Here is a 144179-nt window from a genome sequence, read left to right on the forward strand (position 1 = left end):
GGCAATGGGATGTTTTTAAAGGCAGACATGATCATTGGAAGATTAATGGAAAGAGAAACTGAAGGCAGTGTATTCATTCGCATCTATATTCTGTTTCTCATTTCCAAATTAGGATGGCATTCACACTGACCTCCCTCGCCAATAGTTTGCACCTCTGCAGTCTCAGCCGTCCTTTCAATGTTGGAGACGGGGAGGGGGTGGGGGTTGAAAGATGTTTTTATTGTCTGATGAGGAAAGCTGCTCTCAGTTTACCAGCGAGGTCTGGGTGCTGAAGAGACAGGGGCTCACACCTGCCTGACGTCAACTAGGCGGCGGCGGCAGCGATTCGCCCGCCCTCCCTCCCTCCCTCGCTCCCAGTCGCTGGCAGACTGCAACAACATGGGCTGGCGCCTGGTCACCACTGTCAGCAGCTGGGTGAGAACAATGTAGTAGCGCCGCCGCCCCCCGCTCACTCTCCGACCCGGGGGCTCAGGCAGAAAGGGGGAGGGAAGCGAGGGAAAGGTTTGCAACCGTGACTAGGTGTGCGGCGGTGTCCCAGTCTGAAGCATGCTAATTTCTGATACACATTGTGTGTGTGTAGCCGGATGTCCACTGAATGGTTGGGTGGTGGTTTGCTGTGTATGTGCGAGCGTGGTGTCTGATTTGGCGTGAGGATGGTGAATGTGAGTGCGGTGTCTGGATGTGTAGTGGGTGTGTGCGAGATGTGCTGCTCTATGTTTCGGAGCTAGGTGAGTGTGGTGCCTGTATGTCACCGTAGGAGATGGTGTGGATGAGTTTGTGTGTGAGTGTGCTAGGGGTGGGTGCGTTGATGGGTGTATGTAGGGGTGCGTGCGTTTGTGCGCTTGTGTGTAGGGTTTGGTGTGTAGCGGTGGTTGCGTTGGTGTGTGTGTTTGTGGATGTGTGTAGGGGTTTGTGTGTGTAGGGCTGTGTGCATTGGTGTGTGTGCATTTGTGTGTGTGTAGGGGTGTGTGCATTGGTGTGTGTGTGTGTCGGGGTGTGTTTGAAGGGATGTGTACATTGATGTGTAGGGGTGTGTGCATAGATGTGTGTGTGTGGGGATGTGTGCATTGATGTGTGTAGGGATATGTGTATTGGTGTGTGGAGGGATGCATGCATTGGCGTGTGTGTAGGGATGTGTGCATTGGTGTGTGTGGAGGGATGTGTGCATGGGTGTGTGTAGTGGTGTGGGAATGCATGCATTAGCGTGTGTATGTAGGGTGTGTGCGTACGGGTGTGTGGGGATGAGTGCATTACTGTGTGTGGGGATGAGTGCATTACTGTGTGTGGGGACGGGCGCCTTGTCGCGTGTGTTTAGGGGGGTTGACCGTTATGAAGGGTGGTGCTGATCCTCTGGCAGATCGCTAATTAACGCAGTGGCACTGAGGTGGTGCTGAAAAGCATATATTCAAAATCAAACCTATATCGGAAGATACGGATCAGATATAATGTTTTTATTTTCACGGGCGGAATTGTCATTTATTTAATGCATTACTTTCCAATCAAACATTTCTCCCGATGCAAAGTGCTGGAGTGACTCGGCGGGGCAGGCAGCATCTCTGGAGAGAAGGGATATGTAGCGTTTCAGGTCGAGGTTGAGAGTTAGGGGAGAGGGGGACAAGAGATATTGACGGCGATGGAGAGATATTCCTTTGTTCCATTTCTCTCTCGAGACGCTGCCTGTCCCGCTGAGTTACTCCAGCATTTTGTGTCTGTTTTCAGTATGAACCCGCATCTGCAGTTCCTACTTACATATTTCTCCTGACGTCTCGCTCCCACCAGCTATGGTTCGTTAGCGCTGAATACAACTCCCAGAATCGAACAAAAAAATCATTTTTCAATGACAGATCAGTTTATATTTTATTGGTCGGGTTTAAATATTTAAATACGACTTTCCCAACAATGTTTTGATGACCTACTGGAGTTAATGCACCATTTGATCTGGCAGCAACGGTCACCTTGAGGTATCAGCGCGCTTTGCTTTGAGGAAGGAAGTTTGAAACTAAAATCAAATTTCAACGCGACTGTTCGTATTTTAATGTCCCCGTTTTTATGCCTGATTATACAGAGCAGTACATAGATAATAAAAAACTTGCAGTGGGAATATTCATACTTAAAAAAAGCACTTGATACCGTAAATCATGACATTTTACACATGAAACTGGATAGGTATGGCATCAGAGGGGGTTGGATTGGATTGGGTGAGAAGCTATTTAAGAAACAGGCAACAATCTGTAGAAATAGGTGAACATAAATCAACTTACATAAACATAACTTGTGGAGTACCTCAAGGGTCTGTGTTAGGTCCAAAGCTTTTCATAATATACATTAACGACATATGCAGAGTATCAAATAGACTGAAATTGATTATATTTGCCGATGATACAAATACTTTTTGTTCCGGTGACAATTTGAAGCAGCTTTTGGAGGTCATCACATCAGAAATGAATAAATGAAAGCAGTGGTTTGATGTCAACAAATTGTCTCTAAATTTAAGCAAAATAAAGATTATGCTATTTGGAAAACATAAAACAAACCCTCAAGTACAATTGAAAATAGATAACATAAGTCGAGAAAGAGTATATGAAAATACATTTCTTGTTGTGATCTTAGACCACAAAATCTGCTGGAAACCACATATAAACCACTTCAAAGCAAGACTGGCAAAGTCTATAGCAATATTGGGAAAATCAAGACACATTCTGGACCACAAATCATTACATACTCTGTATAATACACTCATATTGCCATATCTGAGTTACTGTGTTGGAGATATTGGGTAACACCTACAAAACCAGCCTACTGCTGTTATGCACATTACAAAAAAGAGCAATAAGAAATATCTTGAACATACCAATTTATTATTCTTAAAGTCACATACACTGAAGTTCACCGATCTGGTTAAATTTAAGTGCAAAAAATCATGTACAAAGCAAGAAATAATTTACTTCCAGGAAATATACAAAAACTGTTTATGGAAAGACAGGGCTGGTATAATTTGCGAGGGGGACTTAATTAAAAAAAACTCAATGGCAGAACAACTCTTAAAAGTATATGCATAGCAATCTGTGGGGTGAATTTGTGGAATGGTCTGGAACAGGAAATAAAACTTAGCACAACCATAATTCAGTTCAAAAAGATGTACAAAAACACTTTTTTTTAAAGGATATTGGGATGAGGATGGGTCATTGAGTGGGATATTTGTTATACTGATTGTATTGGGAAAGGTGATTATAGGGTGATGGGTTGTATATATGACTAAGAGATACTGTATAGTATATGAGGGTTTTTTCTTTTCTTTTTTCTTTTTTTCTCTTTTTTTTGTATGGCTTTGTAAATATTTGATTGGTGTATAAATATAAATAATTTGGAGTACATATAGCTGCTGGTGTACATATGGTGTACATATAGCTGCTAAATTTGTATAAGATAATTATAAACAGTTGAATAAGGGGTGGGAATTAATAAACTTTGGCTTCTTCCTGCTCCTTTTCAGACACACACGATTCATTTATTTATAAATATTGTTTATGACACTTTATAAATATTCTTGTTTTGTTTTTTGCATGCTGTTTCACACTTGCTTTCTATTCTTTTATTCTGTTCGAAATAAATAATTAAATTAAATAAAAAATTAAATAATAACAGAGGGAACCTTATTCCTGCCCAGGATGATAGTATAATGTTTTCCCAAAGCTCTGTCTATTTTATTTTACGAACTTTGTTTTCAATAGAACTATTCGGCCCGAAGGTCCATGTAGACCATGATGCCAAGTTAGACCAATTTGCCCTGCCTGCTTGTGATCCATATTCCTCCATTACCTACTTGTCCATGTGCCTGTTTAAAAGCATTTTAAACATCACCATCGTGTCTGCCTCCTGTATCACTCCAGGCACCCACCACCTCTGTGTAAAATAAAACTTGCCCCATACATTTCCTTTAAACTTTGCCTCTCTCACCTTAAAGCTATGCATGCCTTCTCCTGCTCTTCTTCTCCTCCCCCCCACCCCCTATCGTCTCCCAATACATTTCCATCCTATATGTTTCTCACCTCAGTCCACCCACCCTGCCTATTTATATAGGATGGTGAATGGTGACTCACCGTCCTCAAAGCTTTACTCATTGTCGCAGGGGAGAACATGATTTCTATAAAAGTACCAAACAAAAGGAGAGCTGCTGTTGAAAGTGTGCGGGCCAGGCAGCGTCTGTGTAGAGGAGTGAATATTTGATGTTTCCGGTCAAGATCCTTCATCCAGACTGAGTCCATTTCCCTCCTTAGATGCTGCCTGAGCTGTTGCGTTCTCCGTCTGCTCTCCGTTTGTTTTACTGTGGATTCCAACAACTGCAATGATGAATCGAGGACCAGAGAACATAGGTTTAAGGTGAAGGGGAAAAGATTTAATAGGAATCTGAGGGGTAACTTTTTCACACAAAGGGTGGTGGATGTATGGAACAAGCTGCCGGAGGAGGTTGTTGAGGCAGGGACTATCCCAACATTTAAGAAACAGTTAGTCAGGTACATGGATAGGACACGTTCAGAGGGATATGGACCAAACGCGGGCAGGTTGGAGTAGTGTAGCTGGGATATGTTGGCTGGCAGTAGCGGACTGGGTCTAAAAATATTGGTTGCCAGAAGACAAAGGGGGCCCACTTCATCAGGGGCCCACTTACCATTGGGCAAGCTGACACCCTGGCCAGTCCGCCACTGTTGGCTGGTGTGGGCAAGTTGGGCCGAAGGGCCTGTTACCACATTGTGGCACTCTAAGACTCAATGCAGCCTCCTCTGCCTCCATTCTGAAGAAGCTGACTTCAAAGAAGTTTAAGAATAATTACATGCCTCCATCAGGCTCCCGTGCACATATTGAGAAGGTGGATACACTGGGGGGTCAAATTTGTATTGTGGGTGACAGCTTTTTACCCAGTTTCCATTAGCAATGGGACCCTCCCCATCACTGCCTGCATTATATTTGGCAATTAAGTTGCAAGAGGTAGGCAGGCGTCAAATCAAAGCCTTAGAATTTTTCCAGCATGTTTAGCTCTGGGCAGGTCAGGTGGTGTCCAGGATGTCCCAGAGAGGGACAAGCCATCGACAACTCATATTTGTGAGTTCAATGAGGATTATTTCTTCTTACTTGGACTCACAGTGACATTTTCTACAGTTTTGAGGTTTCCTGAAATGATCTTGCTTTGGCAAAGAACCTGAATTATTTATTTATAAATTCTGTCACAAAATATAAGCCTCATGGGTGAGGCCTTTTGAGATGGTAACGGCAAACACATAAGCTACAGAGCGCAAGTTCAGTAAACAGGACAGTGGGTGAGGAATGTCTGTTTGTTTAACTTGCATTTATTTCAATGCAAGAGGCTAGACAGAAAAGGCAGATGAACCCAGAGCATGGATAAAAACATGGGACTGGGATATGTTTAAGAAAAAACTGCAGATGCTGGAAAAATCAAAGGTAGACAAAAATGCTGGAGAAACACAGCGGGTGAGGCAATATCTATGGAGCGAAGGAATAGGCGACATTTCGGGTCGAGACTGATGTGGGGGGTGTCCGGAAAAAGAAAGGAAGAGGCGGAGACAGTAGGCTGTGGGAGAGCTGGCAATGGGAGGGGAAGGAGGGAGAAAGCAAGGACTACCTGGAATTGGAGAAGTCAATGTTCATACCGCTGGGGTGTAAACTACCCAAGCGAAATATGAGATGCTCCTCCTCCAATTTGCGGTGGGATGCACTCTGGCCATGGAGGAGGTCTAGGACAGAAAGGTCGGATTCGGAATGGGAGGGGGAGTTGAAGTGCTGAGCCACCGGGAGATCAGGTTGGTTAATGCGAACTGAGCGGAGGTGTTGGGCGAAGCGATCGCCAAGCCTGCGCTTGGTATCGCCGATGTAGAGAAGTTGACACCTGGAACAGCGGATGCAATAGATGAGATTGGAGGATGTGCAGGTGAACCTCTGCCTCACCTGGAAAGACTGCTTGGGTCCTTGGATGGAGTCTAGAGGGGAGGTAAAGCGACAAGTGTAACATTTCCTGCGGTCGCAAGGTAAAGTACCGGGGGAGGGGGTGGTTTGGGTGGGAAGGGACAAATTGACCAGGAAGTTATGGAGGGAGTGTTCTCTGCAGAAAGCCGAAAGGGGAGGAGATGGGAAGATGTGGCCAGTGGTGGGATTCCGTTGGAGGTGGTGAAAATGTTGGATTATATGTTGTATGTGACGGCTGGTACGGTGAAAGGTGAGGACAAGGGGAACTCTGTCCTTTTTACGAGTGGGGTGGATGGTGAGTGAGAGTGGAGTTATGGGATATAGAGGAGACCCTGGTGAGAGCCTCATCTATTACCGAAGAGGCCCTAAAGAATGAGGACATCTCTGATGCCCTGGTTTGGAACACCTCATCCTGGGTGCAGATGCGGCATAGACGGAGGAATTGGGAGTAGGGGATAGAATCCTTACAGGAAGCAGGGTGGGAAGAAGTGTAGTCCAGATAGCCATGGGAGTCAGTGGGTTTATAGTAGATGTCGGAAGATGCAGTAGACGTAGTAGATGTCACCTCGCCCAACACCCCAGCTCAGTTCGCATTAACCAACCTGATCTCCCGGTGGCTCAGCACTTCAACTCCCCCTCCCATTCCGAATCTGACCTTTCTGTCCTGGGCCTCCTCCATGGCCAGAGTGAGTGCCACTGCAAATTGGAGGAGCAGCACCTCATATTTTGCGTGGGTAGTTTGCAGCCCAGCGGTATGAACATTGAATTCTCCAATTTCAGGTAGTGCTTGCTTTCTCCCTCCCTCCTCTCACCTTCCCAGCTCTCCCATAGCCTATTGTCTCCGCATCTTCCTTTCTTCCCCCCCCCATGTATGGAGATAACAGATAGCTGGAAGAATTATACGGTTATTTTAGTAGGGTATTTCCAAATATTGACTGGGACTGCCATTATGCCGTGTGCTTGGATTGGATGGAATTTGTAGTGAATTTAGTAAAAAATTCCCAATTAATATGTAGATAGCCATATTAGAGAAGGGGCAAAATTCAGCTACCTCTTGGGAGAAAAGGCAGGGCAGGTGATTGAAGTGTTAGTGAGAAACCACTTTGGGACCAATTACCATAATTATATTAGTTTTTAAATAGTTGTGAGAACTATGAGAGCAGCCTTGAACAACTACCTACCTCCTATATGGATTGAAGGGCGTGTTGGAGCATGTGTAAATCAGGAGAGCAAAAAAGATGGCACATAATAGGTTTTGAAGATAAGGTCAACCCCCATCCACAGTTGCCTCTACGGAGGCCCGATGTTCCAGGCCGTTCTCGCCGGGTGATGTTGCTCCGGCGTCGGGAGAGTCCTCTCAGCGGCTTGGGACACCTGGAACGGCCGCTTCCTTACCGGAGACCGCGGCTTCCGAAGCCGACAAGGCCGCGCCAGTTGGAGCTCCACCACTGGCGATCTCATCGAGAGATCCCAGGCTCCCGTTGTTAAGTTCAGCGCCGCCGCTGCGGCTGGCCGCTCCACAGACCCGCAGCTCCGCGATGTTTTTTCTCGGCGGTCTTCAGCTCACCGGAGCTCCAGCGCGGTGACCCAGGCAAGGCATCGCCCGCTCCGCTCCGCGATAGCGCTCCAGCGCTGTGTCACCGCCGAAGCCGAGGTGCTGGGCGGTCCCTCAGGAAAACGCCGCTCCAGGCCCGCTGGTAGGCCGCGAGGACGGGTCGACGGTGCAGCCCGGAGAAAAGCTGCCTCTCCGACCAGGTAGGGACCCTAGAAAGTAGTTTCCCCCTCCCCCCCCTTCCCCCACATAAAAAAGTCTAGACCTCCTAAAAACAAAACACTAAAACTCACTAAAAATAAAAAGAGTGGAAAAGACGGACAGCTGCTGGCTAGGCAGCCATACACAGGATTCCCCTGTTGCACCACTACAATGGCCTTGATTGGAGTCTATTGATCTACCGTATCATCTGTCTAGTTGATTGCCATTGATTGCACTTTCTTTCACATTCCGCTTCTCTTTGTTCCGTTCGCATCCAGCATTGGATTGGAAATAATATTTATTTTCAGGTTAATCCATATTAACTGTGTTAAAAATAGCCTGGCTTACCTTAAAGGTCTATATAAGATAAACTCAATTCTCTGCATGAACTGACTTGAATAATTAGTTACAATTATAAATGTAAACACGTCAGGTCTAGAAACAGGAACATTACAGATTGATGAAGTTAAATAATGTCATGAATAAAAGTTTGAAAATCATTTCATTGCACCCGAAAAGTTTGCAGGACAAAGAAAGTTGCTGTTTTAAAAATGACAGAACTTGCAAGAATATGCATTTATATATTGAACATAGACACAAAATGCTGGAGTAACTCAGCAGGACAGGCAGCATCTCTGGAGAGAAGGAATGCATGACGTTTTGGGTCGAGACCCTTCTTCCACCCAGACCCGAACCGTCACCCATTCCTTCTCTCCAGAGATGCTGCCTGTCCCCCCGCTGAGTTACTCCTGCATTTTGTGTCTATCTTTGGTTTACACCAACATCTGCAGTTCCCTCCTATGCATTTATATATTACGTATTAATATTGAAAAACTTCCCAAAGCTCTTCACATTCAAAAGAAAACATGACATCAATAATTGAAAAACATAAGAAAGGTAACGAAGATTACTCAAAGACTTCGGTGAAGAAATTGTTCTATGTTCTAGTTCTGGTGTATAAAGCAGTATTCTATCTCATCTTAACATTGTGAAAGATGCAAGATAAGTACAAACTTAAATTGCAAAGTTCACAATACAGCATTCCATAGAAACATAGAAACATAGAAACATAGAAAATAGGTGCAGGAGTAGGCCATTCGGCCCTTCGAGCCTGCTCCGCCATTCAATATGATCATGGCTGATCTTCCAAATCAATATCCCATACCTGCCTTCTCTCCACACCCCCTGATCCCTTTAGCCACAAGGGCCACATCTAACTCCCTCTTAAATCCAGCCAATGAACTGGCCTCAACTACCTTCCGTGGCAGGGAATTCCACAGATTCACCACTGTGTGAAAAATGATTTTCTCATCTCGGTCCTAAATGACTTCCCTCTTATCCTTAATTCCCTTAACTCTTATTCCCTATGCAACATCATGCTAAAACAGGCAATGTTGGCATCAGTAATTTATTCCCAAATGATACATTGAAAGTTCTTGCAGTTGTCTGCATGTGCCAAAGCAGGCACGATCTTTGCAGCCAGCTCTTAAAGGACCATATTACAACAGTTATCTTCCAGATGCAGAAAAGTATTGCTATTGAATGAATGGGCATTGCAATGATACCATAGACCGAGTACCGCCAGGGGGTAAAAAGGACTTGGACAGTCTGCTGAAGAGTAATGTCCACAGGATACATGATCCACAAAAGCCCATGGAGACCATCCAGAACTAAAGCCAAATGCTCCTGTCAGCAAGTTGACAGGGAGGCCCCTGTAGATATAAATGTGATCCATGAATGCTTCAACTTTGGGGAAGTCCCAGCTGCTATTGGGCAACTGAATCATTCTATGAACAACTAGATAGTGGGCCGGAGCTACTGTATACCTCATTGGAGACCCTTGGACAATCTTTAATACAATGCTACTGGACTTTATCTTGCACTAAACGTTATTCATAGAAACTTAGAGTCAAAGGAAAACAGGAGGGGTGAGAGGTTTAGATGGGAAACGGTTTTGATACAGGTTGTGAAACAAAATAGTAAGATTAAACGAGAACTTACCAGTTTGAAGTTTGATCTTGATTTTATGAGGAGTTACGATGAGCGATTACGTGAAGAAGGGCCGTCCATCTGCGTGCGCGTCAATCTTCAAAGCAGCGGTGTTAAATCACAGATAAAAAGAAGACCTGAGAATAGTAAGATTGAAGAAACTAGAACTTCCATGTGACCTTGATAGTATGAGGGTGGGAGCGGTGGGCACGTAATCGCTCATCGTAACTCCTCATAAAATCAAGATCAAACTTCAAACTGGTAAGTTCTCGTTTAATCTTACTATTTTACTTTGGAGTCACGTGAGTGACTACGTGAAGATTTCAAAGCTCTGTGATTTTACGCCGGTTACGAATCCAGGCGTCACACACTGAATGGATTGACCATGGATGCGTGTAATCATTAAAGCATTCAGACATTACGTAGTTAAGTAAGGACACTGATGCTTTTAATGAAAGAAATGTTTTTAAAAACTAGTTTCCCCTCCCAACCTTGGGGGTAAACTATGGGACAGAACTTAAAATGGTACGTGCAAACACCCCCAGTCCGGTAATAGGTTTGTTATAAAACCGATGGACCGTTATTTCATTCGTCCATCCTGCAGCCACTAGGATGTTGTCAAGAGGCACGTCCATTGCTCTTGCTGCCGACGTAGATGCAGCCCTGGTGGAGTGAGATTTAACCATACTGAACGTTCACTCTGTTACCAGCCATTACCCCCTTTGACCATCTGGAGATGGTTTGTGTTGACACCTTCTGGTCTGTTCTGAGCCTCTGTGGTTCTCCGTAACTCTCAGATAGTGGTGTTAGTATGTTACCACACACACAACCGTAGGTCCTCTGGATATGCCAAGAACTGGATCTCCATCCCTGGCATTCCTGGCCTGCTATGTTTATATCAGGTTCCTGATTACGAATGTTATGTTGTTCATATTGGTGGTCATGTGGTCCAACCGTAGCTTTTGCAGTGTCTGGACTCTTTGTCAGCATACCACCTTCAGGGTTAGTTATAGGCGGTCCCCACTGTCAAAGTAGGGTTAGTACCACGCTCACATCCCATGTCCGTGTACCTTGGTCTTAGAGGTATTAGATTGTAAATTCTCTTCATGAATTTTGTTGTAAAGGGGTGCGTTCCTATCGACCCGTGCCCTGCTTGCAGCATCAGATAGGAGGAAAGTGCGCCTCTTGCACTATTGATTGCACTATAACTTTGTTTATAGTTATGGTACAGAGTTGATAGGAAACTCCAAGACATCTGTTATCCGAACTGTGTTGTATTTGTTCGGACAGTCCTATGCCTTGAAATGGCCTCCTCAGAATCTGCAGACCAACAAGTTAATACGTTCGTGTAGTGGATGATTACTCCCTGTAACTGGGTTCACTAAGAGGTCCCTGCTCTTGGGTACAGCCATAACTGGCTGGACTATAGTTCCCAACATTTTTGGGGACCAGGCTTGAGTAGGCCAATCTGGCACTACCAATATGCCTGTGGCTTAGTCTTGCTTGATTTTGGTCAAGCATCGGTTTGTGAGACAATTTTGCGGAAAGCATGCATAAACAATCCTCCCCAATTGAGGGAGAAAGCATCCACTGCCTTTGTTCCTGGATCCTGCTTGCAGGACACATATCTGGGTAACTGATGGTTTAGTCTAGATGCAAATAGATCAAATCTGGTATGCCAAATCGTGTAGTTTTTTAGTTAAATACTGCCTGATTCAACATCCATTCTGTGTTGTTATTAAACATCCGTGATCCAGCATCTGTCACCGTGTTATATCTACCTCGTAGATTTCCCAAATATTCCTCTTGATACACCAGTGCCAAATGAGGTTCGACAATCTATCGTAAGATACAGATTTTACACCACCCTTGTTAGTGGATATGTGCCACCGCAGTGGTGTTATCAATCTGAATTTGAACAAGCACCGGTTGCATATTGCTACAGAACCCCTTGAGTCCAAATTGTGCCCCCAACAATTCTGGGTAATTGATTCCATGTGTTGGGGAATTACAGACTCCTGCTCATTCCATCTGCCCCCACAGCTCTAGACTGTGTTAGTGGCTCCCCATCCTTAGCCGCTAGCATAGGTCTGAAGAACCCTTGATGGCTTTCAAGCAAATTTACTTTGAGCTTTCTCACGTTCGTTATCCACCGTAGTTATTCAACAAAGGCCTCTGCTGGCAATCCATAGTTTTGCCAATTTTGCCTGCATGGAATCTGAGTGTTCGTTTCTTTGCTCGCTGTAATTCTGGTAATGCAAAGGCCCGTACGTACTGCTGGAAATGTGGCTACTATTTGCCAATTACACTCGCTGTTTACCTGATAGATGGCTAGTATTTGACTATCAGGTCATAGCAGGCTTGATTAATATAGTTGTTTGCACCTAGGCAAAGTCACCAACATATTTACTGTTTTTGATAGTAAATCCTAGGTAATCAATTACCCTTGTAGGTGTCAATTTTGATTTAACTGGATGGATGAGGTAACCAATTCTATCAAACAGGGTTTTGGTTTGCTTTGACTGATGCTTCTGCCAATTCTTGGTGACTCCAAAATGAAATTGTCCAAATATGCCATTACTATGTGGTTCTGAGACCTTTGTAGACCCAGAATTGGTTTCCGTAGTTTTGTCAATAGGCTAGGAGCTGATGTCAACCCATTTGGCAGATCCATACCATCCAGTTAAACTTCAAATATGTCCTGTTCTTAGTGAATAGACACCGAATAGTATGCATCTTTGAGATCGATGCATGCCATGTGACCATTTTATAGGAAGCTCCTATAAAACAGTAGTTAGACCGTAACAAAATTACTGTTTCTAAAAGTCTATACTGCACAAATGAGATAAACCTGGATGAAGTGACATCCTCCATCTGTCACATGTCCTGAATGGCAATCCTGCCCAAAATTACTGGGCCTGCCTCGAAGACAATTCCAGTCCGAGTTCCAAGTCTGCTTGTATGTTGTGCAGTAAAATTATCACGTTATTATCTGTTTTTTTTTTTTTTTTTTTTTTTTTTTTTTTTAAACCAGTTCTGAAATTTCATGTTATTGTCATTTTGAACAAGAACAGAAGAGTAAATTACCAACATGTAACTGCTCCACAATCCCTTGTTTCAGTAAACCCAGACCCACCTACCTCCATGACTACCGGTGGTCTTGTGGTAAGCCCAAAGGCCCCTGATGCGGATTCCTTTTCTCTCCTTGATTGGGAGTAGGACTGGTAAGGGGTGTGGATTCCATGTTTCTCCCGACCTCTGCTTGGGTCTGGTCTGAAAACCTCATCATACTGAGCCTGCCTTGTAGGACAATTCTGGCCATAATTTTGCGTCTGCCTTGAAAGAAGACTCTGATCGTATTTCCGTGCCCAGCTTTCAAGCTACCACCGGATTCAGTGAACCGTTTACCCCCTATGGAGGTGTGGGGTGTGTTGTCGCCTATGCGGATATTCTGCCAACTGTTGGCTCTTGAGGCCATATGCATGCTTCAGTATGTTCATACTTTAAATTCGAGATCAGTTACCTACTGATCATTCACACTCCCCTCCACTGAGAGTGAGGTTCGTAGGCAGCCCTGTAAACAGGTGCTGCCGCAGGCCCCTGAGGATACCTGTGCTGACATGGCCCTTCCAGTGGACCTAAATGAGATTCTAGCTTTGGTCAGACTGAAATGCACCATGAATGCTCCTCTCCTCAGAGCAGGAGACATTTGTGCAGCCCTGTAAACAGGTGCTGCTGCCTGCGGGTTCTCCATAATACCCCGGCTGTCAAGAGCTAGATTGCATCCAGGGAAGCACCCAGTGGAACCTGGATGATTGCAGAAGCACTTATTTTCTGTTAGTTTGTATGGAAGCTTATTATTCCTTTTATGTAAAGCATTTTGCTGTTGACTTAGTGCAATATAAGTAAAACTTACTTACTTCCTTTCTTCTGCTTGTCCCTGGGAAGGTTTCCCCCCCCTCTTCTTTGTACTCTGATTCAGAGTGATTTCTTCCACATGTAGTTCCCCCTCCAATGGGGAAGTCATTGGGCTGCCCCATATGTGAGGCTCCCGGCACCGGCACTGTTGTAGGCCGTGCTGATACTGCTCCCTCCTTTGGAGCAGATCATTGTTGGAGCAACTTCTCCATATGTTGCTCCATGTGGGAGAAGTCGTCCTCAGACGCTCTCCGTTGAGGGAGGGTATCCCTCTTCCCCGGACTCATCTGAGTCAACGGGTTCGTTTAGACTTGCGGGTGGCATTACGTCCCGCAGGACAACCATGGAGCTCCTGCTCCCGCGCAAAGTCTCCTGCCGATTCTGCTGTCGGCGCTAATGTCGGGAACAAGGCCGTCGCCCGCTATTTGGAAAGCTGCGGTCTTCGGCAGCCGACATCCCCGCGGGCCGTCTCCTCGACATCTGGGCTCCGAAAAAAAAACTTCAAGCCCGAAAGAACGCAGGTAAGTGATTCAACTTTCCTTACCTGCTCATCCCGACGGCCTGGGAGGACTCGGTGCCTGCCAGTCCGTCGTGCGTGTTGCGTTCAGACGTAATGACGCGCACGCAGACGGACGGCCCTTCTTCACGTAGTCACTCATGTGACTCCGAAGTAAAATTATAAACTCAGTGACATTGCAGATGGGAGGTGGATTCATAGTGGAAGAGATTAGTTGGTTTTAACATTGGCTTGGAAGAAGGGGTCAGAAGGTAGTTATTGAAGGTAGTTTCTGATTGGAAGCGTATGGCCAGTGTAGTGCTGCAGGGGTTGGTGCTGGGTTTGCTGCTGTTTATTAAGTACATTAACGATTTAGATGACAATGTAGTTAGCTTGCGAGTAAATTGGCAGATGACACCAAAATAGATGGTATAGTAGACAGTGGAAAAAGATGATGTAAGTTTACAACAAGATCTAAATCAGTCGGGAAGATAGGCCAAGGAATGGCCAATGGAATTTAACTCTGATAATAGACAATAGGTGCAGGAGTAAGCCCTTCAAGCACCGCCATTCACTGATCATGGCTAATCATCCACAATCAGTACCCCTTTCCTGCCTTCTCACCATATCCCTTGACTCCACTATCTTTAAGAGCCTTATCTAACTCTCTCTTGAAAGCATCCAGAGAATTGGCCTCCACTGCCTTCTGAGGCAGAGAATTCCACAGATTCACAACTCGCTGGGTGAAAAAGGTTTTCCTCATCTCTGTTCTAAATGGCCTGCCCCTTTTTAAATAAGGGGTAGGCCATTCTGATAAGTGTGAGGTATTGGATTGTGTTATGTCAAACGAAGGAAAGACTTGCACAGTAAATAGTAAGATTAAACGAGAATTTACCAGTTTGAAGTTTGATCTGTATTTTATGAGGAGTTACGATGAGGGATTACGTGAAGAAGCCCGCCAGGACGCATGCGTGTCATTCTTCAAAGCAGCGGTGTGAAATCACAGATAACTGTAATGACTAAACATAGTAAGATTAGAGAAGAGATACCAGTTGAGTATATGATCAAGGGTGGGAGCGGAGGGCACGTAATCCCTCATCGTAACTCCTCATAAAATACAGATCAAACTTCAAACTGGTAAGTTCTCGTTTAATCTTACTATTTTACTTCGGAGTCACGTGAGTGACTACGTGAAGATTTTAAAGCTCTGTGATTTCATGCCGTGGAAACGAGTCCATGCATTACGTCTGCCTTGATGACTGTAGGAGGAATTGTGTTAACATAATTTGGACATGAATTCGACATTGAAATCATAAAATTTATTAACACAAAATTATAACCCCTTTTTATGGGTTTAAATTAATTTACAGAACTCAAAATTGTTTCTGCAAACGTTCCAGGTTTCATTACTGGTTTGTTGTAAAATAATTGGAATGTTTTTTCCCCTGACCATCCTGCTGCCTTGAGGATTTGGTCCATTGGTACATCCAACTGTATTGCTGCCGATGTAACTGCAGCCCTGGTGGAATGAGATTTAAAAATATTAGTATCCACCCCAGCCTGTGTTAGCACCTGTTTCAGCCATCTTGAGATGGTCTTGACCGTCACTCGTTTGTGTGGTTGCTTGTGGCTGACCAGAAGTGCCTTCTCATTGCCGCTTATGATTTTTGTTTTCTCCATGTATAACGACAAATGTCTTATTATACAGAGACGGTCATCTGTTGGGTATGACCTAAATTGTATATTGAGGCCTGCTGATCCCTGTCTGTTCTGCTTTACTAATTCATAGATATGAAACGTAATATTTTCAGTTGAGGAAGTCATGTTGTCCAGTCTTAGTTTATGCAGTGACTGTACCCTCTGTGCCGTGACCAATGCCATTAGCATGACTGTTTTTAATGTCAGTCTGTGTAGGGACAGAGCTGTTGCTGGAGACCAATTCCTGAGCATCTTCAGGACAATACTTACATCCCATATTTGGGAGTACCTGGTTCTTGGGGGATTAGTATTAAAAATTCCCCTCATAAGTTTTGTTACCAGTGGGTGAGTCCCAACAGAGTAACGCTCTGTCCCCAGCCATAGGTAAGTCGATAGGGCACTTCTGGCGCAGTTGATGGCACTGTAACTGAGCCCCTCATCATAGTGGAGGCCTGCCAGATATTCCAGGACAGACGGGATGTTCATGTCTCTGTGGGTGAGGTTGTTTTTGTGACAATGCATCTCCCACTTCAGATATAGACCAGATACTGTTTTTTGGTTGACTGTCTTTGAGCCGCCGAGATCATGTTCACTGTTCGGTCCGTCAGTCTCAGTTATAGTAGAGGTGTTTTTAAACTCTACAAATTAATAAGTTCAAATGGTTATGGCATGGGTGGCTATCCCTTGTTACGGGATGTAGCAATAAATCTGGTCTATGTGGGATGGTGATACATGGTTCTAATACCATGTTTAGTACCATTGGGAACCATGGTTGAGTAGGCCAATCGGGTACTACCAAAATACCAGACGCAGAGCCTTGTTGTATTTTCCTTAATACCCGACTGATGAGGCAGAAAGGAGGGAATGCGTAAATAAACAATTTCCCCCAATGCAGCGAAAATGCATCTGTCGCCGCTGCCCCAGGGTCTGGTTCCCATGAAACATAATTTGCTAACTGGTGGTTAAGTCTGGATGCGAATAGATCGATATCTGGTGTTCCATATCTTGCTGTAATATCAGCAAATACTTTTTTATTCAACATCCATTCGGTGTTTTCATTAAATTTGCGTGACCTGGTGTCTGCCACTAAATTTAGTTTACCTGGTAGGTAAGTGGCTGATATCCAAATATCTCTCTGGATACACCATTGCCAAATTGTATTAGCCAGATTGTCACATGATGTCGATTTGTTTCCACCCATGTGGTTAATGTATGCTACCACGGTGGTATTGTCTATCTGTAGTCTAACATGCTGGTGATATGACCCAGTACAATATGACTTTAGGCCATGGAATGCACCCAACATTTCCAGGTAGTTTATGCCCAGTGTGAGTAATAATGATGCCTCCTGAGCAGTCCATCTACCTCCACAGCTGGTGATGGTATTGGTGGCTCCCCACCCAAGTGCACTGGCATCAGTTTGTAGTACCATGGAAGGGTTACTGACAATGATTGGATTGGAACAAAGCCAGATGTTATCTATCCACCATTTTAGTTCCATTTTAGCTTTGATTGGTAGTTTCATAGGTCTGTCAAAGTGACCTGCGTTGATTTTGAGTGCTTGTATTTTTGCTCTCTGTAAGTTTTGGTAATGTAGAGGTCCAAATTGTGTGGCTGGAAAGGCAGCCACCATTTTGCCAATTACTTTTGCTACCAATCTGATGGATGGTTTGCTGATTGTATTGTATTGTATTGTATTGTATTCAAATTTATTGTCATTGTCTCAATTAGAGACAACGAAATGAATTTTCCTTACAGGCAGTATCATAAAAATAAATAAATAATAAATAATAAAACATATTAAAAATCAAATTGAATTAAAAAAAGAAAAGCACAAACACAGAACGTCCACGACACAACATAACACAGTGGCACCAAGGTGAGGAAGGCACCATAGTCCAGCCAGCCTCCCCTCCGATCTTCCCAGATGCTCATCCGTGGTATGGGCCTTCCGAGCACCTGCAGTCGCCGCACCGGGCGGCCCGATGTTCAGGCCCTCACGCCGGGGTGGTGGAGCGCCGACGCCGATCCCCGACGGTAAACATCCTCCTCCTCAGCGGCCCGGACCTCCTGATCAGCCGCCTCCCGCAGTCGGAGTCCGCAGCTCCCAAATCCGCAGGCCGAGCCGGGCGGAGTCGCAGGACCCCGCGTTGTTGATCAGCGCCACCCGCGTAGGGAGCCCGCAAACCGCAGCTCCATGATGTCGGTGCAGTAGGTCCAGCACTCCGGGCTCCAGACGGTGATCCCCGGTAAGGCATCGCCAGCCCCGCGATGTTACAGCGCTGTCCCGCCGCTGCTGGAGCTCTGGTCGATCCCGGCAGGAAAGGCCGCGCCAATCCAGTAGGTAGGCCGCTGGGGGGGTGAGGACGCGACTCGAATAATAGTCGCGTTCTCTCCAGGAAGCGACCGAAGGACGGTATCCCCCTTACCGTGCCCTCTTCCCCCACATAAAGACATTTAAAAAAACATTAAAAAACACACTTTAACATAACTAAAAAAACAAAAAAACAAAAAGATACCGGGCTGAAGGTGGAGGCTGCTGGCACCAGCGCCACCGGAAGTACAACAATTACAACAATGATGTCAATGAGGTTATTGCAAGCCTCTATTAAATTTCTAGCCTTTCCCTTAGGCAGAGTCACCGACATGTGAACTGAGTCAATGGTGAACCCCAAATAGTCCATAGTAGTGGAAGGCGTTAGTTTAGATTTAACTGGATCGATAATAAATCCCAGTTTTTCAAATGACTGTTTTGTGGCTGTTACGGTTTGTTTGGCCAATTCCAAAGTTTTGCCCACAATGAGTATGTCATCTAAATATGCCATGACCATGTGTTTTCGTTTCCGTAGAAACGCTAGGGCTGGTTTCAAAATTTTTGTGAACAGCCTGGGGGCTAATGATAACCCATTTGGCAGTGCTTTATACTGCCAGTGTTGTCCCATCCAGTTGAATTTTAAGTAACATCTGTGGTCACCTCGTATAGGCACTGAATAGTAAGCATCTTTTAAATCGATGCTGGCCATGAAGTAACCTTTGGAAATTAATTGTTTAGCAGTAACAAAGGTTTCCATTTTGAAGTGAATATATTGTACAAATGTATTCAATTTTGTCAGATCTATGATGATGCGACAATCACCATCTTTTTTGTTTTTGGTAAATATATTGGACACGAATTCTAATGGTTCGTGTTGAGTTTGCTCAATTACACCTTTTACGTAAAGCCGCTCCAGTTCAGCTTGCGCTTCTGATTTTTCTTTATCAGAAAGCACGAACATTCGGTTCGGTATATGTTGAACTGGAGGGCTGTACTTGTGTATAAACTCTATTGTATATTCCTGGATGCTGCTTAAGATGTAAGTATCGGTTGTTAACATGCTCCATGCATTCAGAAAAGAGTGTAATCTCCCACCAACCTCCATGCTCCCTGTATTTTGTAGGGAACCAGACCCACCTACCTCCATAGTTACCAGTGGCAGGTTTACTTCTTTTTGTAGGTTCTTCGCTGCTGTTGTTGCGCTGGTGTCTGGATTTGTGGTTTGGTTGGCGTTGGAGGTCCGCGCATCTTCCAAGAAGGCCGGCCTGGGCCATGGCCTAAAAAAGACTCATGTTTTGAGTACCGGGCCTTCGAGCTTTCACCAGTCATTCTTGTTCTGCTGGTGGGTGCGTAGCGGTGCTGTCTTTGGCTGTAGTGGGTTTTTGATGGAGTCCCTTTTATTAGTCCATGGGTTTTTGCTTCCTCATCGAGCTCCTTGACTTGCTTCGATAGGTAGCCTCCAAATAATAGCATTGGTGGTTTTGTGGTCCCAGGTTTGCACAGTCCCGCGAATTTTGGGTTTAGTGTGGGTTGAATGGCACTCTTCCTGATGTTGTTTATCTCATGTTGAGTGTTGCAGAGTAGTGCCAGTGCATCTTGTTGGTCCTGGGACATGTCCTTGTCATCCACTGTGCGGGCAAATGCTGTTATCCCTGCTGTTAGGAGTTTCAATACTTTTTGTAATTTGACGTCCATACTTCTGACTCCTATTCCAATGTGTTTCCATATACAGTTGTTTACTATTGAACATTCAGGGATATGCAGTTGCCCGGTGCCAGGTGTCTTGATGTGGTGTCCAGTACAGCCTGTTCTTGTAACTGGTTTAGAGACATATAGTCTATACTGGCAGCTAGCTTTGGCTCCAAATTTTGACCAGTCTGGTCTGGCTGTATGAAATTGGACACCATGTCCAGTAGGTTCTTTCGTTCCTGTACCCCTTGCACACTTGTCTTTCCTTCTGCGGACCCCTCTTCCAGGTCAGCCCAGAACTGACCCGCAGTGCTCCCCTCTGATGAGGAAGAAGCACTGTGCAGCCCTTCAAGAGGTACTGCTGTGGGTTTATCATAGGGCCCACTGTGACCCGACTCCATCTCCCGGAGTCTGTCACGTTGGAGCAAATGCTCCACACACCGCTCCATCCGGCTCCAGCGCTCACGGTCGCTGGCCGCCCGCGGTTGTTCAAAGTCGGACTCCTCTGAGTCCACGACCTTGTTTGTTTTTTTGTCTAGCCTTACTGCCCGGCCGCGTGGATCTGGCCGGTGCGGAGGCGACATCGGGCACAGCTGATCCCACTATCGGTGATCCAAGTGCCGCTGGCTGCTGCTGGCTGCCCGCTGCTCCGCGGTCCTCCCTCACCAGCTTTGTCGCAGACCTTGTCTTCTTTGTTTTGTCCATGTTCCCACCTGTAGTTGGAAATGGAAACAAAAAAGACCGCAGAGTAAACTCTTACCTGCAAGTTGCGGCTTTTAAACTGCCGCTGCGGGGGAACGTCGTTCCACCGCGTCTGACGTTTCGCAATGCGTGTAGCGATATGACACGCATGTGTCCTGGCGGGCTTCTTCACGTAGTCACTCACGTGACTCCGAAGTAAAACAGAAGTGCCCTGGAGAATGTTGCTGAACAGAGAGATCTGGGAGTTCAGGAGCATGGTTTCCTGACAGTGGCGATTCAGATGGACAGTGGTGAAGAAGGAGTTTGGCACAAGTCGTTGTGGGAAAGGTATTGCATACCAAAGTTGGGATGCAATGAATAAACTGCACAAATTATTGATGAGACCGCAGTTGGAGTACTATGTGTGGTTCTGGTCGTCCAGAATGGAAGGATGCCATTAAGTTGGAAAGGATGCAAATGAGATTCAACACAATGTTACCTGAACTTGCGGGCTTGAGTTACAGGGAGAGGTTGGATAGGCTAGGACTTTCTTTGTAGTGCAGGACACTGAGAGCTAACCTTATGGAGATGTACAAGATGATGACAGGTATGGATAAAGGGCTTTTCACTGAAAGACCTGTCACACTTTCACGACCTAATTCACGACCTCTGCCGAGTTTGCCCTTGACATACTCGCAGCATGGTCGTCATGAGGTCGTAGGAGGTTGTAGGTAGGTCGTAGGTAGGTCGTGATGCTTGTCGTAGGTACTCGTGGCATCAAGTAGGTCGGGGCGATTTTCTAACCTGATGAAAAATGTCCACGAGTAAAAAAGGTTGTGAATTAGGTCGTGAAAGTGGGGCAGGCTCTTAAAATGAACATTCACAATCTTTTTTCCAGCATACAGAATTCAAAAATTAGTGTGCATAGAATTAAGTTGAAAGGAGAGAGATTAAAGAGGAACCTCTTTGCCGATGACAATGCACTACTAGCAGAGTCGAGACACACCCTTCAAGAGTTGGCAACCTCTCTGGATGAGAATGCATCAATGGTTGGATTAAAGATCAGCTGCCAGAAAACTAAGACTATGCAGACTGGAGACCAGCAGACAACTGATAATCAATGAGGAACATTTGGAAAACTCCACAAGATTCACCTATCTTAGCAGCATGTTCACAGTAGATGATGTAGAGGTCGACATCAACTCCCAAATTGGTAAAGCTGCATCAGTCTTCAGAAGAATGCAGCCAATATGGTCTAGTGGCGGGATATCCAAGATGTTAAAATCAAGCTCTTCCAGTCCGTAGTCCTCCCTACAGCCCCTTATGCCAGTGAGACATGGAAAATCAATATGAAGATGAAAAAGAAATTGGATACATTCCAACAACGCTGCTTGAGGAAGATCCTGAAGACTAGCTACAGAGACCACATCACAAACGAGGAGATCTACCGGGAAACTGCAACAAAGCTTCTCAGCCAGGACATAGAGGTACGCAGGATGAAATTTGCAGGACGTACTCAGAATGTCACCAGAATGTGCACCTAAGATAGCAATGACATGGAAACCTGACGGAAGAAGGAAAAGAGGCCGACCAAAACTCACATGGAGGCGAACATTCCAGAAGGATTTGGAAGCCCGGCACGCTAACCTATCGAGGGTGAAAGACGTCGCACATGACCGAACAGAATGGCGAAAGCTTGCTGCCCAATGCACTCAACAGTGTGGGAGGAACTAAGTCTAAATAAGTCAGGAACAAGTTATTCACTCAAAGCGCGACTGCTCAGTTGTTGGTAGGATGGTTCAGTTGCTTGTGAGGTGTCTATAGGTGTGGTGTCTATAGGTGTGGTGTCTATAGACCGTCAAGGGGGACGACCTCCCCTCCCGCTCCCCCCCCACCCCCCCCCCCCCCCCTCTCCACCCCTCCTCATCCCCCCTCCCTCCTCATCCCCCCTCCCTCCTCATCCCCCCTCCCTCCTCATCCCCCCTCCCTCCTCATCCCCCCTCTCCCTGCCCCCCTCTCCCTGCCCCCCTCTCCCTGCCCCCCTCTCCCTGCCCCCCTCTCCCTGCCCCCCTCTCCCTGCCCCCTCTCCCTGCCCCCTCTCCCTGCCCCCCTCTCCCTGCCCCCCTCTCCCTGCCCCCCTCTCCCTGCCCCCCTCTCTCTGCCCCCCTCTCCCTGCCCCCCTCTCCCTGCCCCCTCTCTCTGCCCCCCTCTCTCTGCCCCCCTCTCCCTGCCCCGCTCTCCCTGCCCCCCTCTCCCTGCCCCCCTCTCCCTGCCCCCCTCTCCCTCCCTCTCTCTCTTTCTGTCCCTGGCAGGGGGTAGAGAGGGGGGTGCGAGGGGGTAGAGGCAGCACCTACCCAGGCCATAGAGCAGCAGACACCCCAGCAGGCACCGGGCCTGAGCTAGGCTGCAGCCGGCATGGACCCGAACGAGGCAGGGAGTGATCTGAGAATGGTCAAAAGTGGAGGGCCAGCCGATCATGGCTTCCGCGAGGGGAAGCCCACCCACCCGCGTGACAGACGATCGGGCGGGGGAGGCGTAGAGGAGGTCGTCCCCCTTGATGGCCAGGTGTGATCGGGATCACCAGCGAGGAAAAGGCGTCACGATTCCCTGAGTCCCTGCGATCGACGGAGGAATCGCAGGTCTCCATAGACGGCCTCTCCCAGACGGAGTAATGGCCACCATGATCAAATTCCCATTGCGCTTTCCCGCATCCTCACACACGCAGTGATAAAGGCCGCCGCTGCATTGTTCTAGAACTTCAAGGAGTCCAGCGGAGCGCGCAGCACGACCTGAGCAGCCGTTTAAAAACCCTAAGTGACAAATTTAAAGAAGTGAAAGTTAATAAGCCAAGAAGTACAGAAGACAGAACAGGGGTGACGTCACTCGCAGCGCGAGCAGAGGCAGGCAGATCCATTGTGACAGCGCGAGCAGAGGCAGGCAGGCAGAGCCATTGTGACGTCATCAGCGAGACCATCTCATTTATTTACCAAGTTATTTGAAATTTTTGAATATTTTCATAAATAACTCAGGAAATAATGCATCAAATTTTCAAATGAGGTGATTTTTGAAATCATGGCATAAATCTCTATTGGAATATGTAAAAATGTCACCGTCAGCGCGTCGTGTTTTCGAGGAAATGTGAAACACACACACACACACACACACACACACACACACACACACACACACGCACACACACACACACACACACACACACACACACACAAATTAGGCCATTCGGCTGATCTATCTCCCCCTCCTAACCCCATTCTCCTGCCTTCTCCCCATAGCCTCCGAATGGGGAGGATGTTTCCACTAGTGGGAGAGTCTAGGACCAGAGGTCATAGTCTCAGAATAAAAGGACGTTCCTTTCGGAAGGATATGAGGAGGAATTCTTTTAGTTAGAGAGTGGTGAATGTGGGGAATTCATGTCACAGACAGCTGTGGAGGCCAAGTCAATTAATATTTTTCGGGCAGAGATAGCTAGATTATTGATAAGTACAGGTTTCGGAGGCTATGGGGAGAAGGCAGGAGAATGGGATTAGGAGGGAGAGATAGATTAGCCGAATGGCCTAATTGTGCTTCTATCACATGAACGTGAACTAACTGGCTGATTCCGGGCTAAACCGAGAAATTTCTGTCATTCCCTGAGGCAAAAATGCAAAACATTTAGAAATCACGACTGTTCATATTGCACCACATGCTCAACAGTCTGTAATACGGTTCTTGCAACTGCAGGACTTTTGGTCAAATTAACTAAATAGTTTTAATAATAGTTTTACCAGTCCACAGCAATTTGTGTGCTGTTTCAAGAAATATATCTGACATTTACTTTAATCTTGGCTTTCAGTTTAGTTTAGAGAAACAGCGTGGAAACCAACCCTTCAGCTCACTGAGTCCACACCAACCAGCAATCCACGTACACTAGCCCTATCCTACACACATTAGGGGCAATGTATATCAAGCCAATTAACCTACAAAAATGTATGTCTTTGGAGTGCTGGAGGAAACCGGAGATCCTAGACAAAACCCTCCCAGGTCACTGGGAGAACATAAAAACTCATACAGGCAAGTACCTGTAGTCAGGATCAAACTCGGATATCTGGCGCTGTAAGGCAGCAACTCTACCGCTGCGCCACCATGCTGCCTCATGTTTTTATGTTTGCCATGTTTATCCTTTAGGACTTTGGTCAATGTCTAACAGAAAGACTTGGTCTCATTTGGTGTCTCTCATATCCCAAAGCCCTCACGGCCAATGAGGGACTTTTTTTTAAAGGAAATACAGAATATGCCATCCAACCTCTACACGTGTATGGTGGAGAGCATATAATTGGTTGCATCATGGCTTGGTTCAGTCGAAGAACGAAGGAGGCTGCAGAAAGTGGTGGTTGAAAACTTCCGGTTGGCGCCACGATGTGAGTGGAATCGCGCCATTACAGCTCCGAAAAAAACTGGATTTAAAACGGGGGTAAAAGGGTCAAACAAACGCACTTACCACAGGAGATCGATTGTGAACGGCTCCGGCAGCGTTTAAAAGGTGCGTGACGTCATCAGGCGCGCGATTTAAGAAGAAATTATGACCCAGCGCTCCCCCACCCCCACCGCTGGAAAAAAAGCTACGAGAAAAGAAACTGGCCTCAGCTCGGGTGCAACTGCTGCTTCTCAAGAAGATATCTCACAGAGGAAAGCTGAAATGGAGGAACTTAAGACTACCATTCTAGGTGAGATAAAGAAGCAGAGGAAGGAGTATATGGAGGAGATAAAGAAGCAGAGGAAGGAGTATATGGAGGAGATAAAAAGTTTAAAAGCGGATATGCTGGTGTCTCACGAGAAAAATAAAGAAGATAAAGAAGACTTAATAAAACAAGTTATAACGACGGTAAAAAGTATGATGGATGAGTGGAAGGAAAAGGCTAATGCCGAGTTACAAACTCAAATTGAGGATGTAAAGGAAATAGCTGCTGGGATGGAAAGAAAGCTGGATGACAAGATAGATCCTACTATAATTTCGCTAGACCAACAAGGCGAAGCAATTAAAGAGCTAACTAAAATTGCTGAAGTGAATACTAAGGAGACCGAAAAACTCCGTGCCGAGAACAAACGCCTCTTAGAATTATTACATAAAACAAACGAGAAATGTATTGATCTGGAGGGACGCCAACGCCGTAAAAATTTGCGTATAGTTGGTCTGAGCGAAGGTCGTGAGGGGAGTCAAGATCCTCGAAAATTTGTTGCTAAACTTTTAATGGATATTTTGAATTTGGATCATGAACCCCTGTTGAGCCGTGCACATAGGGCTCTAAGACGGGCCCCTGGGATAGGTTCATCGCCCAGACAAATGATTGTAAAAGTGGCCTTTGATCATGTCTTCGAAGACATGATGAAGATTATAATAAAAAAGAGAAACCTGAAATACGAGGGAGACAACATCAGTATTTTTAGAGACTTCCCAGCAGAAGTGGCCAAGAAAAGAGCACTATTTAAAGAAACAAAAGGTATCCTGAGGAATGTACAGAATACTAAGAATCTGAGATATGGCTTGATGTACCCAGCAATACTGAGAGTAACTTATGATGACAAGGAATATCGTTTCGTTAAGCATACTGAAGCATTGAAATTCGCCCGAGGCATACAGCAGAAGCCAGAAGATGAAGAGAGAGAAGATGCGGAGGAAGAACCCGAGGGAGAAGGAGAGGACTGAACTTTTATCATCGACCTGTGGTTATGAAATACTCACTTAGAAGGAAGTGGAATAATGGGCATTTAGTAGTAGTTCTGTATTAATTATTAGAAAATATTTAATTATTCCATGATAATAGTATTACATATTATAGTATTAAATACAATTGATATTAGTAATTAGCAAATAGTAATATGAATAATAGAAATAATTACTAAGTACTAAGTATATAAAGTTAGTACCCCACCCCAATATATATAGCATTTGAGATAGGAGCTGGTATAATCAACATCTTTTTTTTATTAAAAAAACGGAAGTCTTTAGATTAATGGCCACGTTAGTGTGGCTTTCACTTTCACATACTACACACTATACAAGTGTAGTTTCTTTTTTTTCTGAGCACCCTATTAACACCCTTTACTTTTTTTTTATTATTGATATTTCTTATTGTTTTTGTTTTTTATTGATATTATATTATATATTATTTGAATGTAGATGTGAAGGATATTGTGTATTTAGTTTAAGAAGACATAGATGTGGATTAAGGTGGAAAGAAATTCTCATTGGATTGATGTCCGGGTGCAACGGGGAGCTGGGTGAGTCAAGAAGGCTACTCCAAAATAAGCCGCCCTAATAGTAAAATGCATGATATAAAGGTGAAGACTGGGGGTGATGGAGTAACCTTCTGCAGTTGGAATGTAAAAGGAATTAATGAACCAATTAAAAGGGGAAAGGTGTTAGCTCAGTTGAACAGATTGAAGACAGATGTCATTTTCCTTCAAGAGACTCATCTTAAAAAAGATGCTCAACATAGATTAACAGCTAAATGGATTTCTAAGGTGTATCATTCTACATTTATTCATAAATCTAGAGGAGTTGCAATAATTATTCGCAAAGGTATACCTTTCATACAAAGTTCTATTATAGAGGATAAAGAAGGCAGATATGTAATAATTACAGGGGAATTATATTCAAAAAAGGTAATTTTAATGAATATATATGCCCCTAATTTTGATAATCCATTATTTTTTAAGAAAATATTTAATAATATTCCTATATCCACTCAACACAATTTAATAATTGGAGGTGATTTAAATTGTACTTTAGATAATTATCTAGATAGATCATCCGCAAAAAGGAAAGCTGCCTCGAAATCAAGTAAATTCATAAATGCTTTTATCAATACATCTAATATTAAAGACATCTGGAGGTTAGATAATCCATCCGGACGAGAATATTCTTTTTTCTCGCCCGTACATGGAACCTATTCGAGGATAGATTATTTTTTAATAGATTCTAAATTACTTCCTTTTACGTATGATGCAAAATATCATAATATTATCATCTCGGATCATGCGCCATTAACATTTAAGATAAAATTAAAAGATATATCTAATAAAACTACTACCTGGAGATTTAACCCTCAGATATTAAAGGACAATGACTGTTGTAAATATGTGATGGATCAGATTAAATTATTTTTTGAAACTAATGATAATCCTGAAACTTCTCCATCACTATTTTGGGACACATTTAAGGCATTCATGCGTGGCGCAATAATATCCGCACAAGCACATCTCAATAAAGAAAATCGAAAAATAGAACAAAATTTAGAAAATGAGATAAAACGTCTAGATAATGAAAATATAAAACAGCCTTCCAAAGAGTTAAGTAATAAAATTGCATCAGTAAAATATAGATTAAATAAAATATATTCTAATCAAGTGATTAAACTTTTTCAACAAACTAAGCAAGTGTATTTTGAATTTGGAGATAAGCCACAAAAATTATTAGCACGACAGCTTAGAAAATTAGAAGATGAGAAGATGATACACGGAATTAGATCTGAGTATGGAAATATATTAATTACTCCAAAAGATATTAATGATAGATTTTTACAATATTATAAAAATCTTTATTCGTCAAAACTAACAGGACAAACAGATAGTATGGAAATATTTTTACAAGAATGTCAAATCAATAGCTTAGATCAGGAAGGTAGAGAATTGTTAAATGCTGAAATAACAGTAAAAGATATTATAGAATCAATTAGTTCGCTAAAGAACGGAAAAGCAGCGGGCCCAGATGGCCTGAGTGCAGAATTTTATAAAAAATTTCAAGATCTGATTTCCCCAAGATTACAAATAATGTATAGATATGCATATGACCAAGGAAAATTACCAGAATCTTTAAATGAATCCACAATTACACTCATCCCTAAAGTAGATAAGGATTTGGAAGATCCTGGATCATATAGAGCGATTGCCCTTTTAAATACAGACCAAAAAATATTAACTAAGGTCTTATCTAGGAGATTAAGTTTAGTGATCTCTAAATTAATACATTATGATCAAACAGGTTTTATCCCAAAACGTTACTCATCCCATAATCTCAGACGTTTGTTTAATATTATATATTCAAAAAGAATACGAGATACGGAACTAGCGGTTATATCACTAGATGCAGAAAAAGCGTTTGATCAGGTGGAATGGATGTATTTATTTAATATAATGGAAAAGTTTCAATTGGGGGATAGATTTTGTAAATGGGTAAGAATTTTATACTCGAATCCTATGGCAAGAATTTTGACTAACCAAATTTTATCAGCCAAATTCAAACTCTCTAGGGGATGCAGACAGGGATGTCCGTTATCACCCTTATTGTTCGCATTGGTGATAGAACCATTGGCGGAAAAAATTAGATCTGAACCTGAAATATATGGCTATAATACTGATACAACAATTAATAAAATTTCTTTATATGCAGATGATGTTTTGATTTATATTACAAAACCGGAAATTAGTATTCCCAACCTGCTAAACATTATAACTAAGTTTGGTGCATTTTCTGGGTATAGGATTAATTGGGATAAAAGCGAGATTATGCCAATAACAGGAATAAATCTTAATACATTACAACAATACCCATTAAAAGTAGTTACAGACAAACTTAAATATTTAGGGATTAACGTAACTAAAACTCATAACTCATTAATAAAATCCAACTATCCTCAACTATTAGATAAACTTAGAAAAAATATTTTATATTGGAAAACACTGCCTATATCCATGATTGGTAGAATAAGTGCCATAAAGATGGTATTTCTACCGCAGTTGTTATATTTGTTTCAGGCTATTCCTTTTTTTCTTCCGAAAACTTTTTTTAAAAAAATTGATAATATTGTCAATAGCTTTATTTGGGATTATAAAAATCACAGAATAAATAAAAAACATCTATGCAAAGCTAAGATAAATGGAGGATTAGCACTTCCAAACTTTTTATATTATTTTTGGGCTGTTCAGATTAAGAATATGAATTTCTGGTGGGTAAATATGGATCATGAACCGACATGGTTAAATATAGAAAAGGAGGACTGTCTACCTTTCAATGTAGGTTCGATAATTTTTGCACCAACGGAAGTACAAAAAAAATATTATAAAGACAACCTAATAATATATAATAATAGACGTATTTGGAAACAAATAGTTAAGACTCTACACTTGGATAATCTCTCATTTAGATTACCAATTATGAATAATCCATCGTTTAAACCTGCTATATTAGATGGGGGGTTTAAACAATGGGATGATTTAGGAATTACAAGGATAGAACACCTGTATAGAAAAGGAAAATTTCTTTTATTCCAGGAGTTACAAGATATTTATGGATTGTCTCCACAACATTTATTTAGGTATTTACAAATTAGAGATTATATTAAATCCAATACACAAGATTATAAAAATAAAGAAGCAGGATTGTTAGATGAACTGTTTAATTTATATCCAAATACAGAAAAATTAATAGCTTATATATATAACATCATTTTGGATAAGGAGAATCCAATAACGGAAGTATATCGTCAAGCATGGGAAAATGAAATGGGATTGGCTATAACAAAAGAAAACTGGGAAGAAAGTCTACAACGAATACACCGGTGTTCATTAAACGCCAGACATATACTGATACAATTTAAAGTATTATATAGGTTACATTATTCGAAAACTAAATTAAATAGTATTTTTCCGAATCTCTCCGCTATTTGTGATAAGTGCAAGAAAGCAGAGGCAAATTTAATACATAGTTTCGTTACATGTCCTAAATTGAATTATTATTGGACAGAAATCTTTAAAGTTATTTCTGAAGTTATCAAAGTTAAATTGGACCCTAACCCAAAGCTAATAATATTTGGAATTCCGGATTTACATCTATCACTTACAGTAAATCAAAGAAATTTCTTTGATTACTGTTTAATAATTGGAAAAAAAATCATATTGAAATTTTGGAAGGGAACATTATCCCCCACAACCAAAATGTGGGCAACAGAGATGATGGAGACGTTACATCTGGAAAGAATTAGATTTGTCCTATTGGACAAGTATAATTCTTTTGAACAGATATGGTCTCCATATATACAGTATTTAGAGAAGTAGCTGTTCTTGGCAACACAGCTCGACGTGCACCCTGCGGGATTTGGTGAGAATAATTCATTTTTATATTGGAATTACATATATGTCTTTATTGATACTATCACTTGTAGTAGTGTTATTAATAATACATATTGTGGTTACTAAAAAATTTTTTTTTTTTTTTTTTTTTTTTTTTTTTTTTTTTTTTTTCGTTTCTCTTTTCTTTCTTATATATAATCAAATTATTATTTAATCACTCTCTTAATGATTTATAACTGTTCTTTTCTTTCTCTATCATTATTTCTAAAAAAATAGTAGATAAGTATTACTAGTGTTTTACTTAATGCAAATTGAATTAATTTGATATAAAGTTGTTTGAAGCATTGTAATTGATTACCTTTAATAAAAAAATATATTAAAATAAAAGAAAGTGGTGGACATCGCACAGTTCATCACGGGTATTGACTTCCTATCATCAAAGAGATCTACTGGAAGCACTGTCTCAAGGTGGCATCTAATATCATCAAAAAGTCACACCACCCTGCAGTGCTACCTACTATGACTTCTGGCTCCAAAGTCAACGATGATGTCTTTGCATCTTTAATACTAGGTTCAAATCTGGGTCAAGATATGAATGCCTGGCATAGTTAGGAAGTTGCTGGAATTCTCCATACATTCTATTAATTATGTAGCCGTGTTTTTTTTGCCATTTGGGAGCATATCTCTGAGATTCAGTACTTAGCTGTCCACTGCTATTCTGATCAACAGCAGTATTATTTACTTGCATTGAAAAAATATATATTCTGGTTGAATAAGTTATTATTCTGGTTGAAAGTTTTGCTTTTGTTTCAGACATTCATGTGAACTTGCTACAAAGCTAAGTTGCTGAGCCAATGTTAAAATTAACCCTTTCCTGTTTACAGATCCCATGTTTGTGTGGTAGTGCTCCTTGTCTGGTGTGCTCATGTTGTCCAACTGGGAGAGCTTCAATTGTAACACGATTGGTGTATACAACTATTTTATTAATTGGTACATCTCTGGCCGGCATTATGCTTGTACCTGGAGTGGAAGATCAATTAAGAAAGGTATGGTGCAGAATCAAACTTGTACAAGTATGTTAATTATCTGAAAATGTTAGATGATGAATGAAAATATCTCCTGCTGATGTGGTAAAAAGTGAATGGACTTCCAATAAGTGGTTAGCAAATTGCTCAACTCCCCAGTTGTGAATTTTAAGTAGGTTGTTAAAGGGAGCCCAAGATAAGCTACTGTCCAGGTCTTGTTTTGTCATCAAATATAGACACCTGCTCACCCTACAACAATTAGTCTTGATCCGAAATGTCACTGTTTGCACAACATCCTGGTGCATCTCCTTCGCACCTTCTCCAGTGCAATCACTGCTGGCCTGTAGTGTGGTAAGTAGTACTCAGGCTGTGAACTAACTAATATTTTATGTTGCTGTACCGTAACTTCTTTGCCATTATATTCTATGCCTAGCTAATGAAGGCAAGCATTTTGTATGCCTTCATAAACAGCGTATCTACCGTCAGCACTACTAACTTCAAAGGTCCTTGGACATACATGCTAGACTCTCCTATCATTCATTGAGCATTTCTAGCCTTCTTTATCCTCCCTGTACTTATTAGTCTTCACAAGATTCTTCACTTCTCCTTTATCAGGATTAAACTTCACATGTCATTTCTCTGCCCATCTCACCAACACATCAATATCATTCTACGTGCAAAAAATTACCCTCCCCACTATCAACAACAGCATTCTCGTTCACATTATTTACATACTTGCTGATCATACCTCCGCCATTCTTGTCCAGATTCTGAATGTATTTAACAAATGGCAAAAGTCCCAGCACGGATCCATGCAGTGCATAAGCAATCATGGGTTTCTAATTGCAAAATCCAGGTTTGATAATCACACCCTGTCTCCAAAGCCAAACACAATTTGCCAATTTGCACGAGATCCCACGAATCAGGTTCCCATGTGGGACTTAGTCAAAGGCATTATTGAAATCCATTTTGACTGCATCAACCACACTACCTTCATCAAGACTTGTAGCCATCACCTTGATAAAAATCAATGAACTTAGTCAGACAGTATCTTCCTTTAACATAGCCCTGCTGACTAATCCTATTAATCCCCACCTCTCCAAATGCAGATTAATCCCATACCTCAAATTGATTTTCCAATTGGGCAGCACAGTGGTGCAGCGGTAGAGTTGCTCCCAAACAGTGCTTGCAGCGCCAGACACCCAGGTTTGATCCCAACTACGGGTGCTCTCTGTATGGAGTTTTCTCCGAGATCTTCAGTGTCCTCCCACACTCCAAAGACGTGCAGGTTTGTAGGTTAATTGGCTTGATATAAGTGTAAATTGTCCCTTGCGTGTGTAGGATAGTGTTAATGTGCGGTGATCGCTGGTCGGTGCGGGCTCAGTGGGCTGAAGGGCCTATTTCCATGCTGTATCTCTAAACTAAACTAAGCGAAATGATTTCTCTACTATGAGTGCATGTAATCAGATCAATTATTTTCCTCTGAGTGCAGTGCAGAAGCTGTACCTTATGTCAAGTCAAGTCAAGTTTATTTGTCACATACACATACGATATGTGCAGTGAAATGAAAGTGGCAATGCTCGCGGACTTTTGTGCAAAAGACAAACAACCAAACAACCAAACAAACTATAAACACAATCATAACACACATATTCTTTTACATAATAAATAATGGAAGGAAAAACGTTCAGTAGAGTTAGTCCCTGGTGAGATAGGCGTTTACAGTCCGAATGGCCTCTGGGAAGAAACTCCTTCTCAACCTCTCCGTTCTCACCGCATGGCAACGGAGGCGTTTGCCTGACCATAGCAGCTGGAACAGTCCGTTGCAGGGGTGGAAGGGGTCTCTCATGATATTGTTGGCTCTGGAGTTGCACCTCCTGATGTATAGTTCCTGCAGGGGGGCAAGTGAAGTTCCCATAGTGCGTTCGGCCGAACGCACTACTCTCTGCAGAGCCTTCTTGTCCTTGGCAGAGCAATTCCCAAACCAGATGGTAATGTTCCCGGACAAGATGCTTTCCACCGTAGTGAAATGTAGTGAAGAAAATTAATCCTCTCTAAATTGTTTATTAAATGAATAACTGGTAGTTTGTGGATTATTTTCACATTGAATGATTCCACCAACTATCTTAAGGAAACCACTCCAGCAAATGTGCAGCTTTTTGCATCTATACCCACTGTTCTATATCCAGCAATGTCCTTGTATCTATACCCACTGTTTCATCTGTAACTGTCAGTATTTCCTTGCACAAGGGTGGCATGGTGGCGCAGGGGTAGAGTTGCTGCCTTACAGCGCCAAGGACCCAGGTGCGATCCTGACTTGAGGGGCTGTATATATGGAGTTTCTCTGTGTACTTCGTGGGTTTTTTCCGGGAGCTCCAGTTTCCTCCCATGCGCCAAAGATGTATAGGTTTGTAAGCTGATTGGCTTACGGGGATCACTGGTCGGCGTGGACTCGGTAGGCTGAAAGGCCTGTTTCTGCGCTGTAATCTCTAAACTAAAAACTAAGCTAAGCTAAAAAAGTGTGAGCTGTGTGGTATTTCTGTGTAGCCTTTACATCTTTGTGGATATCCAGGACTTGCTGACCATTCGATGCAGGTGTTTTACCAACTGCACTTTGACATTAGACTCTTCATTGAATTCAGAATGAGAGTCTGAGGTTACAGAGGTACTTCATCATTCACAGCACGCACTGCCATTTCAATGGCAAATTTGGAATGGTCTAGGGAGATATTTTACATTAATTACAATTAAAAGAATATTTACAGGGCATTAGAAGAGATGACATAACCACTAAGTCATAAAGATGTGGCAGAATTTGTAGATATTTTAAATATTTAATTGTATTTAAATATTTTCAGTTTCAGGTTTTTAATTTATGATTTTAACTGTTGTAAACATTTAACATTTAAAAGTTTGAATATTTCTGAATGCTCATTACATTAAGATGCAATTTTGATAGCTTTGACAGCAACTCGGGCGAGGGAGTGACTGAGCGGTAGTTTTATGACCAGGGTTTATTCTGACCCACTATCCCTCCCTCAATTAGTTGAAATTTGTGTTGAGATAGAGCCTGCCATTAGTGTGGTGGTGAAGGTAGGGCAGTGGTGGTGTGTTGATGGTCATTGCATAGCAGGATTTCAAATGAATTGGCTGGACCTTTAAGAAAATAATACATTGAAAGGAAATTTAACATTTACATTTAAACATTCATGCATCTACACCCACTGTTTCATCTGCAGCTGCCAGTAATTCCTTGCACAAGTGTGGCCATCTAGGCATGTGACTGAAAAAGGACCTCATGTGTTCCCTGGAAGAGGCATAGGCTCACATTTAAGACATTTGCCGTTCTCTTTGCAGATCCCTAGTCACATTAGTCTAATTAATTAACTGTCAAATGAATTAATTTTTGGAATTAGTACTGAAGGTCACATGCTGTTGTGGCTTTGCATTTCCTTTTATATAGATAGCCAACAAGTGTTTTGGCTCAACTACATTCAAGCAATGCAAGGAAATTGCTTTCTATGCATGCAGCTGTAAAGTACATGGAATAAATCTGTTATGCATATACTATGAGAACATATTAAAAGTTTTTTCTTTCTTTCACCACAAATAATGACACTGCAAAATCACCTTTCAGATTCCAGGATTCTGCGAGTTTGGTGATAATACCCAATTGCCTGAAGAGGATGATCCTGCAGTTTGCAGAGTGTTGGTTGGTTACAAGTCCGTGTATCGGACCTGCTTCGGAATGGCCACTTTCTTTTTGTTGTTAGCTCTGCTTATGATCAATGTGAGAAACAGCAAAGATCCCAGGGCCTTGGTGCACAATGGGTAAGTTTACCTTTGCAAGTTCCTTTTTGCAAGTTGCAAGATTGCATATTTGGATCAAGTTTTTTAATTAGATGGTATTAAAAGGAATCATATATCTATTAACAGTCTGTAACTATCCCCCACCCCTCTCTCCCCCCCTCTCCCCAAAAAAGAGAAACACAAAAACTACAAAAACAACGGATAAACCCAAAGAGACAAACAACACATCCCAGCCCACCTATACCCCTCACCCTTACTCCCCCCCCCCCCCTCTCTCCTCCCCCTCTCCCCCCCTCTCTCCCCCCCCTCTCCCCCCCCCTCTCTCCCCCCCCCCTCTCCCCCCCAATAATAATATTGATATAATATCAAGGAGGGATCGTTAGCGTGTGTGTGTGGGGGTGGTTAGTGCATGTGATGCCACATGCCACCCCCCCCCCCCCCCCCAGTCCCCCCACTGCACTTGGTCCAGTATATATTAAAAATCCTACTCTTGATAGTAACTGTGTTTGCACGTGGCATATTCTGGGAATTACATTTATAGATATGACTCATGGAAGTCAAAGTTGCTTGCAAAGGTATAGAATTCACCAAGAATCTATCAACGGTGATTCATTCTTTGCACTTATGAGTGCCAAGCAACTCCTAATATTAAAAGCAAATTAGTTTTGTTTAAAATTAATTATCATGTGAATTGACATATAAAATAACTCAAAGATTTATTTTATGTTTTTGAATGTCTGTTATGACACATGGTTAAAATCAGGACAGCATAAGAAGACATATAATAGACAATTAGAGACATTTATGACCAATAGTTTTTTAAACATTTTCTTTTCAGTTTCTGGCTATTCAAGTTTGGAGCACTTGTAATACTAATGGTTGGTGCATTTTATATCCCAGAAGGTTACTTCAGTCGAGGTAAGTGTAAAGTTGCATATCATGAATGAACTTTTTGAGGAATGTTTTAGTGTATGTACATTCATCTTTGAAATCATGCCGTGTGAAAATAATACTTTAGGAATTAATAATACAATGTGCCAACAAACCTCAGCGGATAAAATCATAACTCAATGTGATTTTATGGTATATATGGTAATAGAATCAAATAAATATTTGTGCTCCTTGGAGGCAAAATCTTCATGGAAAATGTGCCTTCATAAAAGCTTTTATAGTTGCATTGCATTAAACAGTGCTTTATATTTAATTTCAGTTTTTATCAACTTAATCATGTACGAGTAGCAGAAAATCAAATATATTATGGGGAACAATGCTACTGTGTCTCTAAACACTCACATTTGTCACAGACATACATTTAGTTCATCATTGGATTACATTTGTATCCCGCAACAACTTGTTGTCTATTGTTTTTATTAAGATACAGGCTTTTAGTTTACCAGAAAGTCATAAGGAGCTTCAAATCCATTTGTCCATTTTGGTGTTACGTATAACAGGTATGTTCAGAAACCAGTTTACTGCATCCCAGAGATCCTTAATGGCATTTCTAATCGAGCTACGCTACCAGCAGACAGCAACTCTAGGGAAATAATAAGTTTATAGAATTAGGAGTCCTATTTATACAGCATAACATTTTTATTTGCTATGTGACAAAATTTTATTAGAAATTTGAAAACTAAATGCAATCCGCTATTTTATTCACCAGTGTGACGCTTCTGAATTTTCACTTGGTAATGGTAATTTTGGTGATGGAGTCATATAGCATGGAAACAGTCCCTGCAGCCCAACTTGTCCATGCCAACCAAGCTGCCCCATCTATCTTAGATGCGTTAGGGTTAGGCCCCTTTTTGGCCCATATCCTAAATCATCCCTATCCATATACCTGTCGAAATCCCTTTTGAATGTTGCTGTAAATGGCTACTACAGTTGCTATTGCACCTGCATCTACTACTTTCTCCAGCAGCATGTTCCATATACCCACAACCCTCTGTGTGAAAAAGGTGTCCCTCAGATTCCTATTAAATCTTTCCCCTCTCACCTTAAACGTGCCCTCTAGTTCTGAATTCCCCAACTTTGGTAAAAAAAGACTCTGCAGTAAGCTTATCTATTCCCCTCATAGTTTTATATGCCATGTGACTTCAGGGATGATGCCAGGCTGGCAATGACTATACCCTGTCATCCTTTTATATCCATCGCCCTTTTATTCCCGGCCCCCTTTGTAAACGTCCTCTGCACCTCTTCCACCTTAGTGTCATCTTTCCCATAGTAGAGTGCCGACAACTGCACACGATATGCTAAGTGCAGCCCTACCAGGGTCTTATATAATTGCTATATATCTTCCCAAATTCCATAATCAATCCACATATCCAGCATGCCAAAAGCCTTCACTATCACCATATTTACCTGTTATGGCACTTTCGGGAAACTATATGCTTGGCCTCCTAAATCTCTCTGCTCTACAACATCCATCGTGATTCCCTTTGTTGTACCCATATGACGTCAGCCTTTGGATTCTTCGATGGAGGTACAACAGTTCTGCCATTGATCACGAAGTTGTTTACAATCATAATCGTAATTTATTAGCCAAGTATGTTTTGCAACATACGAGGAATTTGATTTGCCATACAGTCATACCAAAAAAGCAACAAGACACACAACTACATAAAAAATTAACATAAACATCCACCACAGTGGCTCCTCCACATTCCCCACTGTTATAGGAGGCAATAAAGTCTTATCTTCTTCCCTTCTTTTCTACCCCGGTCGGTGGAGTCGAACCATCCGCACTGGGGGCGATCGAAGCTCCCGCAGCCGGCAATCGAAGATTGCGCGTCGGGGCGGTCAAAGCTCCCGCAATCGGGGCGGTGAAGCTCCAGTGGCTTGGGGCTCCCGACGTCAATCCCTTACCAGGGATCGCAAGCTCCACAATGTCAAGTCCGCAGGCTCCCGCTGTTGGAGCTCCCAAAGTCGATCCCCAGCAAAGGGACCGCCAGCTCCACGGTGTTAGGTTGCAGTGCGTCGAGGAAAGAGGAAAAAATAAAATCCCCTCCCCCCCTACCACCATCACCCCCCACATGATACAAAACTAACGGTACACTAAAATAACATTTTACAACAAACTAAAAACAACAAAGAAGGAAAAAGATGACAGACTGACAGAACTACATCCAAGGATATCATGTCAGCCCAAGTTAATGCATTTCTTTCATCGCCAGGCTGCATATTTGGAGTAAAATTTGGTGGTAAAGGAATCTGCCGTGTAGCCAATCCCACCAATTATCTGCTCAGTCCTCTTGTTGGCTCCAGCAAACCAACGACTGATTTGGTGCTTCTTCCTGTACTCGTACAGAACTAAAAAAAACTCATTACTTTTCCATCCTTCTCACCTTCACATGATCTATCTCATTCCTTACTTTTTATCTCCATCTAGCAGATAGACAGATATCCTTTACAAGAGAACTTACATTTACTGTGATCTTGATTACACTTCCTCCTATCCTGCTGCCTGTAACGGCTCGTTTTCTTCTCACAATTCCTCCATTTCCATTGCATTTTCTCTGATGATAAGGCATTCCACATCGGTGTCCCTGTGACAATGAAGTGGAATTGCTGAACAATGTGTCCAAACAATTCAAGAAGCATTAATTCAGTTCAGTTTTGTTTATTGTCATGTGTACCAAGGGACAGTGAAAAACGTTTGTTGCATACTAACCAGTCAGCAGAAAGACAATACAAGATTCCAATCGAGCCATTCACAGTGTACGGATACATGATAAGGGAATAACATTTAGTGCAAGGCAAAGCCAATAGAGTCCTATCAAAGATAGTCTGAGGGTCACCAATGTGGTTGATAGTATGAGGACCAATGAGGACTGATCTATAGTTTTGGTAGGATGGTGCAGTTGCCCGATAACAGGTGGGAAGAAACTGTCCCTGAATACAGACCTGTATGACTACAGACCTGTCGCACTGACCTCTGTAGTCATGATGACACTCAAACGGCTTGTGCTGGCCAAGCTGAAAAATATCACAAACTCCCTGCTGGACCCTCTGCAGTTTGCATAAGTAGCATGTGAGGCTGGGAAAGTACATCTCGGACCCGTAAACCCTCAGTATAGGAGTACCACAAGGCTGCGTACTCTCTCCTCTCCTCTACTCTCTCTACACCAATGACTGCACCTCCTCAGACACCTCTGTCAAGCTTCTTAAGTTTGCGGACGACACAACCCTGATTGGACTGATCCAGGATGGGGAGGAATCTGCCTACAGACAGGAAGTGTCACAGCTGGCGACCTGTTGCCATTGCAACAACCTGGAGCTCAATGCTCTTAAGACAGTGGAATTGATTGTAGAATTTAGGAGTGCTCCCCCTCCCCTCACCCCGCTCACCATCAACAACACCACAGTCACATCTGTGGAGTATTTTAAGTTCCTGGGAACCATCATCTCCGAGGACCTTAAGTGGGGGCCACCATCGATTCAACGGTCAAAAAGGCACAACAGAGGATGTATTTCCTGCGGCAGCTGAGGAAGCACTATCTGCCACAGGCAATAATTGTCCAATTCTACATGGCCATCGTAGAGTCTGTTCTCACCTTCTCCATCATGGTCTGGTTTGGCTCAGCCACCAAGCACGACACCTGGAGGCTGCAGCGAATCGTCCAATCAGCAGAGAAGATTATTGGCTGCAACCTTCCCTCCCTTCATGAACTGTACACTGCAAGGGCCAGGAAGCGAGCAGGCAAGATCATCTCTGATCCCTCTCATCCTGGCCACAAACTCTTTGAATCACTTCCCTCTGGATGGCGACTCCGGACTGTCAAAGCTGCCACAGCCAGACATAAAAACAGTTTTTATCCACGAGTAGTTGCTCTACTCAACAGCCAAAAATCTGTAGCCTCCCTTTGATCTGGTATTTTGTTGGTTCACATGCTTGATCAATGGTGTTTTATCATTAATGTTTTATTATTATTAATGTTTAGTGTTTTCTGAGTCATTCGTAACTGTCACTGTATGTCATGTTGTTACTTGTGGCTGGAGCACCAAGGCAAATTCCTCGTATGTGAATACTTGGCCAATAAACTGACTGACTGACTGACTGACTGACTGACTGACTGACTGACTGACTGACTGACTGACTGACTGACTGACTGACTGACTGACTGACTGACTCTGGTTGTGTGCGTTTTCTCACTTCTATACTTTTTGCCCGATAGAAGAGGGAGTGGCCAGGGTGCGAATCATCCTTGATTATGCTGTTGGCCTTGTAGAGGCAGCATGAGGAATAAATTGAATCAATGGAAGGGAGGTTGGTTTGTGTGATGGTCTGGGCTGCATCCACAATTTGGCTTCCATTGTTTCTTCTTATGTACAAGACTGGCCTCAGGACTATAATTCAGAGTGCTTGGGGAAAAAGTGCCCCTCTTTAACTTGATATTTCTCTTTCTGTTATTGTACATCTTCCTCATTTATTCCTTGGATTATCAGAGTCAAGAAATTGCATTTGCAACTGTAGTAGCATTCTCTCCTACAGCTGGATCTCTTGTTGCAGAGGGAGATACCCAGAGAATCACCCTGCTTCAATGTGCTCTTCAAGGCATCATTACTAAACATAATTCATCTTCATGACTCTACATCTCCATCTGTAACCATTGCCCTTGATATTGGGTGCACTGACCTATCAAAAAAATAGTTGGTTTAGGTTTCTCGTTTGGAGGCAATCAATACTCCTTCAACAAATGAAGGGCATCTAACACATTTCTCTGAGTGCGTCATGAATCTTCCACTGAAGAAGAATGTTTGCTTGAAAGAATTCGGGGCCAAAGCTTTGAAAAATGTATGAAATTATTGTGTAATGGCTGACTCGTGAAGCATCCACTGAACACTTGTGGCTGCCACTTTAGAGGGTCCCACCATCTTTGTTGTATCTTTCTCATTCTATTGTGTTGATGTAGAAGCTTACAAAACGTTCACACTGGCAGGATGTTCTGTAAAACATGAAACTGCGTTAAACTGCAGGTGCACATCAATTCTCTTTATCCCTCATCATGACAATATGCATGGAAATGGTTTCCGTTCCACTGATCATACGATGAGCCTCTGAGATGCAGCTATCTCGTCTCCTCATCTTGGGCAAGTGTTTCTCCTTCTTGTCCATTCGCAGGCTGCCGTAATCACAAATTGCATGTCATCTGATGTGAGGCTCCCTGCTAAGTGGTGAAGTGCTGCTTGAAACAACCAGGTGCCTCTTTGTCCAATTGTTTTCTTCTGGCTATTTCCTACAATGTTAACCTGCTCACTGCCGTGTTTTTTCCCCCACTATTGGCCATGACCCGAGTATACTTGGGTCTGATACTTGGGCACTGAACAGGATAAAAGACAGATGCTTAAGCTTTATGAATATTGATGCTTCTTTGAAAAATAATGACTTAGTCTTTTACATTCCCCAGGTTCAAAATCCCTTTCCCCTATGCAGTATTTGTGAATTTAACTTAGTGCATCTGTTATGCACCCCTTCAGCAGTGTGTCCTGGCTCTATCATTTGCACATTGTCAAGTAACAGGCCACACATATTATTTTGTGCAACATTGATTTGTGCATCTGCCGCCTCTAAACTATGTGAGGCATTCTCATGACCCTTGTTTGGACAGTTGAGGGCTGCTTCAGTCGAAAGGCTATCACGCCAGATATACTGATGTGCCCCATTCTGCAGGAAGATTGCTCCCGATGTTGGGGAAGTCCAGGACAAGGGGTCACAGCTTAAGGATAAGGGGAAAATCCTTTAAAACCGAGATGAGAAGAACTTTTTTCACACAGAGAGTGGTGAATCTCTGGAACTCCCTGCCACAGAGGGTAGTCGAGGCCAGTTCATTGGTTATTTTTAAGAGGGAGTTAGATGTGGCCCTTGTGGCTAAGGGGATCAGAGGGTATGGAGAGAAGGCAGGTACGGGATACTGAGTTGGATGATCAGCCATGATCATATTGAATGGCGGTGCAGGCTCGAAGGGCCGAATGGACTACTCCTGCACCTAATTTCTATGTTTCTATTCTGCGCTGCTATCCCCTGCTCCGATGCCACGTTATCAGCCAATTCTTCATTTGCTTATCCTTTCCACCCGCACCCAGAGCACCATTATGCAATCCGTGACTTTCCCGAATTCCTCCAGTTCTTGATTTTTTTGAGACGTGGCAGAATTCTTCAAGGCTTTTCAATTTGCAAGCAAAGTTGAACCTATCTGTGTAGGAAGGAACTGCAGATGCTGATGCAACCAAAGATCGACACAAAATTCTGGAGTAATTCAGCGGGTCAAACAGCATATCTGGAGAAAAAGAATAGGTGATATTTCGGGATGAGACCCTTCTTGTGTTCTCTGGTTGAAGGGCCCTTTCAAACGGCTGGATGCTTAAATTCTACGTAGATTCCAATTGCCTTGCACTCGCCGAAGACCAGCAGAATATTTATGGTAATGATGAAACATCTGTTGGAAGCTGAGAAAGATCTGATGAAACTTCTGTTTCATCATTATCTTAGAAATTCATTGGCTTCATGGAGTTGAATGTGATGCAGTTCAGTAGGAAGAATGGGAAGACAATATTAAATAATGCATACGCTTTTTGCAGAAGCAGCAGTATCTGTAATTTGGTGTGCATATATTGTCAAAAGTAACAGAGCAGGTTAAGAAAGTGGTTAATCCCTAAGAAAGTGATTTAATGCTGAGGTTTTATAAGGCACTGGTCAGACTGCCTTCAGAGTATTGTGAGTAGTTTAGTTTAGAGATATAGAAACATAGAAAATAGGTGCAGGAGTAGGCCATTCGGCCCTTCGAGCCTGCACCGCCATTCAATATGATCATGGCTGATCATCCAAATCAATATCCCATACCTGCCTTCTCTCCATACCCCCTGATCCCTTTAGCCACAAGGGCCACATCTAACTCCCTCTTAAATCTAGCCAATGAACTTGCCTCAACTACCTTTTGTGGCAGAGAATTCCACAGATTCACCACTCTCTGTGTAAAAAATGATTTTCTCATATAGTGCGGACACAGGCCCACCGAGTCCGCACTAACCAGTGATCCCCGCACACTAACACTATCCTACACACTATGGACAACTTACATTTATACCAAGCCAATTAACTTACAAACCTGTACGTCTTTGGAGTGTGGGAGGAAACCGAAGATCTGGGAGAAAATCCAAGCGGTCACAGGGAGAACGTACAAACTCCAAACAGACAGCATCCATAGTCGGGATCGAACCCAGGTCTCTGGCGCTGTAAGCGCTGTAAGGCAGCAACTCTACCGCTGCACCACCATGCTGCCCGTGCCGATTTGATAAGTTTGGCCCATCAGGTCTACTCCGACATTCAATCAAGGCTAATCTATCTTTCCCTCTCAACCCCATTCTCCTGCCTTCTCCCCATAACCACTGACACCTATACTAATCAAGAATCTGTCAATCGCCACCTTAAAAATATTAATTGACTTGGCCTCCACAGCTCTCTGTGGCAATTAATTCCACAGATTCACCAGCCTTTGACTAAAGAAATTCCTCCTCATCTCCTCTCTAAAGGTACGCCCTTTTATTCTGAGGCTATGGTCCCTGGTCCTAGACTCTCCCACTGTTGTAATAATTCTCACCACAACTACTCTATCCAGGCCTTTGACCATTTGGCAAGTTTCAATGAGGTCCCCCCTTTTAAACTCCAGCAAGTACAAGTACAGTGCTGTCAAATGCTCATCATATGTAAACCCAATCAGTACTGGGATCATTCTCGTAAACCTCCACTGGACCCTCTCCAACGTCAGTACATCCTTCCTCAGATATGATGCCCAATAATCAGCGGTTGTTGGTGATGCAAATTCATTATCAATATCCATTACATTCAGGCTGATAGTTTCCTAATGCTGGGTGACTAATTGCAATTGGAGCAAATTTCTTTCATACGCATCAACCACTGTTTTCCTTTGGCTGATGGCTCTGATCTGCTCCACTAAATATCTCTACGTTTCCCATCAATAAACAGTGAGTCGTATAGACCTGTAACCAAGGAGAAGTGCTTGTAGTTTTCAGGCTCTTTTCTTTGGCAAGATGAGGCCGCACTAACACATGCACAGATTTTCATTTGAAGTTCATGGGGAGATGAGGCTGGGTCTACAGTACAATCCTGTGCTGTGAAGTCTGAAGGAGGGTCCTGACCTGAAACGCCACCCATCTATGTCCTCCAGAGCTGCTGCCTGACCCACTGACCCCCCAACTCCACATCTTCCTACCATATACTGCAGCCCTTCATATCAAAGTAGCTGGAGATTTAAAGTGTTAATCATCATCCTGGTGAATAAGCAGTAAAATAAAAATCTCATACCCAAATTTCTGACAGGTTGAGAATGATAAACAAAGCAAGATAGAATGTTTGGAAGACTAAATTTGAACTAAATTTAAAACAGATTAAAGACAAAGTTTGACTAAAGTCAGTATTACATTATATTTAGTTTTTGATTACGTAAGGAACAGCTAATAGCTTCTTGGATAGTCCATGGTGAAACATTTGACACTTTTTTTCTCTCAACTGATTTCTTGTACACAAACTGGAACATTTTGAGAACTGGCACATTCATTGGGTGTCCTGTTAAGATCTGTTGATGTTAAATTGATGTAAAAAGGAAATGTAACCTATTCTTCTTACATTTCCTGATGCACTTTTGCACTCAGTGCTCAATTGAATACCCTGGGGCCTATAGCTAGAAAATAAAATTCAATTAGTGGTTTATAGTATCCATATTTTAACTCGAGTACAGGAAATTGATACCGTGTTGAAATGAAAGCGTCTCCTTGTAATAAGTGCATCATATCAAATTGATTCTGAAAATCATAGTTTGCTTTCACTTTGTTGATGGCTTATATTTCAGTGGCTTCTCAGTTTTATTTATTTTCATATTTGAAATACATGAGTTAACATTTTCGTGGTTTTACGTGGTCTCGCACACATGCATCCAACCTGTTCTCCTCCGTAAATTTAAAGATGTTCTTAATGTATTGTGATCTCAAAGAAAGGTTGAAGACATTTGCTTAATATCAAATTTCATGGAAAATACATGATAATCCTTTCTCTGAAAAAAAAAATTCAATCTAGCATTTTGACAAATTCACAAAATGTGGTCTGAACTAGTGGATATTTTTACTGTTACGATTTATTGCAGAGAACATGCATCAGATCTGAAAACAAAATTAAGGGTCATCGTCTGTATTTACCATTTTTTTTGCTGTAGGATCTTTTAAATTATAGCTGCACGCAACCAAACCTATCAATGTTATTCATGCATTGTTACCAGGAGCTCAACATTAGGATTGTCCGGTGCTTTTTCACTGAGACATTTTTGTGATTACTTTGAACGTTAGGAGTTTTTCAAAGTTGAAACTGTACTGTGATATTTTGAGCAGTGACCGAACAAAGAGGGAGCATGCATGAGGATTTTCAGACAATGCATTGGACACTTTGGTAGAAGAGAAGAAGGATAGTTGCCTTGTTGTGAATGGGATGAATTCTAAGAACCTACCAATCTCAACAAACTGTAGAGCTGGCAGGTTCTAATTCTAGATGTACTGCTCAAATGCAGAGGGATCCATGATGTAATCTATCATAATTTGTCAAAGTTATAGTGTTCATGCTCAGACAATATACCCATTGCACCACTTTGATTGACAATCAGGTATTAAAGTATTAAATCCATGGAAAAGGCATATAAATTGGCCAGAGGAAGCAGCAATCTGGGGAATTGGGAGAAATTTAGAACAACAGAGGAGGACAAAGGGGTTAATTAAGAGGGGGAAAAAGAGCATGAAAGAAAGCTTGCGGGGAATACAAAAACTGACTCTAAAAGCTTCTTTATAGTCATAGAGTGATACAGTGTGGAAATAAGGCTCTTCGGCCCAACTCGCCCACACCGGCCAACAATGTCTCAGCTACACTAGTCCCACTTGCCTGCGCTTGGTCCATGTCCCTCCAAACCTGACTGTACCTGTCTAACTGTTTCTTAAACGATGGGATAGTCCCAGCCTCAACTAACTCCTCTGACAGCTTGTTCCATACACCCACCACCATATGTGTGAAAAAGTTACTCCTCGAATTCCTATTAGATATGTAAAAGGTAAAAGATTAGTGAAGACAAATGTAAGTCCTTTACATTCAGAGACAGGTGAATTTATAATGGGAAACAAAGAAATAGCAGAACTGCTAAATGAGTATTCAAAAGGGAACTGCAGATGCTGGAATATCGAAGGTACACAAAATTGCTGGAGGAACTCAGCGGGTGCAGCAGCATCTATGGAGCGAAGGAAATAGGCAACGTTTCGGGCCGAAACCCTTCTTCAGACTTCTTCAGAAGAAGGGTTTCGGCCCGAAACGTCGCCTATTTCCTTCGCTCCATAGATGCTGCTGCACCCGCTGAGTTCCTCCAGCAATTTTGTGTACCTGCTAAATGAGTACTTTGGTTCTGTCTTCACTAAAGAAGCCACAAACAACCTCCCAGAAATACTAGAGGACTGAGGATCTAGTGGGAGGGAGGAACTGAATGGAATCCACATTAGTCAGGAAATGGTGTTAGGTAAACTGTTGGGACTGAAGGCAGATAAATTCCCAGGGCCTGATGGTCGGCATCCCAGAGTACTCAAGGAGGTGGCCCCAGAAATCGTGGATGCATTGGTGATCATTTTCCAATGTTCTTTCGACTCTGGATCAGTTTCTGTTGACTGGTGGGTAGCTAAAACCCCATTTTTTAAGAAAGAAGGGAGAGAGAAAACAGGGAATAATAGACTTGTTAGCTTTACATCGGTAGTGGGGAAGATGCTTGAGTTCATTGTTAAAGATGTTATAGCAATGCATTTGGAAAGCAGTCAAATGCAGCATGGATTAATGCAGGGGAAATCATGCTTGACTAATCTTATGGAATTTTTTGAGGATGTAACAAGTAGAATGGATATGGAAGAGCCAGTGGATATGGTGTATCTGGATTTCAAAAAACCTTTGACAAGGTCCTACACAAGAGATTAGTGTGCAAAATTGGAACACATGGTATTGGGGGTAGGGTATTGACATGGATAGAGAACTGGTTGGCAGATTGGAAGTAAAGAGTAGGAATTAACAGGTCCTTTTCAGAATGGCAGGCAGTGACTAGTAGGGTGCCACAAGGCTCGGTGCTGGGACCCCAGTCATTTACAATTTATATTAACGATTGGGATGAGGGTATTAAATGTGACATCTCCAAGTTTGCGGATGACACAAAGCTGGGTGGCAGTGTGAGCTGCGATGAGGATGCTATGAGGCTGCAGGGTGACTTGGATAAGTTGGGTGAGTGGGCAGATGTGTGGGAGATGAAGTATATGTAATATAGCTTGTTAATCAATTAGCTAAGACGGATGCAAGCCAGACCCAGTAATTCAGTTCAGTGGACCTTTCTAGATTGGTCCAGCACCTACTGCAGATTCAGCTGAATGTCACAGGGCTTCCATTAACAGGAACAGTACTGAAGAAGCACATTGTAGGAGCACGGCAGTAAAGGCACATGGAAGGATAGCACAAAGCGACAATAACCTGTTTTTGTGTGCGCTACGTCTCAATAGAATTCATGAATTTGGATTGTGCCATTAATGTTCAATTTTTTCTTGCGTTGTTGGAAAGAGGATGATAGAAACATAGAAGAAACATAGAAATTAGGTGCAGGAGTAGGCCATTCGGCCCTTCGAGCCTGCACCGCCATTCAATATGATCATGGCTGATCATCCAACTCAGTATCCCGTACCTGCCTTCTCTCCATACCCTCTGACCCCCTTAGCCACAAGGGCCACATCTAACTCCCTCTTAAATATAGCCAATGAACTGGCCTCGACTACCCTCTGTGGCAGGGAGTTCCAGAGATTCACCACTCTCTGTGTGAAAAAAGTTCTTCTCATCTCGGTTTTAAAGGATTTCCCCCTTATCCTTAATCTGTGACCCCTTGTCCTGGACTTCCCCAACATCGGGAGCAATCTTCCTGCATCTAGCCTGTCCAACCCCTTAAGAATTTTGTAAGTTTCTATAAGATCCCCTCTCAATCTCCTAAATTCTAGAGAGTATAAACCAAGTCTATCCAGTCTTTCTTCATAAGACAGTCCTGACATCCCAGGAATCAGTCTGGTGAACCTTCTCTGCACTCCCTCTATGGCAATAATGTCCTTCCTCAGATTTGGAGACCAAAACTGTACGCAATACTCCAGGTGTGGTCTCATGATGTGCTGATCGGGGGGAAATAAGGATTGTAGGATGCCGATATTGCTGCTGAACTATTTGTTCGCTTGGAACCAAGGCCGAGGAATGAAGATTTAAAATACAGTGACATTTGAAGTGCGGACTGTACGAAAGCAGCACCTGAGAGATTAGGAGTTTTTTTCACAGGTGCCGTTCATACAATACAACATATTTTACAGGGTGAGAATTAGATTAGATTAAGTTATTGTCATATGAATCAGGAAGCAATGAAATTTCTTGTTCACATGACACTCATGTATACATACAGAAATGATAAGGATAACAATAATTCAACCCAACCTCATTTGATTATTCCATTATTGTACTACTCTGATTTTACACTACAATCTTGCACCCTCTTGTTGTTCTACCCTTGTCTTTAAGGGTAAAACAGCAAGAGGGTGCATGATTGTAGTGTAAAATCAGAGTAGTACAAAATAATATTAAAGTACATTAAATTGAATAACCAAATGAGGTTGGGTTCGCTGTATGGGTATGTGGCAACACCTTGGGGAATGGGGCGGAAATCAGGTGATTAGTTCAGATATTGGATAGCATTGGGGAAGAAGCTATTCTTAAAGAGCCTGTCCCACTAACGCGACTTTTCAGCGACTGTCTTCGACCTTCAAGCTCGAGGGCACTCACCTGAAAAACCTCGAGCTCGATTGACCCTCAGCGATGAAACCGCGAGCCAGATCGACCGTCTGCACTCACTCACTCACTCACTCACTCACTCACTCACTCACTCACTCACTCACTCACTCACTCACTCACTCACTCACTCACTCACACTTCTTCACTAGACCTAGCTTCCTGCAGAACATACAGGAGCCTAGAACTGTTATCTCCAGGTTTAAGAACAATTTCTTCCCACCAACCACCCTATACAACTCTTGAACCACCCTATGCAACTCTTAACTGTAACCTTACCTCAGCACCAAACTATAGCAAACTTTGCATTACTAAGGTTGCTCTCTGTCCTTTGGTTGTTGCACTACCAGGTGTATTTTACTTGGGACAACTGATAATTTATTCTATATTTATTTTGTTGTTGCATTTAATGCGTCTGCAGAGATGCAGCAAGTAAGAATGTTATTGTTCTGGTTCTCACCCAGTGCATATGATAAATAAATACCCTTGACCTATGAGACCAGTTTAGTTTATTTATTGTCATGTGTACTGAGGTGCAGTAAAAAGCTTTTGTTGCATGCTAACCAGCCAGTGGAAAGACAATCCATGATTATAATCGAGCCATGCAGATTGTACAGATACATGATTAAGGAATAACGTTTAGTGCAAGGTAAAGCTAGTAAAGTATGATCAAAGATAGTTCAATAGTAGCTCAGCTCTGCTCCCTGGTTGCAGTGGGGTGGTTCAGTTGTCTGATAACAGCTGGGAAGAAACTGTCCCTGAATCTGGACTGTGCGTTTTCACACTTTTGCCCGATGGGAGATGGGAGGAGAGGGTGTGGCCCGGGTACAACTCGTCCTTGATGATACATGCTGATCTTGCCGAGGCAGTGTGATATATAAATTGAGTCAATGAAAGAACAGTTGGGTTGCGTGAGTGTCTGGGCTGCGTCCACAATTCTCTGCAATTTCTTGAAGTCTTGGATGGAGCTGTGATGCATCCAGTGCCCTGCATTCCAAGTAAAAGGATGAAAGAAGGCCACAGAGTGTTGGTGAAGCTGTGGCAGAGTAACCGTGTGGTGCCAGTGTTTGTAGCTCCAAAGCCCAACCAGACTATCTGTCTTTGCAGTGAGTATAATGGGTCTGTCCCACTTAGGCTATTTTTAGGCGACTGCCACAGTCGTAGCCGGTCGCTGAAAAAACAGCAACTGGATCCCCCCCCCCCCCCCCCCCCCCGACATAAAATTTGAAATAGAATCATTTAAAAAAAAACAAAATCAGCACAAACTACGTTAATCTGGCGACAGTACCTACGTCAGAGAAGTTAAGCTACGCTCATTGGCATCAACTGTCGCCGACTGTCTCTGAAACATTTTCAACATGTTGTAAATCCAGCGGTGACCAGAATAACGCTACTGCTCTTTGGGCGACTGAGGAGACTACTCACTACCATACAAGCGACACCCCGGCGACCATGTGGCGACAGCCTAGTCACCTGTAGTCGCCTAAAAAATGGGACAGGCCCATAAGGTCACTCCGCTCAGAAGGGTGGATGATGAGCAAGTTCCCCTGTCTATGGTGTAGGTCAAACCGGCACAAGCATAATTTAGTTAGCAAACTAGATTTGTCACATTTGTATTCACTGCTAAGTGTAGACCAGGTGAGCCAAAATCATCTACTCTCATAAATATTTGTATGTATTAGAAATGTTATCCATCTCCTTAATGACACTCATATTCTCAGCATGACAATGGTATTTAGTATTGCACTTCATTACTGAATTCTAGCACAGATGCTCTCACAGGCTCTAAAACCAGATTAAAATTCTTATTCCGCAAACTGTGTACAGTGATTTATTTCATAGTGTCACTATAGAAATATAGTAAAAGAATAACAAGGGGAAAATCTAGAAGGGCCCTTCTACTGTAGCCTGATGGCTATGTGAATATGCTCTGACTGGGTGAAAGACTGGGTGAGGACATCTAATCTATTTATCATTCATGGTAGGAAGAGCCTGCAGATGAACATGTGTAAAATGGTGACACCAGATGGTTAGACGTAGAACATTTCAAGTGAGCTTATACAAATAACAAATGAACTACAGGAACCTGCCTCAATTTCCCTTTGATTTCATCAATAATTTTTGGCTCCATACACACTGACGACTTATCCCAGATCCCATCCAATGCAGGAGGGTGAGAAGATACATGTGCAGCTGAACTTCCAATTTTGTAAATATGTGTAACTGTTCTTTTGTTTTAAAACAGTTTGGCATAATATTGATTATTTTAATTGAAATAGGTACTGAGTAGCTTTGGTTGCAAAAAGGTACATTGCCTTAAGGCTGCTGTGTCCTTAAGGGCAATGTAAGATGATTTTACAGCTGAATGTATTGCAACACTGTGGACGTTTTCAGAGGCAGCCTGCAGGGCCAGTTGTGAATAAACTGTCGGTGTTCCTGAGCCTGGACTGCCCATGCTGGAGTGGAGCAAAGAGCCCAGATTCAGAGATGATGTCATGGATGCTCAGACCTTAGGAAGTTAGAATCTGTTTGGGAACCTTACAAGAGTGGTTGTGAGTTTTAGATAAGAAATATGGAAAACATTGAGTTGAAATCAGTGAGCAGCTGAAGAAAATGTTGCTAATTGTGAATGAGTCATTTGTGAAAGTAATGGGACTAGATTTATTTGCATCAAGAGTCACTGGACTATAGAAGGCTGTGTTAGATTGTTAAGGGGCTATCCCACTTAGGCGACCTAATTGGCGAGTTTAGAAGAGTTTGAAAAAATGACATGTTGAAGACCTCCTTCGACTATGTAGAAGACCTCCTTCGACCTCCTTTGACTATGTTGAAGACCAACTTCGACGAGCTATGACTAATTTCGGGGAAAATTGGACACCAAATAGTGGAGAGTGAAGACTACCTCCTTCGACCTCCCTTCGGCTATGATGAAGCCTACCCTCAACTCCCCTCGACTACCCTCGACTCCCTTCGACTACCCTTGATTACCTACGACTAACATGCCGACCTACTACGACCTACTATGACTAAACCTACGAGTAAAAAAAATAACGATTTTTTTCCATTGCGACATTTCTTTACTCGCGGGCATTATTTAACATATTTTTTTAAATGCTGCGACCTAGCTGAGGCCTTGAGTACGCAGAGACCACTCTCGAGCATGAAGGAGAGTTACGAAGACCTCCTACGACCTTGTGTCGACCAAGCTGCGGGTTTGAGTCGAGGGCAAACTCGTCAGAACTCGCAGATTAGGCCGCCCAAGTGGGACAGGCCCTTAAGAGTCTCACACGGGAATTGTGGCTATTTTGGGTGAAGTGTATGTATTGTTATATTTAAGTCCGCCACCGCGATATTAAAGAATGGATGAATAAAGTCTTTACTTACCCATCATTGTTTACAAGTTCACAATCTAGAGCCTGTTGTTGATATATGAAGAATGTTTGAGCAGATTTGGCTGATATGTATTGGAATTTACAAGAAGGTGATCCTGTTGAAATGAATGTACATTATCTATGAGAGGGATTGACAGGGTGAATGTTTTCGCTAGTTATGTTATCTTGAACCAGGGGCATTGTTTCAGAATAATGCATTGATTTTTTATAACTCATTTTAGTAACTCATTGGGACTCATATTTGGACCTTTGGATTAACAGCATTTGTATGTTAGGTTGTGACAGGTAAATTTAAGGTTTAGTTTAGTTTAGAGATACAGCACGGAAACAGGCCCTTCGGCCCACCAGGTCTGTGCCAATCAGCGATCCCCTTACACTAGCAATATCCTACACACTAGGGACGATTTACAGAAGCCAATTAACCTACAAACTTGTATGTCTTTGGAGTGTGGGAGGAAACTGGAGCAACTGGAGAAAACCATGTGATCACAGGGGGAACCTACAATCTCCATACAGATAGCACCCGTAGTCAGGATCGAACCCAGGTCTCTGCCGCTGTAAGGCAGTAACTCTACCATGGAGCCGCCATGCCACCCTTTGAACTTCTGTTTGACCTTCTAATATGTATTTGTTTCTTGGTTATTTTTGGAGAAGGACAAGTTGAAATGGAAGAAATGGCTAATTATTTGAGGTGGGTAGCTTCAACCCATCTTTGTTTAATCATTTGTAATTATGAACAACTACATAGACATGTTGTGTATTATTCACTGACTAGCTTCAATATCAGAACAGTTACATTATGCTGTGACCTTCAGACAGAGCCTCGGACAACACTTCATGATCAGGTCAACACTCTGGTCATGACTGTGAACTTTGGCGGAGTTGTCCAATGCCACAGCAGTGCAGATATACACATACATGAATGCGATGCCGTGCATAAAACAAGTGATATGAAAACAAAAGAAACTGGAAGCTCACAGTGGAACAAGTTAATGTGGCAGCTCGATGATATTTTGTAAGAACTGGAAAAGTTGAGGTTTGGGGAATAAAAGGTGAAGCTGAGATTCTCTGTGAGTTTGAGTGGGTGGACTAGTCCATATTCAAGTACTCTGCAGCTAACTGAGATGAATGTGCCTCTGCTATCCCCGGCTTCATCAGGAAGTGTGCAGAGGACTGCACACCAAAGAAGATGATAAGACCGGAAACCATGGATGAACCACGAGAGAGTTCAATTCTACAGTGTTCGAGTCAAACTATCCCAAGCAGACAATAAATGCATTTATGACCTTTGCAGAGCCATGAAGGATGCCAAGAGGGAATTCCTGACCAGGCTGGTGTCCAGAGGCAATGACGCAGAGATCCATAGATAGTGGCAAGGCTTGTATGCTATAATGGGCTACAAAGCAGTCAGGCAGTAGTGATGACAAGAATGGATTCCTCCTAAATGAGTTCAATGCATTCCATGCCCACTTTGAACAGAAGGTTGGTGGAGGAACGTCAACCACCTCATGAAATCATGTGTAAATCATGTATCAGGGGGTATAAAATAATGAGAGGAATAGATCAGGTCTCAGAGTCTCTTGCCCCAAGTAGGGGAATCAAGGACCAGAGAACATAGGTTTAAGGTGAAGGGAAAAAGATTTACTAGGAATCTAAGGGGTAACATTTTCACACAAGCTGCCAGAGAAGGTAGTTGAGCCTGGGACTATCTCAACATTTAAGAAACAGTTGGACTGGTACATGGATAGGACAGGTTTGGAGGGATATGGACAAAATGTGGGCAAGTGGGACTAGTATAGCTGGAACATATTGGCCAGTGTGGGTAAGTTGGGCTGAAGAGCCTGTTTCCACACTGTATCACCCTATGACTCATCCTTCTCGGGTGCGCCTGTACCAACGGTTACTTTGTCAGATGTAAGATTCGCTTTCCTGAAAGTGTACCTGCAGAAAACAACTGACCTGGATGGAGCGCCTGGCCATGTCCTCAGGACAGGTAGGGTCCAGCTGGTAATGGTATTCACAGGTATCTTTAACCTCTCACTAATCCATTCTGAGGTCTCCACCAGCTTCAGGAAGACCATTATCATCCCTGTGCCAAAGAAGTAAGATAGCATGCCACAATGACTACCGTCCAATGGCTCTGACACCCACCATCATGAATTACTTAGATGGACTAGCAATGGTGCATATTAACTCCAATATCCCAGACCGTCTTGATCGACTGCAGTTTGCCTACTGATGAAACTAGTCCATAGCAGATGTCATCTCCTTGGCTCTAAACTCATACAGCATCAATAATGCCAAAGCAGAAATGGTTAAGAGCTTCACGTTCCTTGGTGTGAATATTACCAATAATCTGCATGCTACACAAAGCTTTTCATTGTACCTTGGCACACGTGCCAATAATAAAAATAAACTTAAACTTAGAAGGGAAGGTTTCTTGATTGGTTGGCGTCGAGGAGAGATTAACTGGCAATTAAAGTACGGCACCAATCGAAAAAGGGTGATGAGTTTAGTGAATAACAAGAGGTGTGTCTAGAGGAGGTGTAAATGGAATACCAGAACAGGTGGGAACACGGTGGCATATCGGTAGAGCTACTGCCTTACAGTGCCAGAGACCCGGGTTCGATCCTGACTACGGGTGCTTGTCTGAAGGGAGTTTGTACGTTCTCCCCGTGACCTGCATGGGTTTTCTCCGAGATCTTTGGTTTCTTCCCACACTCCAAAGATGTAAAAGTTTGTAGGTTAATTGGATTGGTATTAAAATGTAAAATTGTCCCTAGTATGTGTAGGGTAATATTAATGTGCGGGCATCACTGATCGGCATGTGGACTCGGTAGGCTGAAGGGCCTGTTTCTGCACAGTATCTCTAAACTAAACTAAAAACTTGTGAATGCTGTAAATGTAAGGTATAAAAAAGGAATTTATTGGGTTAAGGGTTTTGTTCTAATGAAGGCCTAATGAACCACCATGGCCTAAAAATCCATCAGGCGAGAATGAAATGGTATTAGGGAAATTAATGAGACTGAAGGAGGATAAATCCCCTGGGCCTGATGGATTACATCCAAGGGTCTTGAGGGAGATAGCGGTGGGGATTGTGGATGCATTGGTGATAATTTTCCAAAACTCCCTGGAGGCAGGAACGGTCCCAGTGGATTGGAAAATGGCCAATGTAACACCTATATTTAAAAAAGGAAGTAAACAGAAGGCGGGTAACTATAGACCGGTTAGTCTAACATCGGTGGTGGGTAAAATGTTAGAGACAATTATTAAAGAAACACTAACGGGGCACTTGGATAAACATGACTTCATCGGACAGAACCAGCATGGTTTTGTGAAGGGGAAGTCCTGTTTAACGAATCTGCTCGAATTCTTTGAGGAAGTAACAACCCGGGTGGATAAAGGGGAACCGGTGGATGTGGTATACTTGGACTTCCAAAAGGCTTTTGACAAGGTGCCACATAAGAGACTATTGCTAAAAATAAAAAATTATGGGATTGGGGGTAATATATTAGCATGGGTAGAGGATTGGCTAACAAATAGGAAGCAGAGAGTGGGGATAAATGGTTCATACTCGGGATGGCAACCGGTAACTAGCGGGGTTCCGCAAGGGTCGGTGCTGGGACCCCAGTTGTTCACAATTTATATAAATGATTTGGAGGAGGGAACCAAGTGTAATATATCAAAATTTGCGGACGATACAAAAATGGGAGGAAAAGTAGGGGATGAGGAGGATAGGAAGAGTCTGCAAAAGGATATAGATAAGCTAGGTGAGTGGGCAACAACTTGGCAGATGAAATTTAATACTAATAAATGTGAAGTCATTCACTTTGGGAAAAAAAATGATAGGGCAAGTTATTTTCTAAATGAGGAGGAGCTGCGTTGTAATGCAACGCAAAGGGATCTAGGGGTATTAGTACATGAATCACTAAAAGTTAGTATGCAGGTGCAGCAAGCAATCAGGAAGGCCAATGGAGTTTTGGCCTTTATTGCTAGGGGGATTGAGTATAAAAACACGGAGGTCTTGCTGCAGCTGTACACAGTATTAGTGAGACCACATTTGGAATACTGTGTACAGTTCTGGGGTCCATACTTAAGAAAGGATGTACTAGCCCTGGAGGCAGTGCAGCGAAGGTTTACAAGATTAATTCCTGCAATGAGGGGATTGACATATGAGGAAAGGTTAAGTAGGCTGGAACTCTACTCTTTGGAGTTTAGAAGAATGAGAGGCGATCTCATTGAAACATATAAGATCGTGAGGGGCCTTGATCGGGTGGATGCACCGAGGATGTTCCCAATGATCGGGGAAACTAGAACTAGAGGACATAGTTGCAGAATAAGGGGGGGCTCTTTTAAAACTGAGATGGGGAAGAACTTCTTCACCCAGAGGGTGGTTAATTTATGGAATTCACTGCCCCAGGGAGCAGTGGAAGCAGAAACTTTAAATATATTTAAGACTAAAATAGATGTTTTTTTAGCTGCCAAGGGGATAAGGGGCTACGGGGAGAGGGCAGGGATATGGACCTAGGTATGGTTAGTATAGTAAGACCTGAGTGATCTCCTGGACAAGTGTCGATCGCCTGGATTGGGGTCGGAGAGGAATTTCCCGGATTTTTTTCCCGAATTGGACCTGGGTTTTTATCCGGTTTTTTGCCTCCCCCAGGAGATCACGAGGTTCTTGGGGTGGAGAGGGGTGATAGCGGTATAAAGGGGAGGGTAGTGTCTTGTGTTCTGTGTCTTGTGTCTACTGTTTGTGGGTAAGTGTGTCTGTTTAGTGTTCAGCCATGAGCGAATGGCGGTGCGGGCTCGACGGACCTGGTGGTCTACTCTCGCACCTACTTTCTATGTTTCTATGTTTCTATGTTTCTATGAAATGCTCAAAGAAGGAGAAAGAGGTGTCCTCCTGAAGTTGATAATCGGCTCCTTGAGCTTGGAGGTGTTTAGGGACAAGTTGTTACGTGAGCACCAGAGCACTTTTTCGGCACCGGCACTGTAGTTTGTTTCATCACCGTTGGTGATCTGCCCGATCACCGTTGTGTCATCTGCAAACTTGACGATGATGTTGGTGTCGAATGCAGGAACACAGTCGTGTGTGAAGAGGGAGTAGAGCATGGGGCTCAGTACACAGCCCTGTGGTGTGCCGGTGCTCAGGGTGATAGTGGAGGACAGGTGCGGGTCCAGTCTCACTGCCTGCGGTCACTCAGTCAGAAAATTCAGGATCCAGTCGCATATCGGCGAGCTGAGGCCTAGCTGGTGGAGTTTGGTGGTGAGCTTGGTGGGGATGACCGTATTGAAGGCAGAGCTATAGTCTATGAAGAGCATCCTCACGTACGTGCCCTGTCTTTCCAGGTGAGTCAGGACAGTGTGAAGAGCCAGAGAGATGGCATCCTCTGTGGATCTATTTGCCCAGTATGCAAATTAATGAGAGTCCAGTGAGGCAGGGATGCTGGATTTGATGTGGAAATCCTGTCCTCCACTATCACCCTGAGGACCAGCCTTTCAAAGCACTTCATGGGTATTGGAGTTAGGGCAACCGGGCGGTAGTCATTCAGGTTGGTGACTTTTGACTTTTTCGGCACCGGCACTATGGTAGCTGACTTCAGGCACTTGGGGACCGTTGCCAGAGAAGAGACAGGTTAAAGATCCTTGTGAATACATCAGCCAGCTGTACAGCACAGTCCTTTAGTACCCTTCATTGGACTCCATCCGGGCCTGCAGCCTGGCGTGGATTGATCCTACGCAGAGCGCACTGTACCTCCTGAGTGCTCAGTGTTAAGACCTGTCCCTCCGCCATGGCCGGGGTTATTCCACTCCTGGTGGTGTTGCCAGTTTCTAAGCGGGCAAAGAAGGTGTTAAGCTCGTTGGCCAGTGTGATATCACTGTGGGGGCAGGCGGGGCTGCTCTTGTAGTCAGTGATGTCCCTGACACCCTGCCACATGCTTCTGGTGTCCACGGTATTGAAGTGGTCTTCCACCCTTTGCCTGTGGATGTCTTTTGCCTTTTTTATACCTATGTTCAGGTTTGACCTGGCAGCACTGTAGGCAGAAATGTCACTGGATTTAAAGGCATTGTTGCGTGCCCTTAGCAGATTCGGTACCTCCTTGTTCATCCACGGAACATCTTTATTTTCTTGTCCACTATGACAGACTCCACACAACAGTTGATGTTGGAGAGCACAGTGGATGTGTACTCCTCCAAGTCTACCTCTGTACCACTAGTAGCCTGTTGTGCAAACAGGTCCCAGTCGGTGCGATCAAAGCAGTCCTGGAGTTGTAAAGTGGCGTCCTCGGGCCATATTTTGACCGTCTTTATTGCAGGTTTGGTCTTGCGGATGAGGGGTTTGTATGCAGGCAGTAGAAACAGTGAGAGGTGATCGGATTGTCCCAGGGATGGGCAGGGGAGAGGTCTGTAAGCGTCCTTGATGTTGGTGTACACTTTATCCAGCGTGTTCGAGCCCCTGGTAGGGCACTGCACATGCTGGTGGAATTTGCGGAGTGCAGCTCATAGGTCGACCTGATTAAAGTCCCCTGCAACAATGAAGGCACCTTCGCGGTGAACATCCTGCTGCTTACTGATGGCCGAGTGCAGCTGTGCTAGTGCTAGGTTAGCATTAGCCTGTGGTAGAATGTATACGGTCATGATGATAACCACAGTGAACTCCCGAGGCAGGTAAAACGGGCTACATATAAGCAGTAGGTATTCCAGATCTGGGGAGCAGTAGCTCTCTACTGCAGTGTGGTTGGTGCACCAGTCATTGTTGATATAGATACAGAGCCCACCACCCTTGCTCTTACCGGAGTTCTTTGTTCTATCAGCATGACGCAGTGACCGGTTCGTTAGCTCCGCAGCCCCGTCGGGAACCAGCGCGCTGAGCCAGGTCTCTGTGAAGATCAGCACACAGCAGTCTTTCAGGGATCGCTGGGTGTTGATCCAGAGCCTTACCTCATCCAGCTTGTTGGTGAGTGACCGGACATTTGCGAGAAAGACGCTTGGTAGCGATGGTCTTTGTGGAGTCCTCCGTAGCCTGTCCTGCACCCCTGCTCGCCTTCCACGTTTCTGCTTTCTCTCCCGGCGCTTGCTCCGTCTCCTACCCTCCAGAGTGGTGATCCAGGGGGCTGTTCTGCCGAGCTCCAACGGGATTTTGGTGAGGGTACTTTAGTACTCACAAGCCAGTTTCTCGCAGTCACGTCCAATGTTGAGCAGTTCGGCTCCATGTGCGACCTGTTGGGATTACAATGCGGGTACTGGATTTCCCCGTCCTGGTGGTGAGTCCCTTACTGTGTTTTCTAGGGGTACTGGGATTTCTAGGGGTTCTCGGCGTTCTGAGATTTTTAAGTACCTTATTTCCACAGCCACGTTCTGTACTGGGCTGCTCCGAATTGACTCAGACTGGGGAGCGCAAATCCGCTGCGTGTGAACACGCCGCCATCTCGAATTAAATTTTTTTTTAAAATATTTTTATTTATTGGAAGTACAGTAAAATACAATAGTACAAGCCAGATATATCTTATTACATTTATTGTACCCCTTCATTTTTTAAGCTTTAAGGAAAGATATAGATAAAGAAAGTAGAGAAAGTGAGAGAAAGAACATTTTGTTCGTGTAAAACAGTGATCAATGAGAGAAAAAAAAAACAGAGACCCATTGGTTAGAGAAAAGAATTAAGAAATAGACCCTAGAAAAGAAAGGAGGAAGAAGGAAAAAAAAACCCCCCAAAAAACCCAAAGCTCTATTATAAAAACCGTGCAAAAGGGATATACCAACTTCATATTTTTCCTCCCCCCTTACCAGATCCTGATACAGTTTCTTTTTTGACATACTGATGCACCTTATTCTTGTAGTAAGTCGATAAATGCAGACCACGTCTTTTGGAAGTGGTCTGATTTGCCTGCAAGGAGGAGTCTCATATCTTCCAGGTGTAATGTTTCAAACATATTTGAAATCCACATATTTAATGTTGGTATAGGAGCGTTCTTCCAGAATTTAAGTATAAGCTTTTTTCCCATTATTAGCCCATAGTTAACTAGATTATTTTGAAACACATTTAGTTCAGGGCTACCTTCCATTGTTCCAAAGATAATCCATTCAGGTTTTGGTATCAGTTTTATTTTGAATAATTTTGTAAAGATTTCAAAACTTTCAGTCCAAAATTTTTGAATTTTTATACAAAAAACAAATGAGTGCGCTATGGTAGCTTCTTGAGATCGGCATTTATCACAAATAGTTGAGACGTTAGGAAAAAGTTTACTTATTTTGGTTTTTGAATAGTATAATCTGTGTAAGATTTTGAATTGTATTAGAGTGTGTCTAACGTTAATCGAGCATTTATGCACATATTGTAAATGTTTGTCCCACCTCTCTTTTGAAATTTTTATAGCTAGTTCTTGTTCCCAGTCTCTTCTAATACCGTCGGTTGAAGGTATTTCTATATTTAAAATAATGTTATACAAGTATGATATTAAGTTTGCTGATTCAGCCTTTGTCTTCATTGCTTCGTCCAGTAAATCTGGTGGCATATTATAATAATCTTGTGTATATTTTTTCAGGTAGTCAGATATTTGAAGATATTTAAAGTAATGGTTATTTCTCAGATTATATTTTATTTGTGATTGTTGGAATGATAATAATTTTCCATTTTCGTACAAGTCTCCGAGCGTTTTAATTCCTATTCTGTCCCATTGTGTTAATGATTTATCTATAATAGAGGGTTTAAACGACGAATTATTAGCTATTGGAGATAACAGAGATAGATTTCTTAATTTTAGGTTATGTTTTATTTGTTTCCAGGTTCTAATTGTACTGTGTATAAGTGGATTTTTATTATCATTTGTGTTATTCAAGTTCATTGGTGAGAGGAGGATCGCTCCAATATTACAAGGGGAGCAGTCCTCTCTCTCCAATATAATCCAATCCACCTGCTGGGCAGAATTGTTCAGCAGGTGAATCATATTTTTGGTATTTACTGCCCAGTAATAGTACATAAAGTTAGGAAGTGCTAAACCACACAATTCTTTAGGTTTGCTCAAGTGAGTTCTTTGTATTCTGTGGGATTTATAGTCCCATATAAAATTTGTAATGTCTGAGTCCAGTTTAAAAAAAAAAAATTTTGGTAGATATATAGGGATTGATTGAAATAGGTATAGAATTTGTGGTAAAAAGATCATTTTTATAGCATTTGTTCGGCCTATTAGAGACATCGGAAGCGTTTTCCAGAATTTAATTAAAGTATTTAATTTCTTAAGTAGGGGACTATAATTAGCGTTATACATAGCTTGATATTTTCTAGTGATTTCGATTCCCAAATATTTAAATTTTTCTGTGGCTATTTTAAAAGGGAATTTTGAGAGGTGTGTTGAGTCTTTTGGTTTTATCGACATAATTTCGCTTTTATTCCAATTTATTCTGTATCCTGAGAAAGATCCAAACTCCTCGATTAGGTTTAATATGTTTGGTATACTAGTTTGGGGTTTTGTGATGTACAGTAGTACATCATCTGCGTATAAGGATATTTTGTTATTTGAATATTTTGTATTATAACCGTGGATATTCGGATGTGTTCTACTTCTTTCGGCTAAAGGTTCAATTACCAGAGCAAATAACAGCGGTTATAATGAGCATCCTTGTCTGTTGCCCCTTGATAATTGGAATTTCGTAGATATTATGTTATTAGTTAATATTCTAGCCGTAGGCTTATTATATAATAATTTTATCCATGAAATGAAGTTCTCTCCCATTTGAAAATGTTGCATTACTTTAACCATGTAGTCCCATTCCACTTGATCGAATGCCTTTTCTGCATCCAATGAGGTAATTGATAACTCAATTTTCCATACCAGGGCATCGGAAATGTCCTCGTTCTTCAGGGAACGGGGATTCCCCTCCGCCACCATAGATGAGGCTCACACCAGGGTCTCATCCATACCCCGTAACACTGCTCTCTCTCCCCATCCCCGCACTCGCAACAAGGGCAGAGTCCCTCTGGTCCTCACCTTTCACCCCACCAGCCGGCAAATACAACACATAATCCTCCGCCATTTCCGCCACCTCCAACGTGACCCCACCACTCGCCACATCTTCCCATCTCCCCCCATGTCTGCCTTCCGCAAAGACCGCTCCCTCCGCAACTCCCTCGTCAATTCTTCCCTTCCCTCCAGCACCACCCCCTCCCCGGGCACTTTCCGTTGCAACCGCAAGAAATGCAACACCTGTCCCTTCACCCCCCCCCTCGACTCCATTCAAGGACCCAAGCAGTCGTTCCAGGTGCGACAAAGGTTCACCTGTATCTCCTCCAACCTCATCTACTGCATCCGCTGCTCTAGATGTCAGCTGATTTACATCGGGGAGACCAAGCGTAGGTTGGGCGATCGTTTCGCCGAACACCTCCGCTCAGTCCGCAATAACCTACCTGAACTCCCGGTGGCTCAGCACTTCAACTCCCTCTCCCATTCCCAATCCGACCTCTCTGTCCTGGGTCTCCTCCATTGCCAGAGTGAGCAACAGCGGAAATTGGAGGAACAGCACCTCATATTCCGTCTGGGGACCTTGTGTCCGTATGGCATTAACATTGAATTCTCCCAATTTTGCTAGCCCTTGCTGTCTCCTCCCCTTCCTTAACCCTCTAGCTGTCTCCTCCCACCCTCCCATCCGCCCGCCCTCGGGCTCCTTCTCCTCCTCCCCTTTTCCATCTTTCTCCCCCCCCCCCCCCACCCGCCATCAGTCTGAAGAAGGGTTTCGGGCCGAAACGTCGCCTATTTCCTTCGCTCCATAGATGCTGCTGCACCCGCTGAGTTTCTCCAGCAATTTTGTGTACCTCCAATTGATAACTCTTGTTCTTCAATTTTATGAGAATGCATTATTGCATTGCACATAACAATGTTATTTGCACTTATTTATAAACAACTAATGATGAACAGATACCGGTGTACCAGAACCAAACACAGTCAGTAAATGAGAAAAATATGTACAAATCCAGAATCTACAAATTTCACCCCCTGGGTAGGCGAAATTTACCCCCTGGGTAAATTACCCCCGGGGGTAAATTTACCCCAGGTTGGGAACCCTTGGTACGTTTTGGGTGCTTTCTGTCTTATCCCTTCTTTCACAGCTATTTTGTTACATTCTTCCAAGCAAATGGAGGCAACAGTGGAAATAAAAATACCTTATTTTAGTCTCATGATACAGGGTGCTTCAATCAGTTATCTACAGTTTCATTATAAAATTCTATGATGTTATACCATTTCAAAAATTAGGTACAGAACTAAGGATAGCAAAGTCTAAATGACAGCTAAAACATGAATGAACAATTAATGAACTATTTTGAAAGTTCAAGGAATAAAAGTAAACTTGTGAATCAAAATTAACTAATTGTAATTTATAATGTTATATATTTACAGTTGTATTTTAATGAAGACAAAAATATGTAATTCCCCTTTTAGTGTCATTTGGAATTGGTTCAGCGGGTGCTTTTTGTTTCATCCTCACACAACTTGTACTGCTGGTCGACTTTGGCAACTCCTGGAATGAATCCTGGCTGAAAAAATCAGAAGAGGGTGGATCACGATGTTGGTACTTTGGTATGTGTCCTTATTTACGTGTAATGTGTTGATGAAGTTTTGTGACACAAAATATTGTAACACTCAATGTTGATGACATGTATGGGGGAAATTGCTAATCAATTTAGACATAAAAATTGAGATTTATTTCATTTTTGTAAATGGAATGTAAATGAAGATTAGGTAACAAGACCAATCGTTATTCTGCAGAATATAAATCATTCCCATTCATTCAAGAGATTGGCAATTAACACAGATCTTGGTTGAAGGTTACCAGTCCATTCAGTTTGCCAGGGTAGATGGATTAACACATTAATCTGAGATCTTTTCACCAACTCGGGTCATATAAAGTATAATTTGACATTAATTAAGTCAGGTCCAGAGACTTTAAGTCATATCGCACAGAAACATGCCCTTCAGCCTAACTCATCCATGCCAACCAAGATGGCCCAACAAAGCTAGTCCCATTTATTTGTAGTTGGCATGCATTTGGGTAATGTTCTAGCATTTGTCTTTCCCTCAATCTGCAATTTAAAAACAAGTTAACAAAACTTTTTTTCACTTTTTAACATAAATCCCCTGATTTGTTTGTCCAAAATTTACAATGAATTGGATCTAAAATGTTGTGTGATGTTCCATGGATGTCACAGGCACTGAATGGGGCTATGGCAATGCAATGGTTACATTACTGGTTGTCCAATCCAGAAAGGTGGACCAATAATTATTTCAAATCCCACCACAGTAAATTGAGGAAATGAAGCGTTCCTTTCTTATTTGGTACAGCCTATGAGTAATTGTGGAGTCACTACAATGTGGCTGACGCTAAACTGCTTTCCGCAATGTTCCTGCAGGGCCCAACTGTTCAAGGAAAATCACATTCCAGCCTTGTCCAGTAATGTCCACTTCCTGCAAAGGAATAAGACAATTAAATACCTGGCCATCGGACAGAGCCTAAAACAAATAATGCATTTACATTCATTCCAAATACCGATAGATACAGAAATGGATGAATTTAGGAGAGAAACAGACAGGTGGAAAACATTTTAAACCTGTAAATGTTTTGACTTAAACTGTGATTCTCACAGCAACAGAATCCCTTTTACGGACATAGTAAATCATCTTCCAGAATTTTCTGGATTCTGGAACCCAGCAGATTGGAAGAGAGTAAGCTTGAAACTGCAATTTGCGAGAAGAAGGGAAGAAATTATGAACCAATTACCCTCACATCTGTTGCCAGCAATATGCTGGAATCCGGCATGAAGCACTTGGTAACATATTTAACACTCTTAATGTGATTAGGCAGCATCAACATGGTTTATGAGGGGGAATTCTAATTTTGCAAATCCAGTAGTTTTATGAGGATGTAACTAGCAGGATGCACAAGAGAATTAGGATGTTGTTTATCTAAATGCATTGACAAGGTATCAAACAGAAGGGTATTATGTAAAATTCAGAATGATGGGCTTGTGGATAATAATTAGCGTGGACAGAAGATTGGTTATCAGCCAACCATCAGAGAGTAGGAGTAGGTAGATAATTTCTAGGTTGGCAGACTATTAGTAATTCTGTGCCACAGGGTATTTACTGGACCCAAAGCTATTTTCGATTTATTGCAATGACGTAGATGAGAAGGCAGAGTAGAAATTATCCAATTCTGTGAACGATATGTGGTTGAATGAGATGGTGAGTTATGTTGATGCAAAACTGTCTGTAAAGCAATGTACAGAGGTTCAGAAAGTGGACAGATGGATAATAATATGGCCAGAATTTGGTAGAAAGGATAGAAAAACAGAATAGCTATTAAATAATGAGAAATTGGAAAATATATGTGCATAGGGTGATTTTAGTGTGGTGTTCATGAAGTGCAGGAAGTAAACTGCAAATACACCATGACTAGTGAACTATTTATCAAGTTGGCATTCGTTGCAAGGGATTTGGAAACAAAAACAAGAAATGCTTTGAGCGATTGTATGGAACTTTAGTGAGATCTCACTGAGAGTGTATTATGTACATTTTTGTTCTTGGTACCTAGAGATTAAGATTAAGATTGACCTACTCCTGTTACAGCTCAGAAGAGTTTATTGGGACATATGAGATCAGGAGACAGATCAACAGGATAAATGCTAAGAAGCTGATTTCTCAGGCTGGAAAATGTAAACGCAGAATGCATTAATCAGGATGCGATGTTAGTGATGTAGGACCATGATGAGGTACTGCAAAGAACATTTTATATCTTTGAAATTATCAACCGCAGTGGCTGTAGTTGCTCAGTCATTGTGTGCATTAATATCTTGTGATTGATAGGATTTTGGTCCTTAATGAAATTAGAGGATAAGGACACACACAACCAAAGTGGACTAGATAGAGGTACAGTCATGAACTTATTGAAAGTGAAGAAGTGCTGTCGGATGTACATGTACTTCAAGTGGATTGACGTATCTATGAAGCGGGTTGGAATAACCCCTTACCCTCTAAAGAACATCCTTCCAGGTTGTTTTCTTCTCACTCTTCCACTCACTATTAACTGAGGTTCAGGTGGAACAGCTCAGCCAAAATGGCAACTCTTCACGATTAATCTCCCACATAGAGCTCCCATTATTTGTAGACATTCAATCTTGGAGCAGTAGCAGGAGATTTTAACGGCTTACTGTTGGATTGACTTAGTGGCAGAGCAGCCAATAAAAAGAAGGAACGTTTTGGGAGAGTGGCTGTGTTGAGGTGAAGTTTCAGACTTAGGCTCATCACACCTACTCTAGGTTCCCTGAAAGTGTTGTCACATGTAGATAGGGTGGCCAAGAACGTTTGCCTTCATCGGTTAGGGTGAGCCCACATTTGGAGTAATGTGTTCAGTTCTAGCCTGATAATTAAAGTTAGATTGTATCGTATTACGATACAATACGATACAATCTAACTTTATTTATCCCAGGAGGGAAATTGATCTGCCAACAGTCATAAAACCACAAGATACATGAAATATGAAATTGAAGTGTCGAGTGGGAAGGATTGGGGATGTGCAAAGATTGGGGAAGAGGAGGGGAGTCAGTCTATCCCACGACAGAAGGGGGAGGAGTTGTACAATTTGATTGCCACAGGGATGAAGGATCTCCTGTGGCGTTCTGTATTGTGTTCAATTCTAATCACTCTGCTACAGGAAGGCTGGAGTGAGTGCAGAGAAGAGTTTAAAGGATGTTGTCAGGACTCGAGGGCCTGAGCTGTAGGGAGTGTTTGGTCTTATTCCTTGGATGCAGGAAGCTGAGGAGTGATCTTATAGAGGTATATGAAATCATGAGGGGAATAGATGGGCTGAATGAACAGTATTTTACCTAGAGTAGAGAAATCAAGAACCAGAGGCCATTGGTTTAAGGTGAGATGGGAAAGATTTAATAGGAACCTGAGGGTCAACCTTATCACACAAAGAGTAGTGCGTATATGGAATGAGTGGCCACTGAGGTATTCATTTGATTTGAGGAGAACATAGTAGGGAACCAAATGTAGACATTTGAACAGGTACATGAATAGCAAAGGTTTAGGGGAATATGGGCCAAAAACAGGCAAATGGGGTGAGCTGAGATGGGGCATCTTGGTCGGAATGGGCCTGTTTCCATGATGCATGACTCTATGATATTCCTCCTGTGTTGAAATGCTTTACTTTTTCTCTGAATTCACCCCGGGAGAATCCTTTCAGTGAAAATATTTTGTAATATAGTGAACAGCTAAGTTCAAGCTGAGATTTTTGTATGTTGGAATCACGCCTAAAAACATTAAATCCATGGGAATCAAAAAAAATTGCTAATGCTCGAAAACTAAAGAAAAAGAAAATGCTGGAGACACTCAGCTGCCCCCTGGAAGATAAAACGTTCCAATGTTTCAGGTCGAAGACTCTGTCAAAATTCTGTGTGGGTGCCAGACAGGGGATGCCTCTGATGGGATAACACACCAGGGTGACCATGGAGATAAGCTGTGAACAAAACTAATTCCTTGTTCCCACTACTTGTCAAATATCTTCACTTGCTGAAAGGAAGCGGATGTTGTGGTTCTCGTTTAGAAATCATCCGACGGAGCCACTGCTCCTATGACTGCACTTTCCAAGGCTGCAAAGTTCAAATGTTGGGCAAGATTGCTGTGGACCTGAGACGCACTTTGTGATCACTCACGCCTCCCACCATGTCTGTGGTAGCTATGAAGATAGACACAAACTGCTGGAGTAAATCAGCCGGACAGGCAGCTTCTCTGGAGGGAAAACATGGGTGACGTTTCGGGTCGAGATCCTTCTTCAGGCTGAATTTCTCAAATCCTCACTGCTGCGGCCTTTCCCCTAGGCAGAGGGACATGTGAGCGGGGTCCTATCGCCTAGAGGTGGCTTTAACCAGGCCCCACCCAGGGGTGGCCCTAGTGACCTCCTGATGTTTCCATTGGTTTCTATCAGTGACATAGAGAGTTGAAAACTATTTAAATAATTAAAGAAAATAAAAATATTAATAAAAATTAATAGACCGCATTTGTTTTTTTAAAGATGTTAATTAAAATAAAGCACTTATCTTTGAGGATGTAACTAGCAGGATCTACTAGAGAATTAGGATGTAGTTTATCTAAAAGCTCCTGTACCGAGTTCTGTCATAGTGTCAAAGGAATCCAGGCACCCAAAGAAACTGTTCAAAGACTGTATCAAGGTCCAACTCCAGCACGCAGCCTAGCCCCAAAAGAACTGGAAACCTGTGCCAGTGACAGGACGGACTGGTGTACAACCAGTAGGAAGGCGGTCAGCAGTTTTGAGGACAATCGCCGATGCGGACTCGTTAGTGCCAGAGACAGGAGGAAAGCTGCATGCCTAACTCCCCCCACAGTGGCCTTCATGTGCCCCGACTGCTCCCGCATGTGCAGCTTGTACACCGGACTCATGAGCCACTCTCGATCCCACAAGACATGAGACTGCACAACCATGCTACCGTCGTCTGCCACCATTGACAAGTCATCATACAGAAGGTTATTAGTCACTCTGTTCAAGTGAATAGGATCATACTGCTTGCATCTTCCTTGGCGGCATAAAGCCACAGACTTGGCCTTTAGGTTCATGTTGGTCAGGAAACTTCACAAGACCAGGCAGCTGAAAGTCCGTGTGTGCCATCTGATCTCCAGCATGTTTCAGACATCAAAGTAAGCTGGCAGTGCAATTTAGCCCAGTAATCACTTAAAAAAGCAACTATATATTACCACAGATAAAACTAACTTTTCTAGGTTTCAAAGGTTTGATCATTGTTGTTTGCGTCTTTAGGGATAAAAGATGAGTCATTTTGTATCCCTTTTTGTATTACTTGCTGTATCTCTTAGCTAAACTAAATTAAACTTGGTTAGATGCAGACACAAAAAGCTGGAGTAACTCAGCGGGTCAGACACCATATCTGGAGGAAAGGAATAGGTGACGTTTCGGATCGAAACGTCTTCTTCAGAATGAGAGTCAGGGCAAAGGGAAACGAGGTGCATATGTTCTTCTCAAATCAAGGATCACTGTTCCTGCACCGTCTAACTGGGTGCATATATTTTGGGCAATTTCTCCAGCAGAACTCCTGTAGATTCTGCTCCTGGACTCTATGAGGGCAATACCCCATGCAATGCAGGCAATAGCAACTTTCTAAAAGTATGCTTTCGCTGTTTCGCAGGCTGCATGATCACCTGTAACCACCAGATGCCACCCTAGAGCATTTTCAACATTCAAATCTAGGACTTCTTGCTGCTTTAATGCCAGCCAATGCAATATCTTGTGTTTTTTATTTAGGCTGGATCTGTCCTAGGGTCGGAGTTGGATTAATGTGAGGTGGTCTTGGAGCATCCTGGACAATACAGCTCACCCCCTCCATGACACACTAGTCAACCTGAGCAACACCTTCAGCAACAGACTGATTCCACTAAGTTGTAGGACAGAACTCCAGAGGAGATCCGCCTTCCCTGTGGCTATCAAACAGTACAACTCTTCCCCCTTTGGTCGTGGGTAGACTGACTCTCTCCCCCTTTGCACATCCCCAATCCTTTCCACTCATCACTTTAACTTTGTGTTTCATATAATTTGTGTTTTATGACTGTTGGGAGATCAATTTCCCTCCTGGGATAAATAAAGTTCTATTGTATCGTATTGAATACTGGGTCTGAATGTATACTTGGTCTGAATTTTGCCTCCTTTTTGGGCATGTTTAGAAGGAGTTTAACCTTCCTCCATTTTTGGACAATTGTGCAAAGCAAGGAAATGTAGCTGTGTGAATGTAAGTGTCAGACAGTGACCTCTGGAGCAATCCAATTGCTGCTTGAATCCAAAGTCAAGCAGTTCCGTAGTCAGTTCCGTAGTTTACGCCCCAGTGGTATGAACATTGACTTCTCTAACTTCAGATAGCCCTTGCTTTCTCCATCCCCTTCCCTTTCCCAGTTCTCCCACTAGTCTTACTGTCTCCGCCCACATTCTATCTTTGTCCGCCCCTTCCCCTGACATCAGTCTGAAGAAGGGTCATGACCCGAAACGTCGCCCATTCCTTCTCTCCAGAGATGCTGCCTCACCCGCTGAGTTACTCCAGCATTTTGTGTCCACCTAGTTCCATAGCCAGAATTGCCACTCTCCCGACATGAAGTTGGCTGTATATGATGCTGGGTTTGAGCTTGGTGTGTTAAAGGATTTAAATACCTGCCTTCACAAAATGCAATGGCTCATATTGAAATGGACCAGCCAATGCCCATCATCACAGGGCACGGATGTAGAAATCAAATGTTTCTACACAAATTCATGAATTCAGTCAGAAAATTGGGACAAGGAAGCAAAGTATGATGCTTATAAGTCTGGAAAGTCCAATTCATTTCAGATGGATCTGAGAGGAACCGGCAGCAGAATTATGCAGCCGAGTAAAAAGTGCAATTATCAGACTATGTCTTCAAGACTGGGCAATATATCAGCACCACATACCGTTCAAGTACATTTTTAATACACTAAACATTTTTTAGTAATTGGTACAAAGTGGCTTTTTATTTGTTCTGTATCATAATTTCCCATTTAATAACCTTGTACTGAAATTATATGAAAAATATTAGTATAGTCATTATAGCATTTTAATAGTTTAAATCTGTTTTTGTGTCTTTTCAGCACTTCTATCATTTACATGTCTGAATTATGTTTTGTCATTAACCACTGCAATCCTCTGCTATGTGTTTTACACTGCAGTAGACGGGTGTATTGAAAATAAATTTGTTATTAGCTTCAACGCACTTATTAGTGTTGTGGCCTCGTTAATATCAGTTCATCCAAAGATCCAGGTAAGCTATGATTTCATGATATCTTTTTAGATCACTGTTTTTTAAACTAATGACGGGATATGGTAAATAAAATGTCCTTTAATTCTGAAAAAGGGTGCATATTTACATGGAATTATTTAATTAAAGATATCTAATGCATGTTGTTTTAAGAATTGGTATTTTAAGATATAAAGTGATATATTAAAATAAAATAAATTAATAATTAATAACTTTAGAGGGAATTATTGCTGCTTAATGGCTGATTTTCTCATCTGAATATAAGTAAAATCATTATTACACTGACGGTGACAAAGACTTTTTCATTAGAATTTGTTTGCTATCCCAGCCAATTAACTAATTTTCATGAGTTCAATTCCAGCTACAGCAAATAATAAGTGATATTAAACAATATTTGGTGATTTCTTTCTGAGAACTGACATTTTTGTTCATTAACACAACTAATTCACTGGCCTTCAGTGTTAGGAATCTTCATTTCCCCTGCTGCCCTATTTGCATGACAGTCCAATCCAACAAACTGCAATTGGCAATCGATACCTTCAAGACAACTAGGAAAAAGCAGTATGCCTTCTAGGCTGTGGGCCAAGGAGCTTTATTCTGCAGTTTCGTGACCCAAGTCACCAAACTACATGAAATTTTCACATATTGTGTAAAAAAAAATTATATAAATCACCCCTGAAACTCGATATGAAGAAGATTTGCACATTTTTTATTAAATTAAAGATAAACCGGAAACATTCCGGGTATTTTTTAGTCCAATCAAAGCACATTTAACATTGAGTTGTCTGCCAGTTGGCCAATCACGCGCTTTGTTTCAGGCTAGCACACAAAATGGCTGAGGGGGCTTCACAGATGCCTGTTTTACTGGAGATTCCGATTTGTTGTTCTGTGGAATAAATGTCGTGGAAACTTGCAGCAGGTAATTGTATTTAGTGGGAAAAGCATTAAAAAGGCCGAAGAAAGTGCTGCTAAGTTGATGGAAGTGTTGAAAGTGATGGAAGTCTTGAAAGCAAAGTCCCTGCTGAGGTCCTGGAACACAATGATTAAGAGCCAGGAACCAACTCTAACTAAAAGGTAAGATCTAAAGTCTGAATTTATGAAAATCTATCTGTATGGAGTTTAATTAATTTAATTGCATCCTTTTATAATGTGAATAAATTCATTCATTCATTCACTTACTTCATTAATTCATTCATTCATGAAGTTGAGGGCCTAAACTATATGTACCCATAACACTGTCAATTGTCACTAATGCCAGCCTGTTGTAGAGTAATAAGTCTTTAACAGCTAATCTCGTTAACAGTTATCAGACCCCGACAACGGGAAAAAAACGGAATGGAATTCCACTGCAATGGAAGCCTATAAATAGCGATCGATATCCCTCCGTTTCTTTTCCGTTGTCAGGGTCTGATAACGGCCGCTATAGACGGCATTATGTACAGCTTCCCCCCCTGCCCGCCCACGGAGATGATCCGCGGCTCCGCGTTCGCGAAGCGGCCGTTTATTAATTGAGACCGCGGCTTCACTATACCGCGAGTACCTATGTCCCGCGGTCGGAGCACTTTTTCCCGGTAGTATAGCAGGCAGCTCCGAGATTAGCTGTTAAAGACTTATTACTCTACAACAGGCTGGCATTAGTGACAATGTTTAATTGACAGTGTTATGGATACATATAGTTTAGGCCCTCAACTTCATGAATGAATGAATGAATGAAGTAAATGAATTAATGAAGTAAGTGAATGAATGAATTTATTCACATTATAAAAGGATGCAATTAAATTAATTAAACTCCATACAGATAGATTTTCATAAATTCAGACTTTAGATCTTACCTTTTAGTTAGAGTTGGTTCCTGGCTCTTAATCATTGTGTTCCAGGACCTCACAGGGACTTTGCTTTCAAGACTTCCATCACTTTCAACACTTCCATCAACTTAGCAGCACTTTCTTCAGCCTTTTTAATGCTTTTCCCACTAAATACAATTACCTGCTGCAAGTTTCCACGACATTTATTCCACAGAACAACAAATCGGAATCTCCAGTAAAACAGGCATCTGTGAAGCCCCCTCAGCCATTTTGTGTGCTAGCCTGAAACAAAGCGCGTGATTGGCCAACTGACAGACAACTCAATGTTAAATGTGCTTTGATTGGACTAAAAAATACCCGGAATGTTTCCGGTTTATCTTTAATTTAATAAAAAATGTGCAAATCTTCTTCATATCGAGTTTCAGGGGTGATTTATATAATTTTTTTTTACACAATATGTGAAAATTTCATGTAGTTTGGTGACTTGGGTCACAAAATCCATTCGGCTCCTTCGAGCCTCACCCCATTCAATGTGATCATGGTTGATTCCTAATTGAATTAACCTATCCCCATATCCCAATGCTATTTTTTAAGAGATCTAGTCTCTCTTGAAAGCATCCAGAGAACCCGCCTCCATCGCCCTCAGAGGCAGAGAATTCCACAGACTCACCACTCTCTGTGAGAAAAAATGTTTCCTTGTCTCCGTTCTAAATGGCTTACTCCTTATTCTTAAACTGTGGCCCCTGGTTCTGGACTCCCCCAACATCGGGGATATGTTTCCTGCCTCTAGCGTGTCCAAACTCTTAACAATCTTATATGTTTCAATGAGATGCCCTCTCATCCTTCTAAACTTCAGCATGTACAAGCCCTGCTGCTCCATTCTCTCAGCATATGACAGTCCCGCCATCCCGGGAATTAACCTTGTAAATTTACGCTGCACTCCCTCAATAGCAAGAATGTTCTTCCTCGAATTAGGGGACCCAAACTGCACACAATACTCCAGGTGTGGTCTCACTAGGGCTCTGTACAACTGCAGAAGGACCTCTTTGCTCCTATATTCGATTCCTCTTGTTATAAATTCGATTCCTCTTGTTATAAAATGCTTCCAATACACAGCGATGATTTTTGACTGAATTTTATTCAATATTTGTAGGAATTTCAGATCTGTACTGGCCTTCAACCTTCCATTATCACTCTATATATTATGTACCTTACATGGTCAGCAATGACAAATGAGCCTGGTAAGTAGATTATTTGCTATAAAGGTGAATATATTCTCCTGATTTTTAGCTGCAAATCTAGTTTAACCATTTGAAACCTTGCATTACGGAATGGAATTGAATACTTTATTGTCACATGTGACAAGGCACAGTGAAATTCTTTGCTTGCCTACCCAATGTATACAAATAGCAGCCACCTACGGCGCTGACAGTTACAAACCACGCCGGCTCCCCCTTTGTTACACATATCAAGAAAATAATGTATGCATTTCCAACCACAAAAAGAATGAGGCGTTATTACAATGATTTTAAACACAAAAAAAAATGTGATGTACACTGGATAGTGTGAATGTAGAATGGCAAAATGATTTTTGTGAAAATCATTCACATTTTACAGCCACAGTCACTAAAAATATGCGGGTCAGCAAATCCAGCAATTATGTTGCAGTTGTGCCTGCCAGGAACAATTACCTGGTTGAAATGAAATTATAGTTTTTAGATTGTATTGCAAAATTCTTTACCAGCTTATCTAAAATTGCACTGACTGGCGGGTAAAGTAATCACATTGTTATTTGCATCTGTCCAGTAATTTAAATCAAAGAACATTGCAAAAGAATTCAACCTCGCTGTATAGATATTCCGAGGTGGTGCTTTTCTGAAAGACATTCCAACAAGGTGAAGATTTTTTTAATTGTTCAAAATATCAGCTTCTTTTGGCGATCCATTCATAGTCATCAATACATTAATAAAAATGACAAAAACAAAAATATCACTAATTGTTATCATCACACATTCAATAGCTTCATTTTAGAATGATTTGATTTATTGTTTCATGCTCCTCAGAGAGGGGAGTGAAATGAATTTCAACATCAGGGTAAAACAGAAATAAACTGTCAAGACACAAGAGATTGCAAATGCAGGAATCTTAAGCAAACAAATAAATGCTGGAGGAACTCAGTAGGCCAGCCGGCTCTGTGGCAGGGAAATGGACAGGCCGTGTTTCGGGTCAGGACCCTTCTTCAGACTGATGGAGTTGAGGGAGAAAGCTGGTAGAGAGGTAAGGGGAAGAGTGGGGCAAGAACTGGTAAGTGCTAGGTGGAAACTGATCTTTATGCTTAACTTACATGTAGTTTCATGACGTGTTACAGAATATTTTGCTCCAAAAGTAATGTCCTACACTTTCTTTCCGGGCGGCTGCACATGACAACTTTCAAACTAAAGGGTCTGTCCCACTGTACGAGGTAATTCAAGAGCTCTCCTGAGTTTAAAAAAAATCAAACTCGTGGTAAGTACGTAGAATGTATGTAGCGGCTACGTCGGAGCTCGTGGATATCTCGTAGCGGCTCGTAATGCTAACGGCAGCTACTCGGGAAATGCGGTAACTCGTGAAGTTTTTTCAGCACTGTGAAAAATGTCCACGAGAGCCCCGAGTACCTACGAATGTTTATTACCGTAATTCTCCGAGTTCGAATCAGGGGAAACTTGGGAGAACTCTTGAATTACCTCATACAGTGGGACAGGCCCTTTACAATGTAATGAATTCCAAAAGAGCGTGTGTTATGCCATGTAAAGTACTTTACATAGAACAAGTGTGAACGGGTGATCGATGGTTGTTGTGGACTTGGCGGCCTGTTTCCATGCTGTTTCTCTAAAATAAGCTGAACTAAAACCTCTAACCCTAACCTAATGCAGGAGTTGGGTTCTTTGCTTTTTATTGTATTATTTTAGGAGGTGACAAGTAGGTATCATTCGACCTTTATGTACTCTGAAAGTTAAACAATATCTGGCTGAAAAAGATTGAACCTTTTCACTTTTTTCAGAATTATCTTAAGAATACTGACCCTTCTCACAATTAGTTAAATAAAACAATAAAATTTTGCTTTGCATATCAAAAAAAATTGCTTTCACTGAACAGATACTATTGATTAGCCAGAGTTATTATCCTAATGTATAAAAGTCAGGTAGATAATTATCAAGCAGATAATCAAGTAATTTAGACAGGTACATGGGTAGGATAGGTTTAAAGGTAATGTGTTAGAAGGAACTGTAGATGCTGGTTTACATCAAAGATAGACACAAAATGCAGGAGTAATTCAGTGGGGCAGAGAGAAGGAACGGGTGATGTTTCGGGTCGAGACCCTTCAGACTGAGTCAGGGGAGAGGGAGATGTTATGTCCTGGAGTCACCACTAGAGGACTCTGCTCAAAATGAATGTTTCCTCAGGGAGGGTCCCTGGGGGATCTGCAGGGTTTTAGCAGCAGCCATGTTTGGCTTGTAATAAATACACTTTGGGTTCTGGACACCAAGTGCAGTTTGTGAGTTATTTAGCCCTCGAATATAACATCTGGCAACAAGGATGGCTGGTTTAACCCTTGCTGCCCCATCTCCATTCTTGAAAACTCCAGGAGAGCCTCCTGTACCATGGATATGCTGGTTGAAAGTTTCAAGACTTACCTGATCGCAAGTGGCCTGGACGGCGCGGCCATTTCGGACATTCGTCGCCGAGCGATTCTGCTGCATTGTCTCGGAAAAGATGGACAGCGAGTCTTTGCGCAGCTCGACAGTGCTGCAACGAGTGAGTACAGTACTGCTGTTAATGCACTGGGCAAATATTTTGGCCCAAACACAAGTGTGCTGATAGAAAGATACCGGTTTCGCCAATGGTCACAGGGGCATGGCGAACCAGTGAAGCAATTTGCATTGATAGAACTGGCTGCAAAGTGCAATTTTGGAGCACTGACTGATGAGCTGGTGAGAGACCAGCTGATCGAAAAGACTTCTGTCCTGCAGATTAGAGTGCGCCTTCTCATGCTCTCACACTCGAAAAGGCACAAGCGTTAGCTGTGCAAATTGAAAGTGCGATGCATAACGCCGAGGTGCTCAAACACCAGCCGATGGCATGCTTTGAGGGAGCATTTAGTCATGCATCTCAGATGAACACAGCACCAGTGCAGGGCATTCAGAGGCAATCAAAACACAATCGCTCAAACAAGCAGTGTCCGAATTGTGGCCAGCCACATGTTCCCGGGGAATGTCCAGCGTACGGTAAACGATGCAACGCGTGTTCAAAGCTGAATCACTTCGAGAAAGTATGCCGGTCATCGAAGGAGAAGGCGTCATCTGTCCGCCATGTAGACGATGAATCTCCGGGTGGACACAACGTAAACTCCATAAACGACGGGGCTGACCAGGAGGTTCGGTCAATAGGGACTTTCAAAGACTGCATGGTCGAGATCGCTGGGACCTCGGTATTGCTTCTCATAGATGTGGGGGCAAAGGTTTCAATTTTGAGCGTCGACCTCTACAAAAGGTACTTTTCGGATTACCCACTTACTTCCCCGAGGGACACTCTTCACGCTTATGATGGTTCAACCATACCCACGATAGGGCTAGAGACCGTTCCTGTCTGCTACAAAGGAGTTAAGCTCGATAGCTTCACATTCTACGTTGCAGAAGGAAAGAGTCTGATGGGAGTCAATTTGTTTGATCAACTAGGGTTCAAGCTTCAGGACTCAACCGGCATGAACATCAATGTGATCAGCGACGCGGACTATAGGCATGAGTACCCCTCCCTTTTCTCGGGTTTTGGGATAGTTAAAGGGTGCTGCCACGCACCTCGTGTAGACACATCAGTCCGGCCTGTTTCACAACGCCTACGGCGTCTACCATTTTCCGTTCGCGCGGAAGTCTCAATGGAACAGAAACGACTCGAAAAGGATGGTATCATTGAGCGCATCGATTCATCCCCTTGGATATCGAATCTGGTCATCGCGCGACACAAGAACGGTGAACTCAGGCTGTGCATCGATCTCAAATCGGTCAACAAAGCCATCATTCCGGACAAATACCCTCTGCCAACAATACAAGAGCTAGCTGCGTCATTCCACGGTTCAATGGTGTTCACAAAACTGAACATGCGCTGAAGCTACCTTCAGGTACCACTAGCAGAATGCAGTCGGCAGTTGTCAGCATTGATTCTTAGTCACCTACCTGGTCGGAGAGGCAGCATCCCTCCAAGCTGCTTCTTCGCCCCGTCCTCGCGGCCTACCATCGAAAATGGAGCGGCGTTTCCTGTCGGGACCAGCTGGGACTACAGCTTCGGCGGCGGTGGCGCAGCGCTGGGATACCAACACGGAGCGGGCGATGCCTTGCCGGGTCGCCGGGCGGTAAGCTCCCGAGCGCTGTGGCCATCGATCCCAACATCGCGGAGCTGGGGCTGCGGGCGTCCGGCCGCGGGCGGCACTGGATTTGGAGCGCTGCGGGGCCTGGGATCGAGTTCGCCGGGGTCGGAGCTCCAACCGGCGCGTCCTGAGGACTATGAGTGCCCCGGTCTCCGGGGAGGAGGCAGACGCTCCAGACTTTTCCAAGCCGCTGAGGAATGTTTCAACCGACGCCGAAGTTCCATCTTCACGGCAAGAGGGCCCTGAAAATCATCGGACTGGCTGCAAGGCCACAAATGGGCCCCGACCTCGGGTGTTTCACAGAGGAAGAGGACTTAACTTTCTGGTGCCTTTCCCCACAGTGGAAAATTTTGATTCTGCTGTGGGGAGACGTTTGTGTTGAACTCTATAATGTGTCCATTTTATTCATTTTTTTAACCTTTTTCTATGGTTTGTATGGAAACATTATTTAATTTATGTAAAGCAGTTTGGTGTCAATGCGAGTTGACTTAAAACGTGCTATATAAATAAAACTTACTTACTTACTACTTATTTGATTACACATGAAGGAGTATTTCAGTACCGTAGGATGCCGTATGGACTGTGTTCAGCTCCTAGTGCATTTTAAAAAATCGTGGCGTAGGTTCTGGCAGGCATTGACGGAGCACTCAATCTCCTCGATGATGTCGTGGTCCATGGAAGGGACCAGGAGGAACACGATCGACGACTGCTTGCAGAGTTAGCTCGGCTCGCGCAACACAACTTGATGCTCAATGTGGCAAAGTGTACATTTACAGCATCCGAGGTTTACTTTCTCGGGTACAGAGTGAGAGCGACTGGAGTTGAGTCTACTCAGGACAACGTCCAAGCCATCAACGCGCTCCCCGCCCCAACTAACATGAAAGAGCTAGCGTCATTTCTGGGCACCACCGCAAGTTTGTGCCGCAGTACGCGCAGATCGCAGAACCGCTACAGAAACTGCTACGGAAAGACACACATTGGGAATGGACGGATGAGCAGGACTTCGCGTTCAACACGCTGAAAGACAAAATAGCATCTCCGCCTGTTCTCGCATACATCGACCCAAGTGCGGAAACGTACGTCACAACAGATGCTTCCGGTATAGCGATCGGAGCAGTGTTCTCGCAGGTTATCGATGGAAGTGAACAACCGATTGCATTTGCGTCCCATCCCTTGACTGCAACGGAACACAAGTACTCCACCGGGGAACGCGAAGCATTAGCGTGCATATACGCGTGTGAACACTGGCACGTATACCTATATGGGAGACAATTGACTCTCCGTACAGATCACCAAGCACTAACTATGTTGCTGGACATGTCAGGCTCAGGACACCATCCGCTCAGGATCTACAGAATGCCTGATCGCCTTCACCAGTACAACTTCAAAGTAGAATACCTCGCAGGTTCACGCAATCACATCGCAGACATGCTCAGTCGCGTCCCAACGGTGGCATCCGCAAGCACACGTGATAGCGACGCTTCAAGCGAAATAGACGAATACATTCTCGCGGTAATTTCGCACGTGATGGCAAACCTAGTGACGCGGGGAGAGCTGCAAGCAGAGTCGACAGCTGACGGCACACTGCAAATCATCTGCCAGTATCTCAGGACAGACTGGCCCAAGGAGATAGCAGACGACTTGGTTCCGTACCACCGGGTACGCCACGAACTGGCTGTGGTTGACGATACATGTGTCACACGCGGAACTCAAGTGGTTATACCCAAATCACTGCAACACTGCGTGTTACAACTGGCACACGAAGGACACCTGGGCATTGTAAGGATGAAACAACGGTGTCGTGAGGCAGTGTGGTGGCCAGCAATATACCGTCGCATAGAAGATTTCGTAAAAAATTGTGAAGCATGCACAATTAGTGAGAAAGCAACAAAACCATGTCCTGCCCCTCTTCAGCCAATCCCATGGCCGGACAAACCATGGAGGCACTTGCAAGTCGACATCTTCGGAGAGGTGCAAGCTGCGCCAAGAAGCCAGCGGTTTCTACTTGTAGTACATGTTCTCCACAGCAAGGGGCCTGAGATCGTAACTACTTTCTCAGTCACGACAAGCTCGATCATCGCGATTCTCGAAAAGATGTTGACTAAGTGGGGACTGCCGGAGGTCATAACAACTGACAACGGCCCTCAGTTCATATCTGAACAGTTCTCCACTTTCCTCGCGAGTTAAGACATTCAACATCAGCGGACGTCGAGATACAACCCCCAATCGAACGGCGGGGTTGAACAATTCAATCGCATGATCAAGGAAAGCATAAAAGTGAGCATGTCGGAGGGGAAAACGTTCGAACAGTCAATCCATATCCTCCTCCGATCCTACAGATCCGCACCACACACGTTGACTGGGAAAACGCCAGCAGAGCTGATGATAGGGCGAAACCTGCGAACAAAACTGAATGCTCTTCAACCATCATCGCACCTAAATCCAGACACAAAAGCGAGGGCGGAAATGATAGCACACAGACAAGCAAAAGGGAAAGCATACTGTGATGCCAAATGCAGAGTACGAGGGCCGTGGTTCAAGGTCGGCGACTCGGTATGAATCAGCCGCCCAAACAGACAGCATAAACTCGCAAGCGCACTCTCCAAGCCGATACAGATTAAACGGAGATTCGGCGAGAACGCGCACCTCCTCCAAGATGACACCAGATGGAACGCGAGGCGTCTAATTGCAAGTAGACAGGGACAGGAAGAAGACAAATTGGACACTTTTCCTTTCCAGTCAGTCAAGACAGTGATTGTGGTCAGCATACAGCAGAGCATACAACAGAGCAGTCTATTCCCGCTCCACGCTCTCAGCGACAGAAGAGGAGACCTCAGTATCTGCACGATTATCAGCTGTGAACCCATAAACATTATGTTCACTGAGCTGTTATTTTGGACTCATTGCATATGGACATATTTGGGTGGATAATTGGACTTATATGATCACCATCATTTACAAGGAGGGAAAAGTGTTGTGGCCTGGAGTCACCACTAGAGGGCACTGTCTCAAAATGAATGTTTCCTCAGGGAGGGTCCCTGAGGAATCTGCAGGGTTTTTGCAGCAGCCATGTTTGGCTTGTAATAAATACACTTCGGGTTCTGGACACCGTGCAGTTTGTGAGTTTTTTAGCCCTTGAATACAACAGTAGACGAGAGATATGGAAGGGTAAGGTGTGAAAATGACAGATCAAAGCAAACAATGCTAAGGAAGTATAGAATGGTTCATTGTTAGCTGAGGGAAAGGTGACAAGGAGGCATACAATCAGTAAAATTAATCAGAAGGACTGAAGCTAGTCAGAGAACTATGGTGGGATGAGTACTTCTGGATAGAATTCATGAATCGTAGAATTGTAAATGAATGCAAAATATTTTTTTGATGATTAACTGATGAGCTTTACGTCACGGCAAATGTAACCTTTGGTTGTATTTTGCTTTCAGATGATAAATGCAATCCCAAGATAATGAGCTTTTTTGAGCAGACATTTTCCAGCACCGACTTTGATAACAATACTGCAATCACAACTGATGCCTCAAACACAGGACTGAGATGGGATTTCCAAAGCACTGCCGGATTGGTCTTGTTTCTTATTTGCATCTTATATTTAAGGTAACGTGTGTATTATTTGAAAGATAGATACAAAATGCTGGAGTAAATCAGCGGGTCATCTCTGAAGAAAATGGATAGGTGACGTTTTAGGTCGTGTCCTTTCTTCAGAGTATTATTTGCGTTGGTATTTTTTTGCCAGTGTACTATTATGCTGGGCTTCTGCATTACTTTAGACAATAGCAGCCAGTATTGTCAAGAAGACAAGATAGACACAAAATGTTGGAGTAGCTCAGCGGGCCAGGTAGCAATTCTGGAGAGAAGGAATGGGTGGCGTTTCGGATCGAGACCCTTTGTCTGAAGAAGTTGCTCCAGCAATAAGTTGCTGAGTTACTCCAGCTTTTTGTGTCTATCTTCGGTTTAAATCAGCATCTGCAGTTCCTTCTTAAACATATTTATGGGCATATTTTGAGAGGATTTCACAGCGGAGCCGTAAAATGGAGACACCAGAAACTGCACATGCTGGAATCTTGAGCAAAAAAAAACTGCTGGAGGTAATCAGCAGCCAGGAAGCATCTGTGGAGGGAAATAGACGGGTGTTGATTAGGCTGAAGAAATGGCCCAAACACCATATTTCCTTTCATAGATGTTGTCTAACCTGCTAAGTTTTTCCCGCAGTTTGTTTTTTGATCAACATTCAAACATCTACTCATTCTGGTGTCTCCAGACTCACATAGGTCTCCTTACATTTTATATATGGAGTAAGGATCACTGTTATTGAACTAGAATAATGTACTCACTCTTGTTTTCTAAGTTCTTGGTGTACTACTTGGTGTTATTGAAATATTTAGAAATGACCAATACTCAGTCATGTTCAGAGCCACAGCATTTAATACAACCACTCCTACAATTTACCACTTCACAACCTTGTGTTGTTCTGCTTCCTGGGATACAATGCCAAAATCTGCACAAAATCTGATTTCCAATGCATTCTCAATAAATGCAGCGTCACTTCTTCAACAAAATTTGAAAGAAAAGGTTACATTCCATTAGTCTCTGAATTTATTTGTCATGGATTCAATGGACCTTAGTGATATCTCTGCATAAACCAATCAATCTTCTCTACAATGTCTTCACCTTCCTCAGGTGATGCCAAAAGGAATGGATCAATATCCATTGGATAATCTCAGTCCACGGACAGCACTGAGGCGCAGCGGTAGAGCTGCTGCCTCAAAGCATCAGAGCTGATCCTGACCTTGGGTGTTGTCTGTGTGGAGTTTGCATGTTTTCCCTGTGACTACATGGAATTCCTCCAGGTGATCCAGTTTCCTTTCACATTCCAAAGACGTGCGGGTTTGTAGGTTAATTGACCTCTGTCAATTGCCCCTAATGTATAGGGTGTGAAAGTGGGGTATAATTGAGCAAGTATATAGGTTGATTGATGATCGGGAAGCACTTGGGCCGAAAAGCCTATTTCCATGCTTATTCTTTAAACTGAATCTAACCAAAATTTGGCTTTTTAGGAAATGTAAAATTCACTGCCAACAATTTTCAACATTGGCGAAGAACATGCTCTGCACATTGTGGCTTCTATAAACTATAATATTAAAAATTGTATGTTACCTGCAGGAACTAAGTCTACTCTAATATGGAAGTCTGAGGTATAGATTGGACTGATTTTGGATGATCAACCATGATCATATTGAGTGCTGCTGGCTCGAAGGACCGAATGACCTACTCCTGCACCTATTTCTATGTTTCTATGATTAAACAACACTCCTTATAGTAATATTAAGAGAAGGCGATATGACCTGAGAATGATGATACCTTGACCACTGCTCACATTTTTGATCACAAAATAATTACTAGGACATCCAGGCAGGATTGAAAAGACTATTGTTTTCCTTTCAGGAGGGAAGATTAAAAGGAGTTGTTAGGGTCATAGAATGATACAGCATGAAAACAGGCCCTTCAGCCCAACTTTCCCATGCCGACCAAGATTCCCATCTACGTTTGTTGGATATCCTGCATTTTGCCCATATCCCTCTAAACCTTTCCTATCCATGTACCTGTCCAAATGCCTCAACTATTTCCTCTGGCAGCTTGTTCATTTATCCACCACCCTCTGTGAGATAAAGTTGCCCCATGTAATATTAAACCTTTCCTCCCTCACCTTAAACCTATGTCCTCTGGTTCTCGATTCCTCTACTCTGGATAAAAGACTGTGCATTCACCCTCTCTATTTCCCCATGATTTGATACACTTCTACAAGATCACTCCTCATCTTCCTGCGCTCCACAGAATAAAGTCTTAGCCTGCCCAATCTCTTCCTACAGCATAGGCTCTCAAGTCCTGGCAACATCCTTGTTTAACCTTCACTGCAGTTGCATTTAATTATTCAAATTTATTAAGGGAAAGAAAAACAGAATATTTGAGCATCCCATAAAATATACAATTGCAGCATTTGGGCTGATACTTGGATACACTTAGAACATACAAGTACAGATTTGTATATAACATACAGATATGTGACAGTAACTATCAGCAACAGGTTGTCCAGTGAGTACAACTGTGGAAAAAGTTAAAGGAAGTCTACAGAGACAAGAAGGCGCATAAGTTTAGAGGCATTGCGGTGTTTAAGTGGATTTAATTAATTTGTTCATCCAGTCCCCACTTTCCCCCGATACTAAGCCCTTTGGTGTGTTGTATAGCCACAGCTTATTAAAACTGAGCACTATTGATTTTGTAACTAATTCTATTGATATTTTGCTCCAGCATTAGGAAGTCAAGCTGCACACAGAGGCATGTCAACTCCATCAATAATCCTGATGCTGGATCTTTGGAAAATATATCCATCCAGGAGGGATGCGAAGAAGTGCATCGCTTTCAGGACAACGAAAAGGAAGGGGTTCATTACAGTTACTCTTTTTTCCACTTTATTCTTTTTCTGGCATCCATGTATGTTATGATGACACTGACCAATTGGCACAGGTAAGAGAAAAAATTATAGCTTTACAGCAACATCTTGAGCCATTTTCTTAGCATTTAAAGACGTAGGTTTCAAATCTATACTGTTTCAAGATCGTGTATTGCGCGAGGTTTCACCAGGCAGGAGGGAGCCGGCTATGTTGAGGAAGTTTATTTTAGAGATACAGAACAGAAACAGGCCCTTCGGCCCAACGAGGCCACACCGACCAGCGATCCCTTAACCTTAACACTTCCCTACACACACTAGGGACAACTTTACATTTATATTAAGCCAATTAACCCAGAAGGGTCTCAACCCGAAGAAGGGTCTCGACCCGAAACGTCACACATTCCTTCTCTCCATTGATGCTGCTTCACCCGCTGTTACTCCAGCATTTTGTGTCAACCTGTAAATATGCTCCTGAAGCTTACCCTCCTTAGTCTAGTTCAATAAAACACTGTCAAGCACTGGACCACTAAACTTTATTTTATGAAACAATAACAAATGCCTTATACAATACCTAACCACCACAGGTTCGATCCTTGTCTCTGCTTGTCCAAGCCCTTCAGCCTCGTGCAAGCAGATACCTCCAAAAGGTCACGCAGTCCCAAGCGCCCCTCCAGAAGATCGGCAACGATCCTCGTGGGGGTTACCGAACTCTGTGAGGCAGAACTACATGGGGGTGGCGCCCCTACAAGCCAATCACACATATCAATTACATTAAAGTGTTATTGACAGTTCCCCAACCCAATTACAAAACGTCCCATTAAAATGTTTTTACAGAAGCTTCTGGAAGGAAGTCAATTAATCAAATAATGCAACATTCTCCCAGGTAATGCCAACAATTCAAACAAGGCTTCACACTTCAGCCAATCATCAAACAGCAGCACAAACATCCTGCAACATTATTAACAGTATTTACAATCCCTTTGCAGCCGGCCAATCCTGATCATGCATCTGCAACACATTTGAGCTCTTCTGCAAAGTCCTCATACATTTTAACAATAAAGAGGACATCTCGATCTTTCCCCATCCTGCATATCAATCTAGGGCTCAGACTAGCTGCCGCCATTCACAGCCTGTAACTTTCCACAGACAGAAGCCAAGCAGGCCTTGCAGATGCAAAGATCCTCCATTTTATAGTATCTTTAATTTGGTCAATATTAACAAACCTAGAAACCTGTATGTCTTTGGACTGTGGGAGGAAACCGCAGATCATGGAGAAAACCCACGCAGGTCACGGGGAGAATGTACAAACACTACAGGGACAACACCCAGTCATGATTGAACTCGGGTCTCTGGCACTGTAAGGCAATAACCGCTGCACCACCGTGCCACCCAAGTTCAGCTGGAAGCACAGAGTAATACTCTGTTTAGAGTTGAATGTGAGTGCCTCACAGCCGTGCTTCCAAGTCAATATGTTTGGCTTATTGTCATGCTATCTTTTAGCAGAGATGATAAATTTACCCTGTTGATCAATGGTTGTTTTGGAATATCAGACACACATTATTCATTTGTATCTAATTATCTGTGGAATAATTTCATGGCAGAAGTTTGAAGTGAACTCCAAACATCTAAGCATCTAATATTAATTTAGTTTATAATGATGAAGCCATTTTTTCTGATGAAATTCTAGAAAGTTAAGATAATTGACGGTTGCTTCCTTGCATTCCATGCCCAGTCATAGGCCTGATTTCAAGAGCATTTCAAGCAGTTGGATTGCAGTGTGGATGAAGATCACTTCTAGCTGGGTCTGCAGTTCCCTTTACATCTGGACTCTTCTGGCTCCTCTGGTTCTTTCCAAACAAGAGGATTTTGAAGAACGCATTAACTGAGAACCAGTGGAGAAAGCAGCATGAAAGAGGAGTTCATTTACTCACTCCTGAGATACTTAATAACTTCTTTCTTAGTAAATAACAGCTTTATACCAATTATCTAAGTTAAATGTCCATACTCAAACAACCATTAATCTTCGTGGCCAAAGAACATGCATCAGCTGTTATTGATAAATTTGTTAATGATTTAACCATGCAAACCCAGTTCATTGGATATCTTCTATTGGTGAGAACGAACATTCAGTTGTTTGTGCAACTCCATGAGGTATATATATATATTTACATGTATGTTTGTGTGTTCACACTCCATAACTTGCACGTACAGTTGCAAAGATTAAGAGAGTACAGAGGGATTGTCGACTAACAATATAAATTGTGCTTGAAAGGTCACAAAGATTGATAATTTTATTTAGTCATTGGTCATTAGTAGTTCTGAGCTTTTATCATGAACTCTACCTTTGCTTGTGTCTATAGTCAACCTCTTATGGCCTGTAATAATCATCTTGTCTATTAAAAAATGTTATTGTTATCAGGTATATAACAATAAATTATATCATTACAATACGTCTGGATTATTGAATTACAGTGTCATTTTAGCTGGTTCTCAAGTTATCCCTTGGGATCAAGGCTAACTTGCTTCCACTCCAGTGTGTTCTAAAATGGCTTATGAGGCCAATGGGGAATCTACAGGTTTGTCTACAAGTGGGACGGGAACACAATGGGTCCTTTGAATAGTGTGGTGCTCCTTCCACTGTTTACACAAGGCCTCTGTATGTTCGGAATGGAAGGACTCAAAGTTCTCAGTGCCACACTGTATGCTCCTCCATTTTGAGCTACGTTGTCCAGAGTTACTACAAATTAGTGAGAATGTGACAATCCCTCAAGGAAACTTTCAAAACACCCTCAAACCAATTCCCCTGCCCTCCTGCTAAGCATTTTCCAATGAGCATAGAGCAGTGGCTCTGTTCCACCGTACTTGTACATATGACAATAAACTCCACTTGATTTGACTCGAATGTTGCTTCTCCTACAGCTACAGAATGAAGCTCATTGATTGTAATTAGATCCCAAAGCTGGGAGTGTTGGCCTAGCGAAGTACCTTCTATATTCTATCACTTAAAAATACGAATTAACTATACGATATAACTTTATGGCAATGACATCTTTCTGTAAATACTTATAAATTTAAAAGTTAATGAATGTAGAAATACATCTCAGTGCGCATATATATATATAACGAACAGCTCTAGCAGAGCATTTCGACCTTGCGGAGGAATGTAGTAGAAATCCAAATTAGAATGGTTGTAATTTTTGTGCTTAATGTTGTCTGTAGTGCAATATATCTGTGAAGTTATGGGCCTGTCCAACTCAGGCGACTTTTTAGGCGACTGCAGGAGACTATGCCGTCGCCACATGGTCATGGATGGTTGCCGGGGAGTTGCCTTCATGGTCGTGAGGAGTTCCCGCATTCTGGGAACTAGTTGTGGCCTCGTTATGGTCGCCGTGAATTTTCCAACATGTTGAAAAATTAGCGGCGACCAGAATGAAGCCGCCATGGAGAGTAGCGAGAATTCTCGTGCTGTAGGTGGGTCGCCAGGAGGTCCTAGTGGGTTGCCAGGAGGTCGAAGGTTCTCATAGGTTGTAGCCGGTGCTGATCAGTGAATTTCATTGGCTCATTGGGAAAAAAAATGTAAGAAGTTGTTTCCAGAACCAAGGATAACCGACCGGTAATGTTAAATGTCAACCGAGCTTCACAGCCGTGCATCTCTGGCTTCTTCTTGACAGTCGACGGCAGTCGCCTGAAAAATCGCCTAAGTGGGACAGGCCCATTAGACACAAAATGCTGGAGTAACTCAGTAGGTCAGGCAGCATTTCTGGAGAGAAAGAATGGGTGAAGTCGCCCATTCCTTCTCTCCAGAGATGCTGCCTGACTCGCTGAGTTACTCCAGCATTTTGTGTCTCCCTTTGATTTAAACCAGCATCTGCAGGTCTTTCCTACACATTTCTGTGAAGTTATTGAATATCAAATAAGGAAAAGTAATTATTTATTAGATTCAACTGATTATTGTATGTTTAGTTTAGTTTACAGATACAGCGCGGAAACAGGCCCTTCGGCCCACCGAGTCCCCACCGACCAATACATTATCCCCACACAATCCCCACACATTAACACTACCATACACACACTAGGGACAATTTACAATTATACCAACCCAATTATCCTACCAACCAATACGTCGTTGGAGTGTGGGAGGAAACCGAAGATCTCGGAGAAAACCCACGGGGAGAAGGTACAAACTCTGTAGTGACAGCATCCGTAGTCAGGATCGAACCTGGGTCTCCAGCACTGCAAGTGCTGTGAGGCAGCAACTCTACCGCTGCGCCACCCTGCCGCCGTGTTGTGATAAAGTAGATCACTGGAATTGATACTTTTACAACGTTTTTCTGTAGCACAATATATTGGAATGTCTTGTAACAAAACTGCAGAAATTATGTTGCAGCAAATCCTTTCACAGCATATATTAGGAAACTTGGACTCTGCATGATGGTTTTAGTCCTTCTCTTCCCAAATGGACAAGTATGACAGTTACACAGTTACAGTTATTTTTGAGTCATTATTTCAGTAAATGTTTCCATTTATCTCTTTAAATTCTCCAAATGGAGCTACAATCCTATATTGGAGCCAGAGATGTGGTAAATTGAACCCTGCTCCAGAAACCTGGTTACTGCTTTTGGATTGAGGCCCCAACTAGTCTCTCTGCTAAACATGCAAAATCTTATCAAATAGCAAAATGCCTGGATAGAGTGGATGTGGAGAGGATGTTTCCACTAGTGGAAGAGTCTGGACCAAAGGCCTTAGCCTCAGAATAAAGCACCGTACCGTTAGAAAGGAATTTATTTGGACACAGGGTGGTGAATCTGTGGAATTAATTGCCACAGAAGGCTGTGGAGGCCAAGTTAATGGATATTTTTTAAGGTGGAGATTGGTAGATTCTTGATCAGTAAGGGTGGGGTTATGAGGAGAAGGTAGGAGAATGGTGTTGAGAGGAAAAGATTGATCAGCCATGGCGGAGTAGATTTGTTGGGCCAAATGGTCTAATTCTGTTCCTGCAACTTATGAATTTATGAACCTATTTAAAGAGCAGAGAATTCCCCTGCTATCTTAGCCAATGTATATCCCTCCACTGACATCATCCAAACAGGTGGCTATTTAACTGTTGGTTGTGTGACTATCTTCTGCTCATTTGCGTGTGGTGTTTTGCCAGAGTAGAAAAATAATGACATAAATTTAGTTCTGCTGTAAAGTAGTGGCTGGTGTCCTGGGGACATAAAAGCTGCCGTATCAATACAAGTTCATTCTTTTAAGATAAAATCTGTTAATGCAAACATTAAAGAAGCTCAAACCTACATGTTAACCTATAAATTTGCTTTACTCCATTAACAAGTATCCTGCCAGGATGTTCCTGCAAACCATAACAGTTTAAAAACGGAAAAGAAAGACAACTTGTATTAGATTCTGTCTCCACTACATATCAATTACATTTATCATGAAATACTCTAAGGCTGCAATGCACACAATGCTTGTCCATATAATTCACAAATGACCTAATGCACTTTGTGCAGGAGCGTTCCTGCTAAACAAATGGAGGATCAATTTGGGGCATTAAGTGGTGAGGGTAGAGGGTAGAGTTAATATTGGCATCTGGGAGTGAAATAGCGACAGGATGGTGGGTTATGGCACTGCAGACGGTTTGATATATCGTTAAGAAGAGTCAGAAAGGAACTCAGAAATAAAGATCCCTTTATGTACATCAGAAATAATGTTCCTTACTTAGGGATTCAGATCCAAATTCCAGTTTGTTGATAAACTGTGCCTCATGTTCAAAATAAATAACTGCTTATGCACGAGCGGATTACATAATCCCCAGTGCAAGTGGGTTTGATTGATTTTGTTAGTCCAAATACAAATTGTGGCAAAGTCTTGCTACATTTGGGTATGGACTGCTTCCTCCATTTATCCCTTGAATTGGTGGGCTGAACTCTCAGACATATAGGCTACTCAGCCGCATAGGCTCCGTCCCGACAGCATGCCCACTGAGGGTGCAGCTTCATAACTTCCCAACATTACCCTCGCTCTCTCTTTCACCTTCCTAATCTTTTCCTCTCTCCTCCCACTTTTAGACTTTAGAGATACAGTGTGGAAACAGGCCCTTCAACCCACAGTCCGCGCCAAAAACAATCATCCCGTATGCTAACACCATCCTCCACACTAGGGACAACTTACAATTTTACTGAAGCCAACTAACCTACAAACCTCTATGTCTTTGCAGTGTGGGAGGAAACTGGAGCACCCGGAGAAAACCCACATTGTCACAGGCACAACGTGCAAACTCTTTTGAGAAAGCACCCGTAGTCAGGATTGAACCCGACTCTCTGGCACTCTAAGGCAGTAACTACTGCTGTGCCACTGTGCCGATAGAGTTGTTTCTTCCTGATTCTCCATTTCCTTTCTCTCTTGGGTGGGCACGGGAACTGATTGTGAAATGTAGAGCTTGCACACTGTGTGTTGAGAGACCCTGTCTGGAGGGTAGCATAGGATGACAGGTAGCTTGAGAACCCTGTACCTTGAGAACCCTACATGGTATTTCCACAAAGCTTTTCCTGGCACTGTTCCTGTAGACAGGAAAGTGGGCTGGTTCTAGGAGTCGAGGATAGTGGATACATCTCACAAGAGACAACCATCTGTACAGCAGAGGGTGATATATGTCAGGCACTGAGGGTTGCCTCAGGGTGAACAAGCCTTGCTCACACAATCATAGGATCACTGCAGCCATCAAGCAAGCTATTTGGCTGATCAAGTCATCTACGACATTTTGTAGCAGTAAATCAACTATCTCAGTCCCCATCATAATGTTCTTCAAGTACTGCTTTTTGAAACCATAATCCAAATCTGCTTTTCTCAATTCTTTTGGCCAATCAGGACAAGGGCCTGTCCCTCTTAGACGACTCTTTAGCAGACTGCCAGGGACTAATTTTAATGGAATTCATCTACGACACCTGGCGACAACCTACGACAGCACCTACGACAGCAAAAATTGTTGGCGAAAAATTTTCAACATGTTGAAAATTTTGTGGCAGTCGCCTGTAGTCGCTCAAAAAATCACCTAGGTGGGACAGGCCCATTACTCTGTGAAAATGTCCGTTCCCCCCACTTCATATTTCAACTCTTGCCAATAGCATTAAATCTGTTTCTTGACCTGCCCATCAAAGGAACCAGTGTCTCTTTATTCACTATCTCCAGACTCTAAATCATCTTTGAACATTTACAGTATATCAAATTATTTCTCAACGTTTTCTGCTCCAGGGAGACTATACCCAGCTTCTGTAGTCTGTCCAAGTAACTGAAATCACTCATTCCTGGAGCCATTCCAGTGAATCATTTTTCTAAATTACATTTTAGCTGCCCAGTGACAGCCCATTCTGTCAGTCTATGACTTTTACAGTCTCAAAGTGTCCTTACATTTACCACATCCCCAAATTGCATGCCTTCTGCAAATTTTGAAATTGGGCTCTGAACACCTTGGTCTAAATCACGTGAAGGAGACCCGTGGTCCTGCTGTGGGGAATAAACACAGCAAAACTTTCAACAGCCTGAAAAACAATTATGGTCCTCGACCTTCTGTTTCTTGCCCCTTGGCCAATTTCTCATCCATGTTACTATTTTCCTTTTATGCCCAATTCTGTGGTATCATTTATGTGTCATTTTATCACGTACTTTTTGAAAGTCCCTATGCGGACATCATCAACGTTCTCCTCTTTAACCTTCCCTATCACCCCTCCAAAAATAGTAATATGTCTTAAAAAAATCAATACAGATCCCTTTAGGGTCTCAACCAAAAACATCACCCATTCCCTCTCTCCAGAGATGCTACATGTCCCGCTGAGTTATTCAATTTGATATGAGTAATATTCATGCACCCCATTTTGTGTCTATCTTTTATTAGTTGACACTCGTTTCATTGACTGTTAATTTTGTCCTTGGTTTTCTTGGGGAGAAGGTTGATGAGAGGATTGCAGTGTGCATTAACCATATAGACCTCTAGAAACATTAGGCAAAGACACACATAAGAGACTGGCTGACAATATTGAAGCCCATGGAACAAGAGAGTCAATGCTGACGTGGATTAAAAAATTAACCGAAGGACAGAAAATAGAGTCATGATAAAAGCTTGCTTCTCAGATCAGAGGAAGGTAGACTGTGGAGTTCCCCAGAGATCACTCCTACATCTAGAGCTTTATTTGATAGCTATAAATGACTTGGAAATGGGAGTGTCGAGTAAAATTTGCTGATGATAGAGATGCTGTTAAAAAGTCAGGAAGATAGTAATCAACTATAGATCAGACAAGTTACAGATGAAATATAACATGTGGAATTAAGTGATATATTTCAGTAGATAGAATGAGGACCAGTAATGTAAATTACTTGGCATGGTTCCAAATGGCATGTCTGGGCAAGGGGCATAAATCTTTGAAAATGGCTGGGCAAATATACCATATGGGATACTTTGCTTCATTAATTGAAGGAGAGACAAACGAAAATGAAGGTTTTGTTGAGCTTGCGCAGAACTCCAGTTAGGCTACAAATGGAGTATTGCAACCAATTCTGGTCACCACATTTTTAGAAAGGAATTGAAATTTCTAAAGAGAGTGTAGAATTGATTTAATATCATGGTTGAGGGAATGAGATATTAAGCTGCAAGGTTAGAGTGGGAAAGCTGGAACTGCTTTCCTTGAAGTAAAGAAGGTTCATGTGGGATTTAATAGACATGTACAAGATCTTTATGAGCTTAAGTGGGTTAAGCATCAGCTATTCCCTCTAACGGATGATTCAAGGATCAAGACAAAGATTCAAGGATCATGATCAAGACATTTAAGTGATGTGAAGAAATTTATTTTTACACAGATTATCGTTATAATTTGGAACTCGCTGCAAGTAGCATCAATCTGGGCTTTCAAAAGGGAATTGAATAGGTAGTTAAGGGAAACTGATTCAGCTGGGCTCCAAGTTAGAGCAGAGGAATGGGACAGAATGAATTGCTCTCAAAAGAGCCAGCCTAAAGTTCATGGACTGCTGGCCTGCTTCTGTGCCCTATTTTAAAGTTTCAAACCATATCCCATCAACAGGATAAAACTGACTGATGTGTTATTGATAAATTTATTTTTGCTTTTATTAATGTTTGCAGTTTTGCAGTTCTCTGGTACGATCAATATCTCAAAGGAGTTTTATTGGGCTGTCACTTACGCAACAGGCTGGTAGTGATGGTCGTGCGACGGTCCTGCGAGAGTCGCACGCGTTATCGTGCGCCCGCACAGCCGCCTGGAGCGCGTGACGTCATTTGAAGATAGACACAAAACGCAGGAGTAACTCAGTGGGACCCGCAGCATCTCTGGAGAGAAGGGGTGGTTGATGTTTCGGGTCGAGATTCTTCTTCAGTCTGAAAGAAGGGTCTTGACCCGAAAGTTCACCCATTCCTTCTCTCCAGAGATGCTGCCGGTCCCGCTGAGTTACTCATGCATTTTGTGTCTATCTTCAATCTTCTTGGCCCCGCTCTGGGAATAGGAGTGGGGGCTGATCCGGACCGCAACGGCTGTGAGCCCCAGGCTGAGTTCGATGATCGTTTGCCTGCTTCTGCTGCTGTTGGAGGTGAGACGTTGCATTGCGCCAGGGTCTTGGGCCTGTCCCACTTTGGCCGTCAGTTACGCGTCAGGCCGGTGGCGCGCCAAGATTTTGTGCCGGACGAGGTCCACACTCCTCCACACCACTCCACACTCCTCCACACCACTCCATCCACCCGTCCCCGCGCTACCCACATGCTACCCACACACTAGTAGGTCGCGTAAATGGCACGTGAAAGACTGCTAAGTGGGACAATTATCCAATTTCCAATTATCCTTTTCAACTTCCCAATTACCCCTCCAAAAATGTGTAGGAAGGAACTGCAGATGCAATACAATACACATTTATTCGTCACATGCATCAACTAAGGTACAGTGAAATGAATTTGCCATGCAGTGACACAATTGAAAAAAAGAACACACAACACACAGTAGAATCTAACATAAACAACCACGACAGCATTGTTCACTGTGGCGGAAGGCAACAAAGTTCAGTCAGTCCTCCTCCTTTGTTCATCCATGGTCGGGGCCATGAACCCTCTGTAGTCGCCGCTACGGATGGCCGGATGTACAGGCCCTCTCGTCGGGATGATCGAAACTCCGATGTCGGGATGGTCGAACACACTCCGCGGCTTGGAGTGCCTGAATCAGCCACTTACCGGAGACCACGGCTTCAGGATGTTATAGGCTGGTTTAAATTAAGATAGACACAAAAAGTTGGAGTAACTCAGCAGAACAGACAGCATCCCTGGAGGGAAGGAATGGGTGACGTTTCGGGTTGAGACCCTTCTTCATCTGGAGCTCAGTCAGAAGAAGGGTCTCGACCCGAAACATCACCCATTCCTTCTCTCCAGAGATGCTGCCTATCCCGTTGAGTTACTCCAGCATTTTGTGTCTAACCCCTTCAAAAATAATGAGAATCTCTTCAAAAAGCATGCTGAATCCTTTATTAAATCAAAATGATCCCATATTTTCTTGGAGAGAAGGTTGATGAAAGGATTGTGGGGTAGATGTTGATGATATAAAATTTCAGAAACTGGGCAAAGACCCACATAAAAGCCTGGTTGACTAAACTAAGGCCCGTGAAATAAAGGAGACAGCGGAGACAGATTAAAATAAACAGTTGAAGGGGAGAAAACAGACTGATAATAAATGGTTGTCATAGAATCATAGAACTGTACAGTGGAGAAATGGCTTCTTTAATCCACACCTGTCCACAATAAATCCCAGTTGCCCTCATTAGGTCTGTATTCTTCAACATCTTTGCTATCCAAGCACCTGTCCAAATGCCTTTGAAACGTTGTAATAGTACCTGCCTCTACATGCTCCTATGGCAGCTCATTCTAGACATTCACTACTGCATGATAAAACTTAACCCTCAGATCTCCTTTAATGTTCTCCCGTCTCCTTTAAAGCATGTCCTCAAGCTTGAGACTCCCAGGCTCTGGGAAACTGGTTCTGAATATATCCTATCTATGTCTCTAATAATTTTTTAAACCCCAATAAGATCACACCTCAGCCTCCTACGTTCTGATGCAAATCAACCAACCCTATCCAATCTCTCCACATTTGTACAGTGCTCCATTCAAAGTAATATCCTGGTTAAATCTATTCCGCACCCTCTCTATGGCTACGATATCCTTTCTGGTGTATGGCAACCAGCACTGCATGCAATACTCTATAAGTGCAGTTTAACCTATGATGTGTACAAGTGCAACATGATGTCCTAACTTTTATACTCAATGGCTCAGCCCATGAAGACAAATATACCAAATACCTTTTTCACAACTTTATTCACCTGGGTCACCACTTTGAAAGAGCTATGGGCCTTGCACCCCAAGATTATTCTGCACATAAATGCTGAGGGTCCCAGCCATTATGCTCTGCTACAATTTGACCACCCCAAAATTGTGTTACTTCATACTTATCGGAATTATATTCCATCTGCCACCATTCTACCCAACTTTCCAGTTTATCTATGTCTTGCTGTATCCTAATGCCCCTGTCCCACTTTGGAAACTTGAACGGAAACCTCTGGAGACTTTGCGCCCCACCCAAGGTTTCCGTGCAGTTCCCGGAGGTTTTTGTCAGTCTCCCTGCCTGCTTCCACTACCTGCAACCTCCGGCAACCACCTGCAACCTCCGGGAACCGCACGGAAACCTTGGGCGGGGCGCAAAGTCTCCAGAGGTTTCCGTTCAGGTTTGCTAAGTGGGACTGGGGCATTGGAGTACCTTCCTCACCATCTATGACTCCACTATTTTTAATGCCATCTGCAAATTTACTAATCACACCACTTACTTTCTCATCCTAGATATTTATTTATATTATTACAAACATCAAAGGCCACATCACTGTTCCCTCCAGAGATGCTGCCTGTCCCGCCGAGTTACTCCAGCATTTTGTGTCTACCTTCGATTTAAAGCAGCATCTACAGTTCCTTCCCACACGTGTTTACTAGGCTACTGCCTTGATTGGAGGGTATTAACTGCGAAGGGAGATTGGAGAAATTTGGATTGTTTTCTCTGGAACATTGGAGGCTGAGGGGAGACCGGATCAAAGTTTATAAAATGATGTATTATGAGAAGAAGAGATAAGGTAGACTGTCAGAATCCTTTTCCCAGGCAGAAATATCAAATATTAGAGGACTTCATTTTAAGTTGACACTGGGAAAGTTTGAAGAGGTTGTGCATGGCAGGGTTTTCTACACAGAGAGTGACGAGTTGCTGAAACATGCTGCCAGGGGTGTTGGTAGAAGCAGATACGATAAAATAGGTTTAAGAGTCTTTTTCAGACAGGTGCATGGAAATGCAGGGAATGGAGAGAAATGGATTACATTCAAGTAGAGGGATTGGTTTAAATTGATATCATGTCTGGCAGACACCATGTGGGCTGAAGAGCCTGTTTCAATGCAGTACTCTTCTAAGTTCTATGGTCTTAATGGGTCACACTTGCATTGCTGGAGCTGGAGCTGTGATGCAGTGGCACCTGCTGCATCACCATGACATCTTATGAATACGATAGAATGAAAGAACAACATAAAATAGCAGCTGGAAGAGGCCATTGGGCAACTCAGGCCTGCAGTGCCATTGCATAGGATCGTAGCTGATCTGATCTGGCCCCAACTCTGTTTTCCTGCCTGTCTGCCATAATTCCTGACTAGCTTCAGCCTTGAATATATTCAACTGTTCCATTTCCACAGATCGGCAGGATAGAGATTCCAAGGACTCAACACCTTCTGAGTAAAGGAATTCCTACTCATCTTCATCTTAAATGTAAGGCACAGTGGTGCAGCGGTAGAGTTGCTGCCTTACAGCACTTTCAGCGCCGGAGACCCGGGTTCGATCCTGGCTACAGGTGCTGTCTCTACGGTGTTTGTACGTTGTCCCCGCAACCTGCGTGGGTTTCTCCGAGATCTTCGGTTTCCTCTCACACTGCAAAGTCATACAGGTTTGTAGGTTAATTAGCTTGGTATAAATGTAAACATTGTCCCTAGTGTAGGATAGTATTAATGTGCGGGGATCGCTGGTCGGTGCGGACTCGGTGGGCCGAATGGCCTGTTTCCACACTGCATCTCGAAACTAAACTAAACCTGGAATATATGACATTAGGAGACCATGCTCCATCAGCTCCTGATTCCTTCATGAGCAGAAACATTCTTTCAGTATCCATTTGCTGTTGACCAATAAATAATCTGCTGGAGGAATTCAAGGGGTCAGGCAGCATCTGTAGAGGGAAGTGGACAGTTGACGTATGGGTCCGGGGCCTTCATTCGGACTGAAGTAGTAGAGGGGAGACCCAGTATAAGGAGGTACGGGGGAATGAGTGGCAAGTGATAGATGGGTTCAGGCTCTCCATTTCTTGTATGCGGTAGAGTTTCTGGCAAATGACCCTCTCTCTATGGCTTTGCTCCATATGGGAGGTGGCAGATGACGTTACTCTTGAACAGTCTGGTGCCCAAAAATGGATTGCACCCATTGATGGTGCACCAATTGTTTCAAATTGGATTCTTCTCAAAACAAAATCATGAAATAGACAATAGACAATACATATCATTGATACAACATTTAAAATTAAGTTTAAGAAAGAAGTTTTACACCTTTGTTCCTGATGAGACTTCACTCATTTCATTGCAAATGGGTCCATGTTACTCCAAGCATTTAAAGAAGGGCATCAGGTCTAGAAGATGAACTGGTCAATGCATTAATAATATCTTATGTCTGCCATGGAGGGAAGGAGAGACGGTCAGGAGAATCATAGAGTTATACGGTGTAGAAATAGAGCCATTGGCTCACCAAGTCCACTTTGTTCATCAAGTACTTATCTATTCTCATAGTGTAGGAAGCAATGTTATGTGTTTCTCTGGTTTCCAGGCTGATTGTTGATACTGTTTTGTTTAGTTTAGTTTAGTTTGGGTTAGTTTTGTTTAGTTTAGATATGCAGCGCAGATACAGGCCCTTTAGCCTACGCATATCCTACACACACAAGGGACAATTTACATTTACACCAAGCCAATTAACCTACAAACCTGCACGTCTTTGGAGTGTGGAAGGAAACCAAAGATCTTGGAGAAAACCCGCGCAGGTCACGGGGAGAATGTTCAAATTCTATACAGACAGCACCCATAGTCAGGATTGAATCTGGGTCTTTAGTGCTGTAAGGCAGCATCTCTACCACTGTGCCACCGTGCCGCACGTTTCTCAGAGTGTTTAGCAGAGCGCACTGTGAGGCCTTCAATAAACTGACTTGGTTGAGAAGCTCACAACTGATCTAAGAGATGTTTTATTTTGTGTCTGTTCCTATCTAAGGTGGACCACAAGTAAAGCCAGATTCAGGGTACAGGCGCATCACAAAATTCCTTCCTGCAATAGTGCTCTCCATTGCCATACTTATTCCGGTGTGGCTTTGTCCTATCCACCTATAGCTGCTGCAGCTGGTAAGCACACTAATGTAAACAACTGCAAAGGTTGAAGCTAGCCTTTGATCTCAAGGATTTATCCCCCGGCCAACACCAGAGAAAATGGCGGGGCTGATGTGTACCTCTTGAAAATTGCACTGACCGTAAGGAATTTCTTCTTGTGATCCACAACTAGCTGCATGTTTCCTGCGTCTAGCATGTCCAAACCCTTAGTAATCTTATATGTTTCAATAAGATATCCTCTCATCCTTCAAAATCCAGAGTATACAAGCCCAGCTGCTCAATTCTGTCAGCATATGACAGTCCTGCCATCTCGGGAATTAATCTTGTGAACCTACACTGCACTTCCTCAATGGCAAGAATGTCCTTCCTCAAATTTGGAGACCAAAACTACACATAATACTCCAGGTGTGGTCTCACTAGGGCCCTGTACAACTGCAGAAGGACCTATTTGCTCCTATACTCAACTCCTCGTGTTATGAAGGCCATCAGGCCAAATTGGTAGTGATATTTATATATCACCAACAATTCAATTTGTGGTCTGGGTAAGGTGTGGTTTCTCCGAAGGATTTCCACTAGAGGTCTCCTCACATATGGGAATATCTTTGCCTCCTCCTCCATGGTCTCTGAACCACACTGAGTGCCACTATGTACCACTAGTGCCTTGGCCACTACAACTCCTTAGGAATGGAGTATTGTCAGGGATACTGCCATTGAGGCACCCATTGAAAAAGTAACCCAGCAGGTAAATGACACAAAAGGTATTATGTTAGTTTGGGCATTCTCTGGACTTTGGAAGATGTCTGAGTCAGGAGATATGTCAGCAGAGTGGCCCTTTAATTAGCAATGAAAGCACGAAGATTGGGTGATGTGTTCCCTGATATCACAAGGCTATTTCACAATGACTATATTATTGAGCTTTGAGTTCCAATTTATGCCGATGCAGATGGTGAAAGATATTATTTACCTGATATCTGGCAAAGATCAGGCTTGTTAACATGGGTTGTGAAAGAAGTGCACAGTCCACTTTTTTTTATTGGTGTAATTTCACCCTGAAATGAATGCAACGTGATTTAATTTCTAAGCATGTGTCTGTGCATATTATATATAAAGAACGGAGTGATCCAGAGGTGCATTAAGTATTGCATGATAGGGTGGTTCCAAACACATTCATCAATTACTTCACACTGTAAGTATATACTTTATGTGATGGATCTATTCCAAGATATCTAACTGGACCTTTAATCATAAAAATCATAATCATAATCATGGCGTAATCATAATCATGAAAGATGGCGGCACCTTGCGGCAGCGGCCTCTGCAGTCCGTCTGTCTTTTTTTAATTTTTTGTCCTGTTGAGTGTATAGTTTGGTTATAATTTATATATTGTTTTTAGCTGTGTATATGTGAGGGGCGGGGGGAGGGAGGGTGGGTGTGAAACTTTTAATATCTTCCCTGTACGGGGGACCCGACCTTTTCCCTGTCAGGTCTCCGTTGTCGTTGGGGGCCTAGCACCGTGGAGCGGCCTCCAACTGGAACAACCTGGGTGCTCCAGTCGTGGAGCCTGCGGACTCACCATTGTGGAGGTGGCCAGCTTCGGAACGTGGAGAGCTGTGGTGGCGAGCGGCTACGACCCGACTTCGGAGCTTCGGAGGCTCTAGCCGCAGGCCCGGTGGACGGCGACATCGGGTCCCTGGTGGGAGACCGCTTTTCGGAGCTTCCCCAACGGCAACTTCTCCGGACCGAATTGTGGGGTTGAAAATGAACCGGAGCGGGGTCTTACATCGCCCGGCATGGCTTTAACGGCCGCGGGACTTGCCATTGCCCGCCGGGGACCCAACATCTAGACCCGGAGCAGGGCCTTACATCGCCCGGCGCAACCTTAAAGGCCACGGGACTTGCCATCGCCCGCCGTGGGCTTTAACACCGGGAGAAGAATGGAGAGCAGGGGAGAGACAAGACTTTGCCTTCCATCACAGTGAGGAGGAGATTCACTGTGATGGATGTTTGTGTTAATTGTGTTAATTGTGTGCCTTGGTATTTTTTTCTTGTTGTATGACTGCAGAAACCAAATTTCGTTTGAACTTCATTTGAGGTTCAAATAACAATAAACGGTATTGTATTGTATTGTATTGTATTGTATTGTATTGTATTGTATTGTATTGTATTGTATTGTATTGTATTACTTTATTAGCAAAGTATGTTTTGCAACATATTAGGAATTTGATTTGCCTTACAGTCATACTAATAAAAAGCAGCAAAACACACAAAATACATTTTAACATAAACATCCACCACAGTGACTCCTCCACATTCCTCACGGAACGATCTTACTCTCGTAGCCGGCAGCGGGACTCATCGTCTGGGCGATCGAGCTCCTGCATCGGGGGTATAACAGCTCCCCAGCACAGGGCGATCTGACCCCAGGTCGGGGATTGTCGAACGTCGTGCTGCTTTTGGAGCTTCCCAACGTCGGTCTCTTACCCGAGATTGCGAGCTCCTGATGTTAAAGTCCACAGGCCGCGGTTGGAGCGTCGATCCCAGGCAAGGGATTGGCTCCGATGTTAAGTCCACCCCCGCTGTGGGGCACAAAGTCAGTCCTGAGCAAGACCTCCAGCTCCAAGATGTTAGGTCGCAGAGCGACTGGAGATATGACCCGGAATACAATTGCATCTCCGGCAAGGTAAGAGAATGAAATAAAAGTTTCCCCCGACCCCGTCAGGCAGCATCTCTGGAGAGAAGGAATGGGTGATGTTTCGGATCAAGACTCTTCTTCAGAATTCCATGTGTGTGAATGTGTGTGAGTGATTGGTGGTGGTCGGAGGGGCCGTAGGCGCAGATTAGCAGCCACGCTTCCGTCAGTCTTCCCCAGGGCAGCTGTGGCTACAGAAGTAGCTCACCACCACCGAGTATGACTGAGGAGTGAATTAATAATGCGATGTAAAGCGCCTTGAGTATTCTAGAAAGGCGCTATATAAATCCCATCCATTATTATTATTATTATTATTATTATTAAGAAAAGTTGAGACCCAAAAAGTCACCAATTCCTTCTCTCCAGAGATGCTGCCTGTCCCGCTGAGATACTCCAGCTTTTTGTGTCTATCTTTGATTTAAACCAGCATCTGCAGTTCCTTCCTACAAATAAATTAGCACTATGTCCATTCAAAAAGTAATGTTATGTGGTGAGACTGCAGGGTGACTTGGACAAGTTGGGTGAGTGGGTAGATGCATGGCAGATGCAGTTTAATATGGATAAATGTGAGGTTGTCCACTTTGGTAGCAAAAACAGGAAGGCAGATTACTATCTAAATGGTGTCAAGTTGGGAAAAGGAAAAATACAACATGATCTGGTGGTCCTTGTTCATCAGTCAATGAAAGTAAGCAAGGTACACAAAATTGCTGGGGAAACTCAGCGGGTGCAGCAGCATCTATGGAGCGAAGGAAATAGGCGACGTTTCGGGCCGAAACCCTTCTTCAGACCTTTCGGCCCGAAACGTCGCCTATTTCCTTCGCTCCATAGATGCTGCTGCACCCGCTGAGTTTCCCCAGCAATTTTGTGTACCTTCGATATTCCAGCATCTGCAGTTCCCTTTTGAACAATGAAAGTAAGCATGCAAGTACAGCAGGCAGTGAAGAAAGCAAATGGCATGTTGGCCTTTGTAACAAGAGGAGTTGAGTATAGGAGCAAAGGGGTCCTTCTGCAGTTGTACAGGGCCCTAGTGAGACCACACCTGGAGTATTGTGTGCAGTGTTGGTGCCCTAATTTGAGGAAGGACATTCTTGCTATTGAGGGAGTGCAGCGTAGGTTTACAAGGTGAATTCCCAGGATGGCGGGACTGTCATATGCTGAGAGAATGGAGCTTGTATACTCTGGAGTTTAGAGTTTAGAAGGATGAGAGGGTATCTTATTGAAACATATAAGATTATTAAGGGTTTGGACACGCTAGAGACAGGAAACATGTTCCCGATGTTGGGGGAGTCCAGAACCAGGGGCCACAGTTTAAGAATAAGGGGTAAGCCATTTAGAACAGAGACGAGGAAACACTTTTTCTCACAGAGAGTGGTGTGTCTGTGGAATTCTCTGCCTCAGAGGGCGGTAGAGGCTGGTTCTTTGGATAATTTAAAGAGAGAGCTAGATAGAGCTCTTAAAGATAGCAGAGTCAGGGGATATGGTGAGAAGGTAGGAACGGGGTACTGATTGGGTATGATCAGCCATGATCACATTGAATGGCGGTGTTGGCTCGAAGGGCACCTATTGTCTATTGTCTATTGGTCTGTAAAAATGAAAGAAAGGGCTGTCCTACTTGGGCGGCCTAATTGGCGATTTTAGAAGAGTTTAAATAAATGACATTTTGAAGACCTCCTTCGACTATGTAGACCTCCTTCGACCTCCTTTGACTATATGTTGAAGACTAGCTTCGACTAACTTCGGGAAAATTGGACACCGAATAATGGAGAGTGAAGACGACCTCCTTCGATCTCCTTCGACCTCCCTTCGACTATGATGAAGACTATCTACGACTACCTTCGACTACCTAGGAGACCAAAACTGTACACAATACTACAGGGCCTTGGTGAGACCACACCTGGAGTATTGTGTACAGTTTTGGTCTCCTAATCTGAGGAAAGACATTCTTGCCAGAGAGGGAGTACAGAGAAGGTTCACCAGACAGGGGGTATGGAGAGAAGGCAGGTACAGGATACTGAGTTGGATGATCAGCCATGATCATATTGAATGGCGGTGCAGGCTCGAAGGGCCGAATGGCCTACCCCTCCACCTATTTTCTATGTTTCTATGTTTCTACCCTTGATTACCTACGACTAACATGCCGACCTACTACGACCTACTACGACTCAACCTACAAATAACAAAAGTATCGATTTTTTCCTTGGCGACCTTTTTTTACTCAAGGGCATTTTTCAACATTTTGAAAAAAACTCCGCAACCTAGCTGAGGCCTCGAGTACGAGGAGACCACTCTCGAGCATGAAGGAGAGTTACGAAGACCTCCTACGACCTCATGTCGACCATGCTGCGAGTATGAGTCGAGGGCAAACTCGCCAGAACTCGCGGATTAGGTTGCCCAAGTTGGACAGGCCCTGTAAAGTAGATGGAAGATAAAATTGAGATTTTTTTTCAAATTTAGCTCTAATTATTTTTGTTATTCCAGCCCTCCGTCATGGGTTGGTGTTGACATAACCAGCTATTCTATCCAAAAATGACATTTTATCATTTTTAGAGCACAGTTTAAAAGAATGAATGCTTCCACTGTTCCAGTTATTACTTTGGAAAAACAAATCGCTCTTAGCTTTAAATCTGAAGTATGTGGCAATATGCAACAAAAGTGATGAATGCTTTGATTTAAGTTTGGAGTGTAAAGTATTTTCAGGCAGATTCAAATATTAGACACATTTATTAGCACTCAGTTTGTCAATTTTTCAGGCTTGCTTGTCATTTGTGCAGTAAAGCATAAATCACAAGTAGAAAGATGCAGACACTAACAAGATATAATTATTTCAGAGTCTCTGCTATTTGCAGAAAAGTACAATTTTATGGCAGTCCATTACTATGGGTGCAATTTTGTTTTACATAATGGCATCATATCGTACCACTTTTCTAAACGTCCCTGACACACAATTTTTATAACTAATCTGCTTCTTTTTCATTTTATCCTGTCCTGAATCCAAAGAGTTAGAATAGCATAGATCAATTTGGAATCTGAATCTTGATTATTATTACATGCTTTATATTACATTATGCCAAATGCAAGATTTTGATTTAAAACATTACTTAATACATATCTACTAAAATACATGATAGTAATGCTACAACATTGCATTCAACACAGGGAGAACAGTGAAATCCAAATATGAATCAAACTTAAAAATCCACATAAAATTTAATTTTCAACACTGCAAAGATATATGTGTAAATCCACATATAGATATAAAGGTGTCGTCACATACCGTATCATAAATTAATGTAAACCATTACAACTATCTATTCAATCATTTTGCTAAGCATACAGAATTGGTGAGCCAGATATTGGTAAGAGGCTATGTTTATGGAAGCTAGCATAAAATATAAAATGAGGCTGTGAATAGTTAATGAAGTATTTGTGCTTGCACATAAAATAGTAATTGCTACAAGCAGCAAATACCGGCTAATCATAGAAATTGAGCATCTAAGCTACATCTGCACAAAAAAGCAATCTGAGAAATTAAATTTCCATTTTAATTATTTAGACATGAAGCAGATAACTGTAACATCAAGATTACATTAAACACCGCATTGGGTATGACTGTGTATAATAACAGATAAAATGTCTCTTTAGAGACTGAGTACTTTTTTACTCGGCATATATTTACCCCAAAGGGACAAAACAACAATTATTTTATGAAGGCGAATAATCACATTGTTTCAAAATGCTTTAATGAAAAGCAGATTGTGCATATCGCCTTGTCTTCCCCATTGTTATAATAATTCTGCAGAGTTTCAGTTATTCTGTGATAGATCTTGGAGGGGTGAGGTGGGGGGAGGGGGAGGGGAGAAGTACTTACAGATTCTTGAATTCGAATGACAAAAACAGCTTTGCAAGTTGCTTTATCTTCTTGAGACCAAAATCACATTTGATCATCTGTATATATTTAATTTTAATATCTTGACCTCATCTACTATGGGGGAAAACCCATGGACTGGGATGACAACCATGCTATAATAGAATACATGCTTATCGACTAAATCAAATTTTAATTAGAAATTATGTGCTTACAGAACTCTGCATTGATTTAAACAGAATTGTTTTGTGAACATTATTTTTTTACGTTTGAAGAAATACCACACCTGCACTTTTATTCCTCTTTACAATGTGGTATTTCATTAATAATAGAGGGCAAAATAATATTGTGCACTTATGCTTCAAACAAAAATCAGATTACTATTGATCCAGTGCAATTTATCAGGTTTGATACTAATGAGAGTATATGTCTGTAGCTGTATGTAAAGCACAGAGAAGTAATGAAAGGATTCCCCTTGTTCTCAGCATCCACCCTGCAAGCTTTCAACCTCCAATAAATTTTCCTCCGCAATTTCTAGATGGATCCATCTATGGATCCTTCTCCTTTCCTCTCGTCCCAGTATGTGTGCAGTAATTGCCTGGTTTGCTGTTCCATCAAAAATCCATATCAATTCCCGTCTCATTACATTTTCCTGTGTAAACACTAGAACATCTAGTGTTCTATCTCCCCTCTTCCCATCACATTCCTTCCAGGTGAAGCATCAATTCATTGCACTTCTTCTAATCTAGTGTACGGCATTAAATGTTCATGAAGATGAACATCTGTGTTCATGAAGACGAAAATCTCTGAACAAATGTTTAGAGTCGAAATGTTACCTATTCCTTTTCTCCAGAGATGCTGTCTGACCCGCTGAGTTACTCCAACTTTTTGTGTCTATCTTCAGTTTAAACAAGCATCTGCAGTTCCTTCCTACACATTTTACAATGTTCATGATATGGCTTCCTTACAATGGGGAAAGCAAATGCAGATTGGGCATCTCTCTGCAGAACTCCTTCCAATCAGTCCATAAGAGTGATCTAACCTTCCAGTAGCACAGATACTGCCAGATCTGCTGAACTCCTCCAGCAGTTTGTTATTTGCCCAAGATTCTGGTATCTGCAGTCCCTTGCATTCCTACCCTTACCTTTATCTACAACTTAAACTTGTATTATCCCAAACTTTTACAGTTTCTGATGAATGGTAAACAATCTTTAATATTATCTCCTTTTCTCTCCAAAAACGCCAACTGACCTGCTGATAATGCTCAATGTGTCCTGCTTTTATTTAGCTTCTGGTAAACAGAACTGTTGAATAAAAAATAGATAGCAAAATATTGCACAAATAATGATTGAACTTTAACGTTGCAAGAATACATTCTGCATGTTAAATTGTTGGTTGTTATCAATGTTCCTTGTCAAGATGTATTTGAAACTCCTTTGAAACGTCAACAAAAAATATTACTTAGATATGTTATTATGTTCCTGGAGTACTTGTTACATCTTCAGATTTTTTTAATAAGTGTAATGTAAGATTTGATTTATAAATAGTGGGGGCACTAAACATTGAATGTTGTTCAATGTGAATACTATCTGCACCTCAAGAGAACAGAACCCCATAAATACCAAGCCTATTGCCTTAATTACAACTGAATAGACCATCATTACAACTGAATAAAATACAACCTCCAAATTTGCACATTTCTTGTAGAGGTTGTTGACCAGAATTGGTAATTTCCACTTCAGCAATTTTCTCTGCACCAACCAGTTGAACTCTGAGAATTATATTTGTTTTCTAATTAGAATGATGTTATGACCTGGCATTTGTGGGAAAGGAGCATCTCACAGTGTGCTGTCCGAGTGAGGCCCAGTGCAAATTGGAGGAACAGCACCTCATATTTCACTTGGGCAGCTTACACCACAGCGGTATGAATATTGACTTCTCTAACTTCAAGTAACCCTTGCTTTCCCTCTCTCTCCATCCCTCCCCCTTCCTAGTTCTCCAACCAGTCTGCTCCCCCCCCCCCCCCCCCCCCCCCACCCCCGATAAAATGTTATCTCTGTATGCTTTGTTATCATCTTCTAGCTAACAATGATCTATTCTACATTTTCCTGGACAGCATCTCCTTTGATGTCTCGTTTTCACACATAATACTTCCTTATCTCTGTGTCTCCTTCTCCCCTGACTCTCAGACTGAAGAAGGGTCTTGACCCGAAACATCATCCATTCCTTCTATCCAGAAATGCTGCCTGTCCCGTTGAGTTACTCCAGCATTTTGTGTCTCTCTTCGGTGTAAACCAGCATCTGCAGTTCCTTCCCACACATGTCACAGTGTGCCCTATGAGTTGGATAATTTAACATATTTCTTAACTTGAGTGTTTTGGAGAATTGTCAGTCTAGGAAGTGTGATCCGACAATTCCCACTTAGGAAACCTGAACGAAAACTTTTGTTTCCGTGCGGTTCCCGGAGGTTTTTGTCAGCCTCCCTACCTGCTTCCACTACCTGCAACATCCGGCAACCACCTGCAACCTCCGGTAACCTTTGCGGGGGGGCGCAAAGTCTCCAGAGGTTTCCGTTCAGGTTTCCTAAGTGGGACAGGGGCTTAACAGCGTTTGCAGCTCTGGAGATCCGACTACAGGTGCTGTCTGTACGGAAATTGTACGTTCTCCCCGTGACTGCGTGGGTTTTCTCCGAGATCTTCAGTTTCCTCCCACACTCCAAAGACATACAGGTATGTAGGTTAATTGGCTTGGTGTATGTGCAAATTGTCCCTAGTGTGTGTAGGATAGTGTTAATGTGCGGGGACTCGGTGCGGACTCGGTGGGCCAAAGGGTCTGTTTCTGTGCTAAATTTGTAAACTAAACTAAACTAATCTAATTTCCTTAATCATTAAGATGTAAGGATAAAGGAAAAAAAGCAGTGGAAAGCTGAAATTCAAGGAATAATTAAAAATCTGGAATTTGGAAGCAGCTAGTTTCAGCAATAGTGATCCTGAATAGACTGGATTGCAATAAAAAATCCCACCTGGTTCGGGAGTGTTTCATTAGGAAAGGAGATCTGTCCACCCTTACACAGTCTGGCCTGTATGTGGGTCCTGCCCTAGCTATGTGTGGTTAGGTTTGCACAACATGCTGGATATAAGAGGTTTGACAGTGGCTGTGATAGAGGCAACATTTCAGATCGAGGATCAAGAGAGAGTCAAGAGTGTTAATAGTCATTCGTACTGATAACAGAACAATGAAATTCTTACTTGCAGTAGCATAACGGGCCTGTAACACAATACACATTGACATTATACAATAAATGAGGGGCAGCACAGTGGTGCAGCGGTAGATTTGCTGCCTTACAGTGCCAGAAACGCGGGGTCAATCCTGACTACAGACTTGTGTCGAAATGGAGTTTGTATGTTTTACCTTGACTGCATGTGTTTTCTCTGGGTGCTCCAGTTTCTTCCCACACTACAAAGATATGCAGGTTTGTAGGTTAATTAGCACCTTTAAATATTGTAAATTATCCCTAGCAGGTAGGGTGATTGCTGGTTGGCATGGACTCAGTGGGCCAACAAACCTGTTTCCATGCTGTATCCCCAAAGACGTACAGGTCTGTAGGTTAATTGGTTTGGTATTATTGAAAATTTTACCTAGTGTGTGCAGGATAGCATTAGTGTGTGGGGATCGCTGGTCGACACGGACTCGGTAGGCCGAAGGTGTGTAGGAAATAACTGCAAATGCTGGTTTAAATCGAAGGTTGACACAATTCTTCTTCTTCAGACTCTATTCCCCTACACTGGGTAAAAGCACCAAATGGTTGGAAAAGTGCAATCGAAGCTCTATCTAAACTGGAAAGGATGCTTGAGTCCCTGGATGGTGGTGAGAGAGGAGTAGAAGAGACACTTCCTACGTTTGCAGGGGAACGTGCCACAGGACAGGAAAGATAAGCTAATCAGGGAATCATTAAAAAAAGTGATCTCTGTGGAAGAAGTAGTCTCTGTGGAGAGAGGAAAGAAACAACATCCGAGTGTGCTTGGGTAGCCAACAACCCAATGGAATCAACACTGAATGTTCTGGGTAACCCACTCCCCTCTGATCTTCTCCTCCCACATGCAATCACATGTCCAGCCAGTGTACTTCTCCCTTGTCCATAGAAAGTTTGCAACCCGAAATGTCCTCTATCCATCCCCTCCACAAACCTAACCTGCTGAGTAACTCCAGTCGTTCGTGTTTTTCTCGAGATTTCAGCATCTACAGTTTCTGCTCCTTTTGTTCACATTCCCTTTGCATCTCCACCTGGTTCCATCTGTCCATTATCATTTCCTCATGTGGTTTCACCTATCAGCCTTTATCCCACCCTTCTGTCCTGCTGTATACTGACAATCTTTCCCCTTCCCTTTCAATACTGATGCAAGATTGTGACCTGAAATGTTGACTTGCAATTTTTTGTCTCCACAGACGTGGCTCTACCCATTGAGTTCTTCCACCTTACTGCTTTTTGTTCCAGATTCCAGCATCTGCTGTCTCTTTTGCCTTTACTTAGCTTTTTATTTAGAACAGTATAGTAATAGAGGTATAATGCATGGAGATATGCCCTTGTCCACGGAAGCACGTTTTCATTCTGCGCTTGTTCCATTTGCCCACATTTGGCCACATATCCCCCTGAACTGTTCCTATCCATACATCTACCTACATATCTTCACAGTAAAAATATTTTAAAAAAAACATTTGGACAGGTAGACAGTTACATGGATAGGAATGGTTTTGAAGCATATTGGTCAAAAGTGCATAAATGAGGGACTGAGGAGGGGGGTGGGTTGTAGCTACTTAACATTGGAAAATTCAATGTTCATACTGTTGGGTTGTAAGTTATGCAAGCAGAATATGAGGTGCCCTTCCTTGATTTTGCATGTGACTTCACTCTGGCATTGGTGGAGGCCCAGGACACATACAATACTGCTGGGATCCCTGGAGACTTATTCATCCCTTCCCACCCAAACACCTCCTCATCTGGTACTTCCCTCCGCAACCGCAGGAGATGTAACACCTGTCCCTATATTTCCTCCCTTATCTCCATCCAGCGACCCCAACAGTCCTTTTAGGTGAGACAGAGGTTCACGTGCACCTTCTCTAACCTCGTAAATTACCTCCGGTGTTCCCAATGTGACCTCCTGTGCATCAGCACGATCAAGCGTAGACTCGGTGAACGTTTCATCAAACACTTGTGCTTCGTCCCCCAAGGCCTCATGGATCTCCCGGTTGCTAATCATTTTAATTGTTCTTCCTATTCTCATACTGACCTTTCTGTCCTGGACCTCTCCCATTGCCTGCAAAAGCCATCCCATTCCTATTTTTGCCCTCCTGGTTGCTTTCTCAAAGGTACTCCTACATCTCATGGAGGGATTCACTTGATCCCGACATGAGCCTCCTTTTTCTTCTGACCAGAGCCTTAACATCACTCATCAACCAGAGTTCCCTAAACCTGCCAGACTAACCCTTCCCTCTAATAGGTACATGCTACCCCTGTCACTTGCTAATTCCCTTTTGAGTTATTTTGAGATATTTTAGGTATCTATCATACCTATAGCATCCACGCCCTGGAACATAGAGCTGGTAGCCCTACCCTTCTCTCTATTATATTTCTGTTATAACTATAAAATCTTAGTCCCCTGAGGCAATCCACACTCTGATGTCATCCCTACCGTCCCCCTTACCTGGTAAGCCTTTAGCATTGAAATAATTAGTTTAATCAGTGGCCTTTCCTCTCTCTTTGGTGTGCACCTGCCTGTCCTGTTTACTAATCTTGCCCTCTTTGAGTATAATGTTTGCCCCCAATCTCCCCTTTGCCTCCTTTCTGCTCTGGGACCCTCCCTGTTGCCAATCTAGTTGAAACCTTCTTGAGTAGCCCCAGCGAATATCCCTCCCAGTATATTGGTCCCTCTCCGCTTCAGATGGAACCCATCCCCCTTGGAAGGTCACCTCTGCCCGAAAGGAGATCGCAATGTTCCAAAAACTTGAGGCCTTACCCCTAATGGTTTAAACAAAGCTTTATTTGTCACTTAAGCAACTGCATGGCAAAATTCTTTTTGCATATATTACACATGCAGGCGCTGCCATTTTTGCACCATTATTCAAAGTCCAAAGTCCGTCCGGCCGCGCACTCGATGTACAGGAACTGTTCCCGCAAATTGACTTCCCTCGCCTCTGCTCTCCTTGCCTGGCTATCTGTATATCCCTGGGACGTCTCTGTTTCCCAGCATGGATTCATCTAGCCTATCCTTCTATTCCTGCTTTCACTTGCTTGTGGCAAAGAGAGCGATGCAGAGATTACCACACTTGTTTTCTAACCTCCTGCTTTCTAACCTCCTTCGTAACTCCCTATATTCACTCTGCAGGGCCACATCCCTTCTCCCACCCATGTCGTTGGTACTGATGTGAACTGCTGTTCACCCACCCCCTTGAGAATACTCAGCATCTGCTCCAAGCCATCCTTGGCCCGGGCACCAGGGAGGCAACACACCATCATGGACTCTTGTTTGGAACCACAAAATCTCCTATCTGTCCCTTAACCATTGTGTTTCCTATCGCTATCAGTAACTGAGTTTGTCAGTCAAACTTTAAGACAAAGGCAGAACCATAGCAACCAATCAACATAATATGAGCACAGAAACGGAACATCAACAAACTCCAAGCTCATCAGGGATATCAAAACAGGCCAAAAAATCAACTTCAGTATACTAGCCATTACTTTATTAAACCACATCTATGCATGCACAATTTTCAACATGATAATCAAAAATAATTTAAAAATCTCAGTCTTAGTAACAAGTATTACCTGTGTTCAAATAACAACAAAATGTTGTTCCCATTTTGACAATTGATCTCAATTGGTATTTGAAATCAATACTTGCTCTGGAAGTGTAGTCTGCAGCAAATGCATAGTCCCTTTAGCAAGAACAAAATTGCCTGCTTGGATTAATCCTACAAATTGAATGGTTTTAATAAAAATACATATGACTTCTTTGATCAGATAACAGATAAATAGATGCATTGAAAAAGTCGGGTCCATCCTTTGTAGTAAATCTTTCCACTGATCCCAGATTCAAAGTCGTATCTGAAGCAAGCTTTGCATTGTTCGTTACTTCTCTTTTAAACCGAACATTTTTTTTAGTATTAGTTGATGCTTATCTATCTTGTATTGTCTTTATTGTGCACTTCCTTCTGCTTGTTATACAGGATAAGACTGCACAAAATAATGTAAACTCTTTGTGTAACACGCTTTAAAAGCTAAAGTCTAATGAATGACAACTTTTTATTACTGTAATCATATCCGATTAAAGTCTTACAATGTAATTTTTAATACACCATTCATTTCATTTTATCACCGTAACATTCCATGTATGAATACATAATTACTAAGCTATCAAGATTCCTTTATACTGCTGATGAGAAATGGGTGAACATTTTAAATATCTGCTATTGTTTGGCATTGAGAGCAGAGAAATAGAAAAATTCCATTGATTCTCATATCCATTTTGTGCTATCATACTCATTATGGCCCAGGATTTGAATGAAGTTCAACCATTATTTGGACTTTTGGTGCCGATATGCCAGGATGTTATTCCACTGAAGTAAAATATTCCTTGAAATTGCTCCTACTTCAGCCCAAGCAAACTCTCTGAAAATCTTTAACAACTGCTTGTGAATGTAAAAAAACTGAGTTACCAATGGCATTTCAAGTTTGAAATCATATGATTGTACAAGACATAGACCTGAAACAAATACCTCAAAAGAAATTCTCAAAATGTTCAGAGGAAACACTTAACATTTCTCCTGCCTACTATCACCCCCGAGCCTCAGAAGACAGTGACTGCTGGGCTTCTACAATGTGCCAGGTTTCCAGATTCTTTTTTTGGTCTGTTCCACACACAGGCCACTGGCTGAGGGAAGAGAGACTTCCTTTAAATCTTACAAGTGGTGCAATAGAGGAGTGAAATGTAGACACAAGGAACTGCAGATGGTGGTTTAAAACAAAGACACAAAGTGCTGGAGTAACTCAATTGGACAGGCAGCAAATCTCTGGAGAACATGGATTGGCGACATTTTGGATTGGGGCTCTACTTCAGACTGACTGCACTGGATGGTGCGGTGGGAGAAGCTGGAGGAAAATTGGAGATGGAACAAAGCCTGGCAAGTGATAAGCAGATACAAGTGAGTTGGGGTTGGATTGGCAGATGGGCGGACAAAGACCAAAGATGAGAAGGAGACAAAGGCTGAGAGATAAGGACATAAGGGGAGAAGAGGCGTGTGCAATGAAGTCATAGGAAGAGATAAATGTGGAAGCGGAGGGGGTAAAGGGGAACATTTTAATGATCTAAAATTGGAGCTCAATTGTCATACCATTGGTTTGTAAGGTACCCCAGCAGAATATGAGGTGCTGGTCTTACTGTTTGTATGTGGTCTTAGCCTGGCAGTGGAAGAGACCCAGTTCAGTTCAGTTCAGTTTTGTTTATTGTCATGTATACCAAGGCACAGTGAAAAGCTTTTGTTCTGTGCTAACCAGTCAACGGAAAGACAATATATGATTAATATTCATCCATTTACAGTGTAAAGATGCATGATAAGGCCAGTAAAGTCCAGTCAAGGAAAGTCTGAGGGACATCAATGAGGTAGATAGTAATTCAGGACTGTTCTCTTGGATGATTCAGTTGCCTGATAACAGCTGGGAAAACTGTCCCTAAATCTGGAAGTGTGCATTTTCACACTTCTATGCATTTTGCCCAATGGGAGAGGGGAGAAGAGGGAGCGGCCCAGGTGTGACTCATCCTTGATTATGCTGCTGGCCTTGCCGAGGCAGAGTGAGGTATAAATGGAGTCAATGAAAGGGAGGGAGGTTGGTTTGTGTGAAGCTCTGTGCTGCATCCACAATTCACTGCAATTCACTGCCCAGGACTGAAATGCCAGTATGGGAATGGGAATGGGAAGGGGATTAAGCAACCAGGGGATCCAGCTGGTCATGGTGGACCGAGTGCAAATGTTCAGCGAAATGGTCACCTAGTCTAAGCTTGGTCTTGCTGATGCAAAGGAGGCCACATTGGGAGCACTTAATGCAGTAGAGGAGGTAAGAGGAGGTGCACGTGAGCCTCAGGACCTGGAAGGGCTGTTGGCGTCCCTGGAAGGATATGAGGGAGGAGGCATAGGGGCAGGTGTTACATCTCTTGCAGTTACAGGGCGAGGGGGCAGTTTGGGTGAGAAGAGATGAGTGAACCAAGGCGTTGTGGAGGAAGCGATCTCTACGTGAAGTGGAAAAGAGGGGGAATGGGAAGATGTGGCTGGTGATGAAATCACATTGAAAGTGACGGAAATGTCTGAGAATGTCATGTTGGATGTAATAATAATAATAATAATGGATGGGATTTATATAGCGCCTTTCTAATACTCAAGGCGCTTTACATCGCATTATTCATTCACTCCTCAGTCACACTCGGTGGTGGTAAGCTACTTCTGTAGCCACAGCTGCCCTGGGGCAGACTGACGGAAGCGTGGCTGCCAATCTGCGCCTACGGCCCCTCCGACCACCGCCAATCACTCACACACATTCACACACATTCACACACAGGCAAAGGTGGGTGAAGTGTCTTGCCCAATGACACAACGACAGTATGCACTCCAAGCGGGATTCGAACCGGCTACCTTCCGGTTGCCAGCCGAACACTTAGCCCATTATGCCATCTGTCGTCCCTAAGGCCGGTGGGGTGAAAGGTAGTGACCAGGGGAACTCTATCCTTGTTCCATCTGGGGGAGGGCTCAGTGAGACACAGAGGAGATGCGGATGAGGGATCGATTTATGACAGCAGGGAGGAAACATTGATTACTGACGAAAGAGAACATCTTGGATGTCCTCGAATGAAAAGCCTCTCTTGGGAGCAGACATGGCAGAGATGGAGAAGTTAAGATTAAAGGATGGCGTCTTTGCAAGTGGCACGGTAGGAGTAGTATTAGTCCCGATAACGATGGGAATGAGTGGGTGTACGGTAGATGTCAGTCTATAGCCTGTCCTCTGTGAAAGAAACCGAGAGATCAAGAAAGGGGAGAGAGGTGTCCAGGTAAATTGAGGGCAGGGTGGAAATTAATGGTGGTTAGTGAAATCAACGAGTTCAGCACAGAGCAGGAGGCAGCCCCGATGCATTCATTGATGTAGTGGAGAAAGAGTTGAGGGATGGTGCCAGTGTAGTCTGGAACAAGGACTGTTCGACATAACCAACAAGAGGGCAGGCACCATATGAGTGCCCATGGCTACACCTTCAACTTGAAGAAAGTGACAGGAGTGAAAGTTGTTGAGGTGGAGTTCAAGGTCCACCAGGTAAATGGGAATGTTAGTTGAGGGGAACTGATAGGGTGTCCGTTCAAGGAAGAACCGGAGGGCCTGGGGATCATCCTGGCAGGGAATTGAGGCATAAAGGGACTGGACATCCACAGTAAGGATGAGACCTCGGAATTAAAATTCATTGAAGAGTTGAAGGGCATGTGAGGAGTCTCGGATGTAGGTGAAACTTACCACTCTGTATATGAATTAAAATCCATACCGTTGCATATGGATTTAGTTATAAGGAACAATATCTATCCTAAAAGAAAAATAACATAGCATAATTTTCAAAATTTACACCCATTCCATCAAGATCAACTTAAAAATGAAAAGAGCCTGGAAGGGAAATGAGGAACATGACTTACACTAAAAAAAAAAGAATATTATATACTCTAAGAATCCATATGAGTGCTCGATCCTCCATTTAAATTGATTGAAAAATTCAGCATGGATACAGGCCCTTCAGCCCATCGAGTTCATGCTGACTATTGGTTACACATTCACATTAGTTCTGTGTTATCCTACTTTTGTATCCAACCCGACACACCAAGGGTGATTTACAGAGACCGATTAACCTACAAAGTTGCATGGATTTGGGACCCGAAGGAAACTCATGCGGTCACAGAGAGAATGTGCAAACCACACAGACAGCACCCGAGGTCAGGATTGAACCTGGCTCTCTGGCGCTGAGGCACCAGCTCTACCAGTTGCACCACTGTGTTGCCACCATCTGAATATGCACTGGACTTTTTTTACTAACGTCCTGAATGAATGGCTAATAATGGTGAAATTCATGACATAAATAATAATTTTGACAAGCGATGCAAAAACCCAGCAATGTCACCATGATCACAATTACACATGTATTGTTTTCTGTCAGTTCAAGGATACTTATAAATATTGACATTTGTTTTAAGGCATTTATTTATGAATCTGAAGCTGGGTCCCGACCCGTCACGTCACATATCCATGTTCTCCAGAGATGCTGCCTGGCCCGTTGAGTAACTTCAGCACTTTTTTTGTAAACTAGCATTTCAGTTCTTTATATCTTCTCTTATTAATGAGGGATTTGCTTGAGTCAGAATAAATTCAGCAGATATCCCAAGAGTGACTACTCTCCTTCCATTTCCTCCAAATCCAAGGCATAGCTATGGGCACGCGCATGGGCCCCAGCTATACCTTCCTCTCTGTAGGGTACATTGAACAATCCTTATTCGAGGCATACCGTGGCCCTATCCCTGAACTCTACCTCTGCCACATTGGTGCTACCTCCTGCACCCATGCAGAACTCACTGACTTCATCCATTTCACCACTAACTTCTATCATCCGGCACTCAAATTCACCTGGACCATTTCCGACATCTCCCTACCTGTTCTAGACCTCACCATCTCCATCGCAGGTAACAAACTACTGGCCGACATCTACTACAAACCCACTGACTCCCATGGCTATATGGACTACACTTCTTCCCACCCTGCTTCCTGTAAGGACTTTATCCCCTACTCCCAATTCCTCCGTCTATGCCGCATCTACACCCAGGATGAAGTGTTCCAAACCAGGGCATCAGAGATGTCCTCATTCTTTAGGGAACGGGGTTTCCCTCTTCAACTATAGATGAAGCTCTCACCATGGTCTCCTCTATATCCGCAGCTCTCACTCCCAATCCCCCCACTTGTAACCAGGACAGAGTCCCCCTTGTCCTCACCTTCCACTCCACCAGCCGTCGCATACAACATATAATCCCCCGACATTTTCACCACCTCCAACGGGATCCCACCACTGGCCAATTCTTCCCATCTCCTCCCCTTTCTGCAAATCTGAGGAAGGACATTATTGCCATAGAGGGAGTGCAGAGAAGGTTCACCAGACTGATTCCTGGGATGTCAGGACTGTCTTATGAAGAAAGACTGGATAGACTTGGTTTATACTCTCTAGAATTTAGGAGATTGAGAGGGGATCTTATAGAAACTTACAACATTCTTAAGGGGTTGGACAGGCTAGATGCAGGAAGATTGCTCCCGATGTTGGGGAAGTCCAGGGCAAGGGGTCACAGCTTAAGGATAAGGGGGAAATCCTTTAAAACCGAGATGAGAAGAACTTTTTTCACACAGAGAGTGGTGAATCTCTGGAACTCTCTGCCACAGAGGGTAGTCGAGGCCAGTTCATTGGCTATATTTAAGAGGGAGTTAGATGTGGCCCTTGTGGCTAAGGGGATCAGAGGGTATGGAGAGAAGGCAGGTACGGGATACTGAGTTGGATGATCAGCCATGATCATATTGAATGGCGGTGCAGGCTCGAAGGGTCGAATGGCCTACTCCTGCACCTAATTTCTATGTTTCTATGTTTCTATGTTTCCGCAGAGACCATTCCCTCCGTAACTCCCTGGCCAATTCGTCCCTTCCCACCCAAAACACCCCCTCCCCTGGCACTTTCCCTTGCAACTACAGGAAATGCTAAACTTGTCACTTTACCTCCCCCCTCGACTCCATCCAAGGACCCAAGCAGTCTTTCCAGGTGAGGCAGAGGTTCACCTGCACCTCCTCCAACCTCATCTATTGCATCCGCTGTTCCAGGTGTCAGCTGCTCTACATCGGTGAGACCAAGCGCAGGCTTGGCGATTGCTTCGCTCAACACCGCCGCTCAGTTCGCAATAACCAACCTGATCGCCCGGTGGCTCAGCACTTCAACTCCCCCTCCCGTTCCAAATCCAACCTTTCTGTCCTGGGCCTCCTCCATGGCCAGAGTGAGTCCCACCACAAATTGGAGGAGCAGCACCTCATATTTCACTTGGATAGTTTGCACCCCAGCGTTATGAACATTGACCTCCAATTTCAAGTAATCCTTGCTTTCTCCCTCCTTTTTCTCCCTCCTTCCCCTCCCCTTCCCAGCTCTCCCACAGCCTACTGTCTCCTCCTCTTCCTATCTTCCCACCCCCCTGTGACATCAGTCTGAAGAAGGGTCTCGACCCGAAACGTCGCCCATTCCTTCGCTCCATAGATGCTGCCTCACACGCTGAGTTTCTCCAGCTTTTTTGTCTACCTTCCATTTTTCCAGCATCTGCAGTTCTTTCTTAAACACTCTGAACCGCTATCTCTCAATAAAAGCTGCTTCCTCTCCCGACTCTCCATATCCATGTTCTCCAATAAAACCTACCTTATTTAAGAGATATTAACATAACATAAATCAGTGAAGCTACTTTATGTTATAATCAGTTATTTGTGTTCACAGAATTAAAAAAAAAAAATCTTTAATATCCAGTCATATGTAGGATAAAACATTTTGATGGTTTCTGATTTTTTAACGAATGGCTCTTGCAGTTTTAAGTTGTTCAAACATTTAACACTTTAAAACAAATATTGTAGGGGTGGTGTAGAGGGGAGAGTTCATGGGGATAAGAAATGCAAAAGTGTGGGGTTAGTATAGATGGATACTTAATGGTTAGCTGAAGCATCTGTTGCTGTGTTATATCATTCAGACCTGAAATAGTCAAAACTATCACAGTCTTGATTCCAAAAAATTTCTGAGCTGTGCTTCTTGCAAATATTAGTCCTCACAGGGAGTGGCAGATGACATAGAAAATAGGTGCAGGAGGAGACCATTTGGCCCTTTGAGCCAGCATAATATGACAATATCAGCATATATATTCTGAGGGATCTGAAGAATTTCCAGATTGGAAAATGGGAAAAGGTGCAGTTCTAAAATTTGGGTACATTAGTGAACAGAGTAAAGCTTCCCGCCATGATTGTCCTATATTTTACATAGACAAAGACTTTTCGGGACGGCAGCAAGATGGTGCAGGGGTAGAGTTGCTGCTTTACAGCGCTAGACACCCGGGTTCGATCCTGACCTCAGGTGCTGGTCTGTACATAGTATGTAAGTTCTCCCCATGTTATGACCTCATGGGTTTTCTGTGGGTGCTCCAATGTCCTACCATATTCCAAAGACATTCAGGTTTGTAGGTTATTTGGCTTTGGTAAAATTGTAAAATTGTCCCCACTGTGTAGGATAATGCTATTGTACGGGGTGATCGGTTGTCGGCGTGAACTTGGTGGGCCGAAGGGCCTGTTTCCTCGCTGTATCTCTAAACTAATCTAATCTTTACATTTACTGTATATGCTTCCCATCACATTCACAGAAAGTCACATGAATATATTTGCAACTCATGCTAAATGCCAAAAATTATGAAATATCCCTGATGTCCTTAAATAATACATTTCTACTCCAAAAACTATACAATATTTATAGAAGTAATTTTCCATCAAATTCTTCTCCTTGTCAGTTGACATTCGTAAAATCCTGATGACACAAGAATCTGCAGATGATGAAATCGTGAGCAAAAGACAGAGTCTTGGGGGAAATGGGGTTGTCGGTGGGTACAGGGCAAAAAAAGGGAGTGGTCTGGTGAGGGGTGGGGGATATTACTTGAAATTCTGTTCTTCAGATTTCGTTAGCCGCACTCTGGCAATGCAGAAGGCCAAGGACAGAAGGGTTAGTATGGGAAGAAGAGACAAAATAGTTAGCAACTGGGAGATCCAGCATGCCTTGGCGGACTAAGCACATGATTGCCTAGTCTATGTTTGTTCTTGCCAGGTGCAGTAGATGGGATTGGAAGAGATGCTCCTGAACTTCTGTCTCACCTGGAAGGTCCCCTAGATGGAAGTGAGACTGGAGGTGTAAGGGCAGATTTTATATCACCTGAGGGAGGGTGCGGATCTGGGATGGGATGAGCGAAGCATGAATTTGCGAAGAAAGTAGGAAAATGGAAAGGGATGGGGTCGGGAACATTTGACTGGTGGGGGGATCATGTTGATCTAATAACTGGCCAAACATCCCTCCCTCTCTTTCTTCTGCCCCCACCCCAATCCACTCCCACCCAGTGCACACACACTTACCCCACCATCTCACACTACCCATATCACCTTGATCCTTTCAGGGCCTGTCCCACTTTCACGACCTAATTCACAACATTTTTTACTCGTGGACATTTTTCATCAGGCTAGAAAAACGCCCCGGCCTATTTGATGCCACGAGTACCTACAACTAGCATCACAACCTCCTACGACCTACCTATGATTCTCCTACAACCTCGTGACGACCATGCTGCGAGTATGAGTCAAGGCAAATTCGGCAGGGTCATGAATTAGGTTGTGAAAGTGGGACAGGCCCTTTCCTTTCCTCTGTACGCTCATCTCCCATCTCTGAGTTCCATATTTCCCTTTAGGCCCTGTGTTTTCCCTCCTCCCAACCCGTACCACCCATATCTCTCCCTCTCCTTTTCCATTTCACAACCCCCTTCTCTCCTTATCTGACACTCTTTTGTCCTTTTCATCTCTAGCCTCTGTTAATTACACCACCCATCTGCCAATCACCCCCCACCTCTCCTTCACTCCTTCATCAGTATCTATCGATCTCTTGCCAAGCTTTGTTCTGCCCCTACCTCTCCCCCTTATCCATCAGTCCGAAGAAGGGTGTTGACCCAAAACATCGTCCATCCATTTCCTCCACAGATGATGCCTGACCTTCTGAGTTCTTCCCGCACCTAATTTTTTACTAATAGATTCCTGGTTTGGTTATTAATCTTGTTCATTTTCCGTCCTTCTGCCACATGTTGTGAAGATATGTGCTGGAATTGACATCCACTCCAGCAAACGGAAAGAACAATTGCAGATATAATAAAACTCCAATGTCAAATATTGAATGAAAACAAATAAAAGACAGCTGGATGTGTGTTGAAAGATAAAATACAGCCTCTTGGGCTTGAATAGCATATAAATCCATTCAAGCTTTTCTTTTGGGGATTAAAGCATTCTTGAAACATTGGTGATGTGCTGCAGCTTTATAATGTGTACAGGCTCTGATATTCACTTTTGTAAGTCAATGAAAGAAGTCATGGTATGTTAGACTGTCTATGTTCGACTATTGTTACTTGTTAAATCAATGCTACAATACCTTTACTTCTTAAATCATGTAATTTGATTCTCACAACCTTCCATCTATCACTGCCCATCCTGTCAGCTAAAATTGAAAAATAATCAGGAATCCCTAATATGGTGTGTGCTCCCAGGCAATAATATGTTTCAGGGTTGAGGTGAGATTAATAAAAAGTTGAGATTCCCTTTCACGGTTCATGTTGTCATACCTTCAATGTGTACCTACCTTGAAATCCATTGACTATCTTGCAATGCTATAATTAGCCTTTTTGCAGAGGTCTGTTATTCTCTATATAATAATCAATTCGGCAAGATTCTGAGCCTTCTATTCAGTCCAATACATCAAACCATTTTATTCCCTGCACTCTACTAATCTACGGTGCTATTTGGCATTGGCTTACAATATGCCTTATCGCCACTTGGTTGGGCTATTGTACTGTGAAAGGACATTTTTTGTGTCTTGTTTGATTAGAAATGCTTCAGACTGGGTAGAATAGATGATAACAATACAGTGAGCCTTTTCTAATCTTTCTTAATGTCTGTGTTTTACGTCTGGCTGTGCTGATACTAAAATTAGGAAGGTAAGAATAATGATCGTGATTGTAGTACAGTGTTTGCTGCTTGGTTCATATTATCATATAGAGGACCAATAAGCAGTGCAAGATTGTTCACATTTACAAGTACTGACCTTGATACATTGCTCTCAATAAAATAATATAACATCACCAATGTACTTTCATTGTGATTTTAGCTGTAGTTTATCCATTAATTTATCAATGGAGCTCATCCTATTTGCTTTTGTCATTATTAGTCATACTATCGAAAACCTAAATGTAACGAAAAGAAAAATAAATATGAGAATTTCTAAATTCTTGGTAGAATTTGGCTAATATAAGCACGCCATACTCTAATGCCTTGTTATTGCATTAACCACTGGCTAATTCATTGTTCATTACACTCTTTCCATAAACTCCCCCATCCATCCCACCAGCTCCAAACTCTGAAGTGCTGCAGAATGGTACATGCTCACATTGTAGATATTTCCAACTCAAATCCAACAAAAATTAAATGACATACAGCAAGAAATATAAACATCAATTATTCTTGAATTGCTTTTAATTATTGGCAAATGTGTTCTCCTATGCAAACTGCTGAACGTCAGTAGGCAGGTACAACAAATACATAGGAAGGTCAATGAAATGTTGGCCATTACCATGAGGCGGATGAAGCATGTAAGTAGAGAAGTCTTGTTACCACAGTATAGGGTGCGATGAGGCCACGCATGAAATATTGTGCATTATCCTTATTTAAAGAGGTACATTGGAGCATTTCAGAGGTTGCTTCCTGGGATGAAGGGATTGATTTGTGAGGAAGATCTGAGCAGCTTGGGCCTAGACTTAAAAGAATAAGAGGTGATCTTATTGAAGCATGTAAAAATACTGAGTGTGTTTGACAAAGTAAGTGCTGGGCAGGTGTTTCCGCTTGTGGGGGAGTTTAGACTCACACACAACTTAAGAACTTAGAACATGGGACAGTACAGCACAAGAACAGGATCTCGGCCCTCTATGTCTGTCAACCATGTTGCCAATCTAAATTAACCTCATCGGACTGTACATAGTCCATGTCACTTTATTCCCGGCCTATTCACATGTCTGTAAAAAGGCCTCTGACATTGCTCCAGTATTGGCTTCTATTACCTCACTTGCCAGAGAGTTCCAGGCTCCAACTATTTTCTGTGCAAACAACTGGCCTCACAAATCTCCGTTAATCGTTCCCCTTATAACTTTCAACCTTGTGCTCTCCAGTATGTGGCGTTTCCATTCTGGGAAACAGACTCAATGACTATCTACCCTCTCCATTCCCATAATTTAAAAAAACTTCCACCAGGTCATCGCTCATGATGCACGGTCAAGTTCAAGTTCAAGTTTGCGTTTATTGTCACATGCACCAATTAAAGTACAGTGATATTTGAGTTACCATACAGCCGTACTAAGTGAAAAGCAACAATACGCACAGCCACATAAAATAAAATTTAACATAAACATCCGCCACAGTGGAATCAACATTCCTCACTGTGATAGAAGGTAATAAAGTTCAATCATCTTCCTCCTTTGTTCACCTGTGGTTGGGCCTGAGCCCTCCACAGTCGCCACTGCCGACAGTCCGATATCCAAGCCCTCGCGTCGGGATGATGGAAACTCCGGTGTTGGGACGGATCGGAGCATGCAGCTCCCGAGTCGGCCTCTCCTTACCGGAGATCGCGGGCTTCATGGTGTTAAAGTCCACAGGCCCCGCGGTCTGAGCTTTTCTATTGCCGATCCTCTGCAAAGGATCGCAGGCTCTGCGATGTTAAAGTCCGCGCCGTGCCCGCGGCTTGAAGGTCCGGGCCGATCTTCAGGAAAGGCCACACCACTCCATGTTGTTAGTCTGCAGGGGGGACAGAGACGCGACACGGAGAAAAATCGCATCTCCGTCGAGGTAAGTGACTGAAAAAAAGTTTCCCCCAGTTCCCCACCCCCCACATAAAACAGACTAAGAAACACTAAAACATACTTTTAAAACATACAGTATTTAAAATGGTCATGTAAAATGTTCACTCATGTAAAATGTTCACGCATGTAACTCATACTTAAAATGGTCACTCCATGGTCACTCCAGTAAAAACAATTCAGGTTTATTCAATCTCTGCTTTTAGCTAATACATTCCAATTCAGGCAACAGTTTCTTGCACCCTCCCTAAAGCCTTAGAGATTTTTTTTCCCAGAGGAAGACAATCTTTTGGAGTCTCTTGATCCAGGGAGTTGTGGAAACTGAATTTTTGAATAAACTCTTAAGGGTGAGATATACAGAAACAAGGAACTGCACATGCTGGTTTACAAATACAGACACAAAGTGCTAGAGTAATTCAGCAGATGAGGCAGCATCTCTGGAAACAGGGATGGGTGAAGTTTTGGGTCGGGACCTTTCTTCAGACTGTATGGGGAGGGGGAGAGGAAGGGCGGCCAAAAGTCCCTCTTTTTGATCAACCCCCCCTCACCTGGATCTTTCTATTACCTGCCAGCGTTTCCTTTGCCCATCCTCTCATCCAGCTTTCTTTTCCTCCCCTTCAATCAGTCTGAGGAAGGGTTTCGACCTGAAACGTCATCTATCCATGTTCTCCAGAGATACTACCTGACCTCTGATTTACACCAGCACTTTGCGCCTTTTCTTGAGCTGTGCATACCTTGGTCTACGGAAGAGTTAATAATTATGGGGAACAGGCAGAAGAGTGGAACTCAGGCCAAGCTCGGATTAATAATGATTCTTTTGAATTGTGGTGCGGTCTCTAGAATTCTGCGGCACGGTGGTGCAGCGGTAGAGTTGCTGCCTTACAGTTCTTGCAGCGCCGGAGACCCGGGTTCGATCCTGGCTATAGGTGCTGTCTGTAGGGAATTTGTACATTCTCCCGGTGACCGCGTGGGTTTTTTCCGAGATCTTCGGTTTCCACCTACGGACTCGGTGGGCCGAAGGGCCTGTTTCTGTGCTGTATCTTTAACTAAACTAAACTAAACTGAATTCACGTGATCTTTTATGTGTCCACATCTTATGCTCTTTTGTTCCGAAACCTTTGTATTAAACGTATTAGTCTGTCCCCTTCTGAAATTTAATTTACCTGTTTGGATCTTAGTAAACACACCAATGTATTTGCCATTGAAATAGTGGCAGATTATTTGTGGTAGAGAATTTTTTTTCCTTCAGAACTGACAATTTATTTTAACACATACTTTGATTACAAGGAAAATCTATAACTTTTCCTGCAGTATATCTTCCAAAAGGCTTTCTTTTCCCTTTTCAAATATTAAAATATTTTATTTTCATATCTGCAACTAATGCCAGATATTATTTTACTGCAATGAAAATTATGTCAAAATAAATTAACATTTTAACTTTGAAATGCGCTTTATTCAAAGATGTCTATTATTTGAGTTCCGTCCAATCAGCTGGAGTTCAAGAACCAAACCTTATTGTATTGACAATACAGGCAACTAACCAATTAAAAAGGTAATGTGCTCTTTAGCCTTTCCAGCAGCCAAAATGCCAAGGGAGTCAAGACCAATGAAAATTAATTTAGTAAAGGGAAAATAATCATTGTGGCTACTTAGTTTCAATTTTCCACAGTTTTTTCAGCATCAGCGGTGATTATACAATATGTTTGGTATTTCCTTTAGAGTATGTATACCATGAAGCAGCATTTAACATTTTAATGGAATATATTGAACATTATCAGATCTAAAATCATTTTGAAGATGAACACATATTCAATTCTGTCATTGCTTTTCCACAACTAAATCATTTTATCATCATGGCTCATAAATACTGTCCAGTCAGCAGATAAACCCAAATTCCAATATGACATTTGAATGTGAAAATATTTCAATGACAGTAAATATGATCATAGTGCCTTACCCTTGGATTGATTTTCCTTGTTACTTCTCAAACCTGTTTCTGTTCATGAACCAATTGCTTTTTTAAGTGTTATAGTTAAGGTATCACTTGAATCCCACTCTTATTTCCTGCTTCACTGGACTGCTGGCTTCACTGAACTTGTAGAAAATCTGAAAATGGCTCTGCAGACTTTTGAGTTAAGGTACAAGGTCCTTCCATTGTATTTGTCTGAAAGCAGAGGATTCTGTCAATATCCAGTGGGTTGTTTGTCATTTTTAGGAACTTTAGTTTTGACTTTGATTTATCAAATATTCCAGCTGCTGTGGAATTTTGCTATTAAGCCGAGGATGAATATAACTGTACAAAAAGGAGAAAACACCAAACCTACGTTAAGCCAATGTATTAATATTTTAGCTTGGGTGACCATTATTTATTGCGTTAACATTTAGACAAATGTTTTATCTCCAAATACATCAGAATGATTTTAAAATATTTTAAATGATCGTGCCACCTCTAATGTATTCAGCCTTGTGAATGTTGGTTCTGCAGAAGTGCTTAGCATCTACCTCAGATTTTATTTATGTCAAAAATCTCAAATTTCTGGTTTTCTTGCCATCATCACAAATTGTCATCTTACCACAGCAATTTCATGGGAGTCCATCTAAACGTAGGCTTTTATACTCAAAAATATCAAAATGAACAGCTCTCTGAGTGTCCTAAATTGGAGAGCTGGGCACTAAATAGGAATAATAATGATACAAAACTAATCCTGGCTGATAGTACAAAATATGCACCATTGCTGTGACTTCACTGGAACTGAAGATCCTGGTTCATGGTATTCCATAAAATTTCAGCCAATATGTATTTCTGATCTCTCTCCTCTGACTCTCAGTCTGAAGAAGGGTTTCAACCCGAAATGTCACCTATTTCTTTTCTCCAGAGATGCTGTCTGACCCGCTGAGTTACTCCACCTTTTTTTTTGTCTATCTTTGGTTTAAACCACCATCTGCAGTTCCTTCCTACACATGTATTTCTGATCTGTTCATCATGGGCAGTCATGGTGGCGCAGCGGTAGAGATGCTGCCTAACAGTGAATGCAGCGTTGGAGACCTGGGTTCGATCCCGACTACGGGTACTGTCTGTACGGAGTTTGTACTTTCTCCCCATGACCAGTGTGGGTTTTCTCTGAAATCTTGGGTTTCCTCCCACACTCCAAAGGTTTGTAGGCTAATTGGCTTGGTAAATGTAAAGATTGTCCCTAGTGTGTGTGGGATAGTGTTAATGTGCGGGGATCGCTGGTTGAAGCGGACCCAGTGGGCAGAAGGGCCTGTTTCCGTGCTGTATCTCTAAACTAAACTAAATCTACGGTAAAGGTAAGATCTGGCTCCACAATCTCTCGGAGTAAGCAGTAAAATCCAATTTTAAAACATGTCGTTTCCTCGCAGTCAACAGGGACATTGATACTGAGTGAGCGTGATCTCTCGACTCACTTTTATCTTTATCAGTATCTGTTGTTCCTCTACCCTTCTCATCAATTTTGTATCTGGATGCAGGAACATATAATTTATCTTCCAATGTGTGCTGGAGAGGTGGTGGTCACAGCAAATCCTGCATTTGTAACCAGCCAATATATTTGCCTGTAAATTGGGGTTCCCCATTTCATGGTGAGTTAAGGTACTGTATGTTTAGCACGAATGTCCAGGGAGCACCCTGGCAAAGAAAGCTGTGGGATTGCCTCAATCTAGTTCGTGCAGGTGTGGTGTGTACTTCCTGAAACTAAACTAGCATCACAACAACAGCTCCATGATTCCTGACCGGATCACACCTGGGAATGCCATCGGCTCTTTAAGCCACACTCTCATGGAAGCAAAACAAGTAGCAACAGGCATCTAGATAACAAGGAGGGGTGGAGGCTGCAGGGAGATGGAGATAACTTCCAGATTCAATTAATGGGACAGGCATGTTCTGGTCAAATAGACAAATGCCCGTAAAAAGGTCGTGTGCACCAGAGTGATAGCGGGGAGGTGGGAAAGTCATGATTGCAGGGGTAGGAGATCTACCATATAGGAAGAGCCTGGCAGGAGATAACAGCATAGTTTCTTCCAGGAGTGACAGTCCCCACATATTCCGGGAAACCTGAAGGAATGTTTCCGATTTCCCGAGACATGTCAATGAAATCTATACATCACACTTCAGTCAAAGCTTGCGTTGTGTGACAGTGAACCTGCACAGCGGGATATGAGGGGACAGTGGTGCAGCTGATGGGAATGCTGTCTCACCGGTCCTGCAACCTGGCTTCAATCCTGAGTTCTTGTGCTGTCTGCATGGAGTTTGCACGTTCTACTTCTACTACCTTCATAGGTTTCCCCTGGATGCTCTGGTATCTTCCCACATTGCAAAGACATGCAGGGTGGTAGGTTAGTTGACCACTGTAAATTGCCCAATGGTGTGTTGAAACTGGAAGAGGTTGATGGGAATGTTTGCAGTAAGGAAATCAGGGCTGCCCTGCCTGATGGTTGATGTCGTGTTAATGTTAAGGATTATGGATGGTCTGGGGAAGGTCACTTGTTTTTAGAAGACATTTTTATTTTCCAGTCGTCTTCTGAATATTGTTCCTCAAACAGGGAGCAAAAGGATAAACATTTGGAAATAAATGCACTGGAGATCTGAAGTCATGGTGAGACCAAGAAGGATGGATGAATGGAGTACATCATTGGCATTACAGCGTATGCTATGTCTTAGGAGGTCAGTTGGAACTGTACAGGTCGAGGAGCATTGAAGAATGTTTAAAGGTTTCAACAAGCTATGTGGCTATATTGCTAGGTGGCACTGTACATGGCAGCCGTGCCAACAGCTGTCTCATCCTTTTTTCTTCATTTGCTGTTTTGGTCTGTGTTACATGTATGTTTTTAGTGTACCTTTAGTTTTTGTATTATGTGGGGGGTTGGGGGAAACCTTTTTTATCTCTTTCCTTAACTTTTTCATTGTATCTCTGTCTGCACTGTGGCTTTAACATCGTGGAGCTGGCGGTCCCTTTGTTAGGGATCGACTATGGGAGCTCCAACTGCAGGAGCTTCGATCACCCCGATCGCAGGAGCTTCGATCGCCGACTGCGGGAGCTTCGGTTGCCCCAAGAAAAGGAGGAAAGAAAGTATAAGTTATTTGCCTTCCATCACAGTGGGGAATGTGAGATTGCAGAAAAAACAAGATGGACGTTCTGCCTGCGCTGGTGGAGACTCGGAAGGAGTGCCGTGAGTGCAGTGATCTCTGTGTTTTGCGGGGACATGGCTCCATGAAGACATCCCGGAGTCTAGTGCGAGTGTGGATAGCTTTCTGATTGCAGAGAGAATGGCAGTGGTCGGTACAACTCGGTGAAGAAGCGTGTGTGTGGCACTGATGGCTGTGGGTCACCGCTTATGCTGTGTGCCTGGCGATTCTCACATGCCGCTGTGGTGGCTGTTTAAATCTATGTTTAAATTTTATGTGGTTATGTATCTTATTGCTTTTTTTTGTTTGACTGTTGGCAAATCAAATCAAATTCATTGTATGTTTACATACTTGGCTAATAAATTAATGACAATAAATTAATTACAATAATGGGAGGGGCGTTTAGTTTTGTTTAGTTTAGAGATACAGCATGGAAACAGGTCCTTCGGCCCACCAAGTCTGTGCTGACCAGCAGTCACACCATACACTAGCACTATCCTACACACACCAGGGACAATTTACAATTTTTACCGAAGTCAATTCACTTACAAATCTGCATGTCTTTGGAATGTGGGAGGAAACTGGAGCACCCAGAGAAAACCCACGCAGTCACAGGAAGAACGTACAAACTTTGTACAGACAGCACCCGTAGTTAGGATTGAACCCGGGTCTCTGGCACTGTAAGGCAGCGACTCTACCGTTGCACCCCCATGCCACAGTGGGTCAGGCAGCATCTCTGGAGGGAGATGGATTCCAGCATCCACAGTCTCTTTTGTCTCCAGTATTTAAAGAGTATCTTGACAAACACATGAATTGTCATGGTATCGAATGTTACAGACCAAGTCTCTTGGGCCTTCCATTTCTCTCACTTATTTGAATAAGGCCTGCCATGGTTGTGACGGACTCAGCGAGTTGGTTGCCTGGTCTAAGACTTAGGATACGCCCAGAAAACTGCGCTATGCAGTTGGTTTCAAGGAAGATCCAGTGTTAGTGGGAGGTAATCCTGCTGGCTTAGGTAAATGGTGGGACCAGGTATGTCTTGGCATTAGCACCAGACCCCAGGGCAGGAGATTTACTCCAGTCAAAGCCATCATGGCGATGAGACTAAGAAGTGTGCGCACGGATGATTTCACTGGAAGCTCTGGTGGAAATAGTGCAGAGTTGACTCAAAGTTTGGCAAAGATTAGTGAGTACTGAAACCCACAGCCAATTGCCACCTCACTGGGCTGAATGGTCTGTGAAATCCTTTGTATGGGAATAACCGAACATGTGCAGAAGACAGGTCCCGAAACATTGAGGGTTCTCATAAAGCATGTTCGAGGTCACATAGCGTGCCATTTGCCATTTGATCAGGGCTCATGGGTGGAGGAACTGGGCTGACAGCATGATTCCAGTGGGTTATTTGAAAGGTGACAGTATGTTGAAGGAACCTGGAGAAGAAAGTGTGACTGGAGATGTGGATCTCAGAGGAGAAGTTAAGAGCTTTAGTTTGAGATTGGAAGAGGAATGAAAGCGGAGCTCAAAGAGAATGGCTGAGTAGTTGAAGAGCAAGAAGAATAGACAATGACATCTGTTGAGCTGAATAAATATTGAACTCTGTGAGAAGCAATCTTAGCAATAAACAATATTTGTGCATCGGCACAAGACCATGGATCCTGCTGGAGTGTGAAGGAATATTTTTGACAGGATTGAATAAGGCATTTGAGATTCATAAAGTGTTGGGAGAATAAACAGATATCTCAACGGGTTTATCAAATATACAGAAGACATAAGTCAGTCTTCTGACATCCTCTGAATTAAACCCTTGAGACAAAAGATGATTTTCCACTAGGCTCTGGCTCCTCAGGCTTGGAGGTGACTGATTTGGCCAATGTGAGACCCCACAGTTGTCTCTCGAGCTATTACGCTACAATGCTGAGAACTATATTCTGCATTCTGTTCCACTCTTCACTTTGCTCTGCAATTGTACGTGAGCTTGGCTTGAGTGTACGTATGTGCAGCATTATCCGATTTGATCAGATAGTTTTTGACTGTACCTCGGAACATATGGCAATAGCCTAAACACTTTGATACTAGTGGGGTGGATGTGTGATGGGGTGGATAAATGGGTAGTGTGTGAGGTGGTGTGATCCTTCCACTTTTTACACTAGGATTTTGGGGGCTCTTGATTGTTGTAATTGCTGAGAATTGCTGAGAAAGCAGGAGAGTACTCATGAAATTAAGCTAGAAATCAAATATACCAGTTCACAAGACACAGACGCCTGAAAGTGCGTACTATCAGACAGGAACAAAATTTTCCCCTTTGTTATCAGGCCCTTCCATAAGCTAGGGTACCGTCTGATTCACCTCCACCCCAATGTGTATATTGTAACTCAGCAGGACAGGCAGCATCTCTGGAGCAAAGGAATGGGGGACATTTCGGTCAAATCCCTGCTTCATACTGAGAATCAGGGGAGAGGGAGACACAGAAATAAGGAAGAATAAGGTGTGAAAACGAGTCATCAAAGGGGATGAGGTTCAAGGAAAATGTAGAATAGATCATTGTTAGCTGGAAAAAGGTGACAACAAAGCATGCAGAGATAAAATTTAATCGGGGGATAATCAAACTGGTTGGAGAACTAGGAAGGAGGAGGGATGAAAAGAGAGAGAGAGAGGGAAAGCAAGGGTTACTTAAAATCTCTGGATTTGTTGTGCCACAATGTTGAGAACAATATTTCGCACTCAGTATCTTCCCCCTTGATCGGTCTATTGTACGTGTTTGATTCTTCATTGCATTAAACTTATGTACATTAATATCTTATTTGATTGGATAGCATGCAAAACAAAGCGTTTTACTGTACCTCGGTACACGTCACAATATTAAACCTAAACCTAGATCTCTTTAGCTTCAGGATACAGGATCATTTGGCATGCGTGAAATTAGCTTAAAAGTCAGGATGCCAGAGGTTCTGCCTGCACTCCCGACATTTCTATAGGAACACGGTGGAGCAGTTGTAGAGTTGCTGCCTTACAGCGCCTACAACACCAAAGACCCGAGTTCTATCCGGGATACATAGAAACATAGAAACATAGAAATTAGGTGCAGGAGTAGGCCATTCGGCCCTTCGAGCCTGCACCGCCATTCAATATGATCATGGCTGATCATCCAACTCAGTATCCCGTACCTGCCTTCTCTCCATACCCTCTGATCCCCTTAGCCACAAGGGCCACATCTAACTCCCTCTTAAATATAGCCAATGAACTGGCCTCAACTACCCTCTGTGGCAGAGAGTTCCAGAGATTCACCACTCTCTGTGCTGTCTGTATGGCGTTTGTAAGTTCTTCCCGTGACTTGCGTGGGTTTTCTCTGTGAACTTTGGTTTCCTCCCACACTCCAAAGGAGTACAGGTTTATAGGTGAATTGACTTGGTATGAATGTAAAAATTGTCCCTAGTGTAGGGTAGTGCATAATGTGTGGGGATCGCTGGTCGGTGCAGAGTCGGTGGGTCAAATGGCCTGTTTCCGTGTTATATCTCTAAACTAAACTAAACTAAACTAGTTCACAGTAGGGCCTGCGAGGACAACAGAAACCGCCAGCAACTGAAATAAACTTTGGTTGGGTGTTGATAGTGGCTCCAAATAGAAAGTTTGTGGATGATTATTTTGCAAAGGTATTGAAAACTAGAATTTGAAGAGGTGGGAATAGGAATAACCCACAATGCAAGTTAGTTGTGTTAGAGTTTCCAGCATGATCCTACAAGCACCCTGGATCCGAACCAAACAGACCATCACCTGTGACCCAAAATGTTCATCGATTTTCATCCTCCATAGATGCTACCTCATTTGCTAATTATTGCCAGCATTTTCTGTTGCGTCATCTTCAATTTCAAATGAATGCATCTGAAAAATGGGTTTCTTATTTGTTTGAAATTTAGAATATAGAATATTTATTTGGAATATATACATTACTAGTCGGGCTGAACACACAAATGCTGGAGGAACTCAGTGGGTTCAGACAGCATCTCTGGTGGACATGGATCGGAGATATTTTGGGTCGAGACCTTTCTTCAGACTAATTCTAGTAGGGAAACCAAGTTGGAAGAGCGGAGGATGTGAGACAAAGCCAGGCAAGTGCTAGGTGGATACAAGGGAGATTTGATGTGTAGGCAGCTAGATGGGTGGACAAAGGCCATAGATGTAAAGGAGAGAAAAGGCTGTGAGATAAGAAGAGGAGGTGTGAAATGTAAGGCAAGAGGAAGAGATTTAGGTGGAAGGGGCTAAGGGGGGGGGGGGGGGATAGCAGGAGAAATGGGTGGTAATCCAGATGAGGGATAGGGTTAATTCCCACTGGTAGGGCTGTCTGGGGGAGCTGCCTGGTACTTATTGTAGTGATGCTCCACCAGGCAAGATGAGGGCATTCCTGGACTTTTCCTGATCTTGTTCCACTTTGTGAAAATGGCTGCAGTGAAATGAAATGCTGCTGAATTGGTAGTTTCTTGTGCTGATCTCATCTAAAACTGAAATGGAAATACGACCCAGCTCTGTACTCAATAAACCATTTAAAGAGCAAAATATGCTTTGTATTGCAAGTACTTATCCCCCATAAGATAAAACATTTCAAAATCTAATAAATGCAAATGAAAAATTGGACCAATCTTTGCTCGAATCTCCTGCAGGCTGGAGCAGAGGTGAGTATGGTAGTGGCGCAGCATCAAGTGTAAAATGATTGAGGATGTTTAACCACAGCCCAGGAACTGAGTGGCTAGGTGTCCCCCTGTGCAAATAGGCAGAATAAACTCTGCACCGGTTCTCACAGCAAATAGCATGAATGTTGTTGAGGTTAGGATTTGCCCAGCAATATGGGTTGAGGAAGTACGATTGGGATTTTGACTGTAGGGAACCCCACCTGAAATATACTGAAACCGTGCATTCTGTAGATAAGAAAGATGAGTAATTTAGTGCACGATTGTCTTTGAGGATTGTGAACAATTGTGAAACATTTTGGTATACCATGTCCACTGAGGCAGCTGGGCAGGATAGGGTGAGCTTGCTGAGATGCTTTTAAATGGTGGGTGAAGAGAATGCCTGTTGTTTCATGCACTGCCTCCAAAGGGCAGGCTGGCAAGGTTATTACTGCATTGAGAGGGGCTAGTGGAAGTGTGCAGCATGAGGAAGAGGAGAAGTAAATGGAATGGTGGTTGGATTGCTTGGAGGGCCTTGAGAGGGCAAGAAAAATGTTTGTGATAGGAGAGCTGAAAGGTGAGCCTCGGAGCCATGCCATTTTATAGGTTAATAAATGCTCTCCTGTGTGAAACCAGAGATAGAAGGTTTGAGTATTAATTTGCTTTAGTGCTTTCCCCCACACTTCATGTTGGCTTTGACTTGGTTTTCCCCTAAGAGTCAAGGAGAACGACAACTGACTCCCTGCGAACCCAGACCAGCTCCAATAGAGCTTTAATCGGTGCGATGAGGATCCAGGGAATTTGCCAGTTCCATTCAAGGCTTTAGAGATTGTCCAGCTGTGCCATCACGATTTCACAGATACCACATCAACACAGATTGGAGGTGCAAAAATGAAATGCATACCAACAAGCAAAATTCCTTTTCATTCAATGCCTCACAGCAACAGAGTCCCGGGTTTGAACCTGACCTTGTGTGCTGACTGTATAGCATTTGCCTGTTCTCCTTGTTGTAAGTTATTGGAGCAAATCCTCCAAAATTATGGAAGAACTCGGATAAGGACATAGACATTTTAAAAAGACAGATTTGCTGGCTGCAACGGAAAACCCCCCAATCCACAGAAAGAATCAGTTTCAAGTTTCAAACCTGTCTGGCCTGTGGACTTGGGCATCACACAACTATGCGGATGGTGTGGGCAGGAAAGGCTGAGACGGAGATAACGAGATTATCTTGGAAACACAAAGGAAGGTACCAAGCCTCAGCAGACGGTGGTAAACAGGCCAGCAGCAAGCACAATCACCATCATGGATGACCCATCCATCGGGACAATGGGAGCCCATGTAGGCGATGGGATAACGATCAGGCTGAGGGATCATGACATCAGCAAACTCCTTATCATCGGAAGCCTATTGTTCATGCCAGATCAAAACTGGGTATCATCAAAAGAACCCTTTTATCCAGAGGACCACCTGGGGGTTTCAAAGGAAACTATAAAAGGCGGAGTCAAGCCAGAACTCGCTCTCTTTCTGCTCTGCTGGACGGCTCGTGAGCCCAACCGATCGACCTAGCTGTAAGTATCCCAGTGACCTGGTGAAGTTCCCAAAATAGGATAGTTGAGAGAAGAAAGGGAAAGGGGGAGTGTACTTGCAAGTAAAATTGTGTAAAGTAAGTTTTACGACGTGCCCGATAGTTTTCCTTCTAAAGCATAAGTTTAGCCATGTATTATGTAGTGTTGGTGAGATTCGATTTCTCATTGTTTAATAAAGCCTGTAAATTTTAGACTTGCTTTGAGTCCATCTTGGTTTCTGTTTTCTCTCATCAGCACACTCTGGTCAATTCAACCTTTTATCATATCACACCATAATTCCGAGGTCTAGAACCTAGGGGATTCCCTTTTGTTTATTCACTCTCTTGACCCTCCGACAAGGGAGAGAATAACTCGGGCAGTTGGGCCCGAAGTGGAGTAAAGGGAAACGAAACCCCTACAGAATGGCGACCATGGCAGGACCTCGTGGTTTGGGATATGTGATTTGCCAGAGGGGGTGAGAGAACGTAGCAAGATGGAGGCGAGAATCTCCTCTTATCTATTTAAAAAGATCAATCTCACCAAACAATGGGTGATAGCTTTGTTGAGAGCAGAGCAGCCCGCAGCAGCTGCTGCTCAATGGACGGAAAGCAAAGCGTATAATAAAGGGCAGGAAAAGGCAGTTTGGCTAGCGTGCCTATCACAGCAGGTAGCCAAAATGCAGAGACAGGTAGATAGTCTGGAAGAGCAACTGAGAGAAGCTAGGGCCAGTGCTGAAGAAAGCGCTAGAGAAGGGGAAGGGCTCTCTGAGGAATGCAGTAAAGCCAGGCAGTGTATCTTGCAGGCGAGGGAGTCCCACAGAAATGCCCAGGAATTCCTCCAATGCCAGGTGGTAGAGGCAAAGGAGAGGGAACGGAACGCCCAGGAACTCCTGGCTCAGAGTACACAGAAGTGCAGGGAGCTGGAGGGAAAGTTCCAAGATATCCAAGCAGCATACAGGGTGGCCCGTAGCGAGCTAGGGGATAGTGATCACGGGCCTTGCCAGGCAAGGATAGCGCAGCTGGAGGGGACTCTGTCCAAGACTAGGGGACGGGTTCACCTGGTAGGACCAGGGGGGTCCCCCGGGGGCAGAGGGCTTCCCTCAGCAGATGACTCCCCAGGGGCAAAGGGGAATAGACCGCCTCCTGAGGCGCCGGGGATAGGTCCGGGTCGGCAGGTGGGGTTCGGGTTGTCCGGGAAGGGACAGGCCCAAGGAGGTGCGGGAGAGCACCCTCAGTAAGCGGCTTCCGCGCCATGTGTAGCACACCACGAGGTGGTGGGTTACCGATCATGGTGGGAGAGCCGGGGGGTAAAGGGGCAACAGCCCCGAGTGGGGCAGATGTGCCCGGTACGGCAAAGGAAATATGGTCCCCCGGTAGGGCAGGCAGATAGGGGGCCCATAGAGAGTGATATCATCATTCCCCATGGGGCACATGTGCTGAGGGGGATGGTGGCTCACTTTCCCAAGTTAACCAGGGCGGGAGACCTGTCATTGCATTTTATGGAGGTGCAGCAGGCAGCCGATATAAACGATTGCGATGAGGTAGAACGGGTAAAGCTGCTACTGATGACCCTAGATTCATACCTATGCAAGGCGGTGACCTCCAGGGAAGGGGGAAGAACTGAAACATGGGTAGCGGCACAGACAGCGGTTCTGGAGGCCATGTGGTTGAATCAGGGTAGTCCTTTCACCAGGGTGGGGGAGACGAAGCAGCAGGTAGCTGAGTCCCCGGACATGTTCGCAGACAGGCTGTGGGCAGTGTATGAGGGAGCGTGTGGGATGTCTTTAGATAGGCAGAATTTAGATGAGAGAACAGCTCACTGGCTGAAGACTCTGGTGGCGAATTGCCTCCCGCGAGTTAGGGCAAAGGCCGAGCACTGGTTCGACCCAGCTGACCCAAACCTTAACGAGGCGGAGGTGATCAGGAAGCTCACCCTTGCATACCGCAATGGGGAGAGAAGTGAGGAGAAGCCCTTTAAGGGCAAGGTGCACAAAATAGTACCGGCACCCCCCAAAAGGAGGCAGTGGAAACAGGAAGGCAGCCAGACCTCTTCCGAGATAAGGCCTGTGTGCTACAGGTGTGGGAAGCCCGGGCATGACAAGAGGGAGTGCAGAAACCTAAGTAGAGCAGTGGGGGATAGGACCCCGGTAACAATAGATATAAGAGATCTATTCACCTATTTGCAGTCCAAGGCAGGAGGGTCCGGACAGGTAGCCATGGCAACAGGCCAGGGCGCGCCCGTATCCGCACCCCCGGCACCTTTATGACTGCCAGCGAAACAGCCCACATTCCTATGCCCGTTAGAGTATGGCCCATGTGGGAGACCCTGGGTCAAGATGGAGGTCCAGGATGTGGTCGGGAGTTACCTGCTGGACACAGGTGCTTCCAGTACCATTGTCCACACGGACAATCCCCGTACATCCCCTCTCTCTAGTGGGGTGCCCTATAGTCCACGGGGCGAGGGAAATCAGAGGGCCAGAGAAGGAGCCAGGAGTGGGAAAGCATGGGACCCCTATGAGGAAGGACAGGTAGCTGCAGCCAGGAAGCAGCCTCGAGAAAAGGAGAGTGCGGGAGTGGTTTTGGCCCCGGACCTGACCACGGTCCAGGCACAAGACCCCATTTTAAAGGCTGCCTCAGCAGCCATTTGCAGGCAGGAGAAGATAGAGGGACCGTATGGGGGTAAAGATCAAGAACAGACCCGGGTTGATGTGGAAACCGTAGGGGAGCCAGGCGAGTCCTCAGGTAGTCAGCCTGAAGTAGCCGGCTGTGTTCCAGGGCGAGGACTGGAAGCAGCGGAGAAGGAAGCTGACTCCAGCCCTCCGCAGGCAGGTACCGTAGACTGCCTAAGAGAGGCAGAACTAGCAGAAGCAGAGGAGATGGAGGTATCACCTCTGGTGTGGGAACCCCCGGTCAGACGTAGGAGTGACAGGGTCACTAAACCCCCAGTAAGGTGGTCCCCATCCCTAATTAAACCTAGGGCTAGGGCCGGCCACAGGAGGGCCGGGAAGGAGAGTGGCCGAAACAGGGCACTACGGAGTGCAGCTGGAGGGAGCCCAGTCTCCACAGGGAACGTAGGGGTATCTCGAAACCCCGTAGTGAAAAGGGAGGTGAGGGGCAGTCAGGCCCCTCGACAGGAGGAGTTCTGGCCTGCACGGGTGGGCCCACCAGAGGGGTGGCCCCAGCGTGAAGGGGACCAGTTATGAGTTTGCCACCCGGAGACGGGTGGCGTTGTATATAGCATTGGTTTGTGTGTAAGTAGATGTAGTTAGCGTAATTAGATATAGGGTTTTGTATAGCTACAGGGGAGTACAGGGACAGACAGTACGGGATCGAGGGATGTGCTGTGGAAAAGTAGACCATAACAGACAAAGCCCCGAATGCCATTTGAGGCGGATAGCTTTGTGGAGGCAAGGAGGTGTTTTGCTTTGTTTTCCAGATGGGTAGCCCCGCCGTATGGATGATGGCAATGATGTGCCTCCGGATGTGCGTGGCGCGTCGCGGGGACACGGAGGAGTCCATCGTATATGGGTGCCCAGGGGACAGAGCACCCCTCGTGTCTACTGGGCAAGGAAACCTGGTAGCGGATAGCCAGGCCAGATACTCCCATGAGGGGAGATGGCCTGGGTGGCTGGGGTCGAACTTGACCAGGTTCTCCAGCCACAGGAGCTTCGCCTACGGGGAAGCATCCATACGCTGTGCCGAGATACAGATGGCTACCGACCAGGTTAGGGTGAGGCAGGCGGGTGTGTTTAATCTGTAAGGGGGACGTTCCTTTGGGGAGATGGTGGTGGCTCAGGAAGCTGAGCTCGGACATGAGGGATCGATCCTCGGACTGGGAAAGACTGGACAATGATACCTACCGGACCATCACGGGGTCACCGGGAGGGATCACTGTATGTTGGGACAAATGGTGGGCCTATGACCAGGGGCTTTATTTATGTCTATGGGGGTCTGCCAAGGTGTGTCCGGTAGGGGCATCAATCACTTTCGTCAAGTGGTGGCAGGACCCCGGGAACGGGATAGATTGGGACCGCAGTGGGCAGGCATGTGTGGCCCCCAGGACTGGGATGACAGTAAAAGCCACCGAATTGCTGGTTCAGGTGAAGAAGCCCCTACCCACAGCCCAACCGATCGACCCTCACAACTGTCCAACCACCACCAAAGGGCCGGAGAATGGGTTAGCACTTGTCCCAACCAAAAAGGTGCTGTACCAGGGAGTGCATTACGCTGTGGCCTCAGTAGTATTAAATTTGACTGAAGTGCGGTTACCCGCATGGTGCCCCCGCGAGACGGAATTATTATATCAGGCCCTACTAAAAGACATTGTAGATGTATTTAGACGTGTTCCTTAATCCTTCACTAAGTCTTTATTAAGACACTACATCCACACTACATCTACGAGTGCCGCGGTCTCCGGTCTCCGGGGAGGGGACAGCCGCTCCAGACTTTTCCAAGCCGCTGAGGAATGTTTCACCCGACGCCGATGTTTCATCTTTACGGCAAGAGGGCCCTGAAAATCATCGGACTGGCTGCACGGCCACAGATGGGCCCTGACCTCGGGATGTTTCACAGAGGAAGAGGACTTAACTTTCTGGTGCCTTTCCCCCGCAGTGGAAATGTTTTGATTCTGCTGTGGGGGGATGTTTGTGTTGAACTCTGTAATATGTTGTGTCCATTTTTATTCATTTTTTTTAAAAACCTTTTTCTATGGTTTGCAATGGAACTTATTATTATTTAAATTATGTAAAGCGCTTTGGGGTCAATGCAAATTGACTTAAAATGCGCTATATAAATAAAGTTTACTTACTTACTTACTTACTTACACGTCCTAGCACTGACCACAACTGGTCTACACACGTACTGGAACCAAGAGAGGGAGGGTGCATGCAGATACTACAGTTATACTACCTAAGGTGGGAGTGTCAAATGGTAATGAGGTAGCTACATATTTGGTTGCATGCATAACCACCTACATCCTTTCCCGTAGAATAAACAGCAGCAGGGTAATTATACAAACCTTCAACATAGTAACAGTATCAATTAATCAAACAGCACAATATTAAGCAAAGTCGCCATACCGATCAGGGGGCCGGACAACTCTACCTGAGCGGGTCCGTACAGCACCCTCACCCTCACTCCCCTCCCCCAAAGAGAAAGGCAGAGGCGGAGAACAACGTGGGGACTGCGGATCAGACAGAAAAACAGGAGACTGGCCAGAAACCGGTGGACTGCTAGATGGCGACTGCCGAGGCGGATAAGAAGAAGATGAAGAAGAAGATGAAGAATCAGTGGGCGAAAGACGTGGAGGAGACGTGCCAGCCGGGGAGGCGAAACTCAGAGGCACCGTTAGAGGGACGGTAGGGGCACGAACAACAACAGGACCAGGCGGCACAATCCGAGGAGGAGAGTCGAGCCACGGAGAGGGAGGCTCCGGGAATGGAAGCGGAGGCGCAGGCTCCCGAACAGCTAACAGAGGTTGGCGACTGCGATGGTACACAATGCCCTCGTAGTCTACTAAATAGGAACGGGGTGAGTCCGCCACTCCTACTACAGTGGCAAGCTTGGAAAACCCGGTAGGTGACTGCAAACGGACAACCTGACCCGTCGTGAGGGGGGGTAGGGGGCGGCAAGACTTGTCGTGGGACCGGCGCTGGATTTCGTGGCGTTGAGAAATACGGCGGTGGACCGCATCAGGGTGGCATACCACCGGCACAAGCGACTGCTGAGCGATCGGCATTGGCGGCCGGAGGACACGGGACATGAGCCGCTGAGCAGGTGAACCCAAAACACCGTCTCTAGACACGTTTCGCAGATTTAACAGTCCCTGATTAAAATCGCAGTTTGACAAGCGAGACTGCTCCAGCAACGTCTTCGCGCTGCGCACAGCACGTTCAGCCAGTCCGTTACTCTGAGGGAATTCAGGGCTGCTAGTAAAGTGAGTAAAGTTCCATTTCGTAGCGAAGGCAGCAAATTCGGCGCTAGTAAATTGACGGCCGTTGTCAGTCTGGAGCTTGACCGGGGAACCAAAGACAGCAAAATGACGTCGCAGCTTGCCGATGACCATCTCCGATGTGATGGTGGGAAGAAGGTCCACTTCAAACCAGGATGAATACGAGTCCACCAACACCAGGTAGTGCTTCCCACGCCACTCAAAAATATCTGCAGCCAGTGAAGACCAGGGCATGTCGGGGGCCGGCTGCTGCAACACGGGCTGCCGCTGCTGGTGAGGGGCCATGGAGTTCCACTCGGAGCACGCCGCCACTCGAGCCTTGATATACTTGGCCATGGCAGGCCAATAGTACTGCCCTTGAGCATGAGCAACGGTAGCGTCAGCGCCCGGATGCCCCAAATGAGCAGCAGAGTAGTAAGCATCATAGAGTGAGGCAGGGATCACCACCTTGTGACCTTTCACGACGATACCCTCCCGAACCACAAGCTCATCCCGAACCAGGAAGAAGGGGCGCACGCCAGCAGGCAGAGAGGCAGGCTTGCGGGGCCACCCGCGCAGAATGACAGCAGACAGCTGTTGAAAGTCAGGGTCGGCAGCAGTGTGCTCGAGCAGGTGGGAGTGTCAAATGGTAATGAGGTAGCTACATATTTGGTTGCATGCATAACCACCTACAGACATGTTCTAGAAATTCCACAACCTGGATTTTGGGGACATAGACATAGAAGAGATGTACCGCGGGGGAGGGGATTTCACTTTGGGGTCCGGTAGGCAAAGACGAGGGGTGGTTAACGACGGGTTTACAGCATTTAACACGAGGACGTCTATTATAGCATGGACAACGTAGAACTGGCCCTGCAGATCAATCAGTTGAAGGGCCAGTTACGAAAGGTTCTGGGGGAGGAAAATGCGGTGGTAGGATCGGGACTGCACGAAGAGGTGGCAATGACTCTACATCTAAAAGAAATCATAGCACAATTGGAGACACATGCAAAAACGATAAACGCTTTGATTAAAGAGGACCGGAATGCGTCCGATCAGGCTGCACAGAATGAGGTGTGTGGGCTGTATGGTGCGTGGTTGTTGGGGGAGGGGAGGAGCAATCTGGAAGACCTGAGGCAAGGTCGGGTCCACTCCTGGATAAGCAACCAGCACCTAGCAGCGCTACACCCTTATAACAGCACTTTGAGTCCTTGTCAGCTTCGTGTGGCCTCCGAGGCCTACCCGGTACCGGTGGATTGCGGTAAATGCAATCACACCATAATGGGAGTGGTCGTAAGAATCCCGGTGATGGGAACCTCGGCACGACCAGCTCCTGTGTACCGAGTAGAGAACATGGGAGTTGTTCGTGGGGGGGGGTGCATATTCGCTATGGGAAGGTCCCACCCTATGTCATAGTGAGGGAGCAAGCTGTGACAGGCATTGACCTTTTGGGTTGTCGGAGCCGGGCAGCACAGGTAATCCTGTGTCCCCAGCGCATGGGCGCTGAGGCTAGGCCTCAGTGTGGGTTCATGGCTGTTGGGGCACAGCCTATAAACTGCACCATGGAGGCGATGGCGGCAGACCATGTCCCTCCACAGGTGGCGTATATAGGCAGTGGGACGTACTGTGTCACCACAAGTGCCCAGCGGTATCAGCACGGATCACAGCTGTGGTGCCCGATACCGCACAGCAGCTTCTGCTTTAAACCCAGGGCAGAAGTCCATGTGGCACAGCAGCGAATATTACCCATCCCGGAACCTTCTTCGGTTCACCTCTCGGTACGAGAAAATGTAACTGACTTATTTAA

The 144179-nt window shown here is 43.6% G+C and overlaps 1 protein-coding gene across 1 annotated transcript; it reads left to right on the plus strand.

Moving 5' to 3' along the window:
- Nucleotides 1-374: 374 nt before the first annotated feature.
- Nucleotides 375-87677, plus strand: LOC116972014 (serine incorporator 1-like). Its single transcript, XM_033019253.1, has 10 exons — nucleotides 375-414; nucleotides 31527-31688; nucleotides 35305-35498; nucleotides 36316-36395; nucleotides 64193-64330; nucleotides 71430-71599; nucleotides 74555-74642; nucleotides 82243-82411; nucleotides 85124-85339; nucleotides 86998-87677. The coding sequence occupies exons 1-10, from the start codon at nucleotides 379-381 to the stop codon at nucleotides 87149-87151; spliced, it is 1407 nt and encodes a 468-aa protein (XP_032875144.1). The 5' UTR covers nucleotides 375-378; the 3' UTR covers nucleotides 87152-87677.
- The last annotated feature ends 56502 nt before the right edge of the window (nucleotides 87678-144179 follow it).

Source organism: Amblyraja radiata, chromosome 4, assembly GCF_010909765.2.
Source record: "Amblyraja radiata isolate CabotCenter1 chromosome 4, sAmbRad1.1.pri, whole genome shotgun sequence".
NCBI classification, from domain to species: domain Eukaryota; kingdom Metazoa; phylum Chordata; class Chondrichthyes; order Rajiformes; family Rajidae; genus Amblyraja; species Amblyraja radiata.

Bases quoted from the DNA above. Each gene is read 5' to 3' on its own strand.
- LOC116972014 (XM_033019253.1), top strand. From the start codon at position 379: ATGGGCTGGCGCCTGGTCACCACTGTCAGCAGCTGG. The intron at 31,689-35,304 runs GTATGGTGCAGA...ATCACCTTTCAG, and splicing joins TGGAAGATCAATTAAGAAAG to ATTCCAGGATTCTGCGAGTT. The intron at 74,643-82,242 runs GTAAGTAGATTA...TTTTGCTTTCAG, and splicing joins AGCAATGACAAATGAGCCTG to ATGATAAATGCAATCCCAAG.